This window comes from Eublepharis macularius, chromosome 2 (assembly GCF_028583425.1).
Source record: "Eublepharis macularius isolate TG4126 chromosome 2, MPM_Emac_v1.0, whole genome shotgun sequence".
In the NCBI taxonomy this organism is placed as follows: domain Eukaryota; kingdom Metazoa; phylum Chordata; class Lepidosauria; order Squamata; family Eublepharidae; genus Eublepharis; species Eublepharis macularius.
The window spans coordinates 488,510-628,966 of NC_072791.1; the positions used below are offsets into that span (position 1 = coordinate 488,510).

General features: G+C 50.6%; 4 protein-coding genes across 9 annotated transcripts; 2 read left to right on the forward strand and 2 right to left on the reverse strand.

Annotated features, from left to right (window-relative positions):
- Positions 1 to 7,220: 7,220 nt before the first annotated feature.
- Positions 7,221 to 24,380, reverse strand: LOC129323810 (CWF19-like protein 1). Of its 5 annotated transcripts, none has more exons than XM_054970538.1 (14): positions 24,326 to 24,380; positions 24,107 to 24,191; positions 23,752 to 23,830; positions 23,284 to 23,385; positions 18,564 to 18,778; positions 17,739 to 17,857; positions 15,402 to 15,486; positions 14,011 to 14,151; positions 13,070 to 13,187; positions 11,073 to 11,152; positions 10,296 to 10,505; positions 9,334 to 9,453; positions 8,283 to 8,380; positions 7,221 to 7,858 (listed from the first exon to the last, which is right to left on the reverse strand). In XM_054970538.1, exons 1-14 carry the CDS (start codon positions 24,358 to 24,360, stop codon positions 7,714 to 7,716), a joined length of 1,632 nt encoding a protein of 543 aa, XP_054826513.1. In that variant the 5' UTR covers positions 24,361 to 24,380; the 3' UTR covers positions 7,221 to 7,713. The 5 variants fall into 5 exon arrangements, with proteins under 5 accessions (XP_054826513.1, XP_054826512.1, XP_054826515.1 ...); XM_054970537.1 differs by lacking the exon at positions 15,402 to 15,486 and adding an exon at positions 16,869 to 16,983; XM_054970540.1 differs by lacking the exon at positions 14,011 to 14,151.
- A 28-nt stretch (positions 24,381 to 24,408) lies between these two features.
- On the forward strand, positions 24,409 to 37,605 carry LOC129323812 (erlin-1-like). Its single transcript, XM_054970542.1, has 11 exons — positions 24,409 to 24,574; positions 24,687 to 24,768; positions 24,888 to 24,934; positions 25,486 to 25,547; positions 28,062 to 28,187; positions 29,817 to 29,890; positions 33,031 to 33,089; positions 33,322 to 33,413; positions 34,642 to 34,731; positions 35,632 to 35,711; positions 36,147 to 37,605. Exons 1-11 carry the CDS (start codon positions 24,456 to 24,458, stop codon positions 36,354 to 36,356), a joined length of 1,041 nt encoding a protein of 346 aa, XP_054826517.1. The 5' UTR covers positions 24,409 to 24,455; the 3' UTR covers positions 36,357 to 37,605.
- A 1,953-nt stretch (positions 37,606 to 39,558) lies between these two features.
- Positions 39,559 to 55,862, reverse strand: TUBGCP2 (tubulin gamma complex associated protein 2). 2 transcript variants are annotated; one of them, XM_054970536.1, is made up of 17 exons: positions 55,760 to 55,862; positions 55,398 to 55,526; positions 55,123 to 55,308; positions 54,402 to 54,564; positions 50,596 to 50,803; positions 48,694 to 48,893; positions 48,277 to 48,466; positions 47,168 to 47,313; positions 46,049 to 46,229; positions 45,109 to 45,289; positions 43,401 to 43,573; positions 43,017 to 43,145; positions 41,885 to 42,005; positions 40,721 to 40,864; positions 40,485 to 40,613; positions 40,056 to 40,219; positions 39,559 to 39,897 (listed from the first exon to the last, which is right to left on the reverse strand). In XM_054970536.1, exons 1-17 carry the CDS (start codon positions 55,784 to 55,786, stop codon positions 39,786 to 39,788), a joined length of 2,583 nt encoding a protein of 860 aa, XP_054826511.1. In that variant the 5' UTR covers positions 55,787 to 55,862; the 3' UTR covers positions 39,559 to 39,785. The 2 variants fall into 2 exon arrangements, with proteins under 2 accessions (XP_054826511.1, XP_054826510.1); XM_054970535.1 differs by having other exon boundaries at positions 55,631 to 55,862.
- A 22-nt stretch (positions 55,863 to 55,884) lies between these two features.
- ZNF511 (zinc finger protein 511) lies at positions 55,885 to 61,816 on the forward strand. Its single transcript, XM_054970543.1, has 6 exons — positions 55,885 to 56,017; positions 56,117 to 56,202; positions 56,538 to 56,739; positions 57,395 to 57,519; positions 57,704 to 57,892; positions 60,012 to 61,816. Exons 1-6 carry the CDS (start codon positions 55,934 to 55,936, stop codon positions 60,079 to 60,081), a joined length of 756 nt encoding a protein of 251 aa, XP_054826518.1. The 5' UTR covers positions 55,885 to 55,933; the 3' UTR covers positions 60,082 to 61,816.
- The last annotated feature ends 78,641 nt before the right edge of the window (positions 61,817 to 140,457 follow it).

Here is a 140,457-nt window from a genome sequence, read left to right on the forward strand (position 1 = left end):
ATCATGAAGCACAGCAGTCACAACTGCAGTCGGGACTGAGCCTGGGCATGACAGGTGACGCCAGGCACCTGACAAATAGACACCACCACCACCACCACCCCGCCGCCAGCATTACAGGAATACCATACTGTGTTTGCAACATTTATTGGCTACCTTTGCTCCATCACAATTACGATATAATTATCACCTAACCCAGACAACATGCACGTAAGCAACCAGTTTTTCAAGCAGAGGCCATCACTCAGTCCCTGGACGGGGCTTCTTTGCTCTGGCCTGTGACCTGTCCCCAGGCAGTGACCGGCTTAGTGCAGAAATGTAAACAACTCTGGGGAAAATGGGCTGAGAATGCGGCACTGCTACAGGAACAGGCAGGGAACCTAGGCTTCGAATGGCCTGCAGTCCAGTGACAGACCCCCAATTTGACCTGCTTCCATGAGACCCCAACCCTAATGCCCCCTGAAGACCACTCCCCCCAGGCTGTTTCTTAAAAGTCAGAAGTGCCAGGGGCAGCCACTGCCTCAACCCTAGGGGTGTCCTGGAAGCAGGGAAAGGGGGTTGCTGGTCTCCCACTCGTTCTCTCTGCTGTGTGCACAGCCAGCCCCCTTTCTGTACAGAGTGACGGAGAAGTCATAAACGTGACGACAGCCTGACAGGGTGGGGGGAATCAAGTACCAGGTGCTGTTTATTTATGGAGCTTATTTATAGCTCGTCTTTCACACTGAGGCTCAAGGTGGATTATAGAGTACAGAGAGAAAAAATTGTAACTGTACAGTACAATGAGTGAATAATGCAAGAGGACTAGGACTCCAAAACTGGATGTGATCATACAGGAGAGATAGTGAGTGTGCTGTTAGCCACAGCTTAGAAGCTTGTATTAGCTCTAATAGAAATATGTGTTGCCTCTTTAAGACTTTGAATGATGGGAATTGTAGTTTACACTGCCACCAACAAGACGAGGGATATTTGAATCCTTAATGACCTTGTTCCTGTTTTTAGTGTAATGTTTTACAACCGCTCTTCCTCCCTTTGTCTGTACTGATCTTCTCCCACGAGGAAAGGGAAAAGATGACTGCTTTTAACGCGCATCTTAAATAAACCCCTGCTATAACACACAGGAAGCATCCGTCTCTTGGCTGAGCTGTAAGTTGGGTCTGGGTCATTTGGAATGGAGTCCCTTGGGTCAGCAGGTAGCTAAAGAGGAGTGGTAGCCTGGGACTCCAGGACAGTGAGTCTATTGCAATTAGCCATTGGCTGCAGCAAGTAAAATATGTGGTTGATATATACTCCATAAACTCCAAGGACTGCAAAGTACAAGTACAGCAATACCCTAAGACCATAAGATGTAGAAATATTTATCCAGATTCCCCTCGTTACCACAGATGCTCTTATCTTTCTTGCTGCAACTGCAAATAGAGAGAGAGACTTTATGAGACACTTCCGCATCTATATCAGATAGCAATGTAGAAATTCTCAACCTCTGAGTATTGCTGTATCTCAAATGGCTGCCAGGAAATTGACTCTAGGGGTACAGTACAGTGGACAGGCAAAGATATAGGGGGGCAGATCCTCTATTTCTCTAGCGCTGCATATGCAAACATGCTGCGTGTCAGATAGGCTGTCAGCATATCTGCCATGCTTCGTGCATTGTATGTATTTTGAATGTATGTGTTCCTTCAGTGCCTCTGCGTGCAGGCAGAGTAGAGCCAAAGTTGTGTAGGCCTGTTGCTAACTGCTTATCTTCCAGGCAAGGTGTTTTGGTTACAAGTTCCTGCCAGAGCCTGAGAAGATGACCTTGGAGTTACTACAGAGACTGAACTGACCTTTAACCACAGGTGGGTGCAGTCAATGGAATCAAACACAGCAGCCAAATCAATAAATGCAGCATGCAATGTCTTCATAGGTCCGTAAACCCCTGCGTAGGCCAGTTGAAAGAGTGTCTGGCAGTTTTCGATATTCCTTTTCTAAATCCTGCCTGGCGGGGGGATAAGATTTGCTTCTCAGCAACCCACTGTTTTGGCTGCAGCATCCAGTGAAGTTATTGATCTATAATTTTGTGGGATTGCTTTGTCTCCTTTTTTGTGTATAGAGACTATAACACTTCCATCCAAGAGGTATTGATCCCGCGTTATTGATTTGTGTGAATAGTCTAGCCAGAACTGGGGACCACTATTCTGGAAAAGCTTTATATGCCTCTGAAGGGACCAGATCTTCCCCAGGAGATTTCCCCTGAGTTAAGGAGGCTATTAGGCCTCGTATCTCAGAGTCCGAAACGGGAGCCCACTCAGGAAGACTGGAGGCAGTAATAGGAGGAGTAGGAGGATGCGACCCAAATACTGCACTAAAATGCGTGGTCCGCTCTTTGCCAGGGCTGAATGCATCAAACTGGAACCTTTTAGTGGAGAGCACGGAGAGAGTGATCATACAGTATATTCACCATCAATGCAATAGGACTAGAACTATCAAATTGAGAACATGAGCAGCAAACTGCCCAGGCCAGGCCATAGGGCAAGCAATGCAGAACAGGGGGGTTTCAAAGGAACAGGGGTGACGCAGTCTTCCTTCCCATGCAAAGGCACCTTTCGGACCGTTCTGTCCCATTGCCATTCTAATTGCATTGAAAGAATGCCCTCCTGAACACTTCTGCTTTGCACCTTCTGCAGATGGATTAGGGGGGAGGGAGCCTTCCTGGCCTCAGCACATCAGGGAATGCACGTGAGCAGGCGGCAGGCTTGGAACAGCTTTTGTTTGGCACGTGGAAGCAATCCCTGCACAAGGGAGTGCTGCTTTTATCCATGCATCCATACGGGGTACTCTAGAAGAACAAGCTATTATTTTAAAACGTTTTGCGCTGGAGATTGGGCCACCAGAGATATTCCGTATGCCCAAGTGAACTCCTGTCCTCCTGGCCTTGCAAGCAGCTTCCGTAACACGAATTCCAGAGCGGGATTGTTGCAGCAAGAACCGCCTCAGGGGCAGCCTAAGGGCCGTCCCACAGACTGCGACAGGAATGTGGCTGGACCAGAGGCCCTGCATCAGCCCTGCACACAGAGAAGCGGCCTTGAGCTCATGGCGGTTTCTGCTCCACTTCTGAGAAGCCTCAAGAGGCCTCAGGGCTCCTTTAGGGGTTCGACCGCCGAGTTCCTCTCCAAAAAGTTCCTGGTTTGCTTACCCAACACGGGCCAACGTCTGGGCCGTTTCCAGCACCGCCCCAGAACAAATACTTCCAAGGAGGCGAAAGAGTAATTTGGGCAAGACTTTTTCAAATTGTGATGAAAGATTACTTACGTCTTCTTACTGGAAAGGGTTTCACCTTGAGAGCGGAAGAGGAACCCTAGTTTCACACACTTCCTGACACAGCTTACATCTTTCAACACTGCGGGTGTGTTCTGAGTATCTAAGAAAAGCATCATCTGCTCAGGAGTTCCTCAAAATCAAGGTTGCAAGAGCCATGCAGGCTGGTGGTCAAAGACCCCCATGGCCCAGTGAGGAATCCTGGACGCTGGCGCCGGTGGTTGCAGATGGCGGCAGGCCTCATTGGCCAGACGGCTACGATGGCCGTTACTGGAAAATGTGCGGCGGGGGCTGGAGATTCTCTCTCCCCCTCTTAAAATATTTATATTTGCCTTTCCCAAGCAGCTTACAAAATGAACCTGGAAATGTATACCCACATGGCTCACGCGCGCGTACCCTCTGGCACAAGGGACATCCCTCTGAGCATGTTTGTAAACCAGCGCAAGAGAGTTAAGTTTCTTGTTGGGATCTATTAATATGTATACAGGGATCCTCGATTTGGGGTGGCAAACATCAGAAATGGGAAATTAGCACATTTTAACTTTAACTTTAATTGAATTTTTATACCGCCCATCTCCCGAAGGACTCAGGGCGGTGTACAGCCAAAATAAAACATACAAATATAAAACAGTAAGGATATAAAATATAAACATATTGGATAATTTAACTCAGAACAGGACAACTCAATTAAAACACATTTAGGCCAGCTCCGCTTGTTGGAATAATAACATCTTAAGGGCACGGCGAAAGGTGTGTAGGTCAGGGACAGTAGTAGGGGTAGTAGGGACAAAAATCATACTCTAATGAGATTTCATTACTACCAGATAGACACATGGGAATGGCTACGGCCACACACACCAGAAAATAAATGACAACAAATGTGTGGCCCCTTCTTATGCACCCAGGGTAATGCTGATCATCACTTTCGGGTCCAGAAGGAATCTTCCTCTGGGCCAGGCTGGCCGGGGGACCTGGAGATTTTTTGCCTTCCTCTAGGCATAGAGCCGGGGGGGGGCGGGGGGCACTGAATGAGCAGCTGTCAACTCCCTGCACTGTGCGTGGGTTTGGGCTGAATGATCCTTCGGGTCTCTCCCAGCTCTTACGTTTCCGTGTAAAAGAGGGGAGCGCTGCCAGACACCCCCAACTGAGGGTGGAGCAACGCAGGCCCAGAGAACAGACACAGCGAACATGTACTGTCCTGAATGACTCCATAATCCTGCAGGGTGCGCGTTGAGAGTACAGCCCCCTGTCCCGAAGAGCGCTTTCCTGGGCTGATGCAGGAGGAACGGAGCAGTGGTGAGAAATAACCTCAGAGCGCCTGAACTGATGCTTCTTGAATTGATGCGCAGGGTGACCGCCCGCACTCTTGAGGCCTCCAAAAGGCTATACACTAAAGTACGTAGAATGTATGTAAAAGAGGGGGATTACTGGGGGCGCTGTGCTTCAGTCCAGATTGGATTGTTCTGTGTAACCCCCGAGCAGACTGGTAATTTGGCTTACTAGAGATTGGGTGGAAAAGGTTAGGGGGTATAAGACTGGGAGGTCCAGAGGGACACGGAAATATGAGTAGGGAGAGATTAACGGGAGGCATGGTTCCGTGACGAAGGGGCTGATCCGAAAGGGACAGAACTTGTATAACACCGTTGGTTTGGTGCGGTACCGTAACGAAGAAGGCATTAGAGACAAACTGTTAGCTTTCCCTTAAACTCACCCTTGAGTTTCTCTTAACTCACTGCCTCGCCACTGTGGGGATCCGTGCGACAGCCCTGCAATGGCTGAGCTCCTTTCTCCATGGTCGGGGACAGAGGGTGGCGCTAGGGGAACAGATGTCCGCCCACCATCCTTTGGTGTGCAGCATCCCTCAAGGCGCGATTCTTTCCCCAATGCTATTTAACATCTATATGCGCCCCCTTGCCCAGGGGGTCCATAGCTTTGGGCTGGGTTGTCACCAGTATGCTGATGACACCCAGCTCTACCTGTTAATGGACGACCAGTTAGATGCTGCCCTGGACTCTTTGGCCCGGTGTTTGGACGCTGTGGCGGAGTGGTTGTGTCAGAGTCGACTGAAGTTGAATCCCCAGAAGACAGAGGTTCTGTATCTGGGTTGTCAGGCGACAGAACTGGGACTCCAGCTCCCAGCCCTTGAGAGAGTGCAGTTACAGCCTTTGTCGACGGTGAAGAGCCTGGGCGTGCTCCTGGATGCCAAACTTTCTATGGGAGCCCAGGATGCAGCTGTTGCCAGATCTGCATTTTTTCATTTTCAGCAGGTCAGGCAATTGGTGCCCTCTCTCTCGTCCCAGGACCTAGCTTCAGTAATCCATGCAATGGTCACCTCTAGATTAGACTACTGCAACTCGTTCTACACTGGGTTGTCTGTGGCCTTGACCTGAAATTACAGCTGGTCCAGAATGCAGCAGCACGCATCCTTACAGGGACGCCATTTAGGGCTCACATCCGCCCTGTATTACGCCAGCTGCACTGGATCCCAATTGAGTTCCGAGTCCAGTTCAAGGTACTGGTCTGAGTGTTTAAAGCCCTTTATGGACTGGGACCTGTATACCTACAGGGCCGCCTCTCCCATTATGCCCCCATAGGGCCTTGTACTCTGTGGATAAACAGCTTCTGGTGGTCCCCGGACCGAGGGACATTCGTCTGGCCTCAACTAGGGCCAGGGCCTTTTCTGCCCCGGCCCGGTGGAACGCTCTCCCAATGGAGATCCGGGCCCTGCGGGACCTTTTACAGTTCCACGGGGCCTGCAAGACGGAGCTGTTCCGCCAGGCCTTTGACTAGGGGCCAGCTTTTTGTCCCCTTTCTTGAACGCCACACTCTCCTTTTGCAGCCGCCCTGGAGGTACATCATGGCGGTACCCGTGGTTGTAGAGACTCTGTAGCGGCCAGACTTGTTTGGTGGCACCTGGATTTTTAGGCTGCTGATATAAAGTTGTGTATCAATATTGGTTTTTATACTATTTATAATGTTTTATTGTGTTTTTAATATCTGTTGGAAGCTGCCCTGAGCCTGCTAGTGGGAAGGGCGGGGTATAAGTCAAATAAAATAGAAAGAAACCAGTTACGACAGTCATGGCTCAGAGCTTAAAACATGACATGGGGCCAGACCTCCCCCCCACCCCCGCCCGATGCACCGCATCTATGCTTGTTCCCATTCAGAGAGAAAAGAACACGCCTTCCGGTGTCAGGTGAAAACTCTCTTTCAGGAGGAAGGCCTTTTAATCAGAACCGGACACCTGACTTTAAACTGTGGCCTTAATTTTTATGGTGCTAAATTTCCCTGTGAACAACGGTGTCTGTGTCTCCTACTGCGAAGAGCAGCCTTGAAAATAGTTCTTACGGAAGGGCAACCCATACAGTGAAGAGCGTTCCACAGCGAGGAGGAGGAGAACACCTCTGTGGTACTCCCCCACCCCCACCCCCACCCCGCTCCAAGCTGCAACAGCCCCTAAAAGGGACGTCGAAAAGCCCAGTGACTCTCCCCACCCCCTCCCCTCTCTCTTTCTCCAGCCCCCCCCAACCTCCAGACACTGAGACGGTGGCCTTTTCCCTTCTTCTGTTAGTCGCTTGTGGTTTCATCATCTCTCGTTGCCTAATTCAATGCAAAGAGTTTGGGGAATCTTCTCACTGGGGCTCCTGTTGCTCGAAAGTTTTTCTTCCAGTGGGATTTCACATTCTTTTCATGATTTTTCTCTCTCTGAACTGGGATTTTTAAGCTGTTTTAGGCTGTACTACTGCTTTATAATTTAAGCTTTTTAAAGCCTGTATCTGCCAAATCTTTTGATTTACATTAAATATTTACATTTTTTTTTTTAAAAAGCCCCGTGTCTCCACTGTCTTTCCCCCAAAGACAAATCCAAGCAGCACAGCACAGCCAGCCAAGGGACAGCGTGAACGAGTAGGAACAGGCGTAACCCAGGTTTTAAAAACGGTTTTATTTAAAATGGCAAAATAATTTATAGCACACCCATGACTCCATTTCCATTCAATGCTTATTTACAGACCTCCACCCCATTAAATTTTACAACCCCCCTCCCCAGTAATATTTTACAAGCTCCAGACAAAGTCAAGGAGCAGAGAAAGGTAGCCTATGCCTTTCTCTGCCCTGCTGGCCTTTCCGATGAGTCCGATGAGCGCTCCACCTGCTGTTGGTGAGGCCGCCTCCCCCCCCCCCGCTACGCACTGCAGAGCCCCCCCCCCTTCTCCCTCCTGCTAGCGGCTCCCTTGCTCCTCCAGGTCTCTGCTGTGCCAGCAGCTCAGGAGGTGACCCTCGGGGGGGGGGGGGGGCTGCTGGAGCAGCTCCGAATGCTCGTGGCTGGGAAGAGTCCAGGGGCCTCGCGCCACGCCAGTTCTTCCTGCTACGAAGGGCCCAACAGAAAGAGCAGGACACAATCCGGTTGCTCCTGCTCCGCGCTCAGTCCCCCTGGGCAATGTCAAAGGGCGCAAAGGCCTGGCGGAAGGCCTGTGCGGCTGCTGCTTCCTCCTCTTTCCCCGTCTGGCAGCTCCTCCAATCTGCCCGGCCGGGCATGCCGAGGACAGCCTCGCTGGCCAGCACTTCCCTGCGGGAGAGGAAGGGAAAAGGCGGGTTTGGCCCTTCTGTCCATTCAGAGACTGTCAGGCCCACAGAAACACCACCGGGCAGGAGGCCCACGCAGCCCCTCTTGGCTCAAGCCGGCTGCTTGCTCTTGCGGTGTCCACCACCACCAGACTGGCCCCCCACCTCAGGCCACGCAGCAGCCCAAGCCACCCACACCTGGAAGGAGAAGGATGACAGTGGGGGGGGGGGGAGGGAAGGCAGCTGCTTGGTCCCTTAATCACAGGGATGGATGTTCGGGGCAGCAGACGCAGCAAGCAGCTGCCAAGGGCCAGCCACAGGCAGCCGAAAATGGGCATTCCCTCCCTCCCTCCCTCCCGTGCAGACAGGAGCAAACGGTTGTGGGTCCACTGCCTTAGAAGGGCAACTCCAGGACAGCTGAAACAAACCTGCCAAACTGCAAGGGGAAATGTCTCCTAACGCGATGGAAGAGCTTCTCCCCCGTGTCCAGCTCCACGTAAAAATAGGGCGCTCCTGGCTGCACTATCTGGAAGGCGAACGCACGACATGCAGGTCAGCAGGGAAACGTCTGCAGCACTCCTGGGCGCTGGGGGCTCAAGGGTAGGGAGCAGAGCAGCAAACCGGGGCTGGAGGGGGGAAGGTGCTGGGCCGTCTTTGGAAGACGCGCGTGCTGGAGCCCCCGGGGAAAATCCCCAGGGCAGGAAAGGGGGTCCCGGAGCTGTGGGAGAGCTGAGAGCTTTTGTGATTTGACTGCAGCCCAGTTTCCATGTATTTTCCTCATTATTCCACTCCCTTCTTCCCAGTGGGGGCCCAAACCGGTTCGTGCCGTTCTCCTCCCCTGCAGCTTGTGCAGGTAGGATGGGCTGAGTGTGTGTGTAGCCGGCCCGCGGCCACAGAGCCAGCCCCCCAGGCAGAGCGGCGATGCACTCCTGGGTCTCCCGGATCCTGGGCCTCATCTTCTAACCAGAGCACCCAACCAGCTCTCAGCTGAGGTGAGCCCCCCCCCTCCTTAAGGTCTACCACCCAAGAAACGTGGCAGGCCCTAATGAAGGCTGGGCTAAGCCACCAAGGGCCTTATAGGTCGAGACTAGCATTCAGGGGGCGCACTGACTGGCAGGAGGCAGAGATCCCATGCCAGCTGGGGCAGAGGCAGCCTGCCACCCCTCCCCCAAGTCCCCTGCCCTGGCCGGAGCTCTCTCTGGAAACTGGTTCACGGGAACTCCTCCGGAGTCTCCTGGAAGCGCAGCCTGCACCACCCCCTGCAGCAGGCCCCACGTTGCCCACTGCTGGAGGCTGAGGAGCCTGGCTCCCCCAGGAAGCCTGACAGGCGAGGCTCCCCCCCAGCACCCTGCTCAGTGGTGCACTCTGCCTGTGGATGGGTGGGACGGGCGACAGCACCCATGGGCTCCTGGCACCCTTTGTGACTGCAACACGACAGTGACGGAAGAGGTGCCCACGAACCACAAGCTTGTCCCGTACTTGCTTGAGAGACGAATGTTCTGGGATTTCGAGCAGTTCCATCTGCTGCTCCTCTGCCTGGACTACGAAGGCCTCCTTAATGTCTTCCGTCGTGCAGCAGTCCTGAGGCACAGGGACCACCTGCAACGGCATTTCCACCACGCTTAGGGCTCCCTGCGCTTGCATCATGGCAAGGAGGCGAAAGCTCCTCCTCTGCAGCAGCAGTGGCAGCAGCTCCATCACTGGGGCCCCGAGGGCGCCCCTCAGCTCCAGCCGTCATCACAGCAGAGGAGGGGCCCACCCCTCCTCCTCTTACAGACTTAAACTTATGAAGAAGACCTGCTTGTAGGGGGGGGGGGAGCCCGAGAGCTTGGCTCTCTCCACAAGCTCTCAGTTCTCTCTCCCCCTTCGTGCTCTCTGTGGAAGGCTGATGCCACTCAGATACCGTCTTCTCTGACTAGCCAAGGAGGACCTTCCACAGCACACACCAGAGCTCACAGTTACACACTGCTCAAAGCAGGCGACGCTTTTCAATGGGCCACCTGTCAGGCTGTGGATGACAGGATACAGCAGACAGATCTCTGGACCACTGCAGCAAGACACTAGTTCTTGGTCAAAACGGCTTTTATTCACAAATCAGCTCATTTCCATATACAGGTCCATAGGACTACTTAGAAGCAAGAGCAGAAGTTGATAGGAATGACATCATGTGAGAGAAACTTCTAGTTTACTCCTTTCTCCCCCCTCCCAACCATAACCGATACTTTGGCGCTCTCTTGGTGTGAGAACATTTCACATATTTGCGATATCGCGTTCGGTTACTAGGAAGCAAGACACAGCACTGCCTGGGAATGAGCACAAGGTCATAAACACTGGAAGCTGTTACAGCCAAGGAAGTTCTTGCCTTGCACAGGAATTCCTGCTAAGACATCTCCATCACCCGGGGGCCAGGCCTTCCCCACAGCCGTGGCCGTTGCCCTCACCTGCAACTGGAGGTGCTGACTCCTGTAGTTCCTTTCAAAGACAACGCACCTCTTCCCTCTGCTCCGAAAAAACTCCTTCAGGGATGATTTGTACTGGTCCACTTCTTCCACCACCTCTGAAGCCAGCTCCACCATCGACTGATAGTGCCCAATAGGCAAAACCAGGACATGGTCAGGAGAGAGGCCCCCCTTGGCAAGGGCAAGATAGCACTGGAAGAAGAACGAGGCCCACGTGACTGAGAGACCCTGCCCCACAGCCGGCCCTCCGACCACACGGAGTCAGGGGCCAAGGAAATGCACGCTGCAGGTTATACGGATGAGCTCGGCTGACCTGGCCAGTGCTCGCATTTTCAAACAAATGGGGAGAAAAAGTGGGGGAGAAAGTGGCACTAGGGTGGGGAAAGCAGCAACAAAGGACTCCGGAACGTGTGCACAGCTAACGGACATCAGAAAAGCCCAGCGACTCCACAGGTGCCCTTTCCCTGGGCGCAGGGGAGACATTTCTCGGTAGTCCCTTGGCCTAGGCTGCTTCTCCCTTTCCCATATTAAAAGGCAGCAGTTTGTGGCTATTCCTGCTTCTTTGCACTCAGGAGATTCTACGTAGCGCTATGGCGGCACCCACTGGCAGAAAACAAGCATTTTGCTTTTAAAGACTAAAGCCTGAAAGATGAAAGAGCTGCCCTGGGAGCCTCGAGCACACACGTCAGTCTGGACGACATGCCTCAAGGCAGGGCAGGGCGTTCTCCTTTTAAGGCACCCTTGACGACAGATACTTACATGTGTCCCGATGCTCACCACCAAATGCTTCTCTACTTCTGGGCTAGCAAGGCAGAACCAGCACGCGGCTGTTGGCAGGGCTTCAGAATCGGAGAGAAAACAAAAGCCGGAGTCAATGGCAGAAGGCAGCGAGACAAGCCAGCCGCTTCGTAAGCCAGGCTTCCAGCAGCAAGACCATGTCTCTATGGCTGGGAATTTTGGCACTGGATACAGACAGCTGCCCTCTTCTCCCACTGGCAGAGTCTTCAATGAGAGTGTCCGGACAGCAGCAGCTCCTTCAGGGATGCTTCAGGCTGATCCTGCAATGGGCAGGGGCTGGGCGAGATGGTCTGGAAGGCCCCCTTCCAACTCCTGGATTCTAGGATTCTTCAGTTACAGGCAAATACCGCATTCTACGTCGCTGGGGACATTCAGCACGGCTCTGCTGGCCACCACCATTCATTTGAGTGGGTCAGAAAGCTACCATGGAAGCCCCTTGGCTTGCTCACTTCCACGGGGAAACCCCATCCAGACAGCAGGGGCTGACCCGCCTCAAGCTCCTGATCAGCGATTACGCTTCCTCCCCTCCAAAGAGACTTCTCTCTTGGGTGACTGGGAGGGTCTCCTCTCATTGGCAGAATGGAGGGCATCTTTGCAAGGCCATTTTATTTACCAGGGCTTTTCAACAGGGTATAAAGGGCAGATAACTTGCACCGGGGGTGGGGAGGTTATTCAGGACCTTACGTTGTTGGGTTTCAAGCTGAGCTCAGGACGTGGCCTGGGCTGCAATTCCCCCAGGAACCAGGAAGACGCTACCTGATCTGAGTGACCTCGCTGGGGCCGGAATGGGAGGAGTGTCGTGTTGTCCCCCTTCGGGAGAGTCTCCTGCCCTCCTTTTGCAGCAGCCACTGAGGCTACAGAAGGATCGGGGAAGGAGAAACTCTGCATCTTGTGGGGTGGGGGGGAGAGAACCTTCCCGACCTCTTCCCAGGTCTGCCAAGTGAGATGCCCTTTTTCTAGAACGGGGGCTGCTGCAAAGCTGGACAGAACTTGTGTTGCTCGACTCCATTGGAGTGATGTGAAGCGAGTTCCTGGCAGGGCTGATGGAGAAGAGGAGGTTGAGGGGGGCGGGGGACATGATTGCTCTCTTTAAATATTTGAAAGGCTGTCATTTGGAGAACAAGGAGCTGTTCCAGTTGGCAGCAGAGGGTAGGACCCGAAGCAACGGGCTAAAACTACATGCACAAAGGTACTGGCTGGAATCAGCTGCCTCGGGGGGTGGTGAGCTCCCCCTCACTGGCAGTTTTCAAGAAGAGGCTGGATGAATACTTGTCAGAGATGCTTTAGGCTGATCCTGCACTGGGCAGGGGGTTGGACTAGATGGTCTGTATGGCCCCTTCCAGCTCTGTGATTCCGCCAGCCCACGTCAACGTTTGGGTCAAGTGGCTCTGAGCCACACTGCAATTGTTTATTCTACACTGCGAGGCTGCTGCAACTTCAGTTCTGGTGCAGTTGTCTGATCTAATCTCGTTTCTGAAATTGCCACTGTTATATCACTCTTATGTTTTTCACCTTTACAAAATACTCCATGGGGCAAAGTGTAACAGAACACAGAGGAAGCAGACTCGCAATCATAACAGACACCAGAAGTACACAAAGGCACGTCAGTGGCGAGTCTCAGATCAAAGAGCGTCTCTTCCTGAAAGGGAGAAGCACCTGCTGTGTACTGCAGCCGGTGACCTCAGGCCCTCCTTCTTCCTCTGCTTCGTGAATATTGGCAGGGGCGTCTGTTTTTCAGTTAGCGTCAGTCAGCACTATTCCACCATTCCACCAGCCATGGTATCGAATGGTAGAAATAAGGCATGGCAAGAGCCTGACAGAGGTGGCGTTGCCCTGGTTTTCCCGGGAGCCTCCTGCCCGAGGACTAACGAGAGCCGATCCTCTTCAGCCTCCGAGATCACACTGGCCCGGCCCTCCAGGGCTGAGAACCCTCACCCTGCCAGACACGGAGTACTCACAAGGCTTGCAAGGGAGGCGCTGGGGCTGGGGCTGCTGTCCAGTTCTGCCTTCAGAGGGCCGCTTCTTTCCTTTTGGTTTGCTACTTAGATCAAAGAAAAACTGGCCCACAGGTTCCTCCTGCAGAGACACAAAAAGGGACTCGTTTGGGGTCGTTATCTTGAGCAGACACAAATAACTGGGGAGAGAGGTTTACTCATAAAGATATTGAAGATGAAGACACCCCTTTTAAAGATGTCAGGAAAACTGTGTGAAACTGCTGGAGTGAACAGCTTTGTTTTGGTCGGGCCACACACACGTTGCCTTGGGCGTCGCTTTTTGAAGGATCTGGAAAACTGCCCAAGTCTGACGTTGGTGGTCTGGGGAGCAGAATGGATATTCTCAGGAGGGCACAGAAACGCATCTGAGCTGCTCCGTCACCGGCCCAGCCACGTTTCCAAGCCTTAAGCAGAAACTGCTAAGACTTGACAAGGGGGAGGGGAGGACTGGCTGCCTGTGTTAACGATAAATGCCACTTCTCACCCACCTATGGAGTACCGGAGGAAGGTTGCACAAAGAGCACCATGCTCAGCATTCCGTAAGGCACTGGAGAGCGTGCCTCCAGGGACCGCAGGAAGGCACCGCAAGCACGTTTCCTAAAGCAGGGGAGACTGGCTGCCTGACACCACATCATCATCATCACAACAACAGCAACATTCAATTCATATACCGCCCTTCAGGACAACTTAATGCCCACTCAGAGCAGTTTACAAAGTATGTCATTATTATCCCCACAACAAAACACCCTGTGAGGTGGGTGGAGCTGAGAGAGCTCTGGAAGATCTACGACTAGCCCAAGGTCACCCAGCTGGCTTCAAGTGGGGGAGTGGGGAATCAAGCCCAGCTCTCCAGGTTAGAGTCCTGCCGCCCTTAACCACTGCACCAAACACAGCAAGCACCATACCTCTGCTCCTGACAGCTGCTGGGTGCCACGCTCCCATCCTCCAGGCCCTCGGTATGGGTTCTCAGTGACATCCTGTGGCTGTTTGACTAACTCTGCTGGATCCATGGAACTCATTGGAAGGATGCTGAATGCATAGAGGTACTAGAGGGAAGAAACAGCGCCAGAAACATGGGGAGGCGACCTCCTAGCCACCTGATCCGGAGCCCCCGGCCCAACACAAGGACTGATTCAACCAAGTGACTCAGCAAGGGGCTGCGACACACCCATCACGCGCTGGAATCCCACCCTGTAGGACTGCAGGAGCTTCCTCTTGAATTTCTCAAGCAGATCTCTGGAATGATTCCAGCGGGAGCTGTGAGCCAATCGCTCCCTCCTAACAACGGCTGGGGAGCCTGACTGCACTGGGGCTTCAAGGGCTCCTCATTCCTGGGCGCGCTCTGCTGTTTGTCCTGTCCTGTCTGGGCACGTGATGGCGGAGGAAGATGACATCTCTCTGTGCATAGGTATGTGCTGCACACACGCACATGCACCAAGACACTACAGGTGCATGAAAACGCATAGGCCCATATAGCCATACGGTTCAGCAAGGTGTGGACCCAGGACAAAGTTCAAGCCGTGAGCACGTCCCACCAATCAAGCCACCTCATGCTACCCTTCTAAACATTAAAAAGGGCACCTGGTGTTGGGGTTGTGATTGGACCTCATCATACGCAACTGACACAGCAAGGCGACCTCATGCTATAGCACCACAAACTACTTCCCTTTCCCTCGGCTCTTTTCTGTACGACACACACCATAAAGAGATTGTTTTTAACACGCTGTGTATCAAGAGGCTGAAAATCATGGACACGGCCTTGATTAATTAAAACTTCACCCTTCAGTAGTGGCAGGGATATGAATTTATTTTGTTAGATTTATAACCCGGTCTCCCCGCGAACAGTCTCAGGGCAACTAACATGAACAAAACATGAATAAATACAGGCTTAGAAACACATAAAACTATAAAGGTTATCACCAATCTCAGTAGTTCAATTCCAGGCGCCGTTAAAATACATAGGTCACTATAAAAAGTATGAACTCAAATTCTACAGGGTCAGCTGAGGCATGGCAACCAGAGCGGGATGGAAAATGGGGCATGGTGGGCAGGAAGGAAGAAATCTCAGTCGCTCAAGGGGCAGAAGGAGGAAACTCTTCCCCCCCCCCCCCCGATCACCTCTCCAGGGTCTCCGGTGGAGGTCTTTCCTTTCACTGGCTACTTGGATCCTTTTCACAGGAGGGGCTGACTTGGGAGTATCTGCATGCAAAGCAAACGCTCTTCCGCTGAGCCACAGTGCACCCCCCCACCCCACCCCGCCCTGCCCCACCGAGGAGGGCAGGCTGTGGGCCTTTACCTTTCTCTTCTCTGCATTGCCAACATTTGCTAGGGCTATGAATCTGCTCACGTGCTGTGCTGACTCCTGAAGAACAGCGTGGTTCCTGCATGAAAGAGCAGAAGACACAGGCGTTTCACATGGACTGCAGGAAGCCTCTGAGCCCAAGGGAAAACGCTGCGTCAAATAACACACTGCAGGGCTGGCTCCCTCGGACAGCCGTGTTTCCAAACCTGCCAGGAAAGAAGATCTTGTAACTGCAGACTTCATTCCACTCCCATTCACAGTTTATGGGAGAATACTGCAAGAACAGTACCAAACAGAACTGTTAATACCATGTAAACTTGGGAATCTGGTACAATTCAAACAGAAGTTATCTCCTAGCAGAATGCAATAAAGATGGATGCAGACTCCAGAGTTTCTGTGGAATTCAGGGACGAGCAGTGCTCGCTTAACACAATGAACCCCCTGGGAAAAGATCCACAAAGGCTTTAAAAAATCTTTAAAAAGTATCCTATGTGAGTTGGGCACCTTGCTCTTAATCAAAGGGACTACAACATAAAGACAAATACACCTGCTTTGTCGGATGAGCTGCCACTTTTTAAAAGGGACGCTGGGAACGCCCTGAAGAGTGCTGTTAGGCAGGGCCCCATTCCTGGAAACTGAGGTGTGTGATGGCAAAAAAAGCATGCATTCATCATAATGTATCAGGCTCGTAAACTCTCCCCGTTCCAGAAGGCTGACTTGGCCCTGATGGTCAAGGCACCAGCAGTACCCTCGAGCCTCGACTACTGTAACACCATTTACACGGGGCGAACGGTTCTGACACGATAACCTGCGCAGAACGGGCCAGCACAGTTAACAGCAGGGCAAGTCGCAGGGAACAGATAACTTCCATCTCACGATCATTGCTACAGTCGTCTGCCTGTTTCCGGATCCAATTCAGGGGGCTGCCGCTCCCCACCCCTCCATGATCCAGGGGCCACATACCTGAAGGACTGGCTCTCCCAGTACACACTGGTGCAGCACTGGCATTCTGCACAACCTCATTTCTTAGCTGTGCAGGCTCGTTCCGCTGCCCCCCGTCCATGAGATTATCGGGTGGCCGCTCCAACCCCATCACACGGTCTCCTGGCATAATTCAGGTAGGCCTTAACTTTGTTATGATGTCAATAAGAATCTTTGCATAAATGTATTTATCTCATAAACTGCCTTTCTCTCCAATGTTCATGGCAGATTACAAAATATTTTAAAAATTCAGACACAGAACATTCAATAGACGGTATGACAGGATGACAGAACTGGAAAACAATGGAAGCCAAAACCATCCAAGGCCGAACACATCGTAACGCAGGAAGTGGGTTGCAAAAAAAAAAAAAAGGGGGGGGTTGCATGTTCTGTGAAACGACAGAGAAGCACAGAGGGGGCTTCCTGATCTCTCCCAGCCCTCACCCAAAAGCTGTATGAAGGGGCAGCTGCTGATCTTACCCATTTACAGGGTGGCACCTTTAGAAGGCTTGACTCACATGACTGAAACTGTTTCAGCAGAGCATAACAGGAAAGGCCATCCTGCAGATATGAAGGTCCAAGGACCACAAGGGGCCTGTTGTGGATAATGGTTTGGTAAGCAACAGGGTAATCGCAGAATGGGTATGATGCCTAATGCCAGATAAAAACCTGGCTGCAGCATTCTGTACCTGCCGGAGTCTCTGAGTCATCTTTAGGGACAGACCCATGTAAAGCACATTGCAGTAGTCTAGCCTCAAAGCAACCATCATGACAGCTGGTCACGACATTGCAGAGGGGGGAGGCTTTGGAATGGCGCCATTCTTTCTGTTTGTCAATGCTTGGTTTCATGCGACTCCTCTGTGATAGCCCCCCCCCCACCATCAACAGCCTTCCTTAGCTGCCTGACAGTCACAGGCCAAAGGCTCTGAAGAGGGTTTTTTTCCAGCCCAAAGAACTGTCAACAAGGTTATGTATGCCTCAGGTGGGTTGGATGGTAACTACTGTATCTGAACGACCAAGTAAGAGCTGGCATAAAGAAGCAGAAAACTCTTTCCGTGTCTTTTCTGACAAAGAATCATAACATTTTACACTACCCTTTAACAACGAGCAATGTACTTGAAATGTGTTGGGTAATGTAAAAAAATCTACACTACCTGTGAATGTTCCCCTATTTTCCTCATCTAGTCCTGCTCTTTTCTTTCTGCTGCCCTGCTTTTATTTTCAGGCCTCTGTGCTGAAAGACCCTCTGTTTCCCAAAGTTTATCAAGACAAGCAATTGTACTGCACAATACTCCCTTAAAAACCCATCACTTACAATTCACCCTAAATAACTTGCAGGATTTCACATACCTGTAAGGAAGTCTTTCATAACAAATCTTCTGCAGGCCACTGAAATGGTATCTTGGTTTTAGACTGCTGGCTAGCACAGAGACGAGCCCCGAGCCACATTTCTTAGTGTCCACGTCAAACTATTTTTTAAAAAAAACAAGCAGTCAAATAATTCACTTTTTTATTCTATGGATTAAAAGGACTTGGGGGAAAAGTTATCCCATCAAACTCCGAACTGGGAAGAGTCTACTAAAAAAAATTTCTGTCTAGAAAATATTCTCTCCTCTGGGTCCCCCAAACTATTCTGACCCATCACAGTACTGCACCTGGGTTCCCAGTCCCATACCGCTACTGGGAGATCTCAAGAACTGCTCATGTAGTATGGTAGCATAGAGCCAAAATGCAGGGGGGGACGGACGGACTAAAATCTGCTACCACCTGCCCCACGAGCATTCTCACAACTTCTGAAAGCCTGCATGCTTACAAAATGTATACAGAGGCTCTATATGTGTGTTGGCTGTTCCACAAGTTACAGAGAATGCAAATAACTGATACACACGGGGGGCACAGGAAGGTAAGCAGGCCCGATCCCACGCTGACTGCATATACACCAATGTACTGTGTGCACGGTGCTACCAAAGGCAACCACGGGAAGGCCAACCGCTTAATGAAGTGTACTTGATTAATCTGACAGAGAGATTAAACAGAGCCTGAAGTCAGTCATTTAAATTCAAGCCTCGTGTCACCCGCTACCAGAAAATAAAAAAGAAACAAGGGACCCCCATGGGCGACACAATACACAAGCCCCGTCCTACCACTCCGTCCAAGTCCAAATGGAATACTCACGGGAGTGTTTCCAAATCTCTCCACCCCTCTGGGCCAACAGGAAGTTATCAAGATGTCAACACCTTTGAACTTTGGAGTAGACAGCAACGATGTTTTGAGATCGGTCACATCCTTGGAGCTAAAACAGTGTGCTGGGACGGGCTCCTCCAAGCACTCAGTCCCACTGAGGTACGCAATCTGAAGGCCAGAGGCTTCATTGAAGACACCTTTGCGCCCTTCGTACAACACAGAATGTAAAGATTAAGCCGGAGCTCATCAAAAAGCTGATGTGAACAGGGCTGCCCCCCCCTTTCCTCCTCCCTACACGGGGACCCCAGTATTTGCACACCCCAAGGGACCCTTTGACTCAACCAGAAAGGACTGGATAAAACGATCCAGCTGAATATCAAAGATGCCCCCCCTCCCCAGAACAAGTAGGGATTTCCTTTGGATGTCTTCAGCCTCCAGAGGTTTCCGCACACCCAGGAGCGACTGATTCCAAGTTCGCTAGCCTACAACCTGAGGCTATAGACTCCTCCTCCTCGCCCAGAGCACCCATCCCAGTAAATCAACCCCAGATCCAGGGAAATGCCACTAAACTGCTGCTCAGCCTTTGCTGGGCCAGCCCAGCCAGTCCACTGTCCTAGTGACTCCGCCACTTCCTCTGAACGTGAACCCCTCATGCACCTCACCCTTCCAAACATATGGAGGACACCCTGAGCTTTACAATGTGGCAGTTGGTTCTGCGCCTGGACCTCAACTTTGTGGTTGGCTTGCCGAACCCCTAAATCCTTCCCTCTCACTCCTGAGCCTCTGTCCTTCGCCTGGATCAACAACGTCATTGGTGGTTTTGGTTTTTTCTTCCTTCACCTGGACCAGCTTCTTCCTTCTCTTCAGGACAGACAACGTATGATTTTCTTCTCTTCTTTATCATCTTCCCTTAGATCCCCTACTTGCATCCTGATTAGGCAACAACCAAGGGTAGCATTTCTAGGACTGGCAGCCCAATCCTAAGAAGGGCACGGAAAGTGAACAGGAACCGAACTAAGGCTTGCGAGGGCGCATCTAGCCCGTACGCCCGCGTAAGTGGCCTTCCGCCCGCGCTGGGACGCGGCGCTGGCCCGCCGGCGGGCCAGCACCGGTGCAAGCCACAGGCGCCCGGGCGGCGGCGCAGGAGTGGCGTAGAGCCCTACGCCGACGCAGGGGGGGGCGGGGAGCAAGGCGGGGTCGGAGTTAGTCCGCTCCCTAAGCTCCTCCAGAAGCGGGAACGCCCACAGCGGCGCAAAAAAGCTACGCCACGGAAAAAGAAGGCGTAGCCCATAGGCGTCCATGGAACGGCGAAAAATCAGCCCCCTCTCTGAGTGCCCCGCCCCGCCCCTATGGCCCGAAGGAGCATAGGATGAGAACTATCCCGGGGACCAATCAGCGTGCGCGCCCGGCGTGGACGAGCCCCCCTCTCTGCACCCAATCACCTGCGACCGCGCCCTACAAAACATCCGGCCAGCGCCGCCCAAACCCCCAGGTAAGTGAGCACTCGGCCGGAGGCTCTGCCCGTCTGCTGAGTGGCATTGCCCCTTTGAAAACCGAAACGGGCTGAGGGCATTCACATTGGCAGGCGCAGAATGCACTCGGGGGACTTTGCGAAAAACTGGGGGAACTTCGCATAAAGGGGAAGAGGTGCAAATGTCTGCCTAACTCTCTTTCTACCGTGATAGAAAGAATGACTCTACAGCTAACTGATGCATGCTAGTTGCTTCTAACTAAGCACAAACAAACTAACCCTTCCGTGGCAGAAGGGAATGACACTTTGCAAATTAACCGCATGCTCTCCCGTTTCCTTGCAGGTGCCCTGACTCTGGCGCTCCCACCTGGTGATGACCGACGGAGCGCTGACAGGTAAGGAGGAGGTGGGGGGGGCATTCCGCAGATTAGTGCAAACCGCCCATTCACCTGAACCCACCCGCTCACTTGCCGCTTTGGGTGAGGCCCAGCAGGGGTGGGGGGCAACCATGGCCGCCCCTGGCTGCCTCAGAGGCAGGCGCCTCGAAAACCACATGTGGCCAGGTGTTTGTTGTGACCAGCTCATTCCCTCCCATAAAGGTAAAGGCTTCCCAAGGCTGAGTGCATCCTCGCCAGACCGTCAGGCATCAGCTGCTGCCCTCGACCATGTGCAACCCCCCCCCCCGGATGGCGGAGTGTGGGGCTTGCCTTGCCAGTGGAACGAGGCAAAGCCCACACGTGTCTTTTTCCCCCACAGGCACGTCCAGGGCATGGCTGCTCCCCCGCGCCCCGCCCTCCCCAAACATCTCTGACGGACGGTTGGCTGCAGCCCAGGAAGCACCGTCGCGCCGCGGCCTCCCTCGCCAGCCTAAACGCAAGCCCGCTCTTTCCAGTGCAATAAAACGAGATGTACAACAACTGTCTTCTGTGTCTGCGAGTCTGACTTCGAACTCCGCCCCTCCCCCAACACTCCCGTCACATCTCCCCACCTGCACATTGCCACAAATGTATCCGACACACCCCGTCTTGCCTCCCCGCCCCCTCCCTCCCCTCACAGTAACACCCCCTCCCTCCCTCCTCCTCCCCCCTCCTCCTCTGTATTTGACCAGTGTCTGTACCACCCATCTGCCGAAGAGAACTTGATTCTCAGAAGCCTATGCCACAATAAAATTGGATAGTTTTAAAGGTGCTACGGGACCCTTTTTGAATTCGCTACCACAGGCTAACACGGCTAACCCCCCTGTATCTATGGCCAGGTAGAGGGTTGGGGCGGGGCATGTGAGCGGGGAGGGGGATCAATCCCCGGTGGGGAGAGTAGCTGGCACCCGATAAGCCAGGGAGAGGGTGGTGCGAGCTGCCGCTGCAAGGGGGTGGGAGATGGCAGGGGAAATGGTCCGCTCGCGGGAACCCTAGCCCCCACCAATGGAGAATCCAGGGTGGTGGCAGGCGGATGCCATATCCCGGGCAGGAGGTCTCGCGCGCCTGGGGAGGGTCGCCCCCATCGCAGCCGCAGCCCCAGCAACACAGTCCCATGAGCGGCCGCCTCCCAGAGTGGGTCCAGCCCCTTGGGCGTCTGCAGCAGCCCCATTGGTCATTCCAACACCTTCCACCCCAGGGCGTCCTGCCTCGCATCCAATCCTGTGGAGCAGTTGCCAGCCTCCCACGCCAACAGGCCATGGTTGTTGGGAGGGGTGGGGTGTGCCTCTCAAGTCCGTGCCGAAGCCCTGCTCGGGCAGCTCGTCGCCATCCTCGACCCTCCGGCCCCACCCGCTGCAGCAGCTCCACCCGCCCCAGAGGCACCCCTCCCTCGGGCCCAGTTGCGTGCGAGAGGCCGGGCCCGTGGACGGCCAAGGGGGTCCGGCCGCCGGCCTCGCCGGTGACCGCCGCTGCCGCCTTGGGGGTGGGGTGGGGTGTTTTGCTGCACAGGCGGCTCTCCTACACGCCTCCCCTTCCTCACGTCTGCTGGGGGAGGTGGGATGATATAATAATAAAGGCTGATTTCTGTGCAATGGGTGTCTGTGTTCTTTGCCTTGGGATGGGGACGAGGGGGCAGGCCCGCTGTGTCTGCCTCTTGGTGGCGGCCTCAGGCCAGCCCTCCCCTTCGGCGCCACTTGGGGGCTGTCCCCTGCTGCCAGAGACTGGCTGCTGCCCTGGATTCCTCATGGCAGGGCGCCTGCCAGTCCCATGCCAACCTCTCTGGACGCGGCCACCACGGACTTGGTGCTACATTGGGCAAACGGGGGAAAGGCTTCTCAGACTACGCCCACCCCTCTCCTTCCCGACTGCGAGCCCCGCCCGACACACGAGCCGAGGCAGTCTGCCAGCATGGGCGTGGTTTGCCTGCTGCTCTGGGGCCTGGCCGGGATCGCGTGCTGCCCATAGGCTGCGCCTTTCCTGGCCCCTCCCCCTGACGCTTGTCAGGAACAGCGCCCTTTGGCTGCGCCTGGCGGCGGCCGTGGATCAGACCCGCCCACAACACTTTCTGGTTCTCCAAAATTGCATCTCTGCGCCGCTGCGGGCGCCGCTGCGGCCACACTTTGCTGGCACAGGATCCGGCCCGGCAGCGCCGCCATACCACCAGTGCAGCCGCGTCGGCGTTGGGGTCGGCCATAGGATTGCGCTGTAAGTGGCCGTGCTAAGAAGCTGTTCCAGGCTTATACTTTTGCTTTCCCGTACTTTTTTTTTTAGAATTGTAGCTTGAGAGGGGAATAAATATTTTCTTACCTAAATTTTTTTGCTATGTTACCAAGTTTATTATTCTGGAAAGGGGGTATACAATTGACAGGAACAATCCCAAGCAATTGCCCCAGAACATGAGTGAGATTTTGTACATGTAGAATCCACCTGCATGTGGCAGGCCTGATGTGAGCACTGAGCTGGGTAGCAAGCCTGCAGGGCACACAGCACCCTGAGCCAATAACGCCTGTCTACTTTGGACTGCTATACACTCTGCCTCAAGAGATAACTGGAAAAACACAAAGATCCAAACTGGGAAGGTCCATTGGCACTCCTTTATGCCTCCTGGCACCTTTCTGCCAAATGCACTTAACCCCATTTGACAATACATCGCACTTAACCCCATTTGTAAAGCCAAAGAGTAAAGCAACGCCATCAATAAAACAGTGGGATTTTCTCAGGAAACTGAAGAGATTGCCTCCAAGGTACACCAATCAACATAACAAGCTCACAGTTGCGTCCTATGTTACAATGACAAAAATCACAATTCAAGTTCCAAAATTACCTAGATAAGTGATGTTCTCAGCTAGTTCACATCCACTGACATCAGGAAAGTAGCCAACGGTTTCTTCGTTGTTGGCTCCCAAGACGTAGGTCTGAATAGGGGCTGAGAAACAGAAAGCCGTGGGCTGGGGGGCCTGAGCTGCTCAAGCACAAAGGGTCCGTCTCCCCCTCCCGTTGCTCCGGAGAGGTGGGAGGGGCCGGAACCCAGCGCCGTTCCGACGAGGTAGGAGTGGGGGGGGGCGTTTACAGGCAGGGAATCCGGGCAAGGAGCGAGCCTGCGCAGCGCCCGCGTGCCATGCAGGGGCGCGCCGGCAGCCCGGCCCCCTGGCCGCGGAGCTTTCGACGCGCACGGGGGGGGGGGGGGAGAGGAGGAGGAGGCGCGTCTCCCTCCGGGGCCCGGCGCGGGGGGGGGAGTGAGGGGAGCCCGGCTTCGTCCAGCCCCGCCCCGCCCCCCCCCGGCCGCCCCTACCTTTCTTGGCCCCCGTCCGGTACTCCTCCCAGTCCGCGTCCCCAGCAGAGCCGAAGAAGTCCCCGACGCACAAGAGCAACTGCGAGGCAGGGAGGGAGGGAGCGGGTGAGCGGGGGCGCCGGGAGACCCAGGGCCGGACTGTCGGCCGCGGCCCCCCGGCCAGGATCCCGCCGCCCCGACCCCGGGGCTTGCCCGGTGCTCCAGCTCGCGCGGCCCGGCCGACTCCGCAGGGCTGTTGGGGGCGAGGCGCGGGAGGGGCGCCGGGCCCTGAGAGGGCGGCGCCGGCGGAGAGAGGCCAGGCCAGGCGACCCCGTTCTCCCTCCCCGTCCCCCGGGAGCCCCGGCCGGAGACTCACGTCGAAGGCGCCGCTCTTGCGCTGGGCCGCCGCCACCCGCCCGAAGAGCGCGCCCAGCCGCCCCTCCGCGTCGCCGGACACCAGCCTAGAAAGGGGGGGGAGAGGGAGGGCGGAGTTTAGCCGGGGGAGGGAGGGGCTGCCGGGCCTGAGAGCCGCCCCCTCCTCGCCGCCCCCCCCGGATCTCCCGGGAGACGCGCGCCCCCCCCCCCCCCCACTCACACGCGCAGCGGCCGCCTTCCGCCCGGCGCCGCCATCTTCCCCTTCCGGACGGGCGCTTCCGCTTCCGCCGGCCGGAAGTCCCCCCTCCCGGAAGGGGCGTGGCGAGGCCTGGCCCGGGCGGGCGAGCGCGATGTCGGGTCGCGGGGCGGCGCGGCTGGCGGGGGCCGCCTCGGCCGCGCTGCTGCTGCTGCTGCTCCTGGGCGCCGCCCTCCACCAGGTGCCCGAGGGACACCTCGCCGTCTACTACAGGTGCCGGGCGGGGGGCCTCGGGGCGGGAGGCCGGGCGGCTCCCGTGGCGGGGAGTTCCGCGGGCGGGGGGTGACGGCGGCTCCTCGCCTCTCCTTTACTCTCGTCTCCGCAGGGGCGGGGCGCTGCTGCCCAGCTTGAGCGGGCCGGGGTTCCGCCTCCTCCTGCCCTTCCTCACCGCCCACCGGGCCGTCCAGGTGAGCCTGCGGGGAGGGGGGGAGGGCGGCCGGGAGCGCAGGGCCGGGTCGGGTCGGGCCATCCCGGGGGCTGACCCCCCCCTCGCCTGCTCCCTCTCTCTTTCTCCCCCCCCCCCCAGACGACGCTGCAGACCGACGAGGTGAAGAACGTGCCCTGCGGGACCAGGTGGGCCTCCCCCCCCCCCGGGGCAGCCGCTTCGGGCGCCACCGGGCCCTGCCCGCGCCAGGACCCCCGGTGGCCTCGCGAGCCGGGAAGGGTGGGGATGGGGTGGGGCGTCCCTGAGCCCCGCAGGCCCTTCTCTGGGTGGGGGGGGGGCGCTGCTGCCCTTGCCCCCCTGCAGGGAGGGGTCCGTTGTAGGGGGGGTCAGGGCGGGGGGGGGGTCCTGCTTTTTAAACCTGCCTTTCAAGCTCTTCCTTTCTGAAGGCCCTTCTGGGAATCCTGAGCCAGGGGCCGGTTTTCAGGCTGCGCTGCCGGTGCCGCCCCCCCCCCAGCCTTCTGGCAGCACAAAATGGAGCCTGGAGTGGTGCCCGTGGGACAGACCTCCCTGTGAGGGCGCTTGAGCGCTGCAGGCATGGCAGGGGCTGGCAGTGCCCCCTCCGCCCGCCTCTTCTGGGCTCCACCTTCCTCTTGGCCAGCCCAGAGAGAGGCCGCCAGCGCAGGGAGCGAAGGAAGGCCTGTCTCTCCGCGGCTCTGACACACACGTCCTCTTCTTGTAGTGGTGGGGTCATGATCTACATTGATCGGATTGAAGTGGTGAACTTCTTGGCGCCGCATGCAGGTATTTCTTCTTCACGGCTCTTCCGTGTGCCTGGCGTGAGGGTGGTGAGTGAGGAAAATCCTTGTGGGTGCTGGGGATTCTCTCAGCCAAAGCTATCAAAGGCCTTGGGGCTTAACGTTGTGTTTTTTTAAACTGCGTCCTTAACCATGCATAAGGTTATCTAGTAAGTGTGCAGGTGCATACAGTGACAACTGAAGCGCAGAACGACACACCACAAGACCAGCACCTCCTTGGTGCCCCCTTCCCCCCCCCCATTACCGTAGGGAGGAGCGTAGAGGCTCACTTGCTGGGAATGGGAGGATCCCTCATGGAGAGTCACCACTCAGGCCCCGGGGAAGGCCCCTTTTAGGAGCTGCTGCCTGTTTCTGGGGAAAGCGCGTGGGGGATGTGGAAGCAGGCAAAGCGATCCTGGCTCCTCACAGAGAAAGAGGCCAGGCTCATCCAGGAGCCGGGCTCCAGTGCTGCAGGGGGTAAGAGAGGGGGAGGGAGGAATGGGGTGGCCCCCAAGTTGGGTGACATCCTGGGGTCAAGGCAATGGGGAGGGTGGGGCTGGTGACATCCCCCCCCCCGCCCACCCCCATATTTGGTCCTTGACTGTATAGCGTGCACTGGAATCCAGAAGGAACTAGAAATTGTCCTGAAGGTTGTAAAATATTTTTGGGGGCAAGTGTAGCTAAAAGTAAGGTGGAGGAATATGCTACAGAGCAGTCTTTCAATGGGAGGCAAAGAGATAAGATTTCTGGAAATTTTGAAGCCGTGGAAAAAGTGTTTTCCTTTTGTTTGATAAATTGGAAATTTTGGGAAACGTATCACTTGCAACTCATTACACAAACACATCACTTGCAACTCGCATACAAAAACTGTTTTTTGGCATGTTTATGGAACTTCAAAGTATAAATATTGTAGTTTCTATAAGAAACTCTTTAATAACATATTCTCGTTTAAACACACACTGCCTTAGCTGTTGACCATACTGTTGACATTTAAGTAATAAACATAATCTTTACATTGGGTGTATCTACAGTATATTTTAAATATTTCATTCTTTCCAAAAAACAAAGTTCACAAGAATTTTTTCCAGCATGTTTCCCCATTTCCCCGTTTCTTTTTTTCTCTCAGTTCTTCCAGGCCTCTGTATCTTTGCACAGAGAGGCCCGTTTTGCTCCCAGCATCTTTAAGGGACAGGAAGGCGAGCTCAATGGCCCTCTGGCTGGGCCCCCCAGGGTGCTCCTTCCTGTGTGCTCACTGGCATACATGAGGCCGTTTTAATGCCTGAAAGTAGCCTGGGAGTCTGGAGGGCTTCCAAGCGCAGATGACTATCAGGTGGTGGGCAAAGGGAGACCCAGCTTGGGAGTGCGGGAGCAGAGGTGGGTGCAGGTGTGTAGGGGCGGCTTTGGGGTGGAGTGAGCTGGGGACCAAACTAGGCAATGCTGAGATAGGGGCTGCTGCCTCAGAAGGAAAGAGGCAGACAAGATGGTGTGGACCAGGCTTGAAGAGAAAAATCTCGGGTGGAGCATGATGTTGAGGGCACGCATGTAGAGCCCCCTGTGCTGTCCAGTCCTCACAGCAGGTTCAGACGATATCATTGCAGGTGGAGAGCTTCAGGGTATATTCACACAAGGAATAAGCATCATTTCTTTGCCTGGGGGAGGCTGGGAAGGAAACCGTGCTAAGGTGTCATCAATGAGAGACAAATCGTTTGGAGATTCTTGGGGTGCTCCAGTGGGCACAGAATTGCCTCTCAGAGGGGCAGGGCATTCTCTCTGGAATCACTGCTCTGTTCAGGTCTTGCACCAACCAGGATGCGTGCCCACAGTGGAGCAGAAATGCACACACCCTGAAACTCTGGCTGTGTGTGAGGGACTCTTCAAAGGCTAAGTGGAGTGTGAGTAGAGAGAAAAAAGTGTGCAAAAGTTTCACAAACTAATTTGCAATGAATAAAAAATAAAAGTAAGAGGCATTTATGATTCCCTCCCCCATTGCCAAGGTAACAGTTTCATTTGTAGTTATTAGATGCTTCTACAGAGCAAGTGAAAACAGTAGCTAAAATAAATAGGCGTTCTGTTTGTTACATATCCTGTCTCCACGCTCTTCCCCCTATTCCATTCACTTGAAAAAGCAGAGAGAAAAACTAGAGCCCTGCTTGTGATTAAATGTAGTGAAGATGAGGCTTGGATAGCTACAGAAAAGGTAGGAAAGGGCACTTTTGTAGGTCGTCTAGTGCATCAGTTGTATATCGTTTAAAAGCGAGCTGCGTAGTTGCTGTTGGAAGCCTAATACTCTGCCTCTTGCAGCCTAAGTGTGCCAGTGGTCTCCAAGAGGCTGGGCAGCGTTGGTGGCTTGTGGCCTGATCTCTCAGCTGCCCCCGGGGGGGCCTGCATTTTTCATGGGTTCTATTCAGACTCGCCTTCCTTAGGGAGGCTGCCTGGGGCTCTGGTGAGAAGCACGAGGGGCAAAGGAGAACTTTTGTTTGGAGTGTGTTCTGTTTACGTGACCTTGCAATGCTCCCCCTAGTCTATAACATTGTGAGGAACTACACTGCTGATTACGACAAGGCGCTCATCTTTAACAAGATCCACCATGAGCTCAACCAGTTCTGCAGTGCCCACACGCTCCAGGAAGTATACATCGAGCTCTTCGGTAAGCGTCTGCTCTCCCCAAGCACCTTCCGTACGTGGCTTTTCTTGACTCCTGTTCAGTTTCTTACTGCCTCCCGCCCCCGGGCCTGTGGAAGGACCGGTCCTCCAGTGCCACGGGGACCGAGCCTGGCTCTTGCTGGACTGTGGCCGCATCTGGCACTTCCCCAATGAGGTCCAGCCGTGCTGGCTGGGTGGGCATCACATACGTTTTTCTGCGCAGAGGGTGGTGCAAGCATGCCAGAATCTGAGGCTCAGTATTTAGACAGGTTGTTTAAAGACATTTGGGGGTGGAAGCTGAGCAGGAAAGTAAGCAAGCGTGAACAGTGAGAGAGAGAGACTCAGGGAAGTGACCCTAAGGGAGAAGCCAGGAAGCTTGCACGATGTGTACGAGGCTGGGGCCTACCTTTATAGGTGAAATGGGCCCTGAGGCAGAGGAGAGTCCTCCTAGCAGTTAGGACAAAGACTCCAATGGTTAGTTCCTGGGTTGGACAACGGGCTTGATTGCATTACGTGCTTTTGGCCAGGGCGTGTGAATGGGAAGGCATACCTGGCCGGTTAGCTGGAAGGATACGCCGGAGCTAGGCTGATAGTTGTAGGTGGGGAGTACAATATCCCAGGAACGGCTGTATATACTTATGGATGCTATTTGATTAACTCCTAGATCCCGGGCAGGGGTCTCATCACGGGAGGAGGGACAGGAACGTGACTTGTGTCAGGAGTGGCTGTGCTGCTGTGACTACAGATCACCCCTGTGCCCGGGATGTTGCCCGTAGCGTTTTGTGAACGTGTTACTTTTGTTGTTGACATTGTACTGTTCCAGTGTGTGAGCACTCATGTAGTCCTTTAAATAAACGAAAGAGTTTATTTCTGATTTGGAGGTGGAAGCTGAGCAGATTTATTTTTAAAAAATCAGTCTGGGCTTATGATCGGAAAAAATGCTCCTCCCAGTCTGGATTTTGATGGTTGACGCAATGATGGGCCTGAAATGGCAGTCTGGGGGGGGGGGTGGCTGTGACTTGATACGTCCCCTTTCATGTTTCTGTCGGCATGTTCCTGGCCGTTGGTGTTGACTTTGTTTGGGAAGGGAGAACCTGGGAGGAACTTTGACAAGTTCCTCCCAGGTTCTCCCTTCTCACCGCCCCCACCCCGCCCCGGCTGCACAGGCCTTGAAAGGGAGCTGCAGCAACCTGGTGCTGCCATCTTAATTGCCAGTGGACATTTGAAACGGGGAGATTGGCAAACTTCTGCTGCTGGGCTGATAGCTCCCAACCCACCCAAGCCCTGCGTGGTACAGGCAGGCATTTCCCAGCCCTGTGGTGCACACGAAGAAAGGCGCTTGTCCAGCTGCCTCTTTCTCCCTCCTGCCTTTGGGAGTAGGTGGGACGTGGTCAGGCCTACTGTGTCTCCCTCCCTCCCTCCTTGGGGAGGGCAGGGGTGGGGTGGGGTCCCTTTCCAGGTCCATTTTTCCTTCCCAGTCTGTCCTTTGTTTGATATGTGTGTTTAACTAGGATGTGTTGTATCTGTTAGCTACCTTGGGAGTTCTTTCTGAACAGAAAGACACAATATAAACAAACGAGTGCCAGGACTCCTGCACAGCTGACTTACTTGGTAGTCATTTCGTCTCTCCTAGATCAGATAGACGACAACCTGAAGCTTGCGCTGCAAGAGGATCTGAATGTCATGGCGCCGGGTCTCACCATCCAGGTAGGCCCTGTGTTCCCACTCTTGCTCTCAAAACCAGGAATGGCTCTGTGGCTTCTATACCAGGCAGTGCTGTAAAAAGGCTTCCTGGGTTGCAGCTGTAAATGAAAAGCCTAAGGAATGGTTAAGGTCTTGGATAATGCTTTGGTCGGAACGGAGAGCCCTGATCCAGGGAGACTCCTTGTGCATTCTGGTGGGTACCAAACCACCTGGTTTTGTTTGGCCTACACAGTTGTGTTCTATGAAAGTTCTGATTGGATAACTGTTAGGCATCCAAGGTAACACACGTTTCCTTCAAGCTCCAAAAAGAAGGGAAGGTTGGTTTCCATTCCTTATTTTGAGCATTCTTAATTCTGTACAAAAAGGACCTTCTGCAAACCATCTTTTTCCTGCTGCTGAGCCATTGCAGAAATTTTAAAGGCATGGCCGGATGAGCATGTGCTTGAGCCCGGTGGGCTGAGAGCCATGTCAATGGAGAGAAAAAGGAGTCAGTGAGATTTCTAAGAAAGGAGATTTGTGAATGTGCCTGGCCAAGAAAATCAGCCGGATTTATGCCTGATGGGGAAAGGGCCCTGGAAAGAGAAGAGTAGAAAACATCAGAAAAGCCAGGTGGGGAGAGGAGAAGTTAGAGATCTGAAGGCCTGTAAAAATGGGGGTGGAGGGGAGGACAACACATTTTGTTCCTATTTGTTCCAAGGACTAGATCGTAGAATCATAGAATCATAGAGTTGGAAGGGGCCATACAGACCATCTAGTCCAACCCCCTGCCCAGTGCAGGATCAGCCTAAAGCATCTCTGACAAGTATTCATCCAGCCTCTTCTTGAAAACTGCCAGTGAGGGGGAGCTCACCACCTCCCTAGGCAGCTGATTCCACTTTTGAACTACTCTGACCGTGAAAAAGTTTTTCCTAATATCCAGCCAGTACCTTTGTGCCCATTGCTACGCGTCCTACCCTCTGCTGCCAACTGGAACAGCTCCTTGCCCTCCTCCAAATGACAGCCTTTCAAATACTTAAAGAGAGCAATCATGTCCCCCCTCAACCTCCTCCAAACGAAACATTCCCGAGGCCCCCAGCCTTTCCTCATAGGGCTCAGTCTCCAGACCCCTGATCATTATTGTTGCTCTCCTCTGCACCCTCTCGATTTTGGCCACATCCTTTTTGAAGTGAGGCCTTCAGAACTGCACACAATACTCCAGGTGCAGCCTGACCAAGGCAGTATAGAGAGGGGCTATGACCTCCTGCAATTTCGACGCTATGGCCCCTTTGATACAACCCAGGATTGAATTAGCCTTTTTTGCCACCGCATCGCACTGACTGCTCATATTTAGTTTACAGTCCTCTCTTACCCCAAGATCCCTTTCGCATATACTACTGCCCAGAAGTGTATCCCCCATCCAGTATTTGTGCTTCCCATTTTTGTGGCCCAGATGTAATACTGTGCACTTGTCTTTGTTGAATTGCATCCTATTCACAGCTGCCCACTTCTCCAGAGTATTCAGGTCTTGTTGAATTTTAATTCTATCTTGGTAGTTTGCTACTCCTCCCAATTTGGTATCATCAGCAAATTTAATGAGCAGCCCTTCCACTCCTTCATCCAGATCATTGATAAAAATATTGAAAAGTACCGGGCCCAAAACCGAGCCCTGCGGCACCCCACTGGACACCTCCCTCCAATCTGATGAAACGCCGTTGACCACCACTCTTTGAGTGAGGTCCTCTAACCAGTTCCCTATCCACCAAACTTATAGTCTACTCCACAGTCTTCCAGTTTGTCCATCAGAATGTCATGGGGGACCTTATCAAAAGCTTTACTGAAATCCAGATAAATCACATCAACAGAGTTCCCCCGATCCAGTAAGCTGGTCACTCGATCAAAGAAGGAAACAAAGTTGGTCTGGCAAGATCTGTTAGGAACAAAACCATGCTGACTTCCCCGGATCACTGAGTGGTCCTTCAGATGTTTACAGATTGATCCCTTTAAAATCTGCTCTAATATATTCCCAGCAACAGAAGTCAGACTGACCGGCCTGTAGTTTCCCGGGTCATCCTTCTTCCCTTTCTTAAAGATTGGGATAACATTCGCTCTTCTCCAATCTTGTGGCACATCCCCAGTCCTCCAGGAGGCCTTGAAGATGATGGACAGGGGTTCTACAAGTTCTCTAGAAAGTTCTTTCAGCACTCAGATGGAAAAATGGGGGAATTTGGGGGAGCACTGGGGAAAGAAAGCCAGTGACTTGTATTTATATTTTATTCTATTTATATCCCACCCTCCCCGTGAATGGGCTCAGGGCGGGTTACATCAAGCCTAAAATACAATTTAAAATCAACATTAAAAACAGTCATAACATTTCAGAGCGCAGTCAGCATGATGGTAGTCTTTGCCAACAGCAGTCCCCTGCCTCTAATACACGGGGGGGGGGGGGTGAAGGGCGGGAAGAGAGACGGAGGGGCAGGCTCAAGTTTGTTCCTATAGAGGCCAAGATGACATTGTGGCCCCCTCTCAACAGGAGACTATTTTATCAGTTTTTGGAATGAGTGAGATGTCGTTTAAAATTATTTTTCTTGCTCAAAATATATAGTGTATACTTTTTTTGTTCACTACAGAATTTGTTTGCTATCTTGACTTTTTATTTTTTTCCTATCAATTTGGTGATAAATGAAGATGTGTGCGAAGTAGCATAGGGTGTAGCAGTTTGTACCTCCAAGTATTGAGTATATTTGCTATTTTTTCTTGTAGAAAACTAAGATAGTTATACTTGGAAATTCCATAAATATGCCAAAGAGTACAATTTAATATGCTGAGCTACAGATGATGTGTTTTAAGTTAAATCGGTAATTTTCTTCCATTTGGCGTACCGGCAATAACTGTCACTGGCCCTCCTCCCTGGAGTTGGTGTTGTGTGTTTATATGTTTTTGTCGAATTACTTCCATGTATTATTCTGAATGCTGTTTTAATGGTCAAATATTTCAACGTTTTCATGTTTGCTGCCTTGGAAGCCCTATGTGGGTGGAAAGGTGGCGTAAACTTTTTTTAAAAATAAATGAATACGGCTGGTATGGAATGGGTGGCGCTCGTGTTTGGCCAAAGGTGGGCTGTGAGTGTGCGGCTTGACTTGGGCCACCTTGTCATTTACATGCAGGCTGTGCGAGTGACAAAGCCCAAAATCCCTGAAGCCATTCGGAGGAATTTTGAACTTGTGTAAGTGTCGACTGCTGGAGGGCCTCCAAAGAGCCTGAGACCTGCACCTGCAGGCTCCTTGCCTGGGCTTCCAGGGCTTTGAGCGGGAGGCTGGGGGCAGGCCCTGGCCGGTTTCCAGGCTCAGCCATGCCCCCGCCCGGAAGAGGCGTCCACTTGTGCTGGAGGCAGTCTGGGCTTGGGGCGTGGGTTCGTACCAGTGAGCTGGAGGAGCATTTTCTGCTTTGTTCTGTAGGGAAACAGAAAAGACCAAACTCTTGATAGCAGCTGAGAAGCAGAAGGTGGTGGAGAAGGAGGCAGAGACGGAGCGGAGGAAGGCGCTCATAGGTAACGGGTCACCCTTTTGGGTACTTCCCAGGCTAACTTCACTCCAGTAGCCTCCGAGCTGAATGTGCCCTGGTTGGGCCATTGAGCTTCAGAAGACAAGTGGCAGGGGCCCGGTAGATGCCCGTGGCAGTGGGTGGCCCCCTCATAGGGGGGAGGAGCCGCAGTTGAAACCAGGCACTACTAGTTTTGCCGCCTTGGCCCCTCGGCTTCTTGCAGCGGCTACAGAGAGTGGACTCGAGGAACAAGAAGCTGTGATCAGCTGTGCTGGCTGAACGTGATAAATCCCAAACCACAGAATATAATCCTCGTAATACATTTTATTATGTTTTCAAGTAAAAAATATTGCCCACTTATGTAATTAAAGTCTGTTTGTAGTTGTCAGAGCTGTTGTTCTGCAGATCAGTTATGTTAGATGGGCTAAACGTTGGCACAGACAAACCCCAATGATCGTACATAGGGCGGCTTTGTTTTCTTCTGCTAATATTATTTAAACATTTAAATTATACACGCAAAACTGAATAGAAAATCCTCCTGGGAAACCCAGAGTGCTGGGCTGGAGCCACAGGGGCCTGAAGGCACGCAGCCCTGATCATAAGAACGGTTGCATCTGGCCTGGCCCACCTCTGGGTGCAGAACGGTGGGAATCTGGCGCAACGTTCAGAAGTAGCAATGTGCAGGCAGCTGGGGCCATTGAATGGCTTCTGGTCGGGGCCGAGGCAGCCCCCTTGTTTCTGCCTTTGGTTCAGGCCTGCGCTACAGCCACCGTACCTGGCAGAACCTTTCTATAGGCCCATTGCTGTGAGGGACAGAGGTGCGCGCGCATTCGATGGCTCCCCCTGAGGCAGACACGCTTTGGAGCAGCCCAGGGAAGAGAGGGTGCCCGACAGGGATTGTGGCCTCTGTCTTCCTGATGTGGTTGAAGCCCTCTGGGGACAAAATGCTCTACCAGAGCTTGCATTCGTAGGGGGATGGATGGCTCCTTCCCTGGCTGGGCACAGAGTGTGGGTGGGAGGCCTCCTGGCAAGGGGGAGCCGAGCAGTGGGCAAGGGGGGGGAGGCACAGGAGCCGCTGTCCTGAAGGCCGCCTCCCCTTCAGCCACCGGTGAGCGAGTTCCCTGGGTGAAGGCATGGCTCCTCCTGGGAACAGAGGAGCTGGAAGAAGTGTCCGCAGCAGCGTGACCTGCTGCGATCCATGCCGTTGTTTTTAATAGGCAGATGTCTCATTACAGAAGCAGAGAAGGCGGCTCAGGTGTCCAAGATTCGATATCACCAGAAGGTCATGGAATCATTAATAAGAAAGCGGATTTATGAGCTCGAAGGTCAGTGTTCCCAGCGCTCTCCTCCCTTTCCTGAGGCAGATCTTAGTCCCGTTATCCTGGGTAACTTCTGTGGGCAGTCCAGCACGCCTTCTGCGAACAGCTGTCTCTGTACAGACACACACAACTAGGCAAGGATCGGCCTCTTCCGGCTGGCCACCAACCGGGCATCTTGTACCTCGGCAGGGACTTGGCCGTGTCCAAAGCGAAGAGCTGAGGGGAGGGAAAGGAGGACGCTCCTCCTCTGCCATGCTGAGTGTTAGATGGTCGTGATCTCTCCGGGTGGGACATAATGGACACACTGGGTCAGGTGGAGGAAGAGGCGCATTTTGGGTGAGGCTGGCAGTCCTGTGCTTCTGGGCTTTGATGAGGCCACCCGGGAGAGAATGAGCAACGCAGGCAAATGCGAGCAGAAGCTTTAGTGGGGCATCTAGCAAAGACAGGGAAGGTGGAGAAGGCCCCCTCGCCTCTGAATGCCGACCCGGCTGCTCAGGTGGAGTTTTCTTTGCCAGGCCTGCCTTTTGCATGCGCAGGAGGCAGAGCCATTTCTGAGAAGCCAGAGAGAGCACAGGGAGGCCTCCCTCAGGTGGCAGCAAGGCACACGGCACACGGCAGCCTCCTTTTCCCCAGAGGCTCTGCCTGAAGGACCCTGGGACAAGGCCTCTGAGCTGGGCAGACAGCGCCCTCCTTGCCTCCGTTTGCCACAGGCTTGTGCCAGCTGGTGTAGGCTTGGCCGGCTGAATCCGTCTTTGGGAGTTTTGTTTGGCCTGGGCAAACTAGCAAAGGACGACATGGATTCCTAGGGCCGCTACAGCTGGGAGCCTAGGTAGCTGCCCCCCCCCCCACCCGCCTGAACTTCCCTTTGTAGCCCTGCCTAGCCAGGCTGTCTTGTCCTCCCCACAGATGCTGCTTTCCTAGCCAGAGAGAAGGCGAAAGCAGATGCCAAGTACTACACGGCTCAGAAGGCGGCCGACTCAAACAAGGTGAGCGAACCCTGCTTCTGCACCGGCAGTTGAGTTGCCAGGTCCCCTAACCCTCCCGGCAAAAGGCAGGAGACTCGGCGGTCACCTGTTTTGAAGTGCTCTCGTGCATGCCAGTCATGCGCACGCTCCTGGGCTGTGCAATGACGTCGTCACACAGGGCATCATGCCACCCCTGGGAGCGCTGCTACGATCCACTGTGGAGCCCAGGAGCGCGCCCTGGAAGGCACGTTCCCCCGTCTTCTCGCCAGCCAGGCAAGTGGGGGCGGGGGTGTGTGTGGAAGCAGGGGATCCCCCACCCCTAGCAGGGGACTGGCAACCCTAGGAAAGAGAGAACCCCCTCCTCCTGGAAAGAAAGGAAGGTGGTTTGCCACACTGGGAAGCTTGCGCTGCAAAGGGCCTTCGGAGCTGCTTCACTTACTTTCTCTCTCCCTCCAGATGAAACTCACGCCAGCCTATCTGGAACTGGTAAAATACCAGGCCATTGCAACCAACAGCAAGCTGTATTTTGGAAGCAGCCTCCCCCCCAGTTTGTTTCTGGGTCCCTGTGCCTTCAAGTGCGTGGCTGCAAGAACTGTTGGAGAAGCCCAGCTCATCTCGGAAGCAGGGAGACACCCCCTCAGGCACAGCGGGGTGGGGGCCTCTTGATGCTTCAGTGAGGCGGGGCAGCGGAGATGTGACCCTCGCACCGTGCAGCCTTCGCTGTCTGAACCCCTAACTGGCCTGGTGCCCGGGCCCTTGACCTCACATCTGCCTTACCCCAAGAATGTTGTTGTGAAGATAGAGAAGACAAATGCTTTCTGCAGCCTAGAGACGGTCTTGGATCTCGTGTGGTCGTCTGTGGGCAGTGGTGAGGGCAGCGCACTGGCCATTTCTGAGGGCGTGGCATTGGGGCCGCCGGCATGACCTGCCTATGGGAGGCGGGGTCTCAGGTCTGCCTCCTGTGCTGTCCCTCTCACAGGTGCATCTGGACTGAATCGTGTGGGGAGGAGGGCTGTCTGCCGAGATCTGTTGCCATCGGTATTCTTTGGCTGAGCTTAGTACCAGGCTTTGCAGGGTTATAGGGTTGCTTCAGAGGCCTTGACCAGCTCCTTGCAGGTGGCTGAAGAGCTGATTCCAAATAGGGGGCTGTGTTTCAAAGTGCCTCTGCCTCAGCATCTTCCTGCAGGTGGTACGTGTAAACTTCAGACAGGAATGCACTTTCAGGGCAAGTCTTCCATGTGCATTCTGAGTTGGCGTGTCACCCTCACATACTGGAAATGGCATGTTGAATCAACTCTGAAGGCTTCTCTACGTATGTATAGCAAATTGAGAGCGCTCCCGGATGGGTGTCGCCAATAGGCAGAGAAACTGGGATAGCCTAACGTTGGGTGCTCAGCTCACAACTGCAGCTGTACGCGGGCACAAGCCTAGCTGGTCCCCCCACCCCCGCTGGATTTTGCTTGGGAAATGAAGTGGGGCCGCAGGAAGACCCCCTAAGGCTGATGGTTCCTGCTGGAGGGGCCAGAGGGGTGCCTCGTTTGCCCCTGCAGTGTGGCTGCTTTTTGTGCTGTTGGCATTCTGCCACTCTGGGTGGGCTCAAGGGGGCATGGTGTGAGTTCAGCCTTGCCTGGATGCCAAAGTCCTCATCTCACTTGAGACTGTGAATTCACAAATGCAGGGATTGTAAAGAGGAGTCAACTCGGGCTGTTTGTGGGGCACCCGCGTTGCTGAACTGGAAATTGTCAGGTTAATGCGGATGCTGTGAAAGGCTCCGCTTTGCTACCTACAAGAGTGTTTGTAAATGGCTAGAAATGTTTAATCTGTGACAAGGCTTTTTATAACATTGTTTATGCCACACGTATATGCAATATTGAACTTTGGAATAAGGGAAAATAAAGCTTATTTTAATAACTTTTATAGCATCTCTATGGGATGTGTCTGGACTTTTCCCTTTGGGGCACAGGCTGTTTAGTTGATGCTTTCTGCCAGAGTCTGAGGCAGAAGGACGATCCCTTCTCAAGCTGCTGTAGAAATGGCAGAAACGGCCATTTCCTTTCCCCATCAACTGCTTATTTGTAGCCCCCCTCCCCGTGGATCCTGGCCCACCTCCCCCAGTGCCAGCCTCTAAGGGAAGGACAGACTTGGGTCTCTAACAAGCACGGAGCCCTTGAAGAAGCAGTTGCGGGGCAGGGGCTGGGGCAGGGGTGAATCTGCAAAACTCTGGTCTGGAGCACACGCGCTTCTCCATCTTAGGAATCTAGGGGCCAATGAGTTTCCCCCTTCCGTCCTGACTTTTTCTGCTTTCCCCCAAGCCAGGCTCTTCCTTTGCAGGTTTTAAGGGCGAGTGCGCTCGCTTCCTCTTTCATGCACCCTGTCAGGCTGCCTCCATCAACTCCTGCCACGGGGCCTTTGTCCCTCTGCTCACTTTGTTGGCCCTCCACTGTGAGCAGAAGAACGCTGGACTTCAATGGACCGCCGGCATGGCCCAACAGGGCTCTTGGTTCATGTGGGGAGACTCAGTCAAGTTTCCAGAGCCCAGACAGCCCCCCCCCCCCCGCCTGCTCCCTTCCCTGTTGCCTCAGATAGGTCAGCATTCCATGCCCCCCCCACCCCCCCCGGACTGGGCTCTTTCCTGGAGGGCTCTTTGCCCTCTCACAGGGTGCATGATTTGCCCTCACATAATATTGTTTGGTTGCATGATTCTTAAAATCCTCAACCGTTTACACCTGAGGAAGACCTGGGCTTTCAAGGCGGCCCTACACTCTGCCCTCCTTTGCATGGCTTCCTGATCAAGATAGTGTGCGCGCACACACACACACACAGCTACACCCTGCCCTGATTAACAGAGCAGCACGTTCAATAGGATGGATGTCTGGCTGTACATCTGCACGGTCTCTTTCAGCTGATAAATGATGCTTTATGGCACGGTTGACAGGTGTGATAGGATCCATCTGCATATGAGAGACTGGGAGCCTGGACACGCTGGGAGAACCAGGCTCTGTCTGTATGTCTCCCCTTGGGCATCTTTACTGCCGCCAGGGTGGGACCCATCGGTGTCCTCTGCCCTCCCCAAGCAGTCGTTCTCCAGGAGAGGGACGTAAGACAGGCAGCTGCCCGTTTCCAAAGCTGCCCCCACCCCCCACCAGGTACTTCATTGTTCTGAAGAGGGGCCGAGGTCTTCATCTGAAATTTTTGGGTGTCAGCACGCCCATACATTAAGGATGGTGACCCTACCTAGCATCTGACCCGGCTCGTCTGACATGGGGATGGGGGTGGGGGCATTCTTATAAATCCTAGGCAGGCAGGCTTCCACCCTGTTCCCAATATGGTCTGGTTCTCCGACTGGCTGTGCCATCATGGGTTTCTCTGTCATTTCTTACCCAAAGAGTTCAGCTTCCTGACTGAGCGCTTCCTCCCTGCTACTGCTCACCCGACACTGTTAGCCACTCAGCACCGTTCCAGGAAGGAGAGCTCCGCCACCTTGATCAGGAGGAACTCCCCTTGCGCCTCCACCCCAGGATGCCCAAGCGACACGAGAAAGGCTGCGCTCCAGCAGGACGACTGCTGCGCGGTGCATCAATGCGGTGACACGCAGGCAGTTCGCTCTCCTTTCACTATCCACGTGTGGGACTTAATCAGGGTACAACACCACAAACGTGGGAGACCCACAGCAGATACCAGAGGCCAACCTTTTCTCACGGGGGGCTCCTCCTCCAACTTGGATCACTACCAAGTAGTGTTGTACAGCTTTGTTTTAAACATGACAACCTTGATGTTTGGGGGCTACCGACTGAGCATATTACGTTTTCTCTTTCGCTGGACCACTTGTCTTGACTTGGAGCTACACGTACATCAGAAGCTATGGAAGTCCGTTAAAGATTTTTATTTTTAAGTAAAACAGACAACTGTACAAGTTAGTTTTGTGTATAAAAGTGTAGACACACTTCAGAAACACCCTCTCTTACATATATACACAAACAAGCAGCCACGATGTTTGTGCTTCGAGCTTCCAGTGCAGCTGCCCAACACCCACGTGCCAGGAGTGTGCCCGCACTCTCCCCCCCTTCCCTTGAGAAAAGGACCTTCGGAGGGAAGTTACGGAGCAACCACAACAGCTCGGGCAGGAGCTGCCTGGGAGGCAGCCCTCTGGCTCCGCTCCGCAGACATGTGCTCCAAGCGCTCCGTGTAGAAGCCGTTAAAGTCCAGCCTGAAAGAGAGGGAAGGGGAGGAGCAAACAGCAGCCGCAACTGTGAAAAACCTCCCACGGCATCCTGGAGAGGGGGCCGTGACCGAGGAGGCCCTGGCACCGCAGCACCTTCTGCGCCCAAGACTGCCCTTGCGCAGGGTCCACTCCACCCGCCTTACCTGTAGATGATGTTGATCATGCTGTGCTCGCAGTCGTTGGTGCTGTAAATGCTCAGCTTGTCCAGGAGGTCCAGGAGATGAGCCGAGAAATTGCTGTCAAACTTGTTGATGGTTGCTTCAAAGCCAGACGTCACGTGCAGGGAATCCGCGTGCTCTGCCAAGAGCTGTAAGGCAGCAAAGCGCAGGGACTCTCTCTCAGGCGGGAAATCTCTTGCGGAGGAAGCGCATGCACCGCACTGCTGTTCTTAAGACACCACAGTCGCCTTGGGACAGACGAAGCCGCCGCGTACGGAACCAGACCCCTTGGTCCGTCCCGTCTCGCATGCTCAGACTGGCAGTGGTGCCCAGGGTCTCAGGCAGGGTCCCTCACGTCACCTCCTACTGCTTGAACCTGGGAGGCTCTGCAGAGCCCCCCCCCCCCCGCTTTACCCTGTGCGCGAGCTGCTTCCTTGCAGATTCCTCCACACGCTCCTGGTCCGTGGGGGGCCCCCTCATGGTCCCGTGCTCCACAGTCAGGCGGCCCAGCTCCTTATCCAGCTTCATGCTGTGGGAGAATCGCTGGTGGGGGAGAGCAGAGAAAGAAGAACGAGCGCATGGCTCCGAACGAGCACGGCCTCTGGGGGGCAGCGGGGGGGGGGGCCTCTTCTCCTAACGTGAGGTCCTACCTGCATGCAGTTGGTGAACATGACGCAGACAGACATCATCTTGGAGAAGATCTTGAGCAGCTCCGGATTGGTCAGCATGCAGTCCTTCAGGCAGTTGTCCAGGAAGCTCGTGTGATGAGTCAAGACATCGTCTATGTTGGAGGCCTGTTCAACACAGCGAAGCCACCAGGCCCAGCTCAGCAATGGCTCCCGTCGTGAGCGGGCAGCCACCTAGCAGGCCTGGAGGAGCCCACAAATGCAGCTCAGGCAAGACGCGCAGCAGGGCGCTCCGGTGAGGAGGAACGTCAGGGTTGCATTCCAGCACCGCCCCCCCTCCCCCGAGAAGGCTTCGGACAGACGGTTGCTCATTAGCCTTCCAGAGAGTCTTCCAGAATCACAAGACCAGGTGCTCGGGGGTGGGGGGTGGGGCGGCGGCACACCACTATGTGTGAAGCCTTAAGAGATTAAAGCATTCGTGGCTATGAAACGGGGTCCCTCCATCTGCAGTTGTCTGTGCCACCATCCAAATCCCCTGGGGATGCAATAGAGGTTTAAACCTCTGCCTGACGGCCACGGTCAAATTGAAACTGAGCCCAGACAAGACAGAAGTGATGCTAACGCAGCCTCAAAAAAGGCTTTCTTCTAACTCAGACTTGCCTGGAAGATGGCCCCTACCTTGACACAGCCATTCTGGCCACCTGGATCCACACCACAGTAACACTGAGACTAGACTACTGTCACACACGCTACATAGGCCTCCCCTCAAAGTCAACTCAGAGACCCCACCTGGTACAGAATGCCGCAGCTCCATTACTGTCAGGAGCTAGGTGAAGCCTGCATGTTAATCCCATTTTGCCATCACTGCATCAACTAGTCATCAGTTACTGGACTCAATTCCATTCTGGCCATCATAGTGAAATCCTGCCATGGCCTCTGCCCCTGCACTCGACCTCAGCAACGTGACTCACCCGAACAGGACCTTCGGCAGGTTCCCACCCACTTAAGCGCCCTCAGCCTAATGTGGAATGGGGGGGGGAGACAGTTCAAGCCCCCCCCCCCCCCCCGATTTAATCCAGATGGGAGAGAGCAGAGCTGGGAAGGACTTCTGCTGCGAATGCACACCGCACGGAGGCCGGTTCAAGGCCCCTCCTGCGAAGGAGAGAAGCCACCACCTCTCAGACGTACCGACTTCAGGTTCTTCTCCAGGATGTGCCACGTGGGCTCCATCACTTCAAACATCATGTAGTACTGGATGTTCTGCACAAAGTTGAGCATCCGCTGGCGGAGAGTGAACGCCCCAGCGAACCTGCGGGAATGGGAACGGGGAGCACAGGAGCCTCCTTTCACCGGGAAAGGCGGGGAGCACCGAATACGCCACCGTTATGGCGGCTGCTGCTGCTGCTGTGCTACCAATTAGGCTGAGAAGAGTCCTCCGGTGTTTAATATGCTGCATAAATGGGCCCCTGCTGTTGGCACCCCCCCCCCCCGGGTACAGTTTCATGGCAGGCAAGGATTCAGCCCAGGGCAGAACCACGTAACTCTCAGGCAGGCAGCCGTGCCAATGAGTGGCATGCCCTGCGGCTGTGGGCACAAACCAGAAGCCAGTCACCTCTGGGTGAAAGGTGAGCCAGGTCCGTCATTTAGTTCCGCTCCAACAAGGAGAACCGCCCAGGAAACTCGCTGCTCGGCCCAAGCGTTACAGGAAGCTGCTTCAGAGCAGTTCCACGGCCTCCTCTGACCCACCCAGGGATTCTGGCTTGGAGCCTGAGGAGTCCCGGCCTGGGAGCCCGGAGGAGCAGCGGGGTCAGGGAGGGCCGCTTGGTCTCTAATGTGCTGCTGGACTCCAATCCAGAAGGGCCAGAGAGATCCTTGGGGGGCACGGGGGAAGGAAGGCTCGCCCCCCCCCCCACACCAACTAGTGCAGGAGGACCAGTCCGCAGGCCAACCCAAGGCCAAGCCTGCTCTTTCACAGTGAGCAAAGCGCCCCAGATGCCGGGGCAGCCCCTCGCTCTGGGCCCTGACCGTTCCTTCTCAGAGGTGCTCAGGTAGTTTGAAACGGGCAGGGGCATGGGAAGGGGTGACTGAGAGATACCAGCCCCCCCCCCCCAACACACACACACACACACACACACACACAATGAGCTGCTTAACCTTTCCATGGGGGCACATTCACAAGGACGGGGCGGGGCCTTTTCTCCCAGGGGCTAGATTTCCCCATTTTGAGGGCGAGCCCAAGCAAGCAAGGCACACTCAAGCAAGAGAAGCCAGGCCACGAGTCGGCGCCTTCCCTCTGCTGGGAGAACAGAAGCCCTCGTACCACTTGGATGAATGGAGGGAATGCTGCTTGGCTGCTTTGCTGCTGATCCAGACGTTGCACAGCTGCCGTTCCACGTGCTTGCAGTAAAACATGTGCCTGAAGAGCATCTGGTATCGGGTTAAGGCTTTCCTACCAATCGAGCACAAAGGCACCAGTGCCGAGAAGCCACGTGATCCCATGCGCCTTCAGCAGAAGACGACGACGTTCCCAGCACAAGACACCTCAATGGCTGTGCTGGATGAACAGGCCAGCTGAGGAGAGACCCCGCCCACAGCCTGCCCAGCCCTCCTCTCCTGCCCTCCGAGGCATTTAGGGATTTCAAAACATTGCCTCAATGGCAGCTGGGAGAGCTGGCAAGGTTCCAAGGGAGCAGGCGGGGCTTACCTGTTGATGATGAGCGACAACGGCCATTTGACGATGTAATCAAAGGAAAACGCTTCCAGGCCGCTGAGCGAGAGCTCCGTCGGCTCTGCGTTGATAATGGCCCTTTCCTGCTTGGTTTCAATGGCAAGGACGCGCAAGAGCTGCGTGATGAGGTCGTGGGGCATCAAATCAATCTAGGAAGCGGCACCAAGAAAAAAACAAGGCGGTGTGGCTTCAGGCCAAACTGAGCGCGCCAACGCAAACTAGTCTTCCCTTACAGTCCGCAGGCTAAAGGCAAACCCTGAAGCTTCCCCGCAAATCTTGGGCAGTCTCAATCAGCAGCCGCTTGCAGCTACAGGGACAGGGATGAGCAGACGGACAGGTGCGGCTCGGTAGGAACCGCCTCAGAAGGCATATTGTGCTGCGAAGCAGACACCGAGCGAACACACATCACGTCGTCTGAAAAGAAGAGCCGATCGTCCTGCAGGTTTCTCTCTCTCTGATTTGGTCATCCATAATTTGAAAAATAATGAAACCGATAAAGTTAATTCTCAGAAGGTACGGAGAGCGAACACAACTTGGCAAACAAGGATCCGGTATGGAATACGGGAACTTGAGGGCAAAGGCACATGCTTCCATTGCATTGCAAGTCCGGGGCTTGCCAACGTTTCCTGTGACAGCTATCATGGCAGCTCCTCAGGTACCAAGGCCTCAGGCATTGCCTCCCTTCAATATCCACTGATGTGATGACCCCCCCCGCCCCCCTTCCCCTCCACCCCATGGGAAAAGCTGCTCTCGAGCCACGCACCACGTGCTTATGTTTCGTGTGGCACTTCATGCTCTGGGGGCAGGGGCAGGGAACTCCCCCAAGCAGCAAACCTCTGATGCTGGCGAGGCCTCGTGCATCATCTCATGGAGAGAGAGGCCCTGCGTGGAGGCCTCCGAGAAATGCTTCTTGCCCAGCCAGCCCCCACAAAGCAGGGGGGATGTCTGGCACCCAGAGGACACAGAGACTCTCCCTCCTGGGGTGTCATGCAAGTGGGAAGGGGTCCCCAAGTCTCATGCCATGGAGTCAGCTCCATCTGGAAGCGCCAACATGTGAAAACTTCCACTCACATTTCTTTCTATATTGTTTTGTAACAATGGATGACTAATGGTTATTGTAAGCCCCCCTGAATGTATGGGAGCATAAGAGCACGGAGGGCAGCGCTAAGTGGCTGGCGTGAGGAAACAGCCCAGGGTGGGGGGGCTGTCTCCAACTGCCCCTCAGTTCTGGAAGCTGCTGTTCCCCAGGGGCCTGCTCCGGGACAAAAGGAGCGCAAGACTCTTGTATCACATGCCATGAGAGCCAGTGTGGTGTAGTGGTTAAGAGCACAGGACTCTAATCTGGAGAGCCGGGTTTGATTCAGCCCCCCCCCCCACTTGAAGCCAGCTGGGTGACCTTGGGTCAGTCACAGCTCTCTCAGAGCTCTCTCAGCCCCACCCACCTCACAGGGTGTTTGTTGTTGTGGGGATAATAATGACATACTTTGTAAACCGCTCTGAGTGGGCATTAAGTTGTCCTGAAGGGTGGTATATAAATCAAATGCTGTTGTTGTTGTTGTTGTTGTTATTGAAGCAAACAGACAACCAACATCTAGTCGCTCCCCCCCTCCAGCACCTGACCTCAGTGGGACTTCATAGAGCGCGGGGGGTGGGGGGGGGGAACCCGGGAGACCCCGGTGCTGACCTTGAGGTCATCCTTAAAAGGGTCTGTGTTTGCCGTGCTCATCCTCAGGGCTAATTCAAGCAGAGCTTCCAGTCTGGTAGGAACGATGTCCTCCACAGGCTTCCTCAGCTCTTCTTCTGTGAGGTCCATGAAGTGAACATAGAAGTCCCCCTGGTCCATCAGGAAGTAATGCTTGATCGACCTGCCGGTCAAAAGGGAGCAAGTGAATGGGCTGGAAGAGGAAACGGAGACTCTCAGGCTCCCAAGCAGGAGCATCGTACGCACAGGGGTCATAAAACAAAACAGAACCAACGCAGAACAAGCCTTGTCTGACGGGGGGCTTTTAGGTCCTCGTTTTCCACGGGTGGCATCCAATGGCACAAGCCACGCTTGGCCCTTCCTGGCTACCCCAGAGCTTTCAGCTGGGAACAAGGATACTGTGGGCCTCCAGCCCCCATGTGACCCCTCCCGCGAGGCTGCAGAGGAGCCCTGCCAAAAGCAGAGAAGGGCTCCCGCGCAAGCCCGCGGCCCTCTCCACACGGCATTCTGCACGAGGGAACTCCAGGCACCTGGCAAGCCCCCATGCGGCTGCACCTGCCTGGAAAGTCTGGCTGTTCCCCCCACTCATGCGTCCGTCCCCCCCCTGGGTCACAGAACACAGCTGTCAAGATGAACCGACTGGCAACTGCTTGCAAGGCCCCTTCGCCCAAGGGTTCGGTCTGCCGCCGGCACCTGGCTTTCCTTTTCTCAGGAGCAATGCATCCGGAGATCAGCCAACGGCAGGCTGAAGCAGGGCAGCTGCGCTTACTGGGCTGCTACCACCTCTGAGCTTCAGCGATGACCCTTTCCAAAAGCCCCATGTAATGGGAACCCCAAGAACTATGAAAGAGCAAGCTAATTTGCAATGAAAACAACACTTTGAAATATGTAAACACTCTTTTCATCAAAGAATGAAACAAACCTCAAGTGGGCCACAAGTTCTTTTTCTTCCATCAGGAAATCGAGCAAAACTTTGCTGGCATAGTTGTAGGCTTTCTCTATCTGCTCCACGTATTCACGCTCCTTCAAAGTATAGATGACCTCTTTCGCCACCGGGCACGTCACATCATGCCCACACTCCCGGACCACATTTAAATACTTTCCTAAAGGGAAGAATGGAGCGGAGTCCTGGTGGAGAGGCCAGCTGCAGCCAGAACTGGGCAGCCTTGCCTAGGCCAGTGGAGGGACAGCGCTGCAAAGGCCAGTCGGCCTTGCTCGGGAGTGCCAGGCAGGCACCTGCAGGCTCAAGCAGGTCAGGACAACTCTGACGGACAGCACCCAACCGGGGCTCAACTGGCCGCTTAACCACAGCTGGTCACTGCAGTAGTGTGTTGGGATGCCTGAATTCACAAACTGCACCCGGTGAGTGGCACCACCCCTTGAAGCCACCTGCTCACTAAGACAGCCGCGTTGGGTGGGGGGGGGGCTCCCTGCTGGGAGGTGGAAAGGAGGCAAAGCAGCAGGCAAGCCAGGCAGGCGCACAAACGGGCACCTGTTGCTTGCTTGTTAATGATGGCACCCGAGAGCAGCCCAGGTCTGACATGCAGGACATCTGACCAGCCTGGCCTCACAACCGAGTCAACTAGACGGTCAATGTGGAACACTCCCACCAGGCACGTTCTCAACAAACCACAAGGCATTTTGCAACCAGGGGCTGAGCTCTGAATATGATTCTTAAGCGATAAGCATCTTTCCTAAAGACACGAGTTCGGTATGTCACCTTCTCACACTCAAACAAGCAGATGTTAAAATGAACAATTTATGGAAACACCCCACCCACCTTTGGCGGGGATGGAAAGGCTCAGGGACAGCCATTCCTATCTGTGTCTGAAGAAGGGAGCTCCGACTCTGGACAACTGACACCCTGGAAATCGTGGGGGGTCTCTTCCGGTGCCCACTGGGCTCAAACCAAGCCACAGAAGTATTCTGAATTCTCAGGCACAGAACTGCAGCGGTGGCCGCCTGGAGCTTCTCTCAGGTTGGGCACGCTGTCTTTTGCCGCCCTGCCCCCTCCCCTGTCCCTTTTAAGTCCGTTCCTTACCTGTGCTGAGTATTTTGTCTCCAATCTTCTGCAGGAAGGAGGGAATCTGTTGTTGAACAATGGTGTACCTCTGATCCCAATATTTATCATTATAATCTTCCTGGATCTTTTCCTTCTGCAGCTCATGTTCTTCCACCATGAACTCACTGTAAAATTGAAACAGGTAAGGAACTGAAGAAAGCCGCATAGAAAAATGTCGGGGGGGGGGGGGCTGCAATTGATAAGGAGTTTTTAAATGACCTCTAGTTTAAAGACTTGTGTACGAGCATTTACTGGAGCTGACTTTTCACACAGAAAAGCTTTTCTTTGTAAGCAGATTCCTTCTGACACCGTTCAAAACACTGAACTCTGCGGGTCAGTAAGGAAAATCTCTCTCTCGGTTTGACTTTGTACTCAAGAATTTGCCTCGGATAGGCAGCCTCTTATTCCTTAAGACCCCCACTTATCCCTGTGTGGCACCAGACGTGGAGCATGTTTATATTACAGAGAGAGATTACTGCCTTGTCAACCAGGCCTGTTTTGGGGCCCTGTCTCCTGAAGAATTTGATTCCAAAGAATTGTTTGTATCTAGTTTTGTACAACAATTTTATCTTTTATTCTGTAAATAATTAGCTTTGGAAAGTATGTACGGTCCTCTGCTACGGCTGATCTTTATGCTTATGTCCTAACAAGGCATAGCATCTGAGCTTTATTAAATAAATGAAATAAAACTCGTATTTCTTCATTGATCACAGTTTGGTGTCCTGATTAAAGGAGGGCAACGGCTGTTAATGGCAAATAAAATTAAAGCAGAGTACTTAACTTTTTTTCCATAACACGATACAGAGATTAGGCATCCCTTCCCCAATTCTTCCTTTGCAGTTCAGTCACCAGACCGAGCAGAGTGAGTGATTCTGGGAAGTTTTCCAAGCAGGCAAAGCTTTCCTCTAGTTTGAGTATTGTCCGTTTATAATTGCAGCGAGCCCTGGATAAAAGCTCTGCCAACTTGGATGTGAAGATTTCCCCCAGGCAAACACCCCCCTTCCGTTCACAAAACGAGGCTTCTACTATTAAACCCACTTTAGTCTGATGGCAGACACTATTAAGAAGACTGCTAATCCGAAACGCACCTGTAAGGATCATTAATAATTCCTCTATAGATCCACTTCTCCAGGATCTCGAAATATGGGACACTGGCGGCCTTGGTTAAGTAGAGGCACAGCTCCTGCGCTTGGCTGTCCCCCGTGTAGTTGAACGTCTTGTCGTGGAGCAGGCTGAGCGTGGAGCCCCCCACGCACTCCCCTTTGTCGACAGAAGCAGCTAGGGGAAGGAAAAGGGACCCGATCTGCTCACTTGGGCAGACAAACAATCCACAGCAATTGCCTTGCAGTCCTGGGTTGGCTCCCCCCGGACTTCTGTGGGCGTGAGCGGGGGGATTTTGACACTCTCAATATTGAATGGGTCTCCCCGCTTCGCCCACCAGCCAGCTGCCTTGCAGCTCTGCTGGGGACTGAGTGGCTGGGGGGTGGGGGGGAGTTCTTGCTCACCGAGAGAGGCCAGGATCTCCACGGTCCGCATGGTGGGCTGGATGTAGAACCAGAGCTTCTGGAGGGAGAGGAGCCCTTGCCGCTGCAGGTGCTCCAGCTGGGTGACGAGGATCATGTACTCCTTCACCAGCGTCCTCATGGCGGCGGCCAGCGCATGGTTCACCTGTCCGTACTCGAAGGAGGCCTTCTCCTCTATGAACCTGGTGGGGAGAGGCAGAAGCAAAGTTCTACACAAGCAGAGTCGCCTCTGGGCACTTCTAGCTCCACGACATTGCGGGAGAAGGAAGGTGCAAGTACAGTAACGAAGGGATGCTGCTGGCTTGAGAAAACCAAGGTGAGAAAGACAGGCCCCGTCTCCCGCGCAAACTTCAATGGCAACAGCAGCAGCAGCAGCAGCAGCTATTCTCTCACAAGTCTCACCTTCCCCCACAGTAGGGAGGAGCACCCTGTAGAGGTTTCAACCGCTTCATCTGCAGAGGCAACCCTCAGGACTTGCACAATCTTACTAAAGGCAGTTCTTAGTTGGGATGAGAACCGGTGTCTTTTGAAGCAGGCCAGAGCAGAGAGCAAGCAGTTCCCTTCAACTGAAGTAAAGGGCAAAGGGGCAGCCACCGTAGAGATCCAGGGACAAGATCCCAGGTCTCGATCCCTCAACCGCCACGACAGGGGCAGGACCCGAAGGCCACACGCTGCCGAAAGGCTGAAGGCCAGGAGGGTCAGCAGGAGGGCCAGCTCTGGCTGGGTTGGTCAGCCAGCCAGTCAACACTCTTGAACACGCCCCCCCCCCCCCAATCTTCTCTTTCTTAGAACAAGAAAGAAGACTGTCACCATTGTCAGGTTTGCTGCTTGCACTAATTTCTAAAGAGAGCACTTTGTACCACCTTCAGGCGAACAAATTTATCACAGCAGAAACTCCAGGGAGCCAGAACAACAGGCTGCCAGGCACATGAAGTGTTACCATCCATCAGCAGACACGCACACACTCAAAACTCCAGAAAGGTGGGTGGTGCGTGTGTTTCTATGCGCAGCTACTACAGAGAGAGGCACTCTACTCTCCGGCCAGATCCAAGCTCCGACAGAAAAACTTGCTCTTTCAGGTGCGCCTTGCCATGCCAGGTAACAATCCTGCGGCTTGAGATTCTGGGCCTCCGTTTGCTTTAGCCCCCGCCCCCCCCCCAGTAGCTGTAGAGACATTTACTTCTGCCAGCTGAATATAACACACTTCTCACTCGGGGCTCCATGAGAGCAGGCGCAGGACCGTTCAGGCATCTTCAGGGGGCCACAAGACCCTCGTGGCGTTGGCTGCAGCAGGCCAACAGGTCTACCGACTGGAGTTTCTTTTTCATAATGGCGAGTTTGTTTTGCTGCCTACTGGTGACTCTGCTCGTGCTCCGACTCCTGCTTGGACGGGGGGGGGGGGGGGCAGCAGAATCCTGGCAGTTCTCCTCGTGTGCTGCAGGGCAGGAGGCGGCAAGCAGCCCTCGTGCACAAACGGCACCCTCACGGGCCCAGGTACCCTCATTAATGTATTGAGAAGACCGCTACGTCTTCAGAGAGCCCACCTGGGGCGGCTTATGAACTAAAACAACAATTAATAAATAGTAATTAGCAATTAATCATGTATTCATTTAGTAATAAACTATTCTTGGCTTTGTGAAGCATCAGTGGATGGTTCTGGCCATATCTGACTGTGAACTGCTTGGCAGGCAGGCCGGCCAGCCCTACTTGTGCCTACAGTTCCAGGGAAGCTGTGGGCCGCAACCGTGTGCTAGGCTCCCTCTCACTGGCCCATGGGGTCATGGAGCCCTCGTCAACCCCAAAGCACTCTGGGGCCAAAGTCTCCCTTCCCTGCCTGCAGTTCTCACCCCTGTGCCTAAGAAATCCCGGAGCAATGGCTGGTACCTTGTTACTATGGAGTAACTTGCAGCAACGGGAAGAATCCTGGTGACGAGTTCTTTGACAGACACGTCTAAGTTAGGATCTACTAAGAAGGCTCGGTTCTCTCTGCCAACAAGCGGCTGTGCAGTGATGTATCTGCCGTCGACTCCAATCAAAACATACAAGAGGTCCTCCACAACGGCAGACTCTTGGGATGTCAGGGGCAATGTTCCTGGCAAAGAAACACGGAGAGAAAGCGGGGTCATCCCCGCAGTGGCGTGAAGCCAGCCTTTCGCCACGGCATTCACCTGGGTCTCTTCCACTTTCAGCGTGACCTGGTAAAGAAAGCCTGCAGCCAGCTCCAAAACCAGGGGAAAAAACCCCAAAGAGATTGATAAAAAGAGAATATGTAACAAATACACGCCTATTTAAATCTCATTGTTTTTTAAACAAAATAAATATCCTTTAAAAAATGAACACAAGGTGTCACAGTGGAACTACCACTAACTGTAAAACAACACCAAATGCATTTGGACGTGTATCCATGGGGCGGGGGGTCACCATGAGTCAGCTGTGCCTTGACAGCACACCACACCACACCTTTTAGCTTCAAGTTACTTTCCTGTTCCAACTGCAACAAAATCAAATTCAGTTTAAATGTATATTCAAAATGTCAGAACCTTTATGTTGAAACATGTGGAGTGTCTTGTGAGTCAAGTGACTGAGAACTGTGGCTGGCCAACTCCAGGTCTTCTTGGGTAACTCATCTGCTCTGGACCCTTTTTAGTTTGGCTTCAAGCCAGGCTATGGACAGAGGTAGCCCTGGAGGCTTTAGCTGAGGACCTCTGCCTGAATGCAGACAAAGGCCCTGCTTCTGGGCTGCTCCTCTGACTGGGATTCATCTGCAGCCTCTGGTGCAGTGGCCCAGGCCACCCTGGCGATGCCACTGGAGACCAGCTATCCTCAGTGCGGGATCGGACGCAGTCTTATCCCCCACTGCATTCAAGCTCTGTGTTAGGACAAATGGGTCAGTTTTAGGGTCAGATGCCATCAACACACTGACACCAACCAGCTCTATCTCCAGGTGACGCGGCAGAGGTCCTGAACCACTGCCTGACTGCTGAGGTTAAATGGCTAAGAGTGAGCAAACTGAAACTAAGCCCTGACAAGAGGGAAGTAATCCTGGTTGGAAAAGAAGAGATCTTAGAGGCTATTCTTGTCTTCCTCTCCTTCCACGGGATCCCGCTGCCCCTTGCTGACTCAGGTAAGAGCTTAGGGGTGATGCCAGATCTAATATTACTGCTGGAGGAGCAAGTTAATAAATAAGCAAAACAAGCCTGATACCCGTTTACAGACAATAGCAACAATGAGTTAACACACACAGATACCCCACGTTAGGATTAACAAACTTTATCAATGTGAAAAAATATGATGTGCAAACAATACAGTCACATCACAATGCAACATTCATTGTACTACAGTACTAATACATATCATGTTACAACACAGTTCCTTCAAATGTGTCTTATTAAAGTGTCTCCAGTGTCTCCAAAGCACATTCTTAACCGCAGGGGACCACCAACCCCATTCCTGTTTCTTCTTAGAACAAGGTAAGAACTCCTTGGGTGAAGAATGAACATTCCTGTGCTGGTCTTTGTAATGTGGTTTCTTTTTACAGGTGCCTCACATGATCTTAACAAGGTGTTACAGGAGAAATACAGCCACTGACAGTCCTAGCTTTCGTCAAAACGACTTTCCCAGGGACTTGTGGCACACTACATGAAAACAAAGGCATATTCATAAACATAAGCATTGACAAGTTCATTCTTAACAAATCACAAATGGTTCTCATTGGCATCAATCCAAACTCAGGTTTCTTACCCTGCAGCTGACTCATTCAATCTAACCCAGAGAGTGACGCCTGAGGGGAGATCTATGTGTCTCTCCAGGTGTTCTTGATCACTATATAAGCACTATCTACTCACAATCAAGGAGAAAACCAAGCCTTGTTAAAGACGCAGTAACGTAAATACCATTGATTTCTCATCCCCAAAAGGCTTGAAACGAGAGCTCAGTATTTAATCCATGAGGCTTCAGTGTGTTCAACGTGAAAATCCATTCCGCCTCATGTCTTAATAAATCTCTAGAGGTTAAGAATGTGCTTTGGAGACACTGGAGACACTTTAATAAGAAACATTTGAAGGAACTGTGTTGTAACATGGTATGTATTAGTACTGTAGTACAATGAATGTTGCATTGTGATGTGACTGTATTGTTTGCACATCATATTCTTTTTCACATTGATAAGAGTCTGTTAATCACAACATGGGATATCCCTGTATGTTAACACATTGTTGCTATTGCAGGAGCAAGTTAAGGCAGCTGCAAAAAACCACTTTCCTTCAGCCCAGTCTAGTCTGGAAGTTGGCCCTCTATCCTGACACGGCTGATCTTGCCGTGGTAACACCGAGACTAGACTACTGTAATGCACTCTGTATAGCCATCCGAGATTCCAGCTGGTGCGGAATGCCACAGTCTGGAGCTAGTTAGAGCATCGCTGCCGTTCTGCAGTCCCTCCATCGACTGCCATTCAAGGTATGGGCTGTCACAAGCAGAGCCCTTCCTGCCTTGGGCCCTCACATCTGCCGGGCTGCCTCTCCTGCTATGCTCCTCCACGACAGCTTAGCCCATCTGAGCAGGGCCTTCTGCCGGTGCCACCCTGCAAATGAACACAATCGACCGTTGCCCATACGCAGACGTTCTCACAACGGTAGTAAGGCTACGTTATAATGGAGCGGCTCAGGAAGATGGCCTAATAGAGGAAAAGCAAACGTGGACTATGTTACTATACACCGTATATACTACCTGTTGCTGTAGCTATTATCCTGCCACGTAATTTCTATATTGGTTAACATGTCCTGTTAATACTTATGCTTTGTTTCCTCTTTCTGTGAAGTTTCAGATTTCGGAAGTCCTCCTAATCCTATTAGGTCACTTATTGGATGTCCCATTTTGATAACTGCAGAGCTTTACGCTGCGTGATCTGCCTGGAGTCTTTGTGAGAAAGGTAGACTATAAACAACGTAAACCAATTGCTAGTGGAATAACGCTTTCAAAAGGTATCTGTAAAACAATATAGCAAGTACTTTGCTATATTGTTTACTCACTTTGTTTAAATTTGAGAAACAGTCCAAAGACCCTGAAAACTGACACCCATTTTTGCACACGCACAGATCTGTGCGCATGATACGCTGTGGCCCCTATTTCAACATTAGTTCAGTAACAGATTAGTGAATATAACATCCCTTCCACCTTGTATGAGAAGAGACATCCAAGTAAGAGTGCTAGCCGTGGTTCTGATCTGAGCTGTGAAGCCAGATGAATTCATAACTTGCATTTCTTCAGATTAGGATGGTTGCAATCCTAAGCACATTCCCTAGAGAGTAAGTCCCATTAAACTTAATCAGACTTGCTTCTAAATAATACATGTTTAGGGTTGCACTGCAAATGTATTTGTGGCCATCTCCTCCTCCCCTCCCCCATCTCCACCCCAGTTTACTCATCAGTGCCCACTATCACACAGTTCCTGGGGATAATTACCTAGAGACATTAATTACAACTTTGAAACTGCCCAAGGCGCTAGTTGCTCCCAGCTTGACCTACCTCACAGGGAGGTTGTTGTGGGGGTAGAACGGGGAAAGGGGGGATCATATTGTAAGCTGCTTTGGGTCTCTACTGGGAGGGAAAGCAAGAGTACAAATATCTAAATTTAAAAAAGCAATGGCTAAAGCATCATTGAAGACTTTATCAGCTGCTCTGGTAAAGCTCACCTATGGGAACTGTCGTCGTGTCCGTGGTTAAACCAGAGCTGGTGAGAAAATCCCCAATCAGTGCCGGCCTCTCATATACCCAGGCAGGAAACGATGGGATGGGTTGGCCAGAATTCTTCTTGTTCTGCTTCTCTCTGAGCATCTTGCGAACAAATTCCAGAGGCTGGCAAGGAAAACCGAGCCTTCAAACAGCCATGCTGGACCAGGCATCAGTGAAGGAGCAGAGGGGCTCGCTGCTTGTCCCGGGATGGGGTGTCCGAGGCAGCACGTGTCTCTGAAGGCTGAACTTCAAACCTCTTGCCCATCTTCAGGGTCAGGGGTCCAGGAGCCTCCCTTCAAAGACAGCCCCAGCCACCCGCACAGGCTGTGCCCCCTGCACTCTATAATAATCTTAACACAGCAGCAGGGAGCGCACCAGGCTGCTGGGCCCCTCCATCACGGTCAGTAGCGTCTGCTCTGGCTGGCAGCACCTCATCACAGCCCCAGCAGAGAAAGGCCTTTTCTGTCACCCACCGCCTCCCCCCTTTAACGGGCTGCCTGAGAGACACGCCTTCCCTGCCAAAAAGCGGGCCCAGCGGAGGACGGGGGGGGGGGCTTTCTGGCAGGACTCTGCTCGGAGGGGCCTGAAGATCCTGCTGGCCTGGAAGCCCCCCCCCCGGCCCCGCCCTGCCCTTCCGCCGCAGCCCAGCCTCCTTCCAGGGCAGAAGCAGCCGGGCCCTACCTGCGGGGCGGCGACGGTGGTGGCCACGGTGCCCAGCTGCCTGCGCAGCTCCTCCAGCTCCTGCGCGCTCATCTTGGGGGCGGCCAGGGGGGCCGCGGCGGGGGCGGCGGGGGCGGCTGCTGCTGCTGCTGCGGAGGCCGCCAGCTCGGCCCGCTCCTGGGCGTTCTGCTGCAGGTACTGGAGCGTCTGCGTGGGGGGAGGCAGGGAGCTCAGCGCCCGACCCCGGCCCCCCAGCCTCGCCCTCCCGGCCCCTCGCCCCCTCCTCGGCCCCTCACCTCCCGGTGCTCGGCCAGCTGGGCCAGCAGCGAGACCAGCGGGTCCAGGTGGCGCGTGTGGCGGGACTTCAGCTCCTCGTACTTGGCCAGGAAGGCCTCGGGCGCGCGCGACTGCTCGGCCAGCTTCACCTGTGTGTGGGGGGGGGCGGGGTCAGTGGCCGGCCTCCCGGGCGCGGCGGGAGTCTCCCGGCCGACCCTCCCGCCCGGCTCCCGCCCGCCCGGCCCGTGCCTGCCTTGGCGCCCAGGGAGGCGGCGGCGGTGGCGGCGAAGGGCCCCGCGCGGTTCCTCTGCAGCAGCTCCATGTACACCTCCGCGCCCTCGCCGCCGCCCCGCACCCGCAGCAGCCGCAGCAGCTCGCTCACGTCGTGGTGCAGCCGGAACTCGCCCATGGCCCCGGCGGAGCGGAGCGGAGCGGAGGGGAAAGGGAAGGCAGCGCCGCCTCCCTCCGCCTCGCCCGGCCCTCCCGCTGCGCCTGCGCGCGCCCGCCGGAACCGGAAGCCCCCCGCGCCGCTGCCGCTGCCGCTCCCGGAGGAAAGATGGCGCTGCCTCCGTCCCGGCCGGGCCCCTTCAGCTTCGCCCCGGCGCGCCTCCGCCTCCCGGCCGGGCACCCCTTCTTCGAGGTGGGGGCGGGGGGGGGGAGAAGGGGGAGGGGCCTGGCCCAGGCGGCCCCGCCCCCCGCCCCTGCTGACCCCCCCCTTCTCCTCTCTCCCCCCCCCCAGGACGGCGATGTCCGGCGGCACCTCTACCTGCAGGGCGCCCTCGGCGGAGGCGGCGCGGAGGAGGCGGAGGCGGGCGGCGGCCCGGGGTGAGCGGGCGGGGCGGTGGGGGGTGGTTGGGGGCGGATCCTGCCCGGGGGGCGAGCGGGCGGGCGGGGGGCCCCTTCCCGGCTGCCCTTTGGCCCCGCCAGGCTCCCGCGCCCCCCCCCCGCCCGAACGCGGCTCAGGGAGACGAGCTGGCGGGGCGGCCCGGCGGAGGGAGACCCCCGGGGGCCTCGGCCGGCGGAGCGGGAAATGCCCTGTGCTGGGGCGGGGCAGGGAGGGGCGGGGGCCTCCCTGCTGGGGCTCCCCCGGGGCAGAGCGCGGCCTTGCCGGAGGCGGGTCTGAGCGGGGGCGCCTGTCCGCCCGGCTTGCTTCCTTGCAGCCCCTGCGAGCTCTTCTGCCCCGCGGCCGGCTGCGGGGAGGCGTTCGGCAGCCTGGAGAGCTACGAGCACCACTACCAGCTGCTGCACCGGGCGGTGTGCCGCTCCTGCCGAAGGCCCTTCCCCTCCGCGCACTTGCTGGACATCCACCTCCTGGAGTGGCACGACTCCCTCTTCCAGCTCATGGCCCAGACACGCAACATGGTGAGAGTGGCACAGGCGTTCGCCGGGGCGGGGGGGGGGGGCATGGCGAGTCGTGGGCAGGGCTGCCGGTGGGAACGGGTGGCAGCACGTGGCGCTCAGGTGTTCCTCCAGAGACAGGGAGCGGCAGCAGCTACAAAGGGTCCCAAAGCTGCCTTGGTTGGAGCCAGGCTGTGGGCTCATCTGCCTCCGTGTTGTTTAGTCTGACCAGCAGTGGCTCTCCGAGGCCCCAGGTGGAGAGAGGTCTTTCACGGGCCTGCTGCCGCAAAGCCTTTTGATTGGAAATGCCAGGCCCTGAACTCTAGGCCAGCTGCATGCAACACGGGTGCTGTGCCACTGAGCGATGGACTCTTCCCCCCAGGACACAAGAGTCCCACTGCTCTCTTTGCTGTTAGGATAAACAGAAGAGCGCTTTGTCTGCCCTTTCACTGTCATCCTCCATGAGGGCAAGCACGCAGAACGCTGAGGCCGGTGTTTAAGCCCTGAGGCTGGACAGATGGGCTGGCTGGTGAGGGGAAGGGGCCAAGATACACTCCCATGCTTTTATTATTCCTGCACATCTAAAGTCCAGGAAATTGCTGGAGGAGGAAGCTACCTAGTGGGTCTTTTGGCTTCACAGAGAGCAGCTGAATAATCGAAGGACCTTTCCTTCATCTAGTACCAGTGTCTGGTAGAAAGCTGTGCAGAGAAATTCAAGAGCAGCAAAGACCGGAAGGACCATTTGATCAAAATACATCGGTATCCACCTGACTTTAGGTTTGATAAACCCATGAAATCAAAAAGGTAAACGTGTTTGCTGTTTAGCTTTCTTTGAATACTTCACCTTGGAAAGGATTAATATGCAGAAAGGAGGTGGAGGCTGCCTTCCAGTAGCTCACTTAGCCACTAAACTAGTTACCTAAATGCTCACGATATCTTCGTCAGTGCAGAGGGAAAAGCCCTGAAAATAATTATGTTTCTGCTGCAGCACAAAAATGAAGTCTCCCTCTAGAGGTCACACTGTGCCAATGGATGTGAATGTCAACTTCTGTGAACATTCATCAGAGGATGCTATGGAAATTGGCTCTAGCGAGACTGCAGCGGACAAGGCCCACCAGCCTGGGATGGAGAATCCTTTGGTCTCACCAGCGTCTGACACACGGTTCTCTAGAACAAGGTCTGTTTCCCTGCCACCTTGGAAGAGCCCCGGTCCATCTTCCTTGGCTGTACGGCAGGGTCTAGTGTGCGTGCTATTATACAAGCAGGAGGCTTGGGGCACTTTTCATTCTAGCACAAAATCCGCTGGGCTTCATCAGGTGCCGGTATGATAGCTGTTGTATTTGCCTTCCATGCTTCTGCCCTTCCCTTAAAATGTTCAGAGTTTATGTAAAGGGCTTGTGCTGTGCCTCTCTTTGGCAAGGCGTGCCTCCCCCCAGCCCAAGATGCTGATTCTTTGCTGATTTGGGATTGTTAATTGGTATAACCTGCAAGTGGCTGATCACATTTGAGCCGTTATTTAATCCAAGTATTTTTTGATGAGCAGCTAGTTCAACAGTGTCTTGGATATTTGTCCCAGTAGAATTTTCATTTTACTAAACAGCTTGCAACTTTGTGGCTTCTAATGTTGGGCAAAGGTTGGTGTGACCGTCAGTTGGCCATTCAGAAATTGCCAGTGGATTGCATATTATTTGGCCTCCATCCGACATTCCATGAAGCTGAGAAGGTCATTGTGCGGGTGGCAGAGTTTCTCTTGTGTATTTCATTCCTGTGTGGTTTGTTGGCCAGGGCTGCTGGCCTTTTTGCCAAACCAAGTAGACCAGCAGGGCATCTTTCATTGGTTACCTGTTGGAATTGCAGGTGTTTTCAAACATCCTTTTAATATTGTTAGTTAGAGTGGTTTTATCCAGCCTTCCCTTCGAGGAGAATCCTGTGAGGTGGGTTAAGCTGAGTGTCCTTTGCGTAGCTGAGGGAGGATCTGAACCTAGATCGATGTCATAGCAGCTCTTTAAGGACAATATAATATGTAATATAGTAATTGCTCTTTTGCAATTTTAAGTAATGGTTCAGGTTTAATTTCATCTCTCCCAGTATGTTGCAACTAGGCAGTCCCTAGTTTTCCAGGGTGACACGCAAACATTCAAAAACCGAAGTCACACAGTACCTTTTGTTAGGACCAACCACAGTCACCCGTCTCGGTGTACAGGCTTCTGCGTGCTCCAGGACCGCGTCTTCTTTGCTGGTTCTTCCCAGAGTTTCAGGGGTGCACCCTTTCCTGTGCCCATCAAGGCCCTGAAAGCGTTCTACAAAGGCTGCTGACTGACAACGAAAATGTATTCTGAGCTGACAGGTGAAGAACTCTGGAGAGCACAGAAGCTTGCATATTATGATGTGTTATTTTTGTTTGGTCTTAATAAAAAGCGTTTTGCTTTTTGGATTTTGTTATAGACCATTATGGCTATCTACATTTTTTGCTTTCCTAACATTAAGCTGTAATTTATTATTTAAAAACACAATGTCATTGTTTCATAGTAAGTTAACTTTTTTTTGGTAAGTAGCTAAGTATCAAACCTGTCGATGATAGAACAGTTCATTTTCTTCTAAATAACATTAACTCTTTAAAAATGTTTGACCAGTAATAATAATAATAATAATATTTGATTTATATACCACCCTTCAGGACAACTTAACGCCCACTCAGAGCGGTTTACAAAGTATGTCACATTATTATCCCCACAACAACAATCACCTTCTGAGGTGGGTGGGGCTGAGAGAGCTGCAGAGAGCTGGGACTGACCCAAGATGACCCAGCTGGCTTCAAGTGGAGGAGTGGGGAATCAAACCCAGCTCTCCAGATTAGAGTCCTGCGCTCTTAACCACTACACCAAACTGGTAGATCAGCTGACTGAGTCATTTTTGACAGTTCAAATGCCCGGACCTGATTTGGGTATTCTTTCTCTCTCCCCGCTGTTTTGTTCTTCAACTTGCATCTTGCAAGATCATGGAAATTATTGGACACGGAGCCACTTGCTTATATCACTTGCAACGCGATCCTATAGTGAGTTACTCCATTCTTAGCCCCTTGAAGTCAATGGACTTAGACTGGAGTAACTCTCCGTAGGATTGTGCTGTTAGCTGCAATTGATTATCATTCCATTTTGTAATACTGTGTTAAACTTCCTTTGATTGATGGGTTTTGGGCAAAGAGATGTTAAAGCAGGTCTATGGAGAGATGGCACAGAAATGTTCTAAATAAATAAATAAATAACAAAGTGGTCTTGTTGTGTTTCGCCTTCCAGAATCCCACCCAGCGTTTGTTTTGGGCAAGGATCCACTCGTAGCTTCAGAAGCGGAAAGAAGAGAGCCTGAGCGCGAGAGGACAGCCCAGCCCGTGTTTCATGAAGCCCTTTGGAGCCAAGGAGGAATAAAAGTACGGCAGAGCCCAAGTGTGGGAGGAGTTGACCTTTCTTCCTGCTTCTGCCCCTGCCCTGCCAGATGGAGGCACCTTCATAGGGCACACAGGCCAGAGTGGTCTTCTCCTACTGGAAACTCGTCTCCATTCGATGCTCCCACAAGGGACAAGGGATACGTGCTCAGAACCACCTTCAGATGTTTGCATGGAATTTAGTATTTCTGTGGTGCTTTAGGACTGATGGTGCACATCAGCAGTTCATGCAACTGTGTGAGGAAGGGCAGGGGACACTATGATCCCCCAGTGAGGGGTGAGGCGGAGAGAAACTGCCCCCCCCCTCACGAGATCCCCAGGAATTGAGCCAGGGACGTCCTTGATGACAGGTGTCCTTGCTAAGTCAGGGCACTGTGTTAACACCTGGTCTACCTTTTGAATTTCTTCCTGGTAGATGGAGAGATGTCTCCCAGAATGTCATTAACCGATCTTCCATAAAACTACTCCTTTCTCCTTTTCTGAAGTTTTAAGTGAAGACCTTTCAGGATACTGTGGGGTCAGTGCAGCTGACATTGGCACTTTCCCACCTCTCAGCCAGAGAGGGTCAAGTAATGCCATCCAGTTGTGCAGACAGTAGATGCAACACAGCGGGCGAGACTCCCCTTCTCCCAGACTGACTGCTTCCCCTTCAGTCTTTCAACATGCTTTTTCCCCATCTGAGAGGTAGGAGGCCCTCCATGCCGGCCAGTGGGGCAGAATTCATTCTATAGAAGGCATGCGTGATAGTCACTGTGTAGATACAGGCCTAATAATATCTCTGTACTCCCATTTCTGTGAACTCAAAGGAGGACATCAGGGAATCTGAATTTCTAGATGAGTACAGGAACTCGCTCCTTTAAAGACAAATGTTTTCACATCAAAAAACACCAGCATCCCAGTTTTGAGAGAGCTGTGGATGACATGGCGTTTGCATCCCACACATATCAGTCACACACTAAGCTCGAGTTTCTGGATCACTGGCTTGTGTTTACCGAAATTCACGGCGTAAGCAGCAGCAGCAGCAATGAAGGAAACCGTCGGGTCAGGTTCAGGCCACGGTTCTCTAGAACGCTGCAGATCTGTGCTGCTGTTGCCTCACTTGTCTCTTGGTTATTGTTACAGAAACCAAGCACGCCTTCACATTAACTTCCCTCGGTTGCAGAAAAGTACCGAACAGGCATGAGAAAGAATGTTTGGTTTCCCTTGCTGGAGGCATCATATCCAGTTGGAAAGAAGTGTGTTCCATCCAAGTCAACCAGCCACAGTTTTAGAGATTTTTATTATATTTTATTTATTTATTATAATAGATTTTTAGTCCGCCTTCCTCGCCGAGCGGCACCAAAACATTCTTGGCAATGTTGGTGGCTTTGCTCCATCCCCAAGATTTTGGGGGGGGGGGGAGATATGCCAGTATTGGTTAAAATTCTTGGCAGCAGTTTATCTGTGCAGTCTTGGCTGGAATTGCTGTGATGGTGCCTGATACTGTGGTGTACCTCTGCTATTTCAGCCGTTTCATTGCTGTGATGGTGCTATTTCAGATTCACAGTAGAAGAATCAGCTTCTCAAAAATCAATATAGTCTGTGTGGCGTTATTTGCTTCAGTGTGTCATACAGCATCTGTATGGTTTTTCCTTGTATTATACAGAAGTTATTCTCTGATGCCGTGTACAATGTCTAGTCACTGAGTTACTTGCTGAAGACGGTTTTTAAACTGGATTTTAGTTTGCCACTCCTGCTTAGAAAGTGTGAGGCATTTTTTTCCTCCACTGCCCAAAGGCCCTTCACCAGTCATCATTTTTTTGGAGGAAACCAACCCTGAATGTAACAAAGGGAAAAAAAATCAGCAATCACAGGTAGCAAATTGGGAGGAGTGGCAAACACCCAAGAGGATAAGAGTTAAAATTCAACAAGACCTGAATACTCTGGAGAAGTGGGCGGTTGTGAACAAGATGCAATTCAACATAGATGAGCGCACAGTATTACAACTGGGACACAAAAATGTGAAGCACAAATATAGGATGGGGGATACACTTCTGGGCAGTAGTATATGTGAAAGGGATCTTGCGGTAAGAGTGGACTGTAAACTAAATATGACCAGTCAGTGTGATACGGTGGCAAAAAAGGCAAACTCACCCTTAGGTTGTATCAAAGGGGCCATAGCATCGAAATCGCAGGAGGTCATAGTCCCTCTCTATACTGCCTTGGTCAGGCTGCACCTGGAATATTGTGTGCAGTTCTGGAGGCCTCACTACAAAAAGGACGTGGACAAAATCGAGAGGGTGCAGAAGAGAGCGACGAGAATGATCAGGGGTCTGGAGACTGAGCCCTACGAGGAAAGGCTGAGGGCCTTGGGAATGTTTAGTTTGGAGAAGAGGAGATTGAGGAGGGACATGATTGCTCTCTTTAAATATTTGAAAGGCTGTCACTTGGAGGAGGGCAAGGAGCTGTTCCAGTTGGCAGCAGAGGGTAGGACCCGAAGCAATGGGCTTAAATTACATGCACAAAGGTAACGGCTGAATATTAGGAAAAACTTTTTTACAGTCAGAGTAATTCAAAAGTGGAATCAGCTGCCTAGGGAGGTGGTAAGCTCCCCCTCACTGGCAGTTTTCAAGAAGAGGCTGGGTGAATACTTGTCAGGGATGCTTTAGGTTGATCCTGCATTGGGCAGGAGTTGGACTAGAAGGTCTGTATGGCCCCTTCCAGCTCTGTGATTCTGAAATACAGTTGTCAATCTGGAAGCTCTTTGATCACACAGATATAGATGCAAAGAAAGTTACTTATTCATGTATACCTCACCTTGTCCCCCTAGTTGAGACCCTGGCTGTTTTCACACGGCCAGGTGCCCGGAAGATCACGCAAAACTCACGGCATAAAAGCATCTTCCTAGCGCGATTTCCTGGCGCAATCCCGTTTAATGGCCCTTTTTCTGACGTCATTGGGCCATTAGAGGGGACTGTGCTGGGAGATCGTGCTAGGAAGACGCTTCATGCTGTGAGTTTGCGTGATCTCCTGGGTGTGTGTGTGTGAAAACGGACCCTAAGGGGCTTACACAGTTTTCCTCTCCTCAGTTTTATCTTCACAACAAATGCCCTGTGAGGTAGGTTAGGCTGAGAGTGAGTGACGGTTTCAAGGTCACCCAGTGAGCTTCCATGACGAGTTGGGATTCAGACCTATGTTTTGCAGGCCCTAGACTGACCTCGACACCACAGCTTAATATTTTGAAGTACCTGTCAATTAATTACTAGAGAATTGTCTCTGTTTAGAACACCACTGGTTGTCACCTATAGCTCCCAGCTCAAACCCATCCAACGTATCATCAGTGATCTACAGCCCATCCTGGACAACGATGCCTCTCTCTCTCACAAGCCCTGGGTGGAAGACCTCTCCTTGCCTACAGACAGCCCCCCAACCTTAAACGACTTCCCATTAACAACCATGAATCGGCTAGCAGAGTCACCAGCACAGGGACCAGACCCTGCAACAGACCCAGATGCAAACTCCGCCCTCAAATCTACCCAGGGAATAGGATTACAGGACCCAATGGCATCAGCTACAATATCTCTGGCTCTTACAGCTGCTCTTCCTCCAACATGATATATGCCCTCATGTGCCAACCATGTCCATCTGCTCTGTACATTGGACAAACCAGCCAACCTCTGCGCAAAAGAATAAATGGACACAAATCTGACATTAAAAATGGCAACATCCATAAACCAGTGGGAGGACACTTCAGTCTACCAGGACATTCCATCAAAGACTTAAGGGTCACTGTAGTTCAACAGAAACCTTTCAAAAACAGAATCCAAGGGGAAGCTGCTGAATTGGAATTCCTATGTACATTTGACTCTGGTCAGGCTTGGATTAAATAGAGACTATGAATGATTATTATCAGAAGTAACTGATTTCATTAACAGAAGCAAACTGATCCCATTATCAGAAGCAAACTGATCTGCATCTACTCCCCCCTCCCCTCACCACCTATATATCTCTGGCCAGTTTCTTCTTATCTAAGAAGCAGCCCAGGAATGACCTCGCTTGGTGGCCTCGGCTCCAGCTCCTTTCTGTCACTGCTTGTCCAAATAAATAACGTGTTCAATCTTTGCTGTCCTCTTAGCTTCTAGCCCTTTCTCTCTCCTGTGTGTCAATGGTGTTTGTATTTTGGGTGTTCACAGTGAAGTAAGCAAACTCTTCTATAAAAATGCTGACAAGGTCAGAGGCCAAGATATCCCCAACACCCCAACACCTGCCTGGTGTTACGGAGAACTCAGAAGTTTGCACACTATGTTAACTTTGGAATTCAATAGACAACAGGGCAGCAAGGAGGGCCAGGGAAGAGGTTTTGCCAGCCAGTTGTTATGCTTTACTTTAACTGATTGTAATTTGGAATGATCCAAACATTGATTTGGGGGTGCAGCTTCCACTCTGCCTGCCTGTGCGTTTGCCCTGGGTGCACCCCACTGTTTGATGGCACAAGAACTGGGCTTTGGAGCAGAAAGCAGCATAGGTCAACTTGGAGAGCAGAGACCCCTGACTGGGGCAGTGCATGACATGTGGTGGCCAAAGCCTTATTTTGGGGGGGGGGCAGAGGGCATGAAGCCATTTCAGTTCCCTGTTCACATCTTTTCCCCAATACAAACATGGAGGCAGACAAATAGAAGCTGTTTACACTGAAAGCAGAGTTTGGTCCATGTCTTTTCGTAGGGGGCGGTCTCGAGTGTCTGGTGCTTTGTGATCTGGGGTGATGGAAAGACTGTTTTGGGGTGCAGCTTTCCCCTCTTTCTGCCTGTTCATTTGTCCTAGGAGCATCTCACGTTGGAGCAGTTGGCGCAAGCACAGTGGAAGGAGAGTCCCCTGAAAGCGGAGGTGTTTAATATGGGCTGCTGCAAACCTCATTTTGGAGTGCAGAGCTTTTTGATTTTCTTCAATATTTGTGTTTGGATTTCTAAATAAGGAACTGGGAACCAACTTCAGCTTCACCCAGACAGTGTGGTTTTCTTCTACACTGTTCTGGTATTGCACAGTATTACTGAAGAAATAGGGACCTTTGCACCAGCGTCTCTTGGGATGGGCCAGAGGTTGGAAAAGCAACCATGAATCACTGGCCAGCTTTGAAAACTCCCAGCTCCCACATATCTTCCAGCTCCCAGCTGCACACAAATAGAACATTCGTCAAACATCCTAGCCCTGTTCAAAGCCACCAACAGAACAGCTAAGAAGCATCCAGCAAGCATAAAGAAGTCATGCCGCAGTCTGGGATTATGATGATGATGATGATGATGTGTATTGAGAGGAGTAATTCACAAGCAGGGAGGACACTTTTGAGGGACATATTCCTGCCTTAGTCACTCAATGGGTTAAAAGAAAAGTGGCTGTTCTTGGCAGGCAGGCAGGCAGGCAGGCAGGCAAGCCTCCTGATTGGCCGAAGGGGGTGCAGTGGATGAGATGCAGATGGGGCAGACAGGACAGTTGCAGGGATCGACCAGCTCTGAGGGACCGCCCAGGCTGGGGAAAGCCCTGATTAGCCAGGTGGGCTTGGCTTTACAGCCAGGAGTGAAAACGTGGCATCTCCTTGATAGGTTGACGCTTCTCTATTGGCCCCGCTGGGCTGGCGGGTTTTTGGCCTCCACTATTGAAATCCTGGATTGGTTAAAGCCTTTGTTGGCATGCTGAGAAGAGACCTGAAAAGGAGCTTTCACTTCTGTGCATGGGCAGCTTTGGCAGGTGAGTACCTTGGCGATACGTGTTCGCTGTCAACAGGGTCAGGGGGCCCTCTGGCTCAGCTGGCATTTTATGTAACATTTTGCTAAACTCTTGGTTGCCCCACTGAACTGGGGCTTAGTGGCCCCCCCCCTCAGCTGCAGCCCCGAGATCCTTGCGTTAAAGGGGGGCATTTCTGGGCCTCCACTTTGGTTCCAACATGGGCTTAGGGCTAGAAAAGGGAGCCTGCACCCTGCTAAAGTTAAGCTGACAGCAGTGGCAGTGAGCCATGCCAAGGGGCAAGGTGGTGAGTCATTAAGCAGCAATGGAATGCAGACCCGCTCCTTCCTAAAGCCCACCTCAGGCCAATTAAACCGGAGGGCCATTCTCCCCAAGGACTTTGGAGCCTCCTCCCTGCAGGGCTGGCACACCCATTGAGGCCAGGTAGGTGGTGGCCTCAGGGCGCGAGGGCACTGGAGGGGAGCCGGAGGGGGTGTCGGGCAGAGGCGCACACCGCAGAGCTGGTGTGGCTGGGCCACAGCTGCTGCAGCCAGCCAGCCCCGTGCCAACACCACCGCTGCTACCACGCCCCCAGCTGGGCACAGCAGCCACAAGCCGCTGCCGGGGCTGCGTGCAGAGCACGGAGCAGCCTCCGCCCGCCACCCCAGCCATCCACCAGCCAATGCCCCCGGCTTGCGCTGCATGATGACGTCATTGCATGATGATGTCATCACGCAGTCCATGGCGCACGCCCGCACGCGTGGGGGGGGGGTTGCTGCCGGCGCCAGAAAACCTGGCGCCGGCAGTGCCTCAACCTCCTCCCCGCTTTAAACTTGAGTGATTCTGCAGAGCCTCAATGGAGAGTCTAGCAGGCGCTCGGCCTTATCACAGACCCCTCACCCTCCCGGAGACAGCCCCCCCCCCCGTCCCTCCTGGTCTTTTGTGCACTTCATTGCTCCACCTTGTGACCAGCACATTCCAGATCATGAATGTCTGTATCATAAATATAGCCCCCAAACCCCCAATACTTGGCAGCAGTTTTTCCAGCTACAGCCCCTGTGTGGCCCAGGTTCCTGGAAGACCCAAGCTGGCCTCTGTCTCTGCACCCCACGCTTCTGCTCTTTGCATCAGGACTCTGCAGGATTTCCACTCTCTGCAGGACAGGGTCGTATGCTCTGACCCCCGCACCCACCACCACCACTTTGTTTTCCTTTATATTCAGGTACCTGTTAGGGAAAGGATTTTGGTTTGCTGCTTTGCAATCTCATATTTCTTGTAAGAGTTGTTTAATTCTGCTTATGATATCTCAATAAAAGCCCTTTCCATTTTAAGAGTGCTTACTCCCCCTCATAGTTCTGAGTTCTGGGCTGGATCTGGACTTTTGTATATGCAGGTTAAAGATCTCCCAATATTGCTTTTAAATAATCTCACTGTAGACATGTTTGTTCTGGGCCGTCCAGGGGCCGGCCTTTGTTTGTTACAGGGCCTCCGCGAGTATGGCTGTTTGGGTAACATAACCTTCATTCTTTTATGAAGGAGGGATATGCGAGTGGGGGTCCAGTTTCTTTGGCAGGGTGCTGGTGCAGAAGGACCTTTCTGTTGCAGAGACCCTTCCTCAGCCCTTTCTCTTGGGCCCGGAAGCGACAGAGAGTGAGCTTCCTGTCTTATTAATCCTGAAGAAGACCGGTCGAGAAGCTGGGGCTCTGCTTAATTTCCCTTTCCCATTACAAAACCCGTCGCAGCAGAGCAGAATTTCACCATTTTATGAGAGATTCACGCCTGCTGGCAGGCAGGGGTGGCAGAACGGGGGTCAAGTGGTGCCTGGGGCAGAAAGGGCCTGCCTATGCATCCTGCCTCCATAAAGTGAGGAGAACCCACTTGGTGCCTTACACAACAGGCGGCTGTCAAGGATGAGCAGAAGAGAATTCCTGAGCCGAAAATATACATGGGAATGGCTGTTTTGAATCCTTACCTTATTTTCCTGGAATGGAAACACAAATCCAAGATGTTTCGAAATTACGATACTCCCTCCCCCCAAGCATGCCGCATGAGCATGTTTTGTTCCTTGTATAGTTTTAGGCAGGTAGTTGTGTTGGTCTGCAGTAGAACAGGATTTGATCCAGGGGCACCTTTGAGACCAACAAGACTTTCAGGGCGCAACCATTCAAGAGCCAGAGCTCCCTTCGTCAGATAGTTGGTATCTGAAGAAGGGATCTTGGACTCTCAAAAATCGTCTTGTTCTAAGGTGCCGTTAGACTCAGGCCCTGCTGTTTTCCTTTGATCCTACTGTTTCCTGGACAATGGCATTTCTCCCCCACAGCCAGATTTTTGCAATGGAGCAGCACAAAGCACTTCCAGAGTTTTCCATGGGAAAAGAAATGCTTCTTATTGTCAGTCAGTCACTGTAAGAGTAGGAAGATGAAATGTATGCCGGCATGGATTTTTTTTTTATGCTGATGCCTGTCTAGAGCTCTCCTGCTACACTGAAGGAATCAATAGAGAAGTGCCGCTGGGCAGAGAGGGGCCTGCTTCAGGGGCCTGTAAAATCAACTCCTTTCTTTAATCTTCTTCAAATCCAGCTGGTCTTTAGATTCGAAGGAGATCCGTGTTCTGTGCAAATTTGGTGCCAAGAGCAGCCATGAAGGAACTAGAAACAATCCTTAGGAATAAGGCTGTCTCTCTTGGGAGCAAGATCAAGATCATCCAAACGATGGTATTCCCCATTACTATGTATGGATGTGAAAGTTGGACAGTGAAGAAAGCTGACAGGAAGAAAATGGATCCGTTTGAAATGCGGTGCTGGAGGAGAGTTCTGCGGATATCATGGAGGGCCAAGGAGACAAATAAGTGGGTAGTAGATCACATTCAAGCCTGAATTCTCCCTAAAAACTAGGACAAGTGGAAGGCAGTAGGAAAAGAGGAAAACCCAAAGCGAGATGGTTGACTCAACAAAAGAAGCCACACCCCACAGTTTGCAGGAACCCCCCCCCCACAGGTTTGACTCCTGAACTGATACTGGACTGATAAAAGCCTACTTGGAAATAAACAATTCCTGCTCCCCACCCCCACCCCGACTCCGCTCAAATCAAGATCAGAAATCATAGTGAAAATTTTGTTGGCACACACCCCTAGTGGCTGCTCCACATGGCGAATACAGGCACCACCAGCACCACCTTTCACCCCACAGGTCATGTCCTCTTTCTCACACACGCGCACACACAAAACTTTCCCCGAGGAAAGTTATCCCTCTGAAGAGCTTGTTGCATTAATCTAACTGGGGTGTAGCAAAATCCTGAACACTGTGGCTCGCTTATGTCCACCCCGAAAGCAGCAGCTGCTGACGGAGGCAGGAGGAAGGAGGCAAAGGGCCGGGGGAGAGAAGCCAGGAGGAAGGGGCAGGTCTTGGGCGCACGACAGACAGCAGGGGATGCGTCCCTGTTGGAGAGGGGAGGGGGGGGCAGGCCCTGCCTGGGAATCCTTCAGTTAACTAACGTTTGGCCTCGTAATTTAATGTGATGTCGAGCAGATAGGAAAGACTAGCAGTGTGTAATAATCAGGAGACTTTGAAAAGAGATCATTTGCAGTTTTTAAATTTCATTGGCATGACCTTTTGAGCACCCTACTTTGTTCGACGGTTCGAATCTGGGGGAAGCGCCTGACTCGTGGACTGGAGCGTCGCTGCAGACGAGCTCATGAACGCAGCCCAAGCTGCCCTGATGAGAATTTTAAAAATTAGACAAACTTTAAAAAATGCGTTGCGCGGCAATGTCACAACCCACAATGTCCCAGCCGTCCAATCAAATGATTTTGTTCTTGTACCCCTCAGGGCAGTCTGTCCCAGAAGGCACTTGTTTTTCGGAGACAGAGGAGCCTTGGGAAGCCGCCCCCCCCCGCCCGTAACTGCACCGCTGGCTTCAGTTTTGCATTTTCCTTACCCCCCCCCCACCCACCCCACCCCCCGGCCCCAGAGAAGCTTTTCCTTCCCCGGCCCCAGATCACAGCAGACCACTTTCTCCAGCGCAGGCAGCGAATGGTTTTCCTTCCTCCCTTTATTTCCCCTTAGACCCTCCATTTGCATCCCAATGAAGCAGCCGCCCGGGGCAGCATCTCCAGGACTGAGCTGCTACATTGAAATGTTTTATCCTTTTGCTTCCCCTCGTGTTTCATTTTTCTAGCATTATATCTTGTTAGAAGAATAAAGATTTTCTCATTTAAGATTCATTCTCTGTCTTATATTTCTAAGGGCATACTTCCAGGAAGGGATCTCTGTATATAACCGACAGGAACAGTCCCAAATAATTACTCTGGAAACGCATGCATGGTTCTACACGTGTGGAGGCAGGCCTGAAAAGGGGGCCTTACCTGGGTAATAATTTATGTCCTTTTTGAGATGCAGTGACCAGAACTGCCCACAGTATTCCAAATGAGGCTGCACCCTAGATCTATACAGGGACATTATAATATTGACCATTTTATAGTGACTTCAGTGGGCTTAGACTGGCATAACTCTTTTTAGGATTGCACTGTTATTTTCAATCCCTTTCCTAAAAATCCCCAGCATTGAGTTTGCCTTTTTCACTCCTGCAACATACGGGGTCGACATAGTTATTGAGCTCCCACTATGGCCTCAAGGTCTCTTTCCCTCTCAGTTTCAGCAGGCTCAGACCCCCTTAGCATATACTTCAGCCTGAGATTTTTTTTCTTCCATTGTGCATCTCCTTACACTTGCCTACACTGAAGTTCATTTGCCACATTTATTTTATTAATTTTATTTATTAAAAAATTTGTATGCTGCCTTACCACCCAGTTAGGGCCCTTTATGGTAGCAAGTCTCAGGTTCCCTATCAACCAACTCATACCAATACATGGCATCTCGCTGCTATCATTATAACAATATAACATTATAACAAATATATGTATTAAGTTCTCTGAATCACCAGCTTTCATGTAAAAACAAGTCTCTAGCCCCTTCTATTGGAGATATAAGGGAACGGTATATCTCCACAATGAAAAGGACTGGAGAATTTTTTTAAAAAATGAAAGCTGAGAACTCAGAGAACCCGACACACACGGGACCCTCGAATTTTGTCCCAACCTCCCCGCCCCCAGTGGCCCTGATTATCATTATAACACTATTATGAAATAATTATACTTAAAGAAATGAAAAAGGTCAGTATCTTCAGAGCCCTCCCCAAGGGCTGTTATTTAAGCATTTATTCATGCGTTTCAGAAGAGAACTAGCTATCCTGGAGAAAACAGCAGTTAATTAATTTGCCTGGGAGAAGAAGAGAGAGCTTCATTATTTTTAAAAAAAATGGGAAATAGCTGTTGGAAATCTTGAGAGCACTTTGACTGCTCCATGGGATAGTCTTAAAAATGAGGCCTTACAAAGATGGAAGAGCAGCAAAGAAAAAAGCTGTGATGCAAGAGACGGACCTCAGCATCTTCTAGGCAGCCTGTGAACCAAGCATGCCAAGTCCAGTTGAAGCAACCCACGTGGAACCAGTCCGACTTGCCTCCAGGTGAGGCAAGGCCTGTAAATTGGGGGTCGAGCTTTCTGCCACCAGGCTGTGTCCAGGGAAAGCTTTCTCCTTGAGACCTCTGATAGCTCTGGTCAGGGCCGGTGCGCCCATTGAGGCCAGGTAGGCGGTGGCTTCAGGCGCGGGGTGCCGGAGGGAGCGCCGGAGGAGGCGCGGGGGGTGGGGTGGGGTGGGAGCGCGCACCACAGGGCTGCAGCCTCCTATCCCTCCTGCCCTGCGCCGCTGCCGCCACCAGCACATGCCCGCGGCCGGGTGCAGCCACCGTGAGCAGGCATCTGCGGCGGCGCAGGCAACCGAGCGGGAGAGCTCAGAGGCCACCCGCACACTGTCAGAGCTGCCCGTTGCAGCGATCGGGCTGGTGCCGGCGTGCGTGCTCCCATGATGCCATCACACGTGACGTCATCATGCAGGCTGGAGCATGTGCGCGTGGAGCGGCGCCCCTGGCTCTGCTTAAGCAACCCTTGCGCCGCCCCTGGCTCTGGTTAAGCAACATCATAGCCTCACAGGCAGAGCTACCTTGGATAGACTGCAACTTGCAGGCTTCGCACTGGGTTTCAACGTGGCCACATTGAGAACCAGAACTGGCAGTCTTACATTCGATGCTGCAATTGGACTGCAGAGTGCAGCAAGGCATAGATCTCGAAATAGACAATAAGGATTTGTGGGGGCATCCCATCCCATCCCCCCCTCTATTTCCTCTTCCCCTTCCCTGGCAGCCCCCACAGCCTCTCCCATTTTCCTGCTTCCTTCTCTCCTCCCCAACCACCCACCACCCTACTCTTTATCTGCCCCCCCGACTCCAGCTTCCCCTCCTTCCCCCCCCTGGAAGTTTCTCCCCAGGAAAGCCCTCTCCTGGTTGCAGGATGGCCCCTGGTGGGCCAAGACAGAACCCAGTGGCCGGGGGGGGGGCTGCTGCCAGGCCGGGTCCCAGTTTTACGATGGGTGCAGCCAGCCTAGGCTAGAACTGGGAGCCAAGCTACGAGAGACAAATAACACGAGGAGGAGCACATGAAGGGAGTCGCAACGTTAGCCGGGAGGCTGAGTTTTAATAGAGGTTGGAAGGCTTCGTCAATTTCCCCTCTCTACAGAGCCAGGGAAATGGCTCCTCAGAGCATTTATTAATTTCCTCTTTGCCTCCTAGAAGGGGAGGTGAAACTGACAGAGCCTTTGGGAGGCAAAGAGGAAATTAACAAACCCTCTGAGCAGATCTCTCCCTGGCTCTGTAGAGAGGGGAAATTGACAACGCCTTCCAATCTCTTTTAAAACTCATCTTCCTGGCTTACATTGCGACTCCCTTCACATGCTCCTCCTCGTGTAATTTGTCTCTTGTAGCTTGGCTCCCAGTTCGATGGTGGTCACCACCAGGCCAGAACCCAGTTGCATGGTGGGAACCTGCGTGGACTTGTGTGGGGGGCCTCACTTTCCCTCTATCCCCTCCCCAACGATTTCCTCTTTCCCTCCCCCTAGCTAGCAGTCCTAGTCTGGCACTCTAACCACAACAAATGCCAGAGAAGAGGTCCGCACCAAGGATGGAGCAAAGAACAAAACATGTCGGCGCAGATGGAAAAGGAGTAGTTTTATTCAAATATACTGACGCTTCTTCAGGGGGACCTGTATAACAAACCGGGCAAGTCCCACAGCAACAGTTTTTCCAGAAGCGAAGTGCAGAAGGAATTGTCTGTATATATATATGTGTATATATATATGTATATATGTATGTGTATATATGTATGTGTGTATATATATATGTGTGTGTGTATATATATATATATATATATATATATATATATATATATGCATCACTGTTTCTTGCTTTTTACTCTAACCACTGCACAACACTGTCTCTCAGCTTTGCCTCTTTCCCTCTCACTGGCAACTCCTCCCTGAGAAAAGTCTGGGCAAGTTTAAAAGTTATGCAGTAGGAAGCTGCTAAGGTGAACTGTATGGTGATCACTGCCAGGCCTTCCAAGTTGCTCAAATTGTTTGGAGGCTGCTGCTGGCCCCAGGCGAGTTGTGTTGCAGTAAGTTGTCTGGTAGCCACCAGTGCACTTGGGTGAATTGCACAGATTGTCTGCTAGCAGGTTGCCAATTGTTGCTGCTGGCTTTGGCCCTGGCCTCCAAGGAAGGAGGGAGGGGAGCGGAGGTGGACTGGGAGGACAAAACAGCCCTGGAAATGGCCCTGTCCCCTTCCTTTCACTGACAGAAATCAAGGCTTGAAGGCTGACCACCTTCTTGTTGCGTAGCAACCCCTGCAATAGCCACGAAGTCCCCTTTCTCAGAAGGTACAGGCCCTGCTTCTATTATTTTGGGTGGTTTTAAATTCCCAGTGTTTTTTTTTTTTTTTTTTTTTAGGTTTCAGATATTTCTGCAAACTTGGGACATTTCTCAGATTTGTAGGAGGAAGTGTCTTGTCTGTCCGCAGCTCCAATCCCTGGATACTAGCCCAGCTTTTCTGGCATCATTGGCTTGCTGTTATTTCAGGATTTCTAAAAACAAAACCTTACAAATGACTGTGCATATGATTGTGCCGTGGTTCAGATTTTCCTGCCTTGGCAATTTTTTAAAAAGCGCCGTCAGTTTTTCAAACTCCAGAACTTCTGCAGCTCCACCAGTTTGTGTGCAGGGCATGGAAAGACAAACAGGAAATGCTTGTGGCTCACTCCCTTTGTCCAGCCTATTTCCATAGAAAAATGGGGATGAAATAATTTGTAAATCTCCCAATTTATCACTTCTTCCTCAGATGTCACGCTGCATGCCGGGCCACTGTCAGCATGTAATTGGTGGGCTAAAGCAACTGATTACAGATCTGCTTCTTCACAGAGATCATTTCAAAATTGCTCTCTTTGTCAGTCAAATTAATACCTTCAAAGCTCTGACTTGCTGCTGCAACTGCTTCAGGCTCTCAAATAAAGATGAGAAGAGATCATTTCTCCTCTAGACTAAATTTGTTTTTAATTTCACAGATAAACTGCCTGCCTGTGGAAGGATGCGTCAGCAGAGGGCGCTGCTACGTCACCAACACTCACAATGTTACACACTCTCTTTCTCCAGGGTAACCTAGATATTTAGGGCCATTTTGCCACAACTCCCTGGGATGTTGGAAGTTTATTAAAAGTACATTTACTTATAGTTCATTGCCAGTATTAGCCATTGAAAATGTGTTCAGAGTCAATTTTGTATTTTTCTTAAATATAGACAGGGAGGCATAATAAAAACATTAGTAGACCGTGCAAGACGGATATGTGAACCGCACTTTCTCAGCGAGGAAATTAATCATCTAAACCACGCACTTCAAGCAAATGGCTACTCCAGAAATGAAATCAGAGAGCGAGTAAACCAAGGATAAATCAAACAACTAAGTAAAAACAGTCTCCCACAGGAAAAGTGTTTTTGCCATATATCAAAGGAATTACTGATCAGATGGGAAAGCTTATGAAAAAGCACGGCTTACAAACAGTATTCAGACCCACCAGAAAAATACAACAGATGCTACATTCAGCAAAAGACAGTAGAGACCCCCTCACCTCTGCAGGAGTATACCGTATACCCTGCAGCTGTGGACAAGTTTACATCGGGACCACAAAGCGTAGCATCCAGACAAGAATAAAAGAACATGAAAGACACAGCAGACTTGGCCATCCTGAAAAATCAGCAGTGGCTGAACATAGCCTAACTCAAACAGGACACGGTATCCTATTCCAGGACACTAATATACTTGACAACACTTCCAACTACTTTGTCAGACTGCACAGGGAAGCCATTGAAATTCACAAGCATAAGCCAATTTCAACAGGAAAGAAGAGGGAAACTCTTACAGGATGACTCAGCTCAACCCCACCCCTCCTGAGTAGATATAAATGACCTGCCAACATCTTTTCCACACTGTGACACTGAGAGATCTCTGTCTTTTGGTGCTACACCTCTGAAGATGCCAGCCACAGCTGCTGGCGAAACGTCAGGAACTACAATGCCAAGACCACGGCAATACAGCCCGGAAAATCCACAACAGCCATAGACAGGGAGACCCTCTTAGAATCATATGGTTGGAAGGAACCTCCAGGGTCATCTAGTCCAACCCCTGCACAGTGCAGGAAATTCACAACTACCCCCCTCCCTGACTGCCCCAGTGACCCCTGCTCCATGCCCAGAAGGTGGCAGAACTCTGTCAGGATCCCTAGCCAAACTGGCCGTGAGAAAATTGCTTCCTGACCTTGTTTCTTGCAAGCCCCAGATGTGAGGAGGGTCTCAGTCTCTTGGCCTCTGCCACACCCCTCTGTCTCACCAGCCGCCCCCCCCCAATCTAACAGGTGAAAGTGGCCCTCCAAATTATGCAGCACTTTTCTTCAGCCATGCGTGTTCAAAGCAACAATTTGTTACATAACCACATATAAAGATGGCATCGTATCTGTTCATGCTGGAATAAGTATTGGGAGTCTTTAGGTGCCACTGGACTTACGTTTTATTATCAAGACCGTGGATTTTAACCTTCTGAATGGGAAAGATTTTAAAAACTAAGAGCAGTGTGAGCTGTATGCGTAAGCGGGCCCCAGGTCCAACCCTTCTCTCCTTTATCCAGGGCTATGGAAAACTCCACTTGAGAGCCAAGAGCCCCTCTTGCTGGTCAGACCGCGGCTTGCTCCACTCAGGCCAGGCGGGTCGGTGGCCTGGGCTCCAGGCGCCTCTGTCTGCTCTCTGCTGCTGCAGATGGCAGCTTAGCCGAGCTCCTCCTCAGAGATAATGGGCTGCAATCTGCATTCTGTTCCAAAAGCTATGGGGGGGGGGGGAACGGTTACAGAACCGCACCTGATCGGTCTGCCTGCCAGCCCCTGGGCAAAGCTACAGGCCTACATTTCCAGGATAAGCTGCTTTTTAACAAAAATCCTACCCCCAACAACTGCTTATTTCTTAGGAAATAGTTGTGTGACAAGTCTCTTTCCCGTAGCTGGGGAGGAGGGATTGGCCTCGTCAGGAAGGACTGTTTACGTTGGATAAATTCGCACCAGGTGTTCCTAATCCATACAACAACAGTATTGCAAAATTGATTTTGAGTGCAGAGAAAGAAATTAGAAAGAAAAGAAGCTCAGAAACATCATCTTGGATGTTTTTCTATATTGAAAATATGGAGGAAACACCCACCAAATTATCATCACAATTAAACTCTTTTCTAGCAGGGAATGGCTTTTTTCCACATGAAGAACTGGCTGGAAAAATAGAAAGAAACCATTTACCTTGTTCAGATATTTCCAGTTGAGACTTAATGGGACTGGATTGATACTTAGGTTTTAAAAATTAATTGTGGGTTCTAATATATTAAATAACCACTGGCACGTCTGGTGCAAAGATCGTTGGTCTTTCTTAAAATAGAATAAAAAAGCAGGCTCTTTCAGAAAGAAATCTTTTTGTCAAAGCACAGATTTAGAGGCACTTACGGTAAATCCTGAAGCCATTCTGAAATGACTTGCGATGGCAACTGGTCCTCTTCCCTTGGAGATTCATTGGTGTGCCTGCCGACACCCTGGGGCTGTGGCGTGCTTGTGCAATCCCTCCAAGGGCCAGGCTTCCTTCCAGGGCTGCTGACCATGAGCCAGGCAGGGGTCTTGGGCCGGGGACTTCAGGAACGCTAAGCCCACAGCACAACGCCTGCCTCTGCAGTTGTTTCTGCCCTGGCATGTATGGCTGATACTGGTATCAAAGCCAACGGAGAGTCCAGGTGCCCACCGTGTCGCCAGCAGGCAGCCTCGCTGGGGCTGCGCTGGGGCTGTGCTGGGGCTGCGCTGGGGCTGCGCGTTTCTCTTCCTGCCTCCCCCCTCCTGCTTTGCTTTGCTGCTGGTTTGTTTGTTCCCGGCCGAAAGGTGGACTTTGCTTCACTCTCACCTTCCCCCCAGGTAGTCTTGACTCCTCCCCCAAGAACACGAGAAGAGCCCTGCTGGGTCAGACCCCTGGCCATTTGGTCCGGCATCCTGTCTCACTCAGTGGCCAGCCAGTTGCCTGGTGGGCCAAACCAACAGGGCATAGGGGAGCAGGCAGCCAGGGATCACGTCCCCCGTGCCCACAGCTCCCTGCATTGGGGCACCTGTAGTTTAAAATACGATTGTCAGGTTGTTAAAAGACGGGGGGTGTCTTGAGACCCAGCTCTGAAGTTTGGTGCCCACGTAGCGCTTCTTGCCCTCTGCGTGACCTGAGCGTCACTGATTTTGCCGCTCTGCACTATCTTTATTTCTTTATTTAAAGAATTCATACACCAGCTCTCCAGAGTCCTTTAAATTCCAAGATGAACTACTGTGAAGTGCTCTTAAGAGCCAAACTAGAAAAGACGTCTGACACATGGAGGACACGTGGCAGTCTCCCACAAGTTTCCACGGGAAATGTAGTGAGAAGGACCCTCTGCCAGGGAGAGGAGGGAGAGAATTCCCCCGCCGCCCTCTCCCTGGCAGAGGTTCTTTCTCTAGGCGTCTCATCTCGTCTGCTCGGCTTCCTCCCACTGCTGCCAGTGCGCTCCCTAAGCGCACTTGGGAACAGCGCATGCTGGTGGCAGTGAGTTGATCTCGCCAGCAGCTCCCCCTCCCTCCTGCCGCTGCTAGTGCGCATGGCTCCTGAGTGCACTCAGGGGAGCACTTCCCCTTTCTGCTGCCAGCGCACTCCCCTTGCTCCCCTGAATGCATTCGGGAGCTGAGCAGACAAGATGAGACGCCTAGAGAAAGAACCTCTGCCAGGGAGAGGGCGGCGGGGGGTGGGTGGGGTATTCTCTCCCTCTTCTCCCTGGCAGAGGTTCCTTCTCACTACATTTCCCGTGGAAACTTGTGGGAAACTGACACGTGTCCTCCCCATGTCTGGTGTCTCTTTTAGTTTGGCTCATAGTGGTGCTGCCCCAGAAGGACACAGGAAGCTGCACAAAATGCTTCCACTCCTGTGTTAAGTGGCATGAGCTGCTGTGAAGCCTGAGGCTGGAACGGCTGTGCCAGGTGCCTGTTTCTTTCTGGGGCCCATTCGAGGTGCTGGCTGCTACCTGCAAAGCTATTTATGTTCTGAGCCCTCTTAGTTTTTGCCCGAGGAAGAGACCCACACCCACACCCACTTTCTCAGGGCTTCCTTATAGCTCCTGTTGCCTCTTCTTGCTGGTTGGTCACTCATTCTTCCTTTGAGCAAGAAAGGCCTGCTGAAATGTTGCACAATGGGCCCTTGATCCAGAGTCTCTTCTGTGGTGGCCCCAGTACTCTGGCAGGGCCTCCGCAGGAAATCTAGGAAGCTCCCCCCATTCCCCTCAGGTCACAAAGCAAGTTGGGGCTCTTGAGAAGGGCTTTGGGACTGAGAGAAGGCGGGCCTGCCTACTGGGCGCAGGATGCAGCATTTAAACGGACTCTGGCTGTTCTCATGGTTGTGGCTGTTGCATTGTGAGTTTTATGGTGTTATCATGGAACTGTTTTTAAAGATGCTGATTATGAAGTGCCTTGAATGGACCAGCAGGTATAGATCTTTTAATTAACGAATACACTGACAGCTGCATATCAACAATTTCTGGGACCAGCAGTGAAATCCTGACAATAGTTTCCTGGAAGCAAGCCCCATCGAATAGACTTGAGTAGGATTTTGAGTAGATCTCTGTAGGATCACACTGCAAGCCACCGAGTCTCACTGGCTGTTCTCCAGTGGTTGGCAGCTGATCTGATCCCCTCCCTTCCCTCTCCCACCAGCGGAGAGACATCAGAAGACACAGGCGGGGGGGGGCTTCCCTCTCTCGCTGCTCCTGCTGCTGCCTGCCAGGCAGAGCAACCCTCAGGCTTCGCATTTGCTTTCCTTCCTCCCTGGGATTTCTGCAGTGCTGCGTGAAGCGCAGGGCCAGCGGGAGGCCCCCTTGCTTCAGCGCAGGATTTTCAAAAGCTTCTGAAGCCCAAGCTCAGCCCTCCACATGCCGCCCCTTTGAAGCAGGAGGTGCCCTATAGATGACAGGTGTGTGGCCTTCATTAAGCGGCAGCATTGCAAACACTCACCATCAAGGAATTAATTGAGGAGTGTTTGTTCCCATTGATGAATATTTGACTTGGGATCCTCTCTTGCAGGGACCCTCAGTGAGATTTTCACTTTGCTCTCTTTAATTTATACACTTCAGCTTCCATTAGCAAGACGGAGCCCAGTGCTGACTTCAACAGGCAGCTGAGCCAAGATGGCGGAGCTGGAGTGGTTGGTGCTAAATGGCAATTTAGATATAGCGGGTGTTTCACAAATCTGGTGGAGTGGGGGAAACCAGTGGGGCTCTTATCTTCTCTATTGACAAGACGGGCAAGGATGCGTTGGGGACAGGGCTGCTCTGGAGGGAGGGCACAAAGCGAAACAAGCTAGATGGCATCACATTCCCCAAGGAATCACCGTGGGTGGAGACCCCTGCCCCCTAAGGGCTCCTTAAAAGCAAGAGTGCACTATTGCCCCCCATGATCTAAACCATAAGGCAGATGGAGACCCCCCTGCCCCCTAAGGGCTCCCTAAAAGCAAGAGTGCACTATTGCCCCCCCCCCCATGATCTAAACCATAAGGCAGATCTTGAGGTGGAAAGAAAAGTAAGGAAGGAGAGCAAAGAGGACAATTTTGTGATATTGGGTGACTTCTACTACCTTCCCATTGACTCGGCAAACAGGTGCTTGAGTCATGCTGTAGAAATGAGATTCCTAGACACCATAAATGACTTCACAGGAACAGTTTCTCACAGAGCCTACCAGAGAAGTTGTGATCTGGGACTTATTCTAGGTGGAACTCCAGATTTTGTGTAAGAGGTAGCTTTTGTGGCACCAACTGGGAACAGAGTCCCCAACGCTATTAAGTTCAGCATTTATGTCAAGGGAAAATTGCTCCCTCCCATCCAAAACAATCACACTTGACTTCAAAAGCGGGAACTTTGCTAAAACGAGGAGACCAGCCAAAAGGAAGTTAAAAGGGAGCACCAGGAGAATCAAGTCCATTCTGGATGACTGGAAACTGAGACTGCTGGCTTTGTCAGACTATGCTACTCCAGAGTTGATAGTCTGTTTCACTCCCCTCTGCAAGAAGACAAGGTCTTTTTGATTTCAAAAGGTTTATTGTGAAAGACAGCATTCATCTCCAGGTATACATATTCCAGGATAGAGATCCTGGCCAACCAAAGTATTGTCAAGAATGACTCATGAAGAGAAAGTGGTTACATTTCACACTCCCAAGCCCAGCCTCCCCCCGAATTTGCACAGCAAAGCTTCTCAGAGGCATGATGTGCTGGCCAAGGTCGAGCAGACAGATAAGAGAGTTTCCTTTCCCATGGACTCAGCTCCGTGCAGGTGTTGGGGCCTGGAGAAAAAGAAAGACTAAACACTACAGAGTTAAACATGGCGTTACTCAGGTTAAACAGGCTCTGACAGGCTTAAAGCCCTCTAAAAGGAAAAATCTCTGTATTGTTCTATTTCTTAATTTTACCTCAACCTCAAGCCTTATTTCTGTGACTCCCAGAAGCAAGGGGGCATCAGCCCCCTATAAAACAACTGCTCCTGCAGATCGAAACACCACAGACTTCAGCCACGAGGAAAGTCTCGAGCGAGCCAGCTCCACGCGTCCCCCTTGCCCCCTGCACAGAGCTGCTGCCCTTCAGGTCCCAGCTGCACGTACGGAACAGGCTCACCTTCCACACTAGCAGATAAACACACCCTGCCTCAAAGAATAATTCTATTTACTTCTTTGCCTGTGTTTTCTCATTTGCTGCAAAAGGGCTAGGACAATGTAGGGAGTTTCCTTTAGTGAAAGGTACACCAGTCAAATCCTTACTAATCTACTCTAGGTTGATATTTCTCTATATTCCTGTCATGAATGGCTCTTGTTGACATTAACATCTATCGAATTCCCTTCCTTGTATCCTGTTTTTTTTCCAGTCAAGTCATTAATGGCTGGATTCACCCAATAACTTTCATACTTTCTGGCTTACATCCAATCACTGCAGAAGCATGTCGTTCTTGCCCCCACAAATGATACTTTTTCACACTTTTTAGGAATAAGTATAGCCCTCAAAACCAGCTCAGTTGGGTTCTCAGCACAGTTCTCTTTTGGGTTCCCTCGATTCCCACAAATCACGGGTTCAAGAGACTCCAAGCGCCCCCCTGGCCGACTCAACTTGCCCTGAGAAGAGCACTGCTTCACCAGACATCTTTACCATTAGGCATCAATCTTCAGGCCAGACTTATGTGTCTTATCTTATGCACACTTTATGCACTTAAGCCATTAGGACAGCAATAGGTAGGATACAGTAGGAAATTGTATAGTGGTTTGTGTTTAACCATTCTTAACTTGCTTGGTTTTTACGCTTACTCAACTCTTTCATCGAGCTTTCTTCCGGTTCTCTTTCACAGAGTCCGCATGGCAGATAATTTTCAGCCTCCCCTGGAGAACTTCCTGTCCTCTAGCAGCCCCAGGGCCCCGTGGATCCCTCAGTCCCACTCTCAAGGGGGCACTCTGGACTAGACCTCCCAAGGAGCAAAATGCCAACCTCTGCCAACTCCCTCAGTTGTGCTGGGGACTCTGAGTATCTCTTACACTTGCCAAGCCGGAAAAGGCAAAGGAGGACGTGACGGAGAAGGACTTCCCCCTCTGATCCCACTGGGCGAATCCCTCGTCAGGTGCTTAATCGTCGGGCTAATTATGTGAGGCAATGACAGCCAATTTTCTGAAAAAAGGTAGGTAGATGGTGCCCTACAATCAGTGCGTTGCATCAGACCCAATGCAATTATGCAAAGCTGCCAGATTTCGCTCTTCCGGCACTACTAGAGAAACATCTCCTTGCTGTAAAGCGCTTTCAGAAGGAGGGGTTAGCCACGGGGTGGTTGAGCCAGCACCCGGTGGGAGACTGAGCTGTGGCACTTCGGCCAGTAATGCCCTTTGGGGTGGGTGTGATCTTGGGGAGACTTTAATGTCGGGAACCTGAGATGTGCCCCTCATTTTAACGTGGCAAATTGCTTGTGCTCCTTTCTGGGAAAAAAGAAGGCTCCTCAGAGAGAAACAGTGGCCTCCCCCGTGTTGGAGAGATTTGCTGTGTGGGGCTTTGCCGGCAGAGGCACGGCTGCCGCCTCTGTGTCCTGGCCTCACGGAGTGGAGGAAGCAGGCCGGCTGTTTTGTCGTGTCCAGCCTGCCCTCCACTTCTCCTTAGGTGGCATGAGTCAAATGGGCACCTTCCTGGTATTTCTCATGCCAGGAGCTGCCAGCCCTGGAGGTCTGACTTGTAGGAACAGTGGAAGGTGTTTGCGGCCCACGGGAGCGGCCCAGTTCTCCCCAGAGGGCCTCCTGGGCCAAACAGCTCAGTCAAGAGAGCTGGGCTGCAACGCTTCCCTGAAACGGAAGGGCTCTGCAGCTGGTTTTTGCCTCATATGCCTAAAGGACGTCCTCCTCTTCTTCCTGCTCCCGTAGCAGACCCATTGTGCTTTCATTAAAGACCCACGAGGGGCATTTTGGGAAGGTCGCACATCTGGAAGGGCCCCCCGCAAAGTGCTGGGGTGGCACTGGCCAAGCTCTCTGCCTTTTAGGGAGGTCTGGGGCGAGAGGCATGAGCTGCAGCTGTAGCTGTATCCTTCCAAATGTCAGCTTGGTCATTCAGGGCTAGCACCAGACGGATCTTCTCTAAAGCTGATCAGACTGAACGGGGCCACAGGAAGGAGGCACCGGCAGACCCCTCGGCTGCTGCCCTTCCGCTTGGACCTCTGCAAGCTCTGAGTGGATGATTCCACATTCCCGGAAAAGGGGAGGGGCAAGAGCTTAGCAGATCCCGCCCAGCCTCCCACCCGCTTTCCTTCCGGTCCTGTGTGTGAAGGCCCTGTAAGGTGATGCCAACAAGTAACTCTCAATGACTTCACTGCATGAGTCCAGGAACTGCATGAGTTAAAGCAATTTTGTTGATAAGCTACTAGTATCATTCCCTATTACATTCCTTGCCAGGAACAGCGTTTCACTACAAGCACATAACAGACACAGGATTCTAAGCACAGCCTAATCCCCCGAGTCCCCACCCCCTTCAGGAAAGAGCTAGCTAAGTTCAAGAGAGGAGCGGCAGGACAAAGCAGAGATGACGCAGGCCAGGCCATGAGGCCCGGCTTCTCAGGCAAAAGGGAAACCGCAGAGATAACAGCAGGCTTTCACAGTCCAGGCAGAGAGCAGCTGCAGCTTCTAACGTCAGAGTCAAACAGAATCAAACAGCACAAGGCCTTGCAGAGTGCAAGCAATACACAGGACCTTGCAGAGTAGGACAGGAGACACCCTGACACTCATCCACCTTGAGCTCCTTCTCTGTGAGTATTTTTGACTGTGGGAATCTCTCCAGCATAACTTTGAGCTTGTTAAAATTAGCTTGTCTAATCTCCAGCCTATATGTCTGACGACGTTCAGCTTCCCCCTTCCTCAAGATCTTAAATTCCAAAATTGCATGGTCACTGCTACCCAGGGTGCCCACTTTATCCTGACAGCCCCCCCCCCCCCGTTTTTAAAAGACGGTGCCCCCTTGCCCAACTGGAGCTGCAGAAAGTGAACTCGAGGGAAAGTGATGGTGAAACTGGCACTTCTGATCACGTTTGAGGAAAGGCTGAGGGCCTTGGGAGTGTTTCGTTTGGAGAAGAGGAGATTGAGATTTGAAAGGCTGTCATTTGGAGGAGGGCAAGGAGCTGTTCCAGTTGGCAGCAGAGGGTAGGACCCAAAGCAATGGGCTAAAACTACATACACAAAGGTACCGACTGGATATTAGGAAAAACTTTTTCCCGGTCAGAGTAGTTCAAAAGTGGAATCAGCTGCCTAGGGAGGTGGTGAGCTCCCCTTCACTGGCAAGTTTTCAAGAAGAGGCTGGAGGAATACTTGTCAGGGATGCTTTAGGCTGATCCTGCACTGGGCAGAGGGCTGGACTAGATGGTCTGTGTGGCCCCTTCCAACTCTTCTGTGATTCTGTGATTTACTCTTTCAGTACAGATTACAACACCAATAAAGGAACGCCCCCCCCTTTCTCTCTCCTTGCTCCACCAGGAGGCCATGCTGCTGAGTCAACAGAGAACAGGTTAATGATTCCAGCTGAAGGGCTGGCAGGAAGTAAGAGAGGGAAGACGCAGGAGGGGGCGGTCTGAGAACTGCAGTCCCAAGCAGGGCTACAACCGTCTAAATCCACGCTGTGCTTACACTGCAGCGTTAATATCTCCCTTTTCCAGGCACGTTTCAGACTTCTGGTGTTGAGTCTGGCATGCTGTATTGATTTATCTTCAGGGGGATTTTGTGCAAAAACGTTACTTACCATTATCTGACCTTTTTCTGAGAAGCTGTTGAAATGTGCTGAGTTTGAATTTGGGGCAGTTTTCCGGGGCCCTGTGCTACGGACTCAGCTGGGGTTCCTCCCATCAGGCTACAGCTTTGTATTTGAAGTACAAATTGCCATCTAAGGTGGAGGGGAGAAGAGTATGAAATGACTTCAGTGTATCACTTGGAGAGCAGCTGCGGCTCCGGAGGAGAGTGCCTGCTTTGCATGTGCTCGGTACATTCCCACAATCCAGTCCCTGGCATCTCCAAAGCTTCAGGTAGCAGGTGATGTAAAAGACCTTCCTTCACCTGAGACACTGGGGAGAGAGAGAGATCGGCTGCCAGTGACAGGAGGCAAGAGTGACCTTAATAGACCAAGGCTCACCCCCTATGCCACCGATGCCCCCAGGTATGAGGGAGACACCACAGGCTTCCTGAGAAAAATACAATCTCTGGATCTTCCAAATCACACTGTTTTGGCCACCATGAATGTTAAGTCTCTATACACCAACATCCCCCACAAAGGTGGACTGCAAGCCATTAGGAGCACCGTCTCCAACAGAGCCACAGCTGACCTTTCTGTCAAGCGCCACCTGTTTGTCCTCACCCACAGCTACTTCAGATTTGGTGATGACTTATTCCTTCCGATCAATGGCACAGCCATTGACACCCACATGGCACCACAATATGCCAGCATCTTCATGGCTGACGTGGAGCAGCGCTTCCTCAGCTCCTACCTGCTAACACTCCTCCTGTACTTGAGATTCATTAATCATATTTTTTATCATCTGGATACCTGGGAAAGAAGCTCTGGAGGAATCCCACCTGGCCTTCAGCAACACATGATGGGGGAAGGGAGTTACAACCTAGAATCAGCAGAGAGGGAGTACGTAAACACTTCGTTTCTTTAAATGGAGTCCTCAGGGCCAGATGTTGTCCCTGTCTTCAAGAAGGGAAAAAAGGAGAATCCAGGTAACTACTGACCCATCAACTTGACAACTTCCAGGCGGTTCCAAGATGGCAGCAATTACTACTTAGTTATTTATTTAGCTTACTTTGGGTGGAAAATAGGCAGCAACGGATGTAATTAACAGTTGAAACCATTGGAACAAGGTGGTGGATAGATCTCACGGTGGATAGATCTTAAATCATTCACTTCCTCCTCCTACAAAGGCCAGCAGAGGCTTGGCCCAGCCTCAACCATATGCCTGGTGAAACACCTCTGTCTTACAGGTGCCTGGCCCCAAGGAGGCTCACTTGGGCTTGACCAGAGCCAGGCCTTTTTGGTCTGCCCTCTTTCCGCCATTCCACCAGGTGGGAGCCAGGACCGAAAAGGCCCTGGCTCTAGTCGAGGCTAGGCGGGCCTCCTTGGGGCCAGGGACCACCAACAGCTGTTTGTCCCCTGATCGGAGTGTCCTCTGGGGAATATATGGGGAGAGACGGTCCCGTAGATACGCTGGTCCCAGTCTGCACAGGGCCTTATAGGTAAATACCAGAACCTTGAATCTGATCCTGTACTCCACTGGCAACCAATGCAGCTCGCGTCAGAATGGTGTTATATGCGCCTTATTTGGCACTCTCGTAATAACACGCGCCGCTGCATTTTGTACCAGCTGTAATCTCCGGGTCAGGCTCAAAGGCAGCCCCGCGTAGAGCGAGTTACAGTAATCTAGCCTAGAGATGACCGTTGCTTGGATCACTGTAGTTAAGTCACGGGTTGACAGGTAAGGGACAAGTTGCCTGGTCTGCCGCAGATGGAAAAAAGGAGGACCTGACAACCGCTGTGACCTGTGCCTCCATTTGCAGGGAGGCATCCAAGATCACCCCCAGGCTCTTAACCCTTGGAACTGGCACTAACAGTGCCCTATTGACAGCCTGGAGCCGGAGTCCCGAAACTATTCCCCCATGGCTCAAATACAGGACCTCCGTCTTGGTCGGGTTCAGTTTTAGCCAACTCTGCTTCAACCAACCAGTCACGGCTGCAAAAGCATGTTCCAGGACATTTGGGGCTGAGCTGGGCCGGCCGTTCATCATCAGATACAACTGGGTGTCATCTGCATATTGATGACACCTAAGTTCGAAACTTCGCACCGACTGGGCAAGGGGGCACATATAGATGTTAAACAATAAAGGGGAGAGTATTGCTCCCTGTGGGACCCCGCACACCAAAGGGAGGCAGGATGACAATTTCTCCCCAAGCGCCACCCTCTGTCCCCGACCATGGAGAAAAGAGATAAGCCACTGTAAGGCAGTGCCTCGTATCCCCACATCGGTGAGGCGGTGGGTCAGAAGATCATAATCAACTGTATCGAATGCTGCCGACAGATCCAATAATATCAGCAGTGCCGAGCTGCCTCGATCCAGATGTCTACAAAGATCGTCTGTGAGGGCGACCAGCAATGTCTCTGTCTCATGTCCTGGCTGGAACCCGGACTGGAAGGGGTCTAGGGCCAAGACATCCTTCAGGAAGCCCTGCAGCTGTTCCATCTTTCTCCCCACCCTTTCTTGTTTATGGGCCTAAGGATTAAGCCTTCAGTAGTAGTTAGTTAATCTAGTAATTTAAAGTCACGTAGATATAAGGTTCCCATCCCAGCCCCTAAATTAACTGGCAGCTCTGCTTTAACCCAGGAATCTCATGATCCTTTATATTCTCTTAATGCATGGTGGGTAACCCAACAACCTATCTGGCATGTCAAAGAGGGGAAGCATCTCTCATCCGGAGGATCCTCTCCAGGAACCACAGCCAGAGTCTCAGGTGGGCAGCTGTGTTGGTCTGCAATAGAGGAGCAAGATTCGGGTTCAGTAGCTGCTAGACCCAAATCTTAGAGTAAGAGTAATGAAAGATACTCTTTACACCCCAGGAGTAAGACGCCTGTTTCCACTGGGCTGCCTGAAGTCAATCAATCGTTCATCCGTTGCTTTCCTGCTGCAGAGTTAGGTGCCTCAAAGGCAGAATTAAAGGGCATGAGCCAATCTGAAGGCTTGCACAACGAGGCAAATGTCTCGTTGTGTTGTTGTGTAACATTTGTAGTATCTTTTCTGGTCTCTGGATCTTGTGTGCCTATGGAGTCGTTCCAAAGGTTGCCTCATTATTATATTTATTATTTTATTTATCCTGCCTTTTTCCAACTAGGGCTTTCACGGTGGCAAAGAGTTAAAAAGACATTAAAATCAACTTTTAAACAACACATATATGTAAAGCAACAATTAAAACAAGCAGGCAGGAGGGTCAGTCAAGAAAGCCAAACAGTACAAGGAATTCTTCATTCCCTGGTGGAAGTGAGTGATAGAGGATAGCAGATCATGGGTCCCGCCGGGGATTATTCTGCTGAGCTCACGTTGGCCTCAACTGAGGGCTAAGCAAGTGGTTGCTCCCAATCCAAGACACTTTATTTGCACCCCCCCCCCGCATGAACCCATCAAGATCACCTTCATTGCTCCACAACGATGCCGTAGCCGCAAAAGCAGCGGAAGTCAGCTCTGCTGGGATCCTTTCATCCAAGCCACACTTCTCTGTAGAGCTCTGCATTCCCGCGAATGGAGAATTGCCTCTTTGCATATTTTGGTGATGTAAAGCTTCAAATGCCAGCCGGCTTTCTTATCCCTCCCCTCCCCACTGAAGATAAAGGCACTTAAATCAACCCCCTCCTTAGCTTTTCAAAATCCAGCCAGCCACAAAGAGCTAAGGGAGCAGGTGAGGGGAGAACTAATTTCTTTGCAAGAGGGATCATTCTGCCCACAACATCAAAGGAATCACAGCCCGGTGAAATTAGCCCGGTAAATCTACACTAGCTGTCGGGCCTTGTCAGAGCTGGGCTAGTTATTAATTAATCAGCTAAATATAGATAATTGTAAACAAGAGGAATGTGAGTGCATTTGTACGCTCGAGCAATAAAATTTGAAATGAACAAGCAGTCATAGGGACCCCCAGAATTCTCTCCCGCCTTTCCTCTGTGGGCATCCCGATTAGTACGCAGCTGGCCTCTCGCCCTGTCTGGGGTGGCCAGGAGGCGGGGGCCCAGCACTCGCCTCTTGTTTTTTCTTCCAGGAAGTGATGTCATCATGCAGGCCAGAGAGCACTGTGCACTTCACATCGGGCCGATTTGTGCCCCAACCAGTCCCAATTCAGCCCATTTGGGGCCAAATTGGCCCCAGTGAAGTAAGGGGAAGCTCTCAAGGTGGCTGGGAGTGATGTTGTTGCGCTGCCCTGGGAGAGTGTGCTGGATTCCTCTTCCCCTCCCCCCCCCACTGGCCAAGTGAGTGGTGGCGGGCGGTGGAGGGTGGGAGTGGGGGATCCCCACCTCTACCGGAGGGATGGCAACCCTACCCTGCTCCCTTTGAGGCCACAGGGACTGCCAACACTCGGGGCAGAGGCAGGGGGGGGCTTGTGCCTCTTTGGGTCTGTCTGTTGGTCTGAAGCTGCTGTGCTGCAGAGATGGGGATTCTCAACATCATAAATGACTGTGTTGGAACAGTCGGTCACGGGGCTGACTGGAGGAGCACTGTAGAGTTGCCAAACTCCAGGTAGGTCCTGGAGACCTCCTGGAATTACAGTGGATCTCCATTCAGTCATGACTAGAGGTGGGCACGAACTGCAATATGAACAAAAAAAGCCACAAACAGCCCAATTAGCTGTTCGCGAGCAAGCTGTTCATGAGGCCTCCATTCCCCCAGCCAACTCTTCTTGCCTCCATCAGGGGGCCTGCAGCCAGACCTCCCTTCCAGGGCTGTTTGACCTCCCGCTCTGCCCCTGAGTAGTGGCTCTGGGCTTGCTCTTGAGGAGAGCCCAAGACCTGGGGCGAGATGCAGATGCTGTTGCATCTGCTGGGAACAGGCAACACCATGCCGTCAAGTCCAGCATTTGAAAGTTGCCCCAAAGCCCAAAACAGCAACGATTGATTTCAAAACTGGAACTTTGTTTAAATCAGGACACGAGGCAGAAGGAAGCTAAAAGGGAGAATGAAGAGGGTCAGAGATCCCTCCAGGATGCCCGGAAACTATTTGAAGCTGCACTAACTGAGGCCCAGAGGGAACGCATTCTCGGGCCGGGAAAAGGAGCACCGAGCGAGCCTGCGTGGCCAGGGGCCCAGGTCGAGGAAGCCGGAAAGGGCCAAATATAAGGAGGGTTCCCTGAATGGGGAGCAAAGAGAGGCGCACAGGTTTGGGCAAAACAAATGTGGGTCACAAGTATTGAGAGACGAGTAACCTGGCCTACATTTTATGCTGGACTGCCAAGAGGCTTCTGACAGGGACCATCAGCAAGGACTCGCTGGGTAACAGGGTTGCCAGCCTCCAGGTGGGGGCTGGAGATCTCCCGGAATTACATCTGATCTCCAGGCCCCAGAGATCAGTTCCCCTGGAGAAAACGGCTGCTTTGGAGGGTGGGCTCTACGATATCATACCCCACTGAGGTCCCTCCCCTCCCCAAACTCCACTCTTTCCAGGCCCCACCCTCCAAATCTCCAGGAATCTCCCAGCCTGGACCTGGCAACCCTACTGGGTAAGCTTAGCAGTCTTGGGACGGGGGGGGGGGATCTTCTTATGGATTAAAAGTTGGTTAAATGACAGGAAACAAAGAGAGTAGGAATAAATGGACAGTTCTCGCCAGGGAGGGGAGAAAGCAGTGGGGGCCCACAAGGATCAGCGTTGCGGCTGGTGAATTAAATTTGTTCATAAATGGTTTGGAATCAGAGTTGAGCAGCACAATTTCCAAGTTTGCAGACGACACCAAGACTGGAGGACCCGGATGGGCACAGCCCCAAAGGGAAAGAGGCCTCGGGGCTGTAGTGGGAAGCTCATGGCAACGGCTGCCTCGGTGTGCAGCCGCCGTGAAGAAGGCAAACTCCATGCCGGGGATTATTGGGAGAGGGTCTGAGAATGAAATGGCCTGTCTTATAAGCCCCCCCCCCCCGATATAGATCTAGGGTGCTGCCTGGTTTAGCATGCTGTGTGCCATGCTGGTCACCAGTGCCCTGCTGGTTCGAATCCCACTCCTGCCACGAGCTCAGCAGGCGGCCTTGGGGAAGCCCCTCCTCTCGGCCCGGCTCCCCAGCTGTACTGTGGGGATAATAACAACACCGACCTTGTTCACTGCTCTGGGCGGGGCACTGATCTGTCTAGAAGAGCAGTACAGAAGCACAGTTTCATCATCACCATCATTATCTCCCAAAGGACATTGCAGGATTGGAAAAGGATGGCCACCACATCCCTTGCCTAGCTCCATGGGCCCCAAGTTGGGCAGGCCCCTGGGAATTTTGCCCCCCTTTCCCCTCTCTGCACCCCCCTGCAATGCTCAATTCCCTCCCCTGGGAATTAAGTTTCTGCTCTGAGGCCCTCTCTGGGTGTTTGTCCCTTTGGGTAGCAAGTTGGGGGGGGGGCCTTTTCTCCATTGGTGTCCTGGCTTTGAAATTCTGTCCCCTGGCTTGGGTCATTTCTGAAGATTTTGGGGACAGCCCAGAGAGGGTACTCAGCAGGAACGTCACGCCATAGAGCACAGAGTGTGCCCTCTGAAGCTGTTGCTTTCTCCAGGGGAACTGATTTCTGACGGTCCGGAGATCAGCTGTGATTCTGGGAGGGCTCCTGGTTCTACCTGGAGGATGACAACACTATTCATCTGGGGCCCTGTGTTTTCCTTTGGGCACCACATCAAGTTTATCCCCATTCACCTGAGATTTTCATGGCAGTAATTCACATTTTAAAGACTTGAATGTATACTGTGGATTGCAAAAAAGGTAAAAAGTCCAGTAGCACCTTTAAGACTAACCAACTTTATTGAGGAATAAGCTTTTGAGAACCACAGCTCTCTTCGTCAGATGCAGCTTTATTTGTCTGATGATGCATCTGCCGAAGAGAGCTGTGGTTCTCAAAAGCTGACAATGCATCTGATGAAGAGAGCTGTGGTTCTCAAAAGCTTATTCCTCAATAAAGTTGCTTAGTCTTAAAGGTGCTACTGGACTTTTTACTTTTTTGAAACTACAGACAAACACAGCTAACTCCTCTGGTACTAGGGACTGTTTTTCTTCCTTGTCAGTTCAATTATATTTATTTATCTATAGTCCGCCTTTCTCACTGAGATCTAAGGTGAGTTACACAGTGCAAATGAAATACAATATAATCAACAGCTGGGACATGCACTGAGCAAGAAGGGTGTGCAGGAGCCACGTTGGGGACTGCTTGTATTTCATGCATTCCTCTTCAGCCTCTGCATCTCAGAGACACCTTTGATGTTTGGATTACAATAGAATCGTAGAATCGTTCAGTTGGAAGGGATCTCTAGGGTCATCTAGTCCAACCCCCTGCACAATGCAGGAAATTCACAAATACCTCCCTTCCCACCCACACACCCAGTGACCCCAACTCCGTGCCCAGAAGGTGGCAAAACACCGCCAGGATCCCTGGCCAAACTGGCCTGGGGAAAATTGCTTCCTGGCCCCAAAGTGGCGATCGGCATTACCCTGGGCATGTAAGAAGGGGCCACGAGGACTAAGCACTGATGTGACCCTTCCTGCCCTTCCTCTCATGATCTGCCCAGGTTCACAGAATCAGCATTGCTGTCAGATGGCCATCTAGCCTCTGCTTAAAGACCTCCAAGGAAGGAGAGCCCACCACCTCCCGAGGAAGCCTGTTCCACTGAGGGACTGCTGTAACTGTCAGGAAGTTCTTCCTGATGTTTAGCCGAAAGCTCTTTTGATTTAATTCCAAGTCGTTGATTCTGATCTGACCTCCTGGAGAAGTGGAAAACAATTCAGCGCCATCCTCTATATGACAGCCCTTGAAGTACTTGAAGACGGTTATCGTATCACCTCTCAGTCATCTCCTCTCCAGGCTAAACATACCGAGCTCCTTCAACCTTTCCTCACAGGACTTGGTCTCCAGACCCCTCACCATCTTCGTTGCCCTCCTCTGGACACATTCCAGCTTGTCCATATCCTTCTTAAATTGTGGTGCCCGAAACTGAACACAATACTCTAGCTGAGGTCTAACCAGAGCAGAGTAGAGCAATACCATCACTTCTCGTAATCTGGACACTACACTTCTGTTGATACAGCCCAAAACCGCATTTGCCTTTTTCGCTACCAGTGTATGGTCTACTAAGACCCTTAGATCCTTTTCACACATACTACTGCCAAGCCAAGTCTCCCCCATCCTATAATTATGACTTTGATTTTTCCTTCCTAAATGCAGAGCTTTGCATTTGTCTCTGTTGAAATTCATTTTATTTGTTTTAGCCCAGTTTTCCAGCCTGTCAAGATCATCCTGTATCCTGACTCTGTCTTCGACCTTATTTGCTACCCCTCCCAATTTAGTATCAGCTGCAAATTTAATATGCATTCCCTCTATTCCTTCATCCAAATCATTTATAAAAATGTTGAACCAAACAGGTTCCAGGACTGATCCCTGAGGAACTCCACTTGTCACTTTTCTCCAAGAGGATGAGGAACCATTAACTAGCACTCTTTGGGTGCAATCTGTCAACCAGTTACAGATCCACCTGATAGCAATAGAATCCAAACCACAGTTTACCAACTTGTCGACAGCGATATTATGTGGAGCCTTATCAAAAGCCTTACTGAAATCGAGATAAACTATGTCTACAGCATTCCCCTGATCCAGCAAGGTAGTAATTTTCTCCAAAAAAAAGGAGAGAAGGTTAGTCTGACATGACTTGTTCTTGAGGAACCCATGCAGGCTCTTAGTAATCACAGCCATCCTTTCTAAATGCTCAAGGACTGACTATTTGATAATGTGTTCTAAGACTTGTCCAGGTATAGATGCCAAGCTGACGGGTCGGTAGTGACCTGGATCCTCCTTCCCTCTCTTCTTGTTTATGGAGCCACCTTGGCTTCTTTAGGCTCCTCCCATTTTTCCTTCTCATAGGAATTGTTTGTGATTCCATAGCTCTTCTATCAGTGGCACCACATCTGGATAGAGACAGGCAACTCACATGGAAAAGAACTCATCTGCAGCTTTAATTTAAGAAGCTGAAGAAAGAGCCTGGAAGCTGAATGCCTGTGACCCACCCGGCCTAATGGTGCTAAGCATTTCCAAATAATCTCTTTTGGAGATCATTTTCAAAGAACTTGGAGGAACGATTCATTTTTGCCTCTGAACTAATGCACCCACTGTGGCTACCAGTTGGGCAGATGCAAAGTGCTTCTGACAATACATATTAAAAAGACAAAGTGTTCTTGCCAGCTACAGATCAGCGTGAACTCCTGCAATCGTTTTGCATACGTTTGCATCTGCCGGCCCTGAACAGCTCCTCCTTTGGCTCCTGTGAGAGGCCATGAATGTCAATCACCTTCCGTCGTCCTGTCAGGAGATCCAATCTCATTTCTGCAAATCAAGAGGTGCTTGATGTATTGTCGAAGGCTTTCACGGCCGGAGAACGATGGTTGTTGTGGGTTTTCCGGGCTGTACTGCCGTGGTCTTGGCATTGTAGTTCCTGACGTTTCGCCAGCAGCTGTGGCTGGCATCTTCAGAGGTGTGAACCAAGGCGTAATGATTGGATCTCGCAGCCCTCCGCACTGACTGAGAAGCTGCCCGCACCATTCGCTTCAGAAGCGAATGGCGCGGTTGGCTTTGCAGCCCCCTGCTCTGCCTTTTGCTTGCTCCGCAGGACAGAGGGCGTGCGGCAAGCCGGTCGCCCCCTGTCTCATGGGGCAGGCGACAGACAGTGTGGGGGGCTGCAAAGCCAACCGCGCCATTCGCTTCTGAAGCGAATGGTGCGGGCAGCTTCTCAGCCCCCCGCGCTGCCTCTGGCGCGCAGCGTGATGACGTCATCAAAATGACGTCATCACGCCGCGTCAGGAGCGTGCGCGTGCTGTGCGTGCGTGCAAGGGCCGGCAAGTGTTGCCCCGGGCGCCGGGAGCGCTAGATCCGGCCCTGGGGCTACCACAGAGAATGCACCGTATTGGCAGCTGCTGATTTGGCCTACGTGTCGAGCGGCACCTGCAGAAGGCCCAGTTCAGATGAGCGAAGCCTGCCTTGCAGGAACAGAGGGAGAGAAGCAATCCTGTTAGGTATTCTGGACCAAGGCTGCGAAGAGCTTTGTATGTGATTGCAAATACTTTGAATTGGGCCTGGTAATAAGCTTACTAGGTGCCCGCTGCTGGTCGGCAAACTCCTGGAGATTTCCCCACTTGGAAGGGGACACGATCCCAGAGGTTGCCCGCCACCAGCAGGACCCCAGGAGCGTGCGCTGTGCATGCGCACTCCCAACTGGTACAGCGACGTCCCTTCTGGAAGTGACATTGTTGCGCCACCCGCAGGAGCATTTCTGCACTTTGTGTGGGGCTGATTTGGGCCCCAAAAGGGCTGGATCGGTGCTGTGTGGAGCGCAGGTGCACTCACACAGCTGGCTCCGAAGACCTCGTGCTCTGCACCAGGTAAGTGCCAGGTACTCCACCCTCCTGACGGGAAGTGAGGGGTACCTGGCAGCCCTACCAGGTAAATGATGGGCAGCCAGTGGAAAGACTGCAGAATGGGAGTGATATTCGTGGTCCTCCTAGTTCCCTGGAGTAACAGAGCTGCAGCAAAATCGAAAAGAGTCCAGTAGCACCTTTAAGACTAACCAACTTTATTGTAGCATAAGCTTTCGAGAATCACAGCTGCAGTGTTCTTGGTTTGGTCTTTGTCCGCCTCCACTTCATCACTCGCTCCTTTGGGCAGTACGTTTGGGTCTGGGTCTGTTGAACTTGTTCTTTGCTGCACCTGGACCCATTTTGTACTTCTGGGGGAGGGCCCCCTTCCCTCTTGTTGGGCTCCATTTCAGCAAGGCTGTGCCTCATGCCCAGAAGCCATTTTCCACGGCCCACAGAGCTTATGACCTCTGGTAGTACTCTGTAGCCCAGTAAATGTTGCATCTAGCAGGGGGCTGAGAGGGATCCTGGTGAACAATGAAGTCCACCTTGAGAGTGTGCCCTTTCTAGAGCTGTCTAGAGATCCAGCAGGTTAAACGGGAAATGTTTCTTTCTATAGACTGAAATCTTGATGTTAAGAGGGATGTTTCCCCAAAGCAGGTATTTTGTGGGAAATGTCAGGTCTCCTTTGGATTGCTAAATTAATCTGTCCTATCAGAACCACTAGAAGGGCTCTCCAAAGCAGCAGGACACGCCTTCATGTTAGGAGCTGTTTGGGTGTCTTTGTGTGTGTGTGTGTGTGTGTGTGTGTGGTGGTGGGGATTCTTGGAGTGGGGCAGGGAAAAGATTAGAAAGGGAGGGGGAAGACATAATCAGGAAGCCCCTCCCTCACAGTTTCTTGTGCTGAAACACACCCTTGTGTCCCCCTCCCACCCAAGAAAACTTCATCAGTGGGTCATACACCTCACCGTCACAATTCCTTCTTCAGAGGTCTTTATGAATGTGTGTGTGTTATGTGCCGTCAAGTCGTTTCTGACCTATGGTGACCCTATGAATGAAAGGCCTCCAAAATGTTCTACCTCTAACAGACTTACTCAGATCCTGCAAACTGGAGGACGTGGCTTCTTTTATTGAGTCCAGCCGTCTCGTTTTAGGTCTTCCTCTTTTCCTGCTGCCTTCCACTTTTCCTAGCATTATTGACTTTTCCAGAGATTCTTGTCTTCTCATGATATGACCAAAGTACGATAGCTTGTCATTTTAGCTTCTAAGGAGGATTCAGGCTTGATTTGATCTAGTATCCACTTACTTGTCTTTTTGGCTGTCCATGGTATCCGCAAAACTCTCCTCCAGCACCACATTTCAAATGAAGCAATTTTTTTCCTGGCAGCTTTCTTTACCGTCCGACTTTCACATCCATACATGGCAATGGGGAATACTATAGTTTGGATTATCTTGATCTTGGTTCCCAGAGAGACATCTTTAGCTCCCTCACACCTGTTCTTCCAAGTCTCAATCTTCTGATTTCTTCATTGCAGTTTCCCTGATGGTTGATGATTGAGCCAAGGAATAGAAAATCTTGAACAACTTCAATTTCTTCATTGTCAGCTTTAAATTGTGTAACTCCTCAGTAGTTATTACTTTTGTCTTCTTGATGTTCAGTTGTAATCCTGCTTTGCCGCTTTCCCCTTTAACCTTCACCAGTAGTTTCAAGTCTTCACTATTTTCTGCTAGTAATGTGGTGTCGTCTGCATATCTCAAATTGTTAATGTTCCTCCCACCAATTTTCACTCCACCTTCTTCTAGATCTAATCCAGCTTTCCTTATGATATACTCTGCATAGAGGTGGAACAGGTAGGGAGATAATATGCATCCTTGTCAGACACCCTTGCCAATTGCAAACCATTCTGTTTCCCCATATTCTGTCCTGACAGTAGCCTCTTGTCCAGAGCACAGGTTGCGCATCAGAACAATCAGATGTTGTGGAACTCCCATTTCTTTTAAGACTCTCCATAGCTTTTCATGATTCACACAGTCAAAAGCTTTGCTGTAATCTATGAAACACAGGCTGATTTTCTTCTGAAATTCCCTGGTATGTTCCATTAGCCATCGTAAATTTGCAACATGATCTCTGGTGCCTCTTCCTTTTCTGAATCCAGCTGGCGTTTCTCGTTCCATATATGGTAAGAGTCTTTACTGTATAATTTTGAGCATCAGCTTGCTTGCATGGGAAATTAACACAATTGTCCAATAGTTACTGCACTCCTTGGCACCCCCTTTTTTGGGGATTGGAATGCAGACGGAGCGTTTCCAGTCGGTGGGCCATTGTTTTGTTTTCCATATTTGTTGACATATTCTTGTTAAGATTCTGACGGACTCCATTTCTGTGGCTTGAAATAACTCTATTGGTATTCCATCTACTCCAGGTGCTTTGTTTCTCTCAATTGCTTTGAGCGCAGCTTTTACCTCACTTTCTAGGATTTCTGGTTCTTCATCAAAAGATTCTTCGTCAAAAGCATCTGTCATTCTTCCATCTCTTTTGTATAGTTCCTCAGTGTATTGTTTCCATCTTTCCTTTATTTTGTCCTGATCAGATACTGTATTTCCATGTTGATCTTTTAGCATCCCAAGCCGCGGCTTGAATTACCCTTTGATTTCTCGGATCTTTTGGAACCAATCTCGTTTGTTCTTTTTTGTTGTTCTCGTCTATTTCTTTGCACTGGTTATTATAATAGATTTCTTTGTCTCTACGTGCAAGTCTCTGAAAAGCTGCATTTAGAGTTTTGACCCTATTTCTGTTGCCTTTTGTTTTTGCTTCTCGTCTATCTTTAGCAAGAGTTTCCTCAGACATCCATTTAGGCTTCTCCTTTCTTTTGGCTACAGGGATAGTCTTTGCACATTCTTCCTTGATAATATCTCTAGTTTCAGCCCATAATACTTCTGGCTCACAATCAATTAAACTTAGTATTGCAAATCTGTTCCTTACCTGGTCTTTAAAGTCTTCAGGAATATTATTTAGATTGTATTTCGGCACTATGATTCTTTTAGTGTTTCTCTTCAGCTTTATTCTAATTTTTGATATTAACAACTCATGATCTGTATCGCAATCAGCTCCTGGTCTTGTTTTAGCTGAGAGAATAGAGCTTCTCCATCTACTGCTTCCAATTATGTAATCTATTTGGTTCCTGCATTGGTCACCTGGTGATTTCCATGTATACAATCATCTTTTTGGTTGCCTGAAGCATGTATTAGCAATGAACAGGTTGTTGGCTTCACAAAATTCTATGAGCCGCTCTCCTGCTTCATTTCATGATCCTAATCCAAATTTTCCAACTATGTTTGATTCTGCTTTATCGCCTACTTTTGCATTCCAGTCACCTATGATTATCAGCATATCTTGTTCAGGTCAATTTCTTCTTGGACACTTGCTTAAAAGTTTTCTATTTCTTCCTCTTCAGCAGCCGTAGTTGGAGCATAAACTTGAATGATGGTTATGTTAACAGGCTTTCCCTGAAGTCTGACTGATATTACTCGGTCAGACTTTGCGTTGTAGCTCTTGACTGCTTGTGCTATGTCTCGCCTCACTATTAGAGCAACACCATTTCTTTTGAGTTCATTTCTGCTGTAAAACATTGTGTGATTTTCTGACTGAAAATGTCTTGAGTCGGTCCACATTAGTTCACTCACACCCAGGACTGCAATGTTTAAATGTTCCTTTTCTTGTTTTACAATTTCTAGCTTACCTGTTTTCATATTTCTCACATTCCATGTTCCTATTATGTGTGTCGCACAGCTTTGGACATTCCTTTCGCATCTATTCATGTCCGCAACTGGATGTCCTTTCGGCTTTAATCCAGTCCCATCATTAAGAATAGTGCTATTCGTACTTGTCCTCGGCTCTTCTCCAGTAGCCAATTGAGTGCCGTCCGGCCTGGGGGGTCCTGTCTTCCAGCACTATCTCTTTTTTCATTTTGGACTGTCTTGTCATAGGGTTTTCAAGGTAAGAGATTAGCAGAAGTGGTTTACCATTATTGCCTTCTGCTTCGCAGTACTAACCAGGGTTAGTTGAAGTGACACTGCCATTGTCTGTGAGAGATCCTCCGCCAGTGTCCCCTTCCACTACTACTGCTGCCCAGTAGCTGACCTTCAAGAGTTCTTCCACTCCCATCACCATTGGAACATTCGATTCTCTTCTGCCGATGTGACTGTTGATTCCTGAAGGGGGTGGGTGCATCTTCGCCTGGTGTCTCAGCTTTGGCCATTCCGCCTTGAGTGGCTCTTCCAGAAGTTTAGACTCTTGACCAAGCCTGTGCTCCTGGAGGTGTTGCTCTCAGCTTCACTGACACACTCCAACCCCCTCACCGCATTAAGGTGTGTATCCAAGAAGGGGCTTTATGAACGAACTGGAATGTTTTGTTTCCAGACCCTCTAGAGGATCTCTCCCGGGTCCGTCTCTGCCTTCAGTGGCAAAGGAGGTATGGTGAGGGGGATGGGCAAAATGTCTCTCGCTTAGCCTTTTAAAGGGCACTCTATCTAGGCCCCACTCCCTGTTAGAACAAGCAGTGCAAAGTATTGTTTTAAGATATTGCAAGGGAGCGGATTCCTGTCTGAAGTTCTCCCTTTCCCCCCATGTGTTTCCGCCTAAATAAGAGATGTTGGACATAGAAAGAAAAGGCCTCGCCTCAAATCCGCCCTCAGTTTTGACAGATTAACATTAGAACTACATTTCTGCCTTATGATAGGGAGGGACACACAAGGATCGATACTTAATGATCAGAAGGAGTTAAGATTTTTCTTTTTAAATATTCTCTGCTGGTGAAGATGAATTCTATGGAGGTTAATGCTCCCAAACAGATTAATAATGAAGTGCTTTCTGCGCAGTAAGTAATGATCTACAGTTTATTAACTTCCTCTGGTTTGGGAATGATCTTCTCATGGACCAATTTATGTTCTCCAGTTGACTCTCACTTAGTAATAAATATACAAACATCTATTCGCTTTAATAGGCTGACACTTCAGGCTCCTTAAAAGTGTATTTGAGTTCCTTCCATTCCAAGAGCACCATTGAGTTTAAGCGCTCCCTCTCAAGCTCTCTGAAATTTCTCAGCCGTCATTTGCATTCCTGGTAATTCTTCGCCCCTCTTTTTCAAAGTGGGCTTAATGAAACAGAACTTGTTTTAGGGAGCCCAACTATTTCCCAGCCCTGTATGTGACTGAGCATAAGAAAGAGGGAGGGAGGGGAGGGGGGGAGAGGAAAGTTCACAACCGAGGCACCAATCCTGGCCTTAGGAACATCAGAATAGCCCTGTGTGCTCAGGCCAGTGGTCACTGCAGGCCAGCGTCCCGCCATCTACACAGTGCCAACTAGTTGCTATGGAGGGCCAACCACAAGGCATAGAGGCCGAGGCCTTCCCCTGCTGTTGCCTCCTGGCACTGGAACTCTGAGGTCGACTGCCTCTGGATGTGGAGGCTCCTTTCCGTCACCACAGATCAGGCAAACTATTGTGCATTTCTGTAGGCGGATCTGCTGGGTTCTGCCATTCAGCCCGATTGGGATCGCACAGAGGGACACTCTGAGGCTTTTTTCCTGTGGCCCTTTTAACTTTCCAGTCCACCCCTGTCTCCCAGGACAATCTCTTGCCTCCTGAGGAATCCAGCAGACACCGACAGCTTTCTGCACTCATGCACAGACGCTTCTCCAAACCAGAACATTGGAAACAGTCTTTGGGCTGAAGTGACAGCCATTTCAAATAATTTATGAACAAATTAAATATGTATTCTTGCCTCATACCTATGTTAGAGTCCGTGCCGGGCACTGGGAATCGGAGCACAGAGAGGAAGGAGTAGGGCGAAGGCTTGGCACACACAAATATGCGATTGCTCGTGGCTCCTCCCTGGCATAAGATGGGTGGAAGAGGGATGAGAGGAGAAGCCGTATTGCATCACCTTTCTGAGTCAAGAAGAACACTGAGAGTCAGTGGAGGAGCTCAATGATAACACAGGGAGGCGCGTTCAGGAGCTCAGCACGGCCCACCAACTTGACCAAAGACAGGCAGCGTGCACAATAGACTCCTTGTTGCTGCACAGTGCTGCCCTCGTGGCAACATTCTCTCCCCCCCGCAGCTAACTCCAGGTGTGCCCGCGTCCTGGGTGGACAACCCTTCCTCTGGCATCCGTGGCGTTCTCAGACGCCAATCTCCCTTGCTTCTCAGCAGCGTTCCTTTGCGTGCATTGACTCGGTGTTGGAGATGTTTTATAGCATCCCATCAAGAAACATATTTACCTCTTACTACAAACAACTGAAAATATTTCCGTTTATCACACTCCATTAAATACGATTAGTATGAACTCTCCATAGATGTCAACATGACAAATTAAGTTATTAGCCAATCAGTCAAAGAGCAGCGGAAGGATAGCAGAAGCAAATGTTAATGGAGTCTAGATGCAAGACGTGGCTTTAATGCCATCGCTCGGGCAAGCTCATTTGTTAGCTCCAAGTTTTCTGCAGCCAAATGACTGTTTTGGTTTCATTTAGAAAAGGCACTAAAGTGAAAGAATTATTTGCAGAAAAGTAAATGTTCTTGAATGTACCTGAAGGAAATGTTCTACTTGTCTCTGTTATTTTTCACTAATGAGCACTCAAAAGGAACATTCCAAAGCTCCCAAGAGAACAACATCGCGCCACCCTAACCCTTCCCGGGGGCTGTGAAGTAGGAACCATACCACCCCCCTTCTCCCTCAAAAGGATCCAGCGGGAATCTGGGAAATCACAGCTGGTTAGCCTATTAATGTTATGGAGAAATTAGTGGAAACTGTTGCTAAAGGTAGAATAATTAAGAACACAGAAGAACAAAGAAATCCAGTTTGGTGTACTGGTTAAGAGCGGCAGGACTCTAATCTGGAGAGCCGGGTTTGATTCCCCCCTCCTCCGCTTGAAGCCAGCTGGGTGATCTTGGGTTAGTCACAGCTCTCTCAGAGCTCTTTCAGCCCCACCTACCTCACAGGGTGATTGTTGTGGGGATAATAATAACATACCTTGCAGACCACTCTGAGTGGCTGTCAAGTTGTCCTGAAGGGCAGTATATAAACCAAATGTTGTTGTTGTTATTATTATTAAAGCCTGCAGAGGAAAAATCAGCCTGGCTTCTGAGAGGGGAAGTCCGTCTCACCGGCCTTTGGGATGGTTGACAAGTGGGTGGGCACGGGAGGCATTCTGTACTTGAAATCACAAAGGTTTGTGGCTTCTGAAAGATGAATAGCGGGGGGGGGGGACGGGGGACGGACACCAGTTAGGAAGCTGACGCTGGCCTAAGCAGGCGTTACGCCAGTGCAGCGCCCAGCCAGTGCCGCCTGCCGCCAGGCCCTGTAGATTAGCTCTGGGTTGTTTCAGAAAGATTTCAGCCCTAGGCTCAGCTTTCTGCTTGTTTTCCCCCCAGACTTTCTGCTATCATATCTGTCGTATCTCTCTCACAGAATGTCCTAATTGTTGTTCGTTGTTGTACTTTGCTCAGTAAATGTCTTCACTGTTTGATGATGTTGTATTTTCACTTGCACTGTGCAGTCCACCTTGAATCTCAGTGGGAAAGGCAGACACAACAACAACAACAACAACATTCGATTTATATACTGCCCTTCAGGACAATTTAGCGCCCACTCAGAGCAGTTTACAAAGCGTGTTATTATTATCCCCACAACAACGAACACCCTGTGAGGTGGGTGGGGCTGAGAGAGCCCTGAGAGAGCTGTGACTGAACCACGGTCACCCTGCTGGTTTCAAGTGGAGGAGGGGGGAATCAAACCCGGCTCTCCAGATTAGAGTCCTGCCACTCTTAACCACTGCACCAAACTAACTACTACAAGAACAATATAACCCGAAACACCTTTGCTCAGAGAAATGCAAAAGATTCCAAGTGAAACACTCCCACCCACCCCTCCTGCCTCTGTTCTCTGTGGGGGGGGTGGGGGGGAGGCAGAGGGAGTCCGGCCTGTGCCTCCTGGAGTGGCATGAGGGGAGCCGGGGGGGGCGGGGGGGGGGAGGATCTGCCTCTCCTCCGCTGACTGGCACTGGTCTCCGCAGGTCTTCTGAGCAAACCTCTAGCGCGAGGGAACATCAGAAGGAGGCTGCCTTGATCCTCAGTGCAGTCCAGATACCCACAATGAAAGGGGGTAACATACGCCGGGCACCCTCTTATATCTCCCGGCCCCCATTAATGGCATCCAGAAAGCAGTTGTCCCCCAACTGGCCCTGCTGAGGATCTTCTTGCACCTGGAGCTGCTTTGGCCCGTCCTTCTTTGGCTGGAAGCCATAAGAGCAGCCTCCGAAATCCCAAGGGCCCGGGGATGCTGAGAAAGCCGTTGCCTAGCAACAGGAGGAGTCGACAGGGTCCCCACAGCTCCTCTGCCTGCTTGATGGAATCGGAGGATGGAGACAGGAGCCGCTTCTGAGGTTTGCTTTTCTTTGTATGTAGACAGAAGCAAGGAGTTAATTCAGAATGGAGCTGCGGGGGAGAGAGAGAGAGACAAAAACGTGTTACAGAGTTCTCCAGGGCCCCAGCATTATTTGGCGACAGCAGACGGCGGCCCATAGCTGAGGCTTCTGCTGCCCTTCCACACGGCCCCGTTGCAGGGGTGGAAGGAACCTGCTGCTTGTGCAAAGTCCACGACCACAGCCAGAGAGACCGCCCCCCATCCTGACCGGCCCCTCCAGGCAGATTCTTCAGGGCCTTGGAGCTGCAGCTCTGTCCTGAAGGAGTCCGGAGCAGAGGAGGCCGGCCCTGGCTCCCACCCCTCCCTCAGACCCCTCGAGGGGGACCCCAAAAGAGAAGAGCCACTACACGCCCCGAACGATGTTGAAGCGGAAGAGGAAAGGAGCATCCACTCCGGCCAGAGCCCAGTTACTGAGGGGTGAGCCAAGTCCTGCTTTAGGCTAACGGCCACCCTCTGGACCCCCCCCCCGGGCTGCAGGGATGGAAGGCCACGCATGAATGAAGTGTGTGTGTGTGTGTGGGGGGGGCAATCCCTCTCCTGGGTCTGGAACACACAAGTCTGCCTTAGACAGGCTGAGTCTGTCCAGGGCCTCAGCTCAAGGTCTTTGCCACCACTTGCCGCCTGATCCTTTGAAACAGAGGCGCTGAGGACAGAACCCGGGACCTTGTCCGGAGCTGAGAGTCCAACTTAGAGTTGCCTGAGCTCGGGGAGGTTTCTGGGCAGGTGGCACAGGCCCAGACAGAGGCTGGCGCAATGACAGGAGCCGCCAGGATAGAGCCCTGCCTGGGAGCAGGCGAGGAAGGGTGGGGTGGGAGCAGCACCCCCGCCCCTCTCAGGCCCGACGAGAGGCCCCCTAAGGTGGCAGAGGAGGAGGGCTGCAGGAAGGCAAGTCCAGGGCTGGGAAGCCAGCCGCTCCTCACACCCAGCTGGCCCCCCTCCTTTTGTGGGGCTTTAAGCGAGTCCTCGGTTGGCCCGCCCTCAGGTAATCCCAAGGCCAGGAGCAGGTAGCCGAGGAGGGGGTGGGGCCAGACCTCTGCCTTGCAGTCAGAGGAGAGGGTTGGAGCAAGGGGGAGGCAGAAGCCCCCTCCCCAGCAATGCAGGCCTGACACCATGGTTGCTGGAGGGCGTGGCAGCCTCAGGTCCTGTCTCTCAGGAATCGGAGCCCGATGGACCTTCCATGCACAAAACAAATGCTCCACCGCTGAGCCGTGGCCCCTCCCCTTGACTCTACTGCTGTTGTTGGGTGCCCCTGAGTTCTTGTATTTCTGGGGAGGCATACAATGTATGGGGAGGGGGGGAGAGACTTCTCTCTATACCCCATGCCTAATTTTATAAATATCCATCATGTCCCACCACAGTTTTCTTTTTATCACCTCAACAGCCTCACACTTGTAGACCTGAAGAGCATTGCGGGATCCTGAAGACACCCCACTTTACTCTCCCTTTCAGCTTCCATTTTGACTATTCCTTCCTCGTCTGAAATCAGGGAGGGGGGGGAACTTCCATCTACACAAATGGTGAATTTAAGAGCACTGCGGTCGGGGCTGCAACTGGTTCAGCGATGCTCATGTCTCACAGCAGCTCGTGGGCACCGTTAAGGATCGAGTCTGCTTGCCCTGTAGTTGTTTCCAACAGAGAAAGAAAGTGGAAAGTAAATGTTTAAAGCAAACACTTCATGCTTCCTGCATCCTTCATAGGGAAACTGTCTGTCTCTTGCTGACTTACCAAGTTGCAAAATGGCTGTAAAGTTACTCCAAAGCCCAATGCTAGAAAGGGCAAAGGCTCTGGCAGCAGAGGTGTGGATGGCATTTGATGCTACGGCTTCCAGGTCCCCCTGGTAACTGGCAGGGCAGGAGGGGACTTACTGAGTCATTGGGGGACTCACTGGCAACATCTGTATGTCACCAGTGATGTGCTGGCATCACTGCTGGGCAGACGGGGCGTGATGCCAGAGTGCTGGGATGTTGCCCGTCCTCCACCTGTTTCCCGCCAGCCAAGCGACAGTGGGGAGTGCCTGCTCGTGGTGGGGGATTGCTGCCAGGACCAGGGGAACACTAAACCTATTTTCTGCCCTTCACCTGGGTGCTCAGCTGACCTGCTGGAAACACATTGGTAGGGTGGCCAGGTCCCCCACTATAGCGCTATAGTGGCAGACCTCCTGGCAGTCCCACTGGTTTTGTCAGTTCTCAAGCCGCAGCTACGCCATGTTCTCCTGTTATAATCTGTAGCTATTTCGTTCTCTCCCTCCAGGCCCAGGTGCTGCCCAGGCCGCCTATATCCATGGGAATGAAGACTTCTTATCAGCCCGGCCGACCTTGATGTCCTCGCCTTCCCAGGCCTTCTAGACAGGACTAAGGGGGGAGGCTGGGAAGGGGTATTTGAAGTGTTGTTCCTTTCGTTTTATGTGTTGTTCTCATCAAAGCTTTGGTTCAGCCAAGGGCCTCAAGTCCTTGGATCATGGACCCCTGTATCCTGAGCATAATCTTCCAATAAACCTTTTGAAACCAAGAGACCTTGTGCTTCTTGCAGAAGGGGGGAGACGAACTCTAGATAACTGGGATTCCATAGTCTGACAGGTTTATTTTTTATTTTCATTTGTGTTATTTATCATCTGCCTTTCTCACTGAGACTCAAGGTGGATTCCACAGTGTGAGTCGGTGCAGTCAATTTCAAAGACATTTCAATTGCCTGCTGGTGGCTGAAAGGCTGGTAGGAGGAAATGGGGGGGGGAATGGGGGGTGCATGCCAGCATCTTGCTGGTGCTCTGATATCACTTCGGGCAAAAATCAGAAGTAATGTCACGACAACTAGGAAGGGGATGCTGTCGGATTTGAAAAACAGTGCCACCCTGATGTTATGATGTCACTTCCAGTTTTCTCAGGAAATGACACCAGCAGACCAGTGTCATGCAGGCATGCCAGTCCCTGCCCCTCCACTGCTGCCAGGCATTGCACGCTGCAGCCTGGCTACCCTAACAATCCCCTTGGAGAGTGGCTGGGATGGCGGTAAAAGAGGGGAATGACTTTCTCCCCTCCCCCCTAAGAAATAAGCGTGAGCCAGGAGTGGTGCTGATTTGAGCAGCTGATCTCTGGTGCAGCAGACATACATGGAGCTGGAGGCAACACCTTACAGTGGTGCCAAACGGTCTCCCTTCCATGAATGACGCACGGTCCCTTCTTTACTTTTACGTGGGGCGGCTCATTCAACATCCCTTTATCCCGCCTGGGTAGGTCTTGCCTCCCTTTGCCGGCAGAGGGGGCATCACATTCTTGCAGCAGCAGGGGAGCTGACAGGCTGACATGGGGTGGTGGTGGTGGTGGTGGTGGTAGTGCAGGAGTAGTTAGGATTGCCAACCTCCAGGTGGAGCCTGGAGTTCCCTGAGAATTTCAAGACTACAGGGATCAGCTCCTCTGGAGGCAATGGGAGCTTCGGTGTGTGTGTGTGTGTGTGGACTCTATGCCATTGCATCCTTGCTGAGCCATTCTCGCCCCCCCAAATCTGCCCTCCCCAGGCTTCAGCCCAGCATCCAGGAATTTCCCATGCTGGTGTTGGTCACCCGATGCCCCCCATGGCCCCCTCCCCCTTGATCACAATCCCCCTGCTTACTCTCTGGCAATTCCTGGGCAAACGTCAAAGCCACACAAAGCCCTGAAGAGTCCGTGGACCTCCTGCTGCGATGGGTTAGGGCGGTTCATGATGTAGAACCTGCAGCAACCGCCTTGCTTGCTGCCCTGCGGCTTGCGAAGGGGGAGCAGAGGGCTGCGGGGAGCTCCAGAGGCCGGCAAATCCCCCCCCCCCGGCCCCTCCGCAGTGCTCCTGCCGTTTGCTGGATCAGACCTCCTGAGTCCGGTGGTCTGGAGCTGGTGCTCCACAGAGGACAGCCCAGCAACGACTTCTCGTATCCAGCCCAGCATTTCTCTCGGCAGAAGGATTTCAAGCCATGAAGTGTGAGTTTCCCAGCCCCTCTCTCGCACTCACCGCCCTTGCTCTGGGGAGCAGCAGGAGGACAATGGGGCAGGGGGCAGAATGCCACTGAGGACTCTGCATCACCTCGAGGGACATCACTCCCCCCACCCCCCACCCCGCACAACACTCTGGGAACTGACCGTACCTCTGTGGTGTTCACCGGAGAGTGTTGGGGACTCCTGGAGCATTGCGGGGGTGGGGAAATGATACTCCCCCCTCCCAGGCCTTGCTTCCAAACAGGTCCCTGGGAACTGGGGCGCAGGCCTAGCATGCCTCCCCCCATCCAGCTGGGGCGTGAGGGGGTTACAGGGAGGGGGCCATAATGGAGTGATGTCCCCTGTGCTTGCGGGTCCCTCTCCATACCAGTCCCTCTCTCTCCTTGCAGCTTTGGGGAGCGACGCTTTCCTGGAGTAGGGAATACTAGTCCAGACTGACCCGTGGCAGGAGCAGACTCTTTGGAGCCAACCTGTAAGGAGAGGCCAGCGTTTCTGGCCAGACACACAAGCAGGGTGCCTATTGACCCGCTGACTCCTTCGTCTTTGCACGCCGACACGTCGGAGGCAGACGGGGACTGTCAGCGGTGCAGCCGGGAAGCAGCTGGAACACGACTGCAGCTGGCCCAGGCTCCTCTACTCTGAGCGCGCCAACCCAGGCAGGAAGACGGACCTTTCTCAGCATTCCTGTTGTTGGCCGTTCGGCTGCACTGTGCCCCTCCGTCCCTGATCTGTGGCCTCACTCATTCCCCCAAACACACACTGGTGAGACTTCTCACAAATAACAAAAAGAAGCCAAGTCTTTGGGTTAACAAGCAGAGAACCTGCTACGCTCAGGGCCCAGAGGTAGCGCTGAAGGAGAGGAAACTTTTCTAAATTGTGTGCAGCTTGTTTGCCGTTTGACAGATTTGTTGCGAAATGCAAGCCCATCAACAGAGGAAAATCAATCATCTCTTTGACAGAACATGTTTCCTTGCCTGCCGGGCCAGCCAGGGGCAAGAGATGAATAGACTGAACAGCAGGCCCATGTGGGGTGCTTCCTTGCCTCTGCAGCGGTGCTTGTTCGGCATAAGCGAGCAAACCGGAGAGTTCCCTTGCCGGGAGGATGAGATATCTGGACTCACACGGCGCCTCTGAGCTGCAGTTCTACTCACTGCCCAGCCCGGCTGCTGCAACTGGGTAAGGAGAACTTGAGTGGAAATGCCCAGGGACTGCATGGAACAAGGAGCCAAGTGCCATCCTCAGCTCACTCCAGTTCTTAGCCTAGGCCGAGAAAGGAGCAGAAAGAGGGCAAAAACCCTGAAATCCTGCCAGTGGGTGCGGCTTGGTTTTCCCTGTGTTGGGGTCCGTCTAGCTTAGATTGCTGTCTGCTGTAACTGGTCACAACTGGTTCTCTGGGGTCCCCTGCAGACCTTCCCAGCATCTTAACAGCAGAGGCCGGAGTCTGAACCTGGGCTCTTCTGCACACAAAGCCGGGCTCTGCCACAGAGGTGTCCCCCCTTCCTGGCTCTTCTAGGAACCATGTTATAGAATCACAGAATCACAGAGTTGGAAGGGGCCATACAGACCATCTAGTCCAACCCCCTGCCCAGTGCAGGATCAGCCTAAAGCATCCCTGACAAATATTCATCCAGCCTCTTCTTGAAAACTGCCGGTGAGGGGGAGCTCACCACCTCCCTAGGCAGCTGATGCCACCTTTGAACTACTCTGACTGTGAAAAAGTTTTTCCTAATATCCAGCCGGTACCTTTGTGCATGTAGTTTTAGCCCATTGCTTCGGGTCCTACCCTCTGCTGCCAACTGGAACAGCTCCTTGCCCTCCTCCAAATGACAGCCTTTCAAATATTTAAAGAGAGCAATCATGTCCCCCCTCAACCTCCTCTTCTCCAAACTAAACATTCCCAAGGCCCTCAGCCTTTCCTCGTAGGGCTCAGAGCGGAACTACAAGTGACAAAAGGCACAGGTTGGACACTTGTCAGCTTCCCTCAAGTTTTGATGGGAAATGTAGGCAGCTTGGCAGAATGTTGGACAAGTGACAGTTGAAAAGTCCATTGGACAGCAGTCAGAGAGCCAAGCTGCAAGACCAGGATGCCTACATTTCCCATCAAAACCTGAGGGAAGCTGACAAGTGTCCAACCTGTGCCTTTTGTCACTTGTAGTTCCGCTCTCAGTCTCCAGACCCCTGATCATCCTCATCGCTCTCCTCTGCACCCTCTTTTGTCCACATCCTTTTTGAAGTGAGGCCTCCAGAACTGCACACAATACTCCAGGTGCGGCCTGACCAAGGCAGTATAGAGAGGGGCTATGACCTCCTGTGATTTTGACGCTATGGGCCCTTTGATACAACCCAGGATTGAATTGGCCTTTTTTGCCACTGCATCACACTGACTGCTCATATTTAGTTTACAGTCCTCTCTTACCCCAAGATCTCTTTCACATATACTACTGCCCAGAAGTGTATCCCCCATCCAGTATTTGTGCTTCCCATTTTTGTGGCCCAGATGTAATACTGTGCACTTGTCTTTGTTGAATTGCATCCTATTCACAGCTGCCCACTTCTTCAGAGTATTCAGGTCTTGTTGAATTTTAATTCTGTCTTCTTGGGTGTTTGCTACCCCTCCCAATTTGGTATCATCAGCAAATTTAATGAGCAGCCCTTCCACTCCTTCATCCAGATCATTGATAAAAATATTGAAAAGTACCGGGCCCAAAACCGAGCTCTGCGGCACCCCACTGGACACCTCCCTCCAATCTGATGGAACGCCATTGACCACCACTCTTTAAGTGCGGTCCTCTAACCAGTTCCCTATCCACCGAACTGTCCTATAGTCCAGTCCACAGTCTTCCAGTTTGCCCATCAGAATGTCATGGGGGACCTTATCAAAAGGTTTACTGAAATCCAGATAAATCACATCAACAGAGTTCCCCCGATCCAGTAAGCTGGTCACTTGATCAAAGAAGGAAACCAGGTTGGTCTGGCAAGATCTGTTAGGGACAAAACCATGCTGACTTCCCCGGATCACTGAGCGGTCCTTCAGATGCTTACAGATTGATCCCTTTAAAATCTGCTCTAATATCTTCCCAGCAACAGAAGTCAGACTGACCGGCCTGTAGTTTCCCGGGTCGTCCTTCTTCCCTTTCTTGAAGATTGGGATAACATCCACTCTTCTCCAATCTTGTGGCACATCCCCAGTCCTCCAGGAGGCCTTGAAGATATGAATCTTATGGCTCAGGATTAGAGCCAAAACTGGCAGCCTGACAGTTGAAAATAAGCACAGACTTGTAGGAACTTGCAGTCCACTTGGAGCCGGCAATGGAGGAGGCGGGATCCTGTTCTGTCACACGTGCAAGGCAATTGGACATTCTCTTCTCACTTCCAGGCCCTCCAATAAGGGCTCTGCTTGCCCCATGAGATGCTTTCCCATGGCCTGCTGGACCACAGCTGGCCAGCTCACTCCACAGTTTCTGCCCCAGACTCTGCCCCTGGGGCCAAGCCAGGCCCGGCTTCCGGGAGGCACTAGCTGCAGCATCACAAGGCCAGCATTCCCGTTCCCCACCAGGTGGGGAAAATGCTCCCTGTGCAAAGACAAGGCCTCAGGGCAGGAGCATTGGCAAAAGCCACAGTAGAGGCCTGTGAAATGTGCAGGCTGTTAGCCCAGCTGCAGCGCTTCCGCCCTGGAGATTTCCCTGGTCTTAAGGCTGAGCAGGAATCTTAAACTCAGAGAGGCTGGAGCTGCTCCACTACCTGGACTCCACTCTGGAGGGATCATTTGGCTCAGAGCAGGCCACCCTGCCGTGAGTTAGGCACGCTTCGCCCTTTCCAGTGGTGGATGATGCCGGAAACGGTTTCGCACCAGACAGCAAGAGCCCAGCTCAGGCACCCATCGTGCTGGTGTTAATGCCAAAGTTTTCCCCAGGTGTCTTGTATGCCGGAGACTGGCTGACCTCTTCAGGGGCTATGGCCTTCCCTCATCCTTAAAGCACAGAAGTGGCACCAGAGGCATTTTTAAAATTCCTATAATAACTGACTAGTTTATTTACTTTAGAGGAGAAAGGTCAGGTGAAATCTGGGGTTGAACATTTCTGTGGTAAGAGCACTCCAGTATACTTTCTTTTAGTATTCTCTTTCTCTTCTGGAGTAAGGAAGGCTGGTAGCCACTTTCTAGTACCCCAATCCCCTTCTCTGCACACACCAGTGTTTTCCTTCAGTTGTTAACTGAATCTGAAGGTTTCCACAGGCAGTTTCCAGCCACACCCGACCAGGGATCTCTTCACTCTCCAGAGCTACCTCCTTGTTTGATTGGATAGGGAAAATCTCTCTTTAGAAGATCTGTTCCCTTTCTTTGACCCTAATGAGAATCTGCACCTACTTTCCAAACTTCCTTGCCAACTTTCCCCCAGTTCTGCTGTCAGTGTTAAACTGCTCTCTGTTAGGACTCCGTCTCCCAACTCTTCACACTCGATTCCTCTCAGTTGGGCTGAAAACAGACCCTCCTCTTTCCAGCTCATGCTACCCAGTCTATAGAACTGGACTAATTTGTCCAAATTGCTTTCAACTTGATGGCTATTTAGTGGGCAGACCTCACTAGCTCCCCAGCTATGTTGGTGTCATTTGGTTGAAAAATAGCCCCCCCCCCAGCCCCCTGAAGTCCCCCACGGGGAATAATGACAGAGCTGTGGTTCTGTTTCCCTCCCTCTTTCCTCACTTGATGAAAGGAAATGGACCACAACAAAGTTGGTTGGCAAACACAGAGTTTTCAGTGGGAAGGCAAACATTTTGGATTGTCAGTCAGTCATTGTAAGACTAGAAAAATGAAAGGGGTGCAGCCAGGGCTGTTGAAAAAATGTTGGTGGCCAACCGAGATGCTCCTGCTCTCCTATCATTTCCCAACCTCAAAGAAATGAGTAGGAAGAAGAGTACCTGTCCCGAGAGGCACCTAATTTGTGTTTATTTAAAACCAATCCTCTTTGTTCAATCGGCTTGAAATTTCAAGGATCTTTAGATTAGAGAGAGGACCGTGTTCTGGGTAAATTCGGTGCCATTATCTTTATAAACAGCTGCCCCAGGCACGCAAATATGTTCCTCATCCAAGATAATAGTCCCCAAACTTCGGAACCTGAAAAACCGCACAGATTTGAATCCTGAATCGATTATGCCCTACCCCCGAACCAGCAATCAGGGTCACCCCACCCCTGCTGAACCCCAGATCAGAAATGACAACAGTTATCTTCTCAAAGCACCGCCCTGGCCCTGAGCAAAGGCTTCCAAGCAGGAGGTGCTACGGGCTCTTGCCTGGCAAAGGTTCTGATGGGCCTTTGGAAATGGGATTGGTTGCTCAGAATTTTTTTGCCCCCAGAGCCCCAAGGTCTTCAGGGCCTCCACCAAGCAATTGTGCCTGTGTTGGGCTGAGAAGGAGGAGCTGAGGCCGAGCAGAGCAGATCGAAGCTCAGGGGTGAGGAGGAGGGGACCCCCCCCCTTCAGGGCCTCCACCTAGCAATCGTGCCTGTGTTGGGCTGAGAAGGAGGAGCTGAGGCCAACGTCTCTCCTCTGTTTGCACAGCACAGACTGACGTGTGCAGTGCTTGCTCCTAAACCACTGCTTGGGATTTTTATGTGCCCCCAAGGCACGTTGCCTGGTAAATTACTCTGGCAAGATTCACAGAAAAATGGAGAGCTGAACTAGTTGGAGAGTCAACAGAGAGAGACCCTTGACGACTGGCACGCTTAACTTCCAGGTGAAGAAATTCCCTGAGGTTTCCTAAGCCAAGAGGCTTTTCAAGCATAAAGAACTGTGGAAAGGTGCCAAGGAGTTCTCACTTTATTATGATACAAGCTACTGAAAACAAATTATGAAGAAAACTCAAACTAAATGTTTGTTGGTGCCTTGCTTTGGACCATGATTTCTTAAGGAATTTGGAAGTACATTACGGAATGCAGACTCCGCCCCCCCCCCCCAGGGCTAATATTACCAAGCTATACTAAAGATTATGTGCCAGGCAAAGTGCATAGTTCATTGGCGCAAGGCCTCAGGGCCAGCCCTTGCTGTTGCCAGTTAAGGTCTTGGCAGCAGGATGGGGAAAACTTTCATAGAGAGGTCACTGCTCCAGCACAGGATTGGGCAAGCTCATATGCACTGAACACAGGATGTATCTACAGGATGTCCGACAGGTGTGGATTTTTTCAGATCAGAGAATTATATAGCACATTTCACGTGTTCATGATACTTTATTACAAAAACCCTGTAAGAGGTTTTCCACAGGAGGTTTCCCCATCACTTCTGGCCCCTTGCTGTTTCAGTCTATTCCCTGATTTTTTCCATGCATCCCCCCCCCAACTTTTGCTTCTTTTTTGTCCCCCCTCCTTTCCCCCAGTTCTTTTGAGACCACTTTTACTCTGATCATTTTCTGGAAGTCCATCCATTTTGAGTCAATTTTCCCCTTGTGTGTTCAGTTTCTTTTGGTTTTGTTTGGCCCACCACCTCCAACCCACTTTTCGATGACTGGACGTTCATCATTGAATCCCTCCTCTCCCGCTTTCCTTTCCCTCCCCTCTGGGGAAGGGACTCCACCCTCTGCCAGCAGTAGAGCTAAACCCCTCTGCCACACTACCAGGCAGAGCCGTCCGCGGAACTGCCTCCTCCTCTCTGAACTGAAGTGCTGCTGCGGAACAACAGCAACAACATGTATGTATCACCTTGCTTGTGCATAATGCATTTTCTGCATTATGGTATGTCACACAGCTTGGGCTTTTTTTTTTTTTTTGGTTTGCATTATTTTCTAGTTCTAGAATCTTTTCTAGTTCTGTAATCCTAATTCTGTTGCATTGTTTATTGGATATTTTAGGCTGTCTGAATTGTTTTCTATATTTTGTAATCTACCTTCAGTAGGAAAGGTCGGCTATAATGAAGTAATTTTTTAAAAAACATTGATAAAATACCTTCTGAGCCGGTCAAAAGTCATGGTGGGGCTTTCGCTGGAAGCAGGCAGGCCACAGCCAGATTTCAGCTAATAATGTGTGCAGGATAGTCGGGCAGTGATATCCTTCTTTGCTGTCCCAGAAAAACTTCCCTTGGGGAGGTTACCAAGAACTGCATGGAAGAGACTGTCCTTTGAGGGTAAGAATCTGCCTCCCATGTGTACCCCACCCCCACATTCAGGCAAGAGGAGCTGCTGAACAACGCAGGGTTTTGCTGCCTCTTTGGCCGAGGGACCCCCAGCGCAAGCACCTCAGAACTCGTCAAAGCCTTGAGCCCTGCCGTGGCTTCTTGTGATCTTTTCGTGGCTTTACAGAAATCCCTTCTATGCCATCATAGCAATGAATGTAGCTCACAACTTAATAGTTTGTTGTCCAAACCAGCAGGACCTTTCCTGTGAACTAAATTTCCATTAATTGGTGTGTGTAATGAGTGACATTGTGTCACCCTTGCAAAATAAAACCAGGCACACAAAGATTTGGCGTTCTTTTAGAAGTGTTTTTTAATCACATTATGCGGGTGCAGATTAATTTACTGTTTGCTTTGTTATAATCATAATCTTTCCAATTATCAGGTTCTAGACTGCTGCGAAAAAAATTCAGACAGATCTACTCTCAAGTTATTACATATTACGGCTAGTAGTCATTCAGACCTGAGACAATTATAGGCTTATTAGGAAATCAAAACTGTGAATAGCACAGTTTTTAAAAAATGAAACAAAGAGAAGGATAATCTTTTTCCGCTGCTTGCTGATGTCACGTTAATGTTTAAAATGCAATGTGGAGTTTTGCAAGTTGGTCCCCAACGGATTCTCCACCTTCAGTGGATAAGAGAACCTCAGTTCTACCTCCCCACCCCACCCCTCAGAAAAGAAGGACCCTCCAGAGCCCAGAAAGCAAAGCCCCCCTTCTCCCTCCCTCCCTCCCTCCCTCCCTCCTGCCTTCCCTTCCGGGCTGGGTCCCAACTGCTTTACTTTCTCCCACAGAATTCAGAGAGCCACTGACGGATTGACAGATAATGGCAATTAATCTAGGATGAGTTGCTTGAATGGGAAGCCACACCGTATCCCCAGCTGAACGCTCCCCACGCACAAATCTCACAAGGAGTGTAGGCCGGCATCCGGATCTGGCCCGGCATGCACATTTCCCACCCTGTCAACTGCTTTCCACAATCAGCCCTGCTGCCTTTCACAAACGTGATTAGTGCCCGTGAGGATGAAAGAGGTTCTTCTGTAACAGCGTCTGCATGCAAATGTTGAAGGAATTTCTCACAAAGGGAAATAGATGCACGTGGATTTGGAAGGGCATGGGAGGAAATTGCCTGCGGGGCTTCCTGCAGCTGTGGCTCACCAGGCCCGGAGGCAGAGGTGCCATTCCTGTTTCCAGGGGTTAATGCCCGGAAGACACGACTCTCCTCAGGCGGCGACGATTCCGCCTAGTTGCAGCCTGTTATTTTATTGGCTGCAGAGGCTGAGAGAGACGGAAAGGTGCGAAGGGAGGAGGGGGACCCGCCTGATTAGCTGGGCCTCCTCCTGGGGACTGGAATCTGGTGGCCTGAGGGTCACCCATGTGGAGTCGCGTGGAAGCAGCAAGGAGGACCGCGACCCACCATTCGCTCCTGCAGCCGCTCTAACGGGACGCTGATGAGCTGCTGGGGGAGAGACAGATATGACACCTGCTTGCGGTTCCCTACAAATCCCCCTGAAACAGAGCTGGACATACTGGTTGGATCCTGCAGATCTGTTCAGCTAAGGAATGGGCCCCTGGGACCCACCCCACGGCTCGCGATGGCAAATCCTGTCTCCTACTTCCCTTGATGAACTTGTGGGGGGCACCTCTTTGCTTCAGAGGCAGTGCAGATGCCACGTGGACCCTCTGGGCGTACCTGCACTCGGCCTCCCTGGGAGAGGGGGGCTAGCAGCTGCGCTTCCCGTCCACTCGTCCAAAGACAGCCTGCTCTACCCGTCCTGCACCCAGGTCTGACGCACAGCAGCACGAGGGGACGTGTGCGTGTCCCTTGGGTCCTCCTGATCTCTTGTCACACTCAGATTCTTCTGCATCTGACAATATCTGAAAGATCTGCAGAGAAATCATTGCCAGAGCAGCAACAGGTGCAGGAGAGGCGGATTCTGAGAAGCATTCTCAAATGGGTTGGAAACATAGAAAAGAGTCCAGTAGCACCTTTAAGATGAACCAACTTTACTGTAGCATAAGCTTTCGAGAACCACAGCTCTCTTTATCAGATGCATGCAGATTTCATGCATCTGAAGAAGAGGTTCTTGAAAGCTTATGCTGCAGTAAAGTTGGTTAGTCTTAAAGGTGCTACTGGACTCTTCTCTATTTTTGCTACTACAGACGAACACGGCTAACTCCTCTGGATCAAACAGTTGGGGCACCACACTGCCCTCCACTATTGGAGCATCATGAAGGGGTCACAGAGGTGGAGGGCCCTGTCAACAGGTTGTGTCCAGCAGCTCCGTGGCCCCACCACCTCCAGGCCAAAGGGCAAGTCTTTTTGAAGAGGGTGGGCACAGTTGTGCTGGGAGGGCTCTCACTCTCTCTCCAGTTTCCCTTCCTCCTCCCAAAATTATATCACAATGACTTTAAGGGGTTCAGGGAATTAGTCTTGCCCTTTATTTTAAAGCTTCATTAGCGCCTCATTAAGGGATACATGTATTGCACAAATAGCAGAGTAATTTTGGGAAACAAGCGTGCCAAGCATGCCAGTCCAGAGCTCAATATTCTTCTGTACTGGATATGCCAAGAACTGCCTTTCCTGCTGCAGAGCAAGCGTAACAGTGCCTGAAGGGCAGGAAGGCTGGAGCGCCTGGCTGCAAAGAAGCAAGAAGGAACGGGCGGGGATGCCGCCGGAGTCCTCCCCAGCGCTCCAGCAACGGCCCCTTTCCCGAGACTGGCGGGCTCATTGGGTGCCCACCCTGCGCTCAGCTTCCAGAAGTCACTCGAGTGGCTGCGTGGCAGGTGGGTGGGAAGCAGGGTCAGTGCGGATGACTCAAGAAGACGCATTGCTTTTGGCCTGTTCTTATCCCACCCGTCCTCCAAGCCTCTCAGGGGCTGGTGTTGGGAACCTCGTGTTGCAGAAGTTGTGCTCGTACCTCCAAAAGTCAGGCAGCTGTAAAGAGGGGGGCAGGCACCGGTGCTTGTCACTCTGAAAAGAAAGGCCGATCAGCCCAATTCACTCGGGCTGAAAGATCTGTTTAACTTTGATGTTTGGAAGGCTTCCATATCTGTTCCAAGCTCCTGATCTGTCCTGATTTCCTCTCTCCCGCTGACCCCCCCAAATGTTTATGTGTGCATGCAAGCACACTTTGGTCTCATTATAGACTTGGTGTTCAGCTCAGGTGTGGCCATTAGCTCCATGCATGACCTGGGGGAGGGGTGCTAAGCTTGTAGTTTGCCTCCAATCAGGTGGTCCCTGTGCCACCCCCCCCATTATGGATCCCATGTTTTGTCTGCCCCAGCGGCCCAAGAGGTTCAGCTCCTTCCCTCCCTTCTATTTCCCACCACAGCCTCTTGAGAATCACAGAATCACAGAATTGGAAGGGTCCTCTAGGGGTCCTCTAGTCCACCCCCCCTGTACAATGCAGAAAACTCTCAAATACCCCCGCCACACACACACACACACACACACACACACAGAGTGACACTTATTCCAGGCTCAGAAGATGGCAAAACACGGTCAGGATCCCTAGCCGAACTGGCCAGGGGAAAATTGCTCCTCAGTGCAGCTAACAATGCAGCACTGACAGGTCTGGAAGACGCAGGTCATGACAGTGTAATTAATAAAATTAAAAACACAGGCTAGAACATACAAATGACAATGTAAAAGCGCTAGATATTTAAGACACTCAAGAAGGAAAAACATGTAGGAGTAAAACAAGCATAGACATAAGAACATAAGAACATAAGCAAAGCCATGTTGGATCAGGCCAGTGGCCCATCCAGTCCAACATTCTGTCACACACAGTGGCTAGAAATCCAGTGCCATCTAAAGGACTGTCAGTGAGGCCAGGACACCAGAAGCCCTCCCACTGCCTTCCTTCCAGCACCAAGACAACAGAGCACCACCTCCCCACAAAGAGAATACCATCTATCTCCTGTGGCTAATAGCCACTGATGGACCTCTGCTCCATATATTTGTCCAGTCCCCTCTTGAAGCTGGCAATGCTTGTAGCTGCCACCACCTCCTGTGGCAACGAATTCCATGTGTTTATCACCCTTTGTGTAAAGTAGTATTTTCTTCTATCTGTTCTAACCCGACTGCTCAATAATTTCATAGAGTGCCCACGAGTTCTTGTATTGTGAGAAAGGGAGAAAAACACATCTTTCTCGACCTTCTCTAACCCGTGCATTATCTTGTAAACCTCTATCATGTCTCCCCTCAGTCGTCTTTTCTCCAGGCTAAAGAGCCCCAAGCGCCTCAATCTTTCCTCATAGGGAAAGTGTTCCAACCCTTTAATCATTTTAGTTGCCCTTCTCTGTACTTTTTCCAGTGCTATGATATCTTTTTTAAGGTGTGGCGACCAGAACTGTACACAGTACTCCAAATGAGGCCTCACCATCGATTTATACAGAGGCATTATGATACCGGCTGATTTGTTTTCAATCCCTTTCCTAATAACCCCTAGCATAGCATTAGCTTTTTTTATGGCAGTCGCACACTGTGCTGACGTTTTTAGTGAGTTATCTATCATGACTCCAAGATCTCTCTCTTGGTCAGTCTCCGCCAGTTCAGACCCCATCAACTTGTATTTATATTTTGGATTTTTGGTTCCAATGTGCATTACTTTGCACTTGGCTACATTGAACCTCATTTGCCACATGGATGCCCACTCTTCTAGCCTCGACAGATCCCTTTGGAGTGCCTCACAATCCTCTCTGGCTTTCACCACCCTGAACAATTTCGTGTCATCTGCAAATTTAGCCACTTCACTGCTTAATCCCAATTCCAAATCATTAATAAACAAGTTAAAAAGCATTGGACCCAATACCGACCCCTGTGGCACCCCACTGCTCACCACCCTCCACTGTGAGAAGTGCCCGTTTATGCTCACTCTCTGTTTCCTATTAATTAGCCAGTTTTCGATCCACAAGAGGACTTGGCCCTTTATCCCATAGCTACTGAGCTTACTTAGGAGCCTTTGATGAGGAACTTTGTCAAAAGCTTTCTGGAAGTCAAGATAAACAATATCTATCGGGTCTCCCTTGTCCACTTGTTTGTTCACTCCCTCAAAGAACTCTAACAGATTGGTGAGACAAGATCTTCCCTTACAGAACCCATGCTGAGTTTTCCTCATCAGCTTTTGGTCATCAATGTGCCCACTAATTTTATTTTTGATAATAGTTTCCACCAACTTACCCGGTATTGACGTCAGGCTGACTGGCCTGTAATTTCCCGGATCTCCCCTGGAACCTTTTTTAAAGATGGGGACAACATTAGCTACCTTCCAGTCCTCAGGAACAGATGCAGAGTTTAACGACAGATTACATATTTTTGTGAGGAGATCTACAAGTTCACACTTGAGTTCTTTCAGAACTCTTGGATGTATGCCATCTGGGCCCAGTGATTTATCAGTTTTTAAATTATCTAGCAGTCGCATAACCTCCTCTCTCGTCACCTCAATGTGACTCAGGTCTTTCAAAACCCCTCCCAAAGCCAGTGCTTCCGGAGTGGGCATGCACTTCTTATCTTCCACAGTGAAGACAGAAGCAAAGAACGCATTCAGCTTCTCGGCCATTTCCCTATCACCCTTTAGTAATCCTTTTACGCCTTGGTCATCCAAGGGCCCCACGGCCTCCCTAGCTGGTTTCCTACTTCTAATATATTTAAAGAATTGTTTATTGTTTTTCTTTATGTTCTTTGCAATATGCTCCTCATATTCCCTTTTTGCCTGTCTGATCACAGACTTGCACTTTTTTTGCCACAGCTTATGCTCCTTTTTATCAACCTCACTCCGACTAGTTTTCCACTGCCTAAAAGAATCCTTTTTACCTTTTACAGCTTCTATTACATTGCTTGTTAACCATGCTGGCCTTTTCCTAAACCTATTTGTGCCTTTCCTAACCAGCGGTATATATTTAATTTGAGCTTCCAGGATTGTAGTTTTAAATAGTCTCCAAGATTCCCCAAGTGTTTTGACCTTTTTTACTTTCCCTTTCAGTTTCTTCTTCACGTACCCCCTCATCTCAGAAAAGTTACCCCTTTTGAAGTTAAACATGGCTGTGTTGGTCTTATTTGGCAATTTCCTATTTATACATATGTTGTACTCAATAACATTATGGTCACTGTTCCCAAGTGGTGCAATCACATTTACATCTCTCACCAGGTCTTCAGCATTACTGAGGACCAAATCCAGGATCACCTCTCCCCTAGTAGGTTCTGTAACCATCTGTTCCATAGCACAGTCATTGAGACAGTCTAGAAACTCACTTTCTCTCCCCCGATTCGAACACCCATTGGCCCAGTCAATGTGTGGGTAGTTAAAATCACCCATTACAACACAGTTTTTTTGTTTAGCAGCCATCTTTAATCCTGTCATCATTTTATAATCCTCCTCTATTTTCTGATCTGGAGGGCGATAACAAACTCCCACAGTTAAGTTTCCATTTGGGCCCGTAATTTCAACCCATAGCATTTCCAGAAGCGAATCTAATTCAGTTACCTTCTCAATCTTACTGGAATGTATACCTTCTCTGACATATAGAGCCACCCCACCACCAACCCTTCCCTCCCTATCCTTCCGATATAATTTATATCCAGGAATCACCGTGTCCCACTGATTTTCCTCATCCCACCAAGTTTCTGATATGCCCACAATGTCTATGGATTCGCCCAACACTAAACATTCCAGCTCCCCAATTTTACCTCGGACACTTCTAGCATTTGTATATAAACACCTGTAACTTCCCCGGCACACTTTGCCTCGAGACGTAGTTAGGTCATCTGCACTGTTTGTCTCCATCTCAGTTGACAACTCTAATCTATCTCCCTGTAGAAGTGTTATACCTAGCCCTTCATCTCTCTGAGATGAACCATCCTGAACCAGAGACACTTTATCTCTTGTCGGCTTTCCCCTAGCATTTAGTTTAAAAACTGCTCTGCCACCTTTTTGATTTTAAGTGCCAGCAGCCGGGTTCCTTCTCGGGACAAGTGGAGACCGTCTCTCTTGTACAGCTCCCGCTTGTCCCAAAAAGAATCCCAGTGCCTAACAAACTTGAACCCTTCCTCCCTACACCATCGTCTCATCCATGCATTGAGACTCCTGATCTGCGTTTGTCTCTCTGGCCCTGCGCGTGGAACAATTCACCCTCCACCAAATGCTCTCTGGAACATGAGAGCCTTGCATACCTTCCTCAGGGCAGCCAGAGTGCTGTGGCAGGCTGTTCCAAGGGACTGGGACCACCACCGAAAAGGCCCCTGATCCTGCCGTGGCCGTATGGGAGTGCACCTGAAGAAGGAGATTGTCTGTGTGTCCAGGGGGAAAGGCGTGGAGGGCTTTGCATTGGCCTGGAAGTAAATAGGCAGCCGGTGTGGCTGGTGCAGTGCTGCCAAGGTGTGTTCTGAGCAGCTGCCCTGGAAGATGTCTTTCAAAGTAGGGATGCCAATTCACAGCGATTGGATGCCCACCCGCCTTGCTTCTGGGGCCAGTAGGAGAAACAGTGAGTGGTGGCGGCAGATGTGACATCACGCCATGTGCTGACATCACATCCAGGTGAAAACCCAGACTTAACCTCAAACATCAACCAATGCTGTAGAAACTGTGGAAATTTCTACAGCTTTGGCCAACATGCTGATATCACGAAGGACTTTTTGCCCAGATGTGACATTGTGGTAGCCTGCCATGGTTACTTCAAATGCAACCCCATGTACAGTGCCTAACAGTCTGGAGTTTACAGTAGTCTGGGTCAGTCTAGCTGGGCTGGCAAGGTCTAACTGATCTATGGTTGTTGTGGGTTTTCCGGGCTGTATTGCCATGGTCTTGGCCAAGACCACGGCAATACAGCCCGGAAAACCCACAACAACCATCGTTCTCCGGCCGTGAAAGCCTTCGACAATACATCTAACTGATCTATTTGAAAGAAGGCAGGATCTAATTGATTTAATTGAAAGAAGGCGCTTCTAGCAACATAACTGTCCTGCTTATCCATTAGTAATGCTGGTTCCAGGAGCACCCCAAGCCCTTAACTTCTGGCATCTTCCCTGTTTAGTGAGGTAGTTAGTATCTGTTCTGTTTCTCTGCTTTCTATCAAAGTTGTAGTTCTGAATAAATTCTCTTCATTCACTCCTTAATCAGCCTCAAGGTCATCCCTAACATATACCAGAGCCTACAGATTTCAGAGAGTTTTTCATAGAGAATCGGGGACAAAGTTACCTCTCGGGGTACCAACTGGCTGACTCTGCTTCAGTCCTAACTTTGTTTCCTACAAACCAGAAAAGAGGGAAACCAGCGGAACGCCGTCCCCTTTATGCTAAATGTTGATCACAGTTGATCCTCCAGATTATCATGGCTGACTGTATCAAATGTGGCTTATAGATCTAATGGTATCAACAGCAGTGGATTGTGTTAATCCAGGGCTTTTTTTCTGAGAAAAGAGGTGGTGGAACTCAGTGGTGGAACTCAGGACCGCACAATGACGTCACTTTGGGTCAGCTGGAACAAGGGGGGAGTTTTTAAAAGTTTAAATCGCCCTTGGCGAAAATGGTCACATGGGCGGTGGCCCCGCCCCCTGATCTCCAGACAGAGAGGAGTTTAGATTGCCCTCCGGGCCGCTGTGTGGAGGGCAATCTAAAATCCCCTCTGTCTGGAGATCAGGGGGCGGGGCCACCGGCCATTTTCAAGAGGTGCGGGAACTCCATTCCACCGCGTTCCCACTGAAAAAAAGCCCTGCGTTTATCCAACTGTAAGCAGAGATCATCAGCCAAGGCCTACAGATGCTGTTTCACTCCCGAATCCTGGCTTAAAGCTATACTGAACTGGGTCAAGGGCAGATCCAGAAATGCCTGTGGTTCTTCTGCCACAATCCAATGAATCACTTTACCCAGAGCCAGTTTGGTGTAGTGGTGAAGAGCGGCAGGACTCTAATCTGGAGAGCTGGGTCTGATTCCCCACTCCTCCACTTGAAGCCAGCTGGGTGACCTTGGGCCAGTCACGGCTCTCTCAGAGCTCTCTCAGCCCCACCCAACTAACAGGGTGTTTTGTTGTGGGGATAGTAATGACATACTTTGTAAACAGCTCTGAGTGGGTGTTAAGTCATCCTGAAGGGCAGTATATAAATCGAATATTTGAGATTGAACTGTAGCTTTTCAGCTCTCCTGTGTCTAGAGTAGGGTTCTTTAGGAGCGGACTCCACTGCCCTCTTCAAGGCAGGAGCGAACACCTCCTCTCTCAGGGAGGCATTTACTGTCTCCCGGACCCATTTACTGTCTCCCAGACCCAGTCCGCCAGCTGCTTTGGGCAGCCAAGAGGGGCCAGGGCAGCCTAGCTCCTCCTGTAGGTTCCTGTAGCCTGCAACCAACCGGCCCCTGACCGCCGGGGAGAGTCCTGCAGGTCTGCACTGGGCGGATGCAACGGGGGCAGAGAAATATTGTGGCTTGGCCACCATCACCGCCAGCGATTGACACTCTGCAAGAAATAGTCAGAACGGGACGATGCCCAAGTTTTTCAGTTTGCCCTTTGGACAAATCTTCCATAGTTTGGGGTCAGCTGTCTTCAAGATGCTGACAATCCTTATCCAAAGCTCCTAGTAATATGGCAGAGGTCCTGAATTGCTGCCTGGCTGCTGTGGTTTATTAGCTAACAGACCCAGTTTGGTGTAGTGGTTAAGAGCGCAGGACTCTAATCTGGAGAGCCAGGTTCGATTCCCCACTCCTCCACTTGAAGCCAGCTGGGAGACCTTGGGCTAGTCTCAGCTCTCTCAGAGCTCTCTCAGCCCCACCCACCTCACAGGGGGATTCTTGTTGTGGGGATAATAATGACATACTTTGTAAACCGCTCTGAGTGGGTGTTAAGTTAAGGTTAACTGTTAAGGTTTTGGCGCGCAAGTTTACACAGATCCTGTGAGAACTCTTTATACTTATGGCTAAGTAGTGAGTACACAACAATAGGTTCCCAGCGTCTGGGCAAAGTAGCAAAAGCTGGCATCTGGAGACTCCAAGGTCGTCTCCAGCTAGGAGATGCGTAGTTCTGCGAGATAACATGAGAGGCCCATCTTGGGTCTGGAAAAGTAACAATTACAATATGGGAAGGACATGGCTAAGGGGAGAATACATCAGGTTAGCATTAAAAATGCATTGTAACTTCAATGTACTATGGCATCAGTGACATAACCAAATAAACATGGCATGGCTGTACACAGACATGACACTCCCGTTATGTCCTATGGGGGGGGGGGTTTAAGGGGCGGTCGGAGTTGTCGTTTTTTAACCAAATGTTACCAAAATTGCAGCAGAGTGTCTTTTGTTTGTCCTTCAAAGAACCTCCCAGTTGGAAACAATTCTGTGGGCCCTTGAAGAAGTCAAGACGTCTCCTTTCCCAAGAAAAAAGTCTCTCTCCAGTCCACAAAGAGGGGGGAAGGGGGAAAGGGTGGGGAAGGAGAATGGCAGCTCTCTGACGCTTGGGATTGGTTGGGAGTGTTCTTTGCTCCTCCCTGGCAATCATCTGATTGGAAGGGAGAAATTCTCCAGGAAATCAGAACCGATTTACCATGAAATATGAGCTCCTGCTGCGTTGCTGGTAAACAGCAGAACTCGAGGAAAAATAGATTTTTTCCCGGGAAAAGTTTTGTGACTACTGAGCAGCCAGGAGTCTCATTTCCATCCTGGAGAGTCCCAAGTAAGCTGTAGAAATAGTTATTTTTGTGATTTTTATTACTTGTGATTTTAATTACACACATACTTAGTCTATACTATTGTGTATAGCTCACGACTCCTGAGGCCTGTTGCTGTAAGTGGGATCCTACTCTGTAATTTTTGCATCATTTAACATGTCATAGTAATACTAATGCTCTGCTTCAGTTCTGTTTTCAGATTTCTGCTTGGCTCCAAATCTATACTATTAAAATACTACCACATTCTTTACTTGCCATAGCACAGTAGTTGTGGTTGGGCTGCAAATTAGCGCTCTGCTGGCTCAACTCCCACCACTGCCAGGAGCTCAGCAGGTGGCCTTGGGGAGGCTCCTCCTCTCAGCCCAGCTCCTCAGCTGTACTATGGGGATAATAATGACACTGACTTTGTTCACCACTCTGAGTGGGCACTAATCTGTCCAGAAGGGCGGTATATATGCTCACTATTATTATTTTATTACTATTATTACAGGGTCTATTGTTGTTATTGTTGTTGTTGTTGTTGTTGTTATTATTATTATTATTATTACAGGATCTCTTGCAGGTACCAGGCCGCACATGGATGAAATAAACAGCAGCCCATACAAGGGCTTTTTCTGTGGTGGCCCCTACCCTGTGGAACAGCCTGCCTGAGGAGAGCACCCCACTCTTCCAGCTTTCTGCAAACAATGCAAAACTGAATTATTCAAAAAGGCTTTTTACTCAGACAGAAGGGCAGTATTGTAGGGAGGGGGTCTCAGATGCTTCGCTAATGAGTTGGGGACCAGAGACTTCACCACTATGTTACTTTGCATATTATCTGTTGCTTTGAATATGTACTCCTATATCCTACCGTGCTTCATGTTGTCTAATGTCAGCCCTAGAACTGATTATGTTCTGTTCCAGCTATTCTTCAGCTCTGTATTGGATCCTTACTAATGCTTTGTCTTTGTAAAATCCTATGATATTGTGTATGGAAATGTCCTTGACACTGTATGGAAATGTCTTTGATACTGATTGTACTAATCTCACACTATGTAATCTGCCTTGAGTCTCAGTGAGAAAGGGGGACTATAAATGATGTAAATAAACAAACAAATAAATTATTATTATTGATGTGTCAGTCCTGTTGATTGTATTGACTTACTATGTGTAATCTGCCTTGAGTCCTAGTGAGAATGGTGCACTATAAATAAACTAACTAACTAAAATAAATAAAAATAAACATGGCTGTTCAATGGAGAGGCACTTTAGTGGTTTTGTGAATCCATATCTTCCTCCTCCTAACAAACCCAGATGACCTACGACCCTTCAGGATTTCCTTTCTTATAAATATTCAACTTTCTTTTCATGTGAACCAGTATAATTTCTTTTTGGCTTATATGATCAATTTCGAAAGCTAATTGAATTCCCTTGTTAGGAAGACTCTGCTTGTCATAAAATTATTTAGATGGCTCTTAACCGGCTTAATGGCCGGTTAAGATGGAGGGGAGAGAATCTGAATCTGGCTGCTCTGGAAAAACTAATTAAGATGTTAAAACTACCCAGCGCCATAAACTGTTTGGGGCTGACAGCCCTGTCTCTTGGTCTCTTCCAAGCAGATAACCCCGAGGGAAGCACGGGAGCCAAACTGCAAGTGGCAGAGGCCCCAGGCCCATCCCATGGCCACTGCTGACGCTGTTTAATAATAACAGTGTGCTTAGATACCGCCCTTCTGGACAGAGGAGTGCCCCACTGAGAGAGGTGTTATTTTTACCCCCGCAATACAGCTGAGGAGCTGGGGATGAGAGGAGTGGCTTATGCAAAGCCACCTGCTTGGGTAGGAGTCAAACCAGCAGAGTGCTGATTCACAACCCAGCCACTTAATCACTATGCTACAGCTGATCTTATTGTAGAAGCTTTTGTAATTCTTTCAAAATTGCAACGGGTTGGCCTCCGATTGAGGTAAGGGTAAGGATGTTGGCAATGAACAACCAGAAGATTATTTGTGACGTAGGTCAGAACATGTGGCGTTGTTGTTTAGATGTTTGCAGTATCCGTGGCCCCAGGAGCTCTTCTTCCCACCCTGGGCAGTTTCCAGTGTTAAAACAGCCCCCCGCTGTGAGGGGACGGACTGGAGCTCCTGAGCGGCTGCTGCGTGACGTGTGCCCCCTGAACTGGAGCCTTGTGGCAATTTAAAAAAAAACACTATAAATACTTCTAAAATGGTGGTGGTGGCCACAAGACCAACCCAGGGCTGCTGTCACTTGCAGTTTGGCTTAGTTTGGGGTAGGAAAACAAAACAGAAGTCCTCTGATGGCACAACATTGATTCTGGCAAAAATTCTCATGAGTCAGAGCTCCCTTCAAGTGTGCATTGGAAACAAAACATTTTGCCGACATTTATAAGAGAAATCGCAGAAGGGGGAGGGAGGAGGAGCTGGGGCAGAGAGAGAGGCTTGGTGTAGGTCCCAAATGTTTTCTTTTTTTTTGAAAAATTTTTTTTATTGGGTTAGAATCCATTATTTTTACATTTACATTCAATTTTCCCCAATTTTTTCATCTCTAACCCCCTCCCTTTCCCCCCCTTTTTGTTGACTTCCAACAGCTTTCCAACCCTTTGTCCCCTTTCCCTTACTTCTATTAGCTTCCTCTATCTAAAACAAATATATATTCTCCATTATTCTAAGCAGTACATCCTTAACTATTTTTAACATTGTATGCCCAAACTGTAAGTCTTTGTTTCCATCTTAGATAAACAATTTATCCCATTTTTCAATTTCAAATATTTCTATATATCATAAACCAAATAAATCATACATTCATTTATATCAAACAATTTGACTTATTCTCTATATATTACTCATTCTATCTTTTTGTAATAATTCTATATATCTCTCATCACATAGTCAATCAATTTGACTCATCTATATCTTCAGACATTCAGTTTGGTACAAAACTTACCAAAAAAAAAGAAAATATTGTTAGTTAATCCTTATATTTAATCCTTATAGTTAATTATTTTCTATCTATGTTCTGTTTGTTAACCTATATATATCTATATATATGTCAATCTATTAATCTGACTGCTTATTAATTCACATTTATCTCTTCTCCCCCCGGTAAAGTCTCCCCCTTCTACTTCAGTACTTCAGTAGTTCTCAAACTGCCACAGTTTTCCTCCCACCTCCCATTTCTTCTCCAGGTGTTGTTTCAACTTCTCCCAGTCTGTGTTGAACTGTCCTGAGTCCAGATCTCTCAGTTTTCTTGTCATCTTATCCATTTCAGCCATATACAGCAATTTGTAAATCCAATCTTCAATAGTTGGCACTTCTTGTACTTTCCATTTTTGCGCATACAAAAGTCTAGCTGCTGCTGTCATATAAAATATCAACGTCCTGTGTTGGGCTGGAATTCCCTCCATTCCCAAGTTCAGTAGCAGGAGTTCTGGGTTCTTATTAATTTGAAATTGTAAAATTTCACTCATTTCTCTTATTATTTCCCCCCAGTACTGCCTGGCTACCTCACACGACCACCACATATGATAGAGGGAGCCCTCATGCTTCTTACATTTCCAGCATTTGTTAGAAGTATTCAAATTCCCTAGCGCAATCTTCTTTGGTGTCATGTACCAACGATAGATCATTTTGTAGATGTTCTCTTTGATATTAGTACATGTCGTTGTCTTCATTGTAGTTTTCCACAGGTATTCCCATGCCTCCATTGTTATTTCTTTATTAAAGTTTATAGCCCATTTCACCATTTGTATTTTAACTGTCTCATCCTCGGTATACCATTTCAGCAGTACTTGGTATACCTTGGATATTCTTTTCTTATCTTCTTTAAGAAGGGTCTGCTCTAGTTCCGAATTCTCTATTCGTATACCTCCCTTTACGGAGTCCGAATTATATAAGTCTCTGATCTGTCTATACTGGAACCAGTCGTAGTTAGGTGATAGTTCCTCTTGCGTCTTTATTCTGAGTTTGGATGCTTCAGTTTTAGTTATTTCTTTGTACGTTAAACATTGTTGTTCATTATCAACAGCTCTCGGGTCTATCACCTCATACGGAACCACCCACAAGGGAGTTCCTTCTTGTAGATAAATTCTGTACTTCTTCCAGATTGTGTATAGACTTCTCCGTACAAAGTGATGCAGGAACATCGAGTTGACCTTTACTTTATCATGCCATAAATATGCGTGCCATCCAAATATTTTTTTATATCCCTCTAGGGCTAGTAGTTTCTTGTTCTTTAATGTCATCCATTCTTTCAACCAAACTAGGCAGATTGCATCATGATAAAGTCTCAGATTGGGCAGTTGCATTCCGCCTCTTTCCTTTGCATCTTGTAAAACTTTCACTTTCACTCGAGGCTTCTTGCCTGCCCAAACAAAATCTGATATTTTCCTCTGCCATTTTTCAAATTGTTTAGAGTCTCTGATGATTGGTATTGTCTGTAGCAAAAACATTACTCTTGGTAACACATTCATCTTAACTGCTGCAATCCTGCCCAACCATGACAAATTCAGTCTATTCCATTTAATCAAGTCTCTCTCTATCTGAGTCCATAGTTTTTCATAATTGTTTTTGAATAGATCTATGTTCTTTGCAGTTAATTCGACTCCCAAATATTTCACTTTACTTGTTACTTCACAGTCCGTTGTTTCCGTTAATAATTGTTGTTTCTGCTTAGTCATATTTTTACATAATATCTTTGACTTCTTTTTGTTAATATAAAAACCTGCCAAGTCTCCAAACTCCTTGATCTTATCTATCACTCTTGGCATGTTCTCCAATGGGTCCTCTACAATTAACATTATGTCATCCGCAAATGCTCTGACCTTATATGAATAGTCCTTTATTTTTATTCCACGAATTTCCTCATCTTGACGTATTTGTATCATCAGAATCTCCAATACTAGAATGAACAACAATGGAGATAACGGGCAACCTTGTCTTGTTCCTTTACTTATCGTCAATTTCTTGGTCAGTTCATCATTCACCAGGATTGCTGCAGTCTGGTCTCTGTAAATTTCCTTAATTGCTCTGATGAATCTTTCTCCCAATTGTAGCTTTTCCATAGTGGCAAACATAAAGTCCCAGTTTAAATTGTCAAACGCTTTTTCAGCGTCTACAAAGAAGAAACCAACCTCTTTGTCACAACGCTTGTCATAATATTCAATAGCATTGATCACTGTCCTTAAATTGTCTCTTATTTGTCTGTCTGGCAAAAAGCCTGCTTGTTCCTCCTCTATAACTTCCGAGAGCCACCCCTTCAATCTCTCCGCCAATATCTTCGCAAAAATTTTATAGTCATTATTGAGTAGCGATATAGGTCTATAATTTTTCACGTTAGTCAGGTCTTGGCCCTCTTTTGGGATCAATGATATGTTCGCTTCACTCCAAGTGTCTGGAATCCTTTGATCCCTTAAAACCCCATTCATCACCTCTTTTAGGAATGGTGCCAGTTCATTAGCCATTGTCTTATAAAATTTAGCCGTAAGTCCATCTGGCCCTGGCGCCTTTCCTAGATTTGCAGATTGTATTGCCTTACTTATTTCCTCGTCAGTTACTTCACTGTTCAACTTATTTCTCCAAGCTTCCGAGATTTCTGGAAGTTTGGTTTTCTCCAAATATGACGCTATTGATTCTTTATTTACTTCTTTTTTATTATACAGCTTAGCGTAGAATTTATAAAAGGCTCTACTAATGGTAGTCTGCTCCAAATACGTTTTGTTGTTTTCACAAATTTTATTTATTATTTTCTTTTCCCTTTTCTTCTTCAATTGCCATGCCAGGTACTTCCCAGGTTTATTAGCGCCCTCAAACGCTTTTTGATTCAGTCTTTTAAGATTCCACTCCAATTCTTTATTACTCATTGCTGTTAGCTGTTCTTGAAGTATTTTAATTTCCTGGTATACTTTCTTTTTCCCTGGTCTCTTTTTTAGCTGTATTTCTTTGGCTTTTATTTTCTCCTCAATCTCTTGTCTTTTCTCCTCTTTCTTCTTTCTTGCTCTACCATTTAAGTCCATTAGTATGCCCCTTATAACCGCCTTATAAGCATCCCAAACTTTATTGGTTGGTACTTCTTTATTCACGTTGTATTGTATAAAAAACTTTGTCTCTCTTCTCAATATTTCCATATTCTCTCTTTCCTGTAACAAGTCCTCATTTATTCTCCATGCTTTCCTTTTTCTCCTTTTTCCAAATTTCCACATAATTGGGTTGTGATCTGAGCCTACCATCGGCATTATTTCTACCTCCTTAGTCCATAACGCTAAGTCTTTTGAGGCCCAGATCATATCAATTCTTGATAATGTAGAATGCCTTGCAGAATAAAAAGTAAACTGTCTGCTTTTAGGATATTCTCTCCTCCATACATCTTCGAGAGTCTCTTGTTGAATCAACTCAAAAAAAAGCTTTGGTAATAGTCCTCTTTTCTTTTGTGCCGTTGTAGTCTTTTTATCTAGTTCCAAGTCTGTCACTCCATTGAAGTCTCCAGCAAGAATTATCTGGTCATATGCAAAATCGTCTAAATGCTTCCTCAAATCCTCAAAGAAGCTTTCTTTTGCACCGTTAGGTGCATAAAGTCCGACTACCAACACTCTCTTTAAATTCCAAATACATTCCACTGCTACAAATCTAGCTTCCACATCTCTCATAACAAATTTTGGCTGTAGCTCCTCTTTTATGTACAGCACCACTCCTCTTTTTTTCTTATTAGAGGCCGCTACAAATTCTTTGCCCAGTTTTCCAGATTTTAAATATTTTACATCCTGTTTTCTAATATGGGTCTCTTGCAAACAAACAATGTCACATTTTTGTTTTAGTAGCCAGTGAAAAATGTTTTTCCTCTTATTCGGTGAGTTTAGTCCATTTACATTCCAAGATAGTACTTTACACTCCATACTCATAATCTTGTTGGTAAGTCTTTTTCATTGTCCTTAATAAATCGCTCCATCTCTCGCTCAGATCTAATGCGTTTCTTGGCCCCTCCAAACTCAAAGGACACTCCTTCTGGTAACTCCCATCTGTACCTAATTTTCATGTCCTTCAAAATCTGAATTAGCACTTTATATTTTTTCCGATCTAATAACACTGATCTGGGCAGTTCCTTCATTATAATGATCGTCTTGCCATCAATCTCCAATGGATCTTGAAACTGTTTTGTCACAATCCTCTCTTTCATATTTCGTGTTGTAAACTGCACGATCACATCTCTTGGTAATTTCCTCTGGGTTGCAATTCTCGAATTCACACGGTATGCCACATCTAGGATAGCCACAACTTCCTCCTCCTCCTTCCCCAGGTATTCAGCCAACACCTCAGTCATCTGTTCTTGCGCTGACTTTCCTTCCACTTCTGGCAAGCCACGAAAACGTAGCTGCTTCTCCATATGTTTAGTTTCTGCAACTGACATTCTCCCCTTCACCAATCTCATCTCTGTTTGTTGCGTGTCTGCTAAATTCTCCATCGCGTCTTCTACTGTTTTAACTCTCTGCTGCGTTCCTTGTAATTCACTTCGTATTGTTTCCATACCTTTTTTCACTTCTGACAGCTCCGATTTTACTGTCTGTGTAACCTCTTTAACCTCTTTAATCAGCTCCAATTTCGTGTCCTTAAGTTCTTTAATCATATCTAAAAGTTTTTTGTCCAGGTTTTTATCCAGGTTTTCTATTGCCGATTGCCACTCTTTTTTTGACATCGTGGGGCTTGCTTTAGCTCGCTCCCACGAATCCGCTCTCTTCCTTAACTCCGTGGCGTAAAATTTAACGTTTTTCTGTTTTAAATGTCCCGGTCTTCTTGCAAAAATTAAATTTTAAAGAGTCCAAAATGTCGGGCGTCTTTTCTCTATGGTTTCTCTATAATTTTGTAATCCAAGATGGCCTACTTCCTTTTCCGCTGAAGCCGCGACCCTTCCCCTTTCAAAAATGGCGATTCCCTACTTCCTGCCCTCCAGCAAGGGCCACTTCTCTCCAGCCGCTCTATTGTTATTACGCACTTCCTGTCTCCCGTCTTCCCACAGCAGATCTCGCGATGGTGTCTTTTTCTCACAGCTCCAAAGCCACAGGTATTCAAAACAATAGTCCGATTTCTTTAATAACTTCTTTAAACTTAGTCTCTTTTCAAATACAATTCCTGCCGAGTCTTCCCCTCCTTTTCGCTAGTCTGTTGCAGTTTAAAAATCTACTTTTTTTCCTCTCTGTTTTTATCAATCTGTCCCGTATCAGAAGATAATGATCTTTACCTTCTCTTCACTTTTCTCGGGTTGTAATCGCTGTTTCGATTTTAAGTTCTCCTCTCAGCTTCTTCCCCCAATCGAAGCTTGGGTATGTAGGTCTTATGCCAGCCAAATTGGCCCCAAAACTGCCGCAGAGATTGTAGCCGACCCGTCGCAAGGTGGGACCTCAAGGATCGGGAGGGGACCCATTGTGTAGAGCCCCCCCTCGTCCGAGATCTAGCTCACCCTAGGGTCTTGAGCGTTCTTTGCCTGCTCCCCGCCTGAGAGCAGTCGGCCGCGGGCTATTTTCACCCCACCGGCCGGCTAAAACGGCAGTCCGGTCAGCTCCGCAAATGGAGCTGCGTTAGACCTCCATGAATCCCAAACCGGAAGTCCGGTCCCAAATGTTTTCAGGTGTAGTTCTCTGTGTGAGGGGCTGGAACCGACTGGGCTCATGGGAGAGGTCAGAGGTTCCAGCCTGTCTCTCATGGGGTGCATATGAACGAAAGTGCAAAGAAGTAGGACAAACAGTCTGATGCAACTTGTTAAAAACAGCCAAAATTTCTATAAAGTGGGTCCCATACTGAAAAAGAAACCTAAGTCTCAGTTTAAGCCAGGATGACTTCTGGTGTTTAGCTGCTTGATGAGCTCTAATTCAGCACTTTCATGTGACATATTTCCTTTGAATTTTTTCTTTGTAGAACAGTTATTTTCAGATCTGCAACCTTATTTCCAGGAAGATTAAAATGTTCCCCTTGGTTTCTGAATGTTGTGATTTCTTATGTCTGATTTGTTGTGTTCATTGATTGTCTCTCAGAGGGACCAACACTTTGTCCAATGGAGATGATGGAAAGAGTTTGCTGCTGTTAATTAAGCTAAACTATCATTTTAATCACCACTCTAATATTGATAAAGGTTATGATTTTGGTATTTTGTATTTTAACAATCCTTGTAGCACACATTTGTATATTTGTCTTGATTGTCCCTCTTCCCCCCCCTTTTTTTCTGTATTTCCTTTTTATTTAAAATAAAAAAATGGGGGGGGGGGAAAGAAAGATTTTGCTGGCCCATGACGGCATTTATTAAATTGGGAGGTGTGCAGGTGGATGACCCCAAGATGGTGTGGCTAATATTCCTGGGTTCAGGTAATAGCCCTGCCTGAGTGTACGTGGGAGAAAAAACCGACAGCACCGTGACCAACTTACTACGAAGAATAACAATGTATAAATAATGAAACAGTATATCCAGTGCCTTGAATAAACAATCAAAACAACAGGCTTGTAGTGCAATTATTTCACACAAATGGCTTGTGGCTGCGCAAAAACTCAGAGGCAACATCTACATGTACATCATACAGGTCACATAATATTTGGAACAATCTTATAAACATATAATACAAAGAGCTTCCTTCAAGTAAACATAGACATAAAGTGATCAGTGCATTCAATATAAAGTTGCCTCGAGTTGCAAAATAACCGTCCTGACAAGGAAATGTCCAAATCACTCAAAAGAGGAAATGCTCCTCGGTGGAGGGTGTAACTGCAACGGGGGTACCAGTATTGCCTCCCCGTTTCCGTAGTCCTTCTTCCGGCAGTTACCACACTACAAATACATTCATGTACGTATAGATTCCAAATTTCATAAATACAAGGTACAAACAGTTAAACATACTCAAATTCAATTCCAAAAGAGAACATTTCCCAAATTTCTCCTATTGTCGATCGCAGCAGCAAAGCAATCGCGCCGAGCCACTCTATTTAAATAATGAAAACAGCTGGGGGGAAAGTGTAGGTGGGGACAAAGTTGTCATCTGTATCTGTTGCAGGCTGACGACTGGTCCCACACCACTGACGGCTGGTCGCCAGCAGCTGCTCCCTAAGTCCTACCCCTAAAGAACAATATTATGCAATCCGAGGCACAGCCTTTCCCCCTCAACTTTATAAGAACTTAAGAAGAGGCCTGTTGAGTCAGATTAGTAGCCCATCTAGTCCAGCATCCCATCTCACATGGTGGCCAACCAGCTACTCTGCAGGGCCCACAACAGGGCAAAGAGGCCGAGGGCTCCCCCTGGTGTTGCCTCCTGGCACTGGGGTTCAAAGGTTGACAACATGAAGCACGGGTAGCTCATAGGAGCACATCTTTAGAGCAACAGATAGTACGTAAGGCAGCAGAGCGGTGAAGTCTCTGCTCCCCAAATCATTAACGAAGCATATGAGATGCCCTTGAAACTGACTATACTAACTCATGCTGTGTAATGCGCCAGATTACCCGTCGTGGTCGTAACTGGAAGGATTTACCTCAAAAGGAATTATGAATCAACTTGGACTCTCTAGGATACAATCATTCACTTATGAATATTTATGAACTTTTTTGGATATATTCTAAGCACATTTTTCTAAAAATTGAGTTTATGTAATCTGACTATTTATTGTATCTTTGTGTAGGATCAGTAGGCACCAGTTCTTTATTGATCAGAGATTCCTTAGAAGTACATAGGAATTTGGAACAATTGACTATTTGCACTTTGTATATGATTTTGAATGTTTTTTGCCTGACTTTGACATAGCTCAGATAAATAGATACATGGAATACTGTTAGTACAGGTTGTCAAATGTAATAAATATGATTTTGCATTTTTGATATTTAAATTGTTCCGGGTCTTACGGTGTTAGGGTGTGCAGGCTACTTTAGATTATTTCTGGTTGTTTTCTTACTTCTGAGTAAGAGTTGGGGACTATGTATTTGATCAGAACCCCCTGTGCCTCCTCCAAACGCTATTTTCCCAGTTTAATCCCCACTTCCCAAGGGTTTTGATTTGCCCTGCTGAGGAAAAATGCTTTCTATATTCTCAGGAGAGCTAACAAGCAGCTTTCGTCAAGCAATTTATTCGGGAAAGTTGAGCACTCCATCACAAGCACAACTGGGAAGCCCTCCAAGTTGCTTTCAAGTAGAAATCAAAATGCCAGGAGATCCCAGCACAGATATGCAGTTTGGCCAAGAAAGAAGATGAGAAGGACCGAATTTATCTCTAAGCTTGCAATTTTAGAACCGCTTGTTGAGGAGCAATTGACACTCTTAACTATCAGTGGAGACACCTCCCCCTCTCCCAAAAAATGGTAAAAAGATTTCCCTGAACTTGAAGGGATCCCGAAGGCATCGTCAGCAACAACCACAGGGAGCCCAGCACTGCTGCCCCGCTGGAGTTCTGCCTTCAAGGAAACCCAGGCAAGAGGGTGCTTGATATGCCCCTTTAATGCCCTAGCAACGTAAGCGGTAGCCCCTGCAAAAGCCACAGGGCTAGTGGGGTTGCCAAGCACCTGCAATCCCTGTTGATGCTATCCCAGTATCTTTCCACTGAGCCATGGCTGGTGGGGACATTGGCAGGGCTGCACTGGGTTCAAGCCTGGCCTCTGCCCTATGTTTTGCTGCGAGGGTTGCCATCCCCAGGTGGGGTCTGGAGATCTCCTAGAATTACAACTCATCTCCAGACTACAGAGATCAGGTGTACTGAAGAAGAGGGCAGCTTTGGACAGTGGACTCTATAGAATTATATTCCCTTCTGAGGTCCCTCTCTCCCCAGGCCCCACCCCCAAATCTCCGGGAATTTCCCAACCTGGAGTTGGCAACCCTATTTGATGCTGATCAGCCCACTGCCCAGCAAAAGCTAGACATTGCCTTTTGGCTGCCACACCCCTCCCTGGAGCTGGAACCCACAAGTCCCTTCCCAGTGATCTGTGGGGTGGGTGGAAGGGCTTCATTGGAGGCGCTATTGTGTGTCCCCTTACTGGCACCCCAAAGCCGATAGTCCTCCTGCCTGGCAAAAGGGAGCTCAGCAATGAGCCAGGGCTTGAACACAGACTGCACCATGGGCCTCTGCTGGAGTTGCAGCATCACAGGGTCCCTCCTTCAGTTAGCATCGGACCCCTCCTCACTGCTTTGAGGGCAGATTATTGATGGAATATCATAAACCCAGGGCACTGCCTGGCCTAGAGTGGATGCCAGCCAGGCAGGAGCCTGGAAAATTACCAGAGTGTGAGTCAGAGCGGCTGATTGACTGACGCCCCTCCACGCCCCGGAGAGAGATGCATAACTCAGGACAATGAGGTCTCCCAAGAAGCTCTGATCTCATCAGTGCCCAATCTCACTTCCCTTCACCCGCTTACCCTAGCAAGCTATTCAGCAAACCGGGTAGCTTTTCCCATCTGGTACTTACAGGCTCATCAAGCAATTTTCCCTTATAGTCCACCTCAGATAGGACCCATCACACCTATCCCAACTTATTGTCCAACTCCAGACAACCCATTAAGTTATGGGGGGAGGGGCAAAGATGTCAGCTTGCCCCGGGGAGCATTTTGCCCTGGATCTGGGCTCCCTAGACACCAGAGTGTGTGCCTCTGGATCCAAACACCCCCCCCTTCTGTTTGGGCTTCTTCTTCATGAAACGCTGGTTGTTTTAAAATAGAAAAGAGTCCAGTAGCACCTTTAAGACTAACCAACTTTACTGTAGCATAAGCTTTCGAGAACCACAGCTTTCTTCGTCAGATGCTGGTTGTTTTGCTGCTGCCTCCAGGGACCTCTGTCTTTGAGACGTAACTATCACTCTCCCCGAAACGGCTTTCTCCCCTTTCCTCCCTGATTTTTTCTTAGTTATTTTTTTTAAATAAACATTTTATTAGTTTTCTCATTAGGGGTAGGGAAAAAGGAGGAAAGCAAGAAACAAAAAAGTATCATACATTCTGCTTGATACAGCACTCTGTAGATCCAAGATGGCCGTCAAAAGTTAGTATCCTTCAGGTAAGTGTCTAACAGCTGCCTCTTGACTATTCCTACACTAAACTGTGGTGCTTTTGAATTATTTGATGTTATATATTTGGTGCTGAAGCCGCCCCTGAGGTGGTCCCTCTGGACGAGACATCAGGTCACCTGCCAGCCCTGTATGTCGGGCAGATGTGCGATGTCTTGGGTGACCTGTTTACATTCCACACTACCTGCAAAAAAAGCAGCACACCATAAGTATATTTAAATCAAGAATTCTTCTATACAAGTTTCTATATAAATTTCTACGTAAATTGGACACTTACCTGAAGGATACTAACTTTTGACGGCCATCTTGGATCTACGCTGTACCTGTTGAATGATTTGGCAGCTCATGCCACACAGGAGACTTTTGTTTTGATCCTTGGACATTTGGTATAGAGCACCTATTGTATAATTATATTGGTTTATTTTGACAGTTACCATTTGTGAATATAATTGTATGATTCTCATGTTTATTGATTGAACAATTGATCAGGTGTATTTCCCTCTGAGAGAGTGATTCCATGATATTAAATGCTTTTCACTGAGTATATTTATATGTCTTGACTCCAAGATGGTGACAACTATTCTCACTCTTGCAATAGTTGCTCTCTTGCGACTATTCTCACTTCTTACAATGCCCATTTCTATCCCTTATTTGCCAACCCATATCCTTGTTTCAAGAAGGTCATTGCGTTCACAACACAGCATTTTTTCTTCCTTGGATTAGCAATTCAGGTGATTTAGAAATGAAACCACATCTGGAAAGATACATTCTCATGCATGGGGCTGCGGCAGGTCAGGGGTGATGGGTGGGGCGGGGCTTTCTACAGGACTGCTTTCCCCCCTGCCTGTCCACCCCTGAGCCAAACTAAAAACTGGCTCCCTGCTTTCATCTGGCAAGCCAAATTGGCAGATATTTGAACAGTCCTAAATAAGGCATGTTTATTACCATAGCAAAGGCAGATGTTTGTGAAAATCAGAGAGGTTTACATTTGTCATCAGGTAGGCAAGGGAGGGAGGAGGGGCAGGAAGGAAGAGTATCCAGACACTTCACTGTTAATATTCCAAACTGCAGTCAGATTGTGCAGTAAGGAGAGAAAGGGACCATAACTTCAGTGAGGCCAGTAAGTTGTCTGGGATCATTGCAGCCGGGCTAGAATTGGTCACTGTTAACATTCAGTTCAGCAATGAGGTAAGCAACTAAATTAGAGATTTAAATGTTAAACAGTTTCACTCATAGAAAGAAATGCTTTGCAATTCCAATGTGTAGGCCAAAATGCCCAGCCCCCACTCTGGCTTTTTCACACGAAGCTGATAAACTCACTCGGGTACCTCTTCCACGTGGCACCGGCTTCTTCTAGCCATAGTGACCTTCTGGAGCACCTGGTGGGAACGGGCTGGAATGGGCTTGGGCTTTCCTTGGGGGCGGGGGTGGGGGGGGCTCAGGAGGTGCTGTAGGACCTCTCATCTGCCCCTTAGCAGGGGCTCAGTAAGCTTTCCCAGTACATGACATCTCAGGGGTAGGTCACCTGGGGACTTGGAGTGGATTGCCTTGAATATACAGATGACATTCAACTCCGGTCATCTTTGGAGGCCCTGCTTCTGGTGCCCCTGCCGTTTCTGGGTTGTGGCACCAAAACTTTTGGAACTCACTTCCCAGGGTGATTTTTCTGTCTCCCTCAATTGTTGTCTTTCACCAAGAGGTGAAGACTTTTTTCTTTCGTTTGGCGTCCCCCCAATAACTGTTATTGGCCCTCCTTCCTGTTTTTTTGTGTTGTCTGCTTATGTTTTCACTGAATTATTTTATGTAGTATTTTAAATGTTGTTTAAATGTTTAAATGTTCAGTGCCTTAGGGGCCCTATTTGGGTGGGAAGGTGGCATAAAGTGTTTTAAACCAACCAACCAACCCTAACCCTCCCCTTTCCACCCAGGGAAATGCAATGCGTCCTGTGGGTGCAGGTGCAGAAGGCCAGGGTGAGGAACTGCGGTTCAGGCCGGACACAAGGGAAGCTCAGAGGACTGTGGGCAATTGTGATCCAGGAACAGGGTTATAATCCTGACAGAGCTGGAGGTCTGGGAGTGCTCCTGGACTGCTCTGGACCCTGAATGGAGGGGGCCAGAAATGCTTTTGGAAGTTCAGGCTGGCCCCTCAGTTGGGGGCGGGGCAGCGGCAAAGTC

Bases quoted from the DNA above. Each gene is read 5' to 3' on its own strand.
- LOC129323810 (XM_054970537.1), bottom strand. From the start codon at position 24,360: ATGGCGGCGCCGGGCGGAAGGCGGCCGCTGCGCGT. The intron at 18,779-23,283 runs GTAATTTTGGAA...TGTTGTACGAAG, and splicing joins TGAGAACATCACTTATCTAG to GGCGCAAAGGTGTCTTCAAT. The intron at 17,858-18,563 runs GTGAGTATTCCA...TTTAAAAAATAG, and splicing joins AGAGATTTGGAAACACTCCC to TTTGACGTGGACACTAAGAA.
- LOC129323812 (XM_054970542.1), top strand. From the start codon at position 24,456: ATGTCGGGTCGCGGGGCGGCGCGGCTGGCGGGGGCCGCCTCGGCCGCG. The intron at 24,575-24,686 runs GTGCCGGGCGGG...TCGTCTCCGCAG, and splicing joins CACCTCGCCGTCTACTACAG to GGGCGGGGCGCTGCTGCCCA. The intron at 29,891-33,030 runs GTAGGCCCTGTG...ATTTACATGCAG, and splicing joins CGCCGGGTCTCACCATCCAG to GCTGTGCGAGTGACAAAGCC.
- TUBGCP2 (XM_054970535.1), bottom strand. From the start codon at position 55,786: ATGGGCGAGTTCCGGCTGCACCACGACGTGAGCGAGCTGCTGCGGCTG. The intron at 47,314-48,276 runs GTGCGTTTCGGA...TCAATTTTACAG, and splicing joins ATTATTAATGATCCTTACAG to TGAGTTCATGGTGGAAGAAC. The intron at 40,220-40,484 runs GTAAAGCGGGGG...GCTGCCTTACAG, and splicing joins GGAAGCAGCTCGCGCACAGG to CTCTTGGCAGAGCACGCGGA.
- ZNF511 (XM_054970543.1), top strand. From the start codon at position 55,934: ATGGCGCTGCCTCCGTCCCGGCCGGGCCCCTTCAGCTTCGCCCCGGCG. The intron at 56,018-56,116 runs GTGGGGGCGGGG...CCCCCCCCCCAG, and splicing joins CCGGGCACCCCTTCTTCGAG to GACGGCGATGTCCGGCGGCA. The intron at 56,203-56,537 runs GTGAGCGGGCGG...GCTTCCTTGCAG, and splicing joins GAGGCGGGCGGCGGCCCGGG to CCCCTGCGAGCTCTTCTGCC.